This window comes from Doryrhamphus excisus, linkage group LG9 (genome assembly GCF_037039965.1).
Source record: "Doryrhamphus excisus strain RoL-2023G ecotype Guam linkage group LG9, RoL_Dexc_Guam_v1.1, whole genome shotgun sequence".
NCBI classification, from domain to species: Eukaryota; Metazoa; Chordata; class Actinopteri; order Syngnathiformes; family Syngnathidae; genus Doryrhamphus; species Doryrhamphus excisus.
The window spans coordinates 17,022,010-17,166,188 of record NC_136365.1 but is presented as its reverse complement, the minus strand read 5'-3'; the positions used below and the strand labels follow the sequence as shown (position 1 = coordinate 17,166,188).

At 41.4% G+C, this 144,179-nt stretch overlaps 6 protein-coding genes across 12 annotated transcripts; 3 read left to right on the top strand and 3 right to left on the bottom strand.

Annotated features, from left to right (window-relative positions):
• Nucleotides 1-30,529: 30,529 nt before the first annotated feature.
• lef1 (lymphoid enhancer-binding factor 1) lies at nucleotides 30,530-76,645 on the top strand. 4 transcript variants are annotated; one of them, XM_058065215.2, is made up of 11 exons: nucleotides 30,530-31,233; nucleotides 32,598-32,655; nucleotides 34,161-34,285; nucleotides 59,913-60,042; nucleotides 65,688-65,778; nucleotides 65,866-65,985; nucleotides 66,977-67,139; nucleotides 67,342-67,449; nucleotides 68,896-68,938; nucleotides 70,332-70,374; nucleotides 75,519-76,645. In XM_058065215.2, the coding sequence occupies exons 1-10, from the start codon at nucleotides 31,021-31,023 to the stop codon at nucleotides 70,364-70,366; spliced, it is 1,086 nt and encodes a 361-aa protein (XP_057921198.1). In that variant the 5' UTR covers nucleotides 30,530-31,020; the 3' UTR covers nucleotides 70,367-70,374; nucleotides 75,519-76,645. The 4 variants fall into 4 exon arrangements, with proteins under 4 accessions (XP_057921198.1, XP_057921197.1, XP_057921195.1 ...); XM_058065214.2 differs by having other exon boundaries at nucleotides 68,890-68,938; XM_058065212.2 differs by lacking the exon at nucleotides 70,332-70,374.
• On the bottom strand, nucleotides 76,028-79,777 carry hadh (hydroxyacyl-CoA dehydrogenase). The gene is made up of 8 exons (XM_058065218.2): nucleotides 79,537-79,777; nucleotides 78,876-79,004; nucleotides 78,647-78,804; nucleotides 78,441-78,567; nucleotides 78,159-78,248; nucleotides 78,022-78,094; nucleotides 77,837-77,953; nucleotides 76,028-77,761 (listed from the first exon to the last, which is right to left on the bottom strand). The coding sequence occupies exons 1-8, from the start codon at nucleotides 79,651-79,653 to the stop codon at nucleotides 77,643-77,645; spliced, it is 930 nt and encodes a 309-aa protein (XP_057921201.2). The 5' UTR covers nucleotides 79,654-79,777; the 3' UTR covers nucleotides 76,028-77,642.
• Nucleotides 79,778-79,850: 73 nt separating this feature from the next.
• Nucleotides 79,851-83,186, bottom strand: cyp2u1 (cytochrome P450, family 2, subfamily U, polypeptide 1). The gene is made up of 5 exons (XM_058065208.2): nucleotides 82,666-83,186; nucleotides 81,720-82,364; nucleotides 81,044-81,205; nucleotides 80,644-80,811; nucleotides 79,851-80,542 (listed from the first exon to the last, which is right to left on the bottom strand). Exons 1-5 carry the CDS (start codon nucleotides 83,075-83,077, stop codon nucleotides 80,313-80,315), a joined length of 1,617 nt encoding a protein of 538 aa, XP_057921191.2. The 5' UTR covers nucleotides 83,078-83,186; the 3' UTR covers nucleotides 79,851-80,312.
• A 489-nt stretch (nucleotides 83,187-83,675) lies between these two features.
• sgms2a (sphingomyelin synthase 2a) lies at nucleotides 83,676-138,325 on the bottom strand. 3 transcript variants are annotated; one of them, XM_078793518.1, is made up of 7 exons: nucleotides 138,244-138,325; nucleotides 123,203-123,521; nucleotides 86,582-87,052; nucleotides 85,303-85,420; nucleotides 84,969-85,122; nucleotides 84,349-84,515; nucleotides 83,676-84,273 (listed from the first exon to the last, which is right to left on the bottom strand). In XM_078793518.1, exons 3-7 carry the CDS (start codon nucleotides 86,995-86,997, stop codon nucleotides 84,091-84,093), a joined length of 1,038 nt encoding a protein of 345 aa, XP_078649644.1. In that variant the 5' UTR covers nucleotides 86,998-87,052; nucleotides 123,203-123,521; nucleotides 138,244-138,325; the 3' UTR covers nucleotides 83,676-84,090. The 3 variants fall into 3 exon arrangements, with proteins under 3 accessions (XP_078649644.1, XP_057926811.2, XP_057926780.2); XM_058070828.2 differs by lacking the exons at nucleotides 123,203-123,521; nucleotides 138,244-138,325 and adding an exon at nucleotides 93,347-93,583; XM_058070797.2 differs by lacking the exons at nucleotides 123,203-123,521; nucleotides 138,244-138,325 and adding an exon at nucleotides 90,882-91,274.
• Nucleotides 91,588-101,437, top strand: papss1 (3'-phosphoadenosine 5'-phosphosulfate synthase 1). Its single transcript, XM_058070784.2, has 12 exons — nucleotides 91,588-91,758; nucleotides 92,585-92,699; nucleotides 92,780-93,015; nucleotides 93,455-93,593; nucleotides 94,250-94,368; nucleotides 94,442-94,555; nucleotides 94,623-94,734; nucleotides 95,865-96,070; nucleotides 97,924-98,059; nucleotides 98,240-98,508; nucleotides 98,574-98,803; nucleotides 100,655-101,437. Exons 1-12 carry the CDS (start codon nucleotides 91,699-91,701, stop codon nucleotides 100,791-100,793), a joined length of 1,875 nt encoding a protein of 624 aa, XP_057926767.2. The 5' UTR covers nucleotides 91,588-91,698; the 3' UTR covers nucleotides 100,794-101,437.
• dkk2 (dickkopf WNT signaling pathway inhibitor 2) lies at nucleotides 126,361-140,022 on the top strand. 2 transcript variants are annotated; one of them, XM_058070868.2, is made up of 4 exons: nucleotides 126,361-126,855; nucleotides 136,823-136,973; nucleotides 137,054-137,185; nucleotides 139,296-140,022. In XM_058070868.2, exons 1-4 carry the CDS (start codon nucleotides 126,637-126,639, stop codon nucleotides 139,544-139,546), a joined length of 753 nt encoding a protein of 250 aa, XP_057926851.2. In that variant the 5' UTR covers nucleotides 126,361-126,636; the 3' UTR covers nucleotides 139,547-140,022. The 2 variants fall into 2 exon arrangements, with proteins under 2 accessions (XP_057926851.2, XP_057926842.2); XM_058070859.2 differs by having other exon boundaries at nucleotides 126,364-126,855; nucleotides 136,820-136,973.
• The last annotated feature ends 4,157 nt before the right edge of the window (nucleotides 140,023-144,179 follow it).

The window sequence follows — 144,179 nt, the reverse complement described above, 5'->3', positions numbered from 1 at the left end:
TAATTGGCGACTCCAAATTGTCTATAGGTATGAATGTGAGTGTGAATGGTTGTTTGTCTATATGTGCCCTGTGATTCGGCATCTTTCGTGCTCTAAATACAAAAATATTTTCATAGTTTCATTTGTCTTGGTCGGATGGCTACACGGCAATCGAGTGGTTAGCGCACAGGCCTCACAGGTAGGAGACCCAAGTTCGATTCCACCCTCGGCCATCTCTGTGTGGAGTTTGCATGTTCTCCCCGTGCATGCGTGGGCTTTCTCCGAGTACTCCGGTTTCCTCCCACATTCCAAAAACATGCTAGGTTAATTGGCGACTCCAAATTGTCCATAGGTATGAATGTGAGTGTGAATGGTTGTTTGTCTATATGTGCCCTGTGATTGGCTGGCCACCAGTCCAGGGTGTACCCCGCCTCTCGCCCAAAGGCAGCTGGCATAGGCTCCAGCACCCTCTGCGACCTTCGTGAAGATAAGCGATAGAAAATGAATGAATGAATGAATGAACCTTTCTTTTAACTTGACACACTTCACCTTTTCATGCATTGTAGTGATGGAAAACACTTTTCTTTTTGATGCATAGGGTTAACCCTTTTGACGCATCTTTTTAAATGTCAATCACAATATATATCTATCTTTTTAGTTCATGGGTTAGGATTCAATCTTATTCCACCTGCATACTCCCTCAAAAACACTTACGTTATACAGTATCATGACCCCTTTTCTCCTCTGTCCACCACTTTGTTGACAGTGGGAGCCCTAAGCTAATTACATCCAGATCAAAATAAAATAAGAGCTGAAGTGTTTATCAGTGATCTCTCAATAGACCAAGGCTGGAGCCACTCTCCAATTTCCCTTCTACCTCCATTACTGGCACACGTACCCCAGGGCTGGAAATTGGCTTTTTGTGTCCTCAGGCAGAATTCACCCGAGCATCTTGAGTAAATGCTCTGCAAGGAAGGAGAAGTCCTCTTCAGGTCCAAACCTTTGATCCTTGAGAGACCCCCACCTTCCTTTTAGCCCCCAGGAGCTAGCATCAGTGTAATTGAAGATCATTACCAATCCTCAATGCAACCCTCTCAATGACCATCTCCATAATGGAAATGAATTGTGTGGTGGTGCAGTCGCTCATGCTGCAGAAAATGGCAGCTAAGAGGTGTAAGGGCCTGAGGTATGTCTTCCAAACAAAAATGAAGTGTAAATATCCCGTCCATAGTACTACTGCTTTGCAAAGGAGCTGAAACGAGTGAGATTACTGCCTTACATATATGTCTCCGACACTGTTTTTGTTTTGTTTCGCTGTAGAGGGGCGGCAAATAGTAGTGGTGTGGGGAGGGGTCGTGTGTGCACACTTCAAAAGAATTTGTAACAAACCTAATTCATCTCGAGCGTAGGATGAGCTCGTAAGAAAGATGAAAGATGAAAGTGAGTTGGCATGGAAACAGAAAGCACATCAGCGTTCGCTGGCACACAAAAGGGCCGCCTGTGTTGCATGTTGCATTTCTGCAGGAAAGCATCCAAAGAGGCTTTAAGTGCTATCATGACCTTAGCAACAAAATTAGCCAATTATGACTAACTAGGGTGCTCGATTTTCTCTTTTCTTTTCCATGCAGGCATGCTTGTCAATGCTTTCTCTATTTTTCCCTACAGTATAGAGCAGAATGGGCAAATATTGGGGGTCACGAGCAGTCCAACTGGACATATTTTACCTATTTTAGTGTAAAAGTGTCATATATATATATTGTCTTTGCATACAAGAAAATTTGATAAAATGATAATAATAATACTAAAAAAACACTGTAATGAATGATACAATACTATTAATGTTATGAGACAACCTAACTAAAATTGCCATGAGGGGCACGTGAATAAAAATGAAAAACAATTACCGCCTAACAGTGCGCAGACCTCACAGCTAGGAGACCAGGGTTCAATTCCACCCTCGGCCATCTCTGTGTGGAGTTTGCATGTTCTCCCCGTGCATGTGTGGGTTTTCTCCGGGTACTCCGGTTTCCTCCCACATTCCGAAAACATGCTAGGTTAATTAGCGACTCCAAATTGTCCATTGATATGAATGTGAGTGTGAATGGTTGTTTGTCTATATGTGCCCTGTGATTGGCTGGCGACCAGTCCAGGGTGTGGACAGCCTCTCGCCCGAAGACAGCTGGGATAGGCTCCAGCAACCCCTGCGACCCTCGTGAGGAAAAGCGGTAGAAAATGAATGAATGAATGAATTACTGCCTAACACTTTTTTTTTACGAATGCGCCTGAACGCTTCACAGTGCAAGGAGGAGACCACAGACGGAGCGAAAAGTGGTTCCTCGCTATGTGTGCATCATATCAACAAATAAGTACCTTTGAATTATTATTTTGTGCATTAAGAGTATTTCACCTTGACAATTTCTTTTATATTGATGTTCCAATTCATCCCCACAGGTGAAAATCTGTCACTATGAGTGGAGCTTTGACTTTTTTTCTGGTTGTTGTATTTTTGTATTTTAGATATTGTTAAAAAGGGGATAGTGGCATCATGGAATTATTCCAGTCAGATAATATACTCTTCATACTCAACAAGTAGGATCAAAACGAGCAAACTGCTGTCAGACTTCTTTAAAAATGGTGCATTCAGGGACACTTGTAAATCACATGCACATACAGCCTAAAAGTATGTGATATTTACTACGGCAACCGCTTGTTGCTCATACAACAATAAGACAATATCAGACATCAATGTAGGGGGTACATGGCTTCAGGTCAAATGTCTGAAGGGGTATGTGACTGTAAAAAGTATGGGAACCACTGATCTAGCTCACTTGTAATGGTAATGGTAATGGTTTTATTTCATTTGAACATGCATCAGATTACAATTGAATGCATCCCATAATCAGTTCACAGTTCCACATGTCCAAAAGGAGTAGGAAGAAGCAAAGCTTATTAAATCCTACCCCTCCATCTGGTACTTTTACAATCAGTAACTGTTGCATTTGTTCACTTCCTGCTTGTTTCCCACTTGTCGGAGCGAGCTGATCATGCACAGAGCATGAATCTGAGATTTCCCACAATCCCACAAACTGTTGTCTTTTTCCTCTATCCACCTGTCAGTCATTGCGGCCGGATCACGTTTCATCTTTTCACGGAGCCAGGTGAAGTACGGTATTAATTGGAAGGTAGCGTTAAGTCGTATATCTCTCACCTTCTATTTGATCTCGATGAGGGGAATTCCACATGTCGATACTGTGGAGACCTCCAGCGCAGCTGTGAAGTCGCACTCTTGTATGAGCATGCGAGAGACACACAAAAAAAACCCAACCATACAGTCTTTAGTTATATTTACTGTTACAAATATGCACAACATCCCTCATTTATCGCAGTTAATTGGTTCTAGACCCATCTGTGATAAGTGAATTCCCGCGAAGTAAGATTGAATATTACAACATAAACACACTTTCACACAGAAATAATGCAAAATTGCACATAATTGCTGCGTACAGAATCACAACAGCGGAAGTCGGTGTGTATAGTGCAGCCTCATAGCGTCACCAGAACACCAGTGTTTACCTTCTCCTCTTCTCTCCTTCACAGTGGAGCTTGATGCGCAGTATCCCGCAGTGCCACGAAGACACAATGGTCGTCTCGCAGCATCAAAGGCCCGCTGGTGACAGGTTCGTGGGGAGGATAGGGAAAAGATCAAATATTCATTTTTGAGTTGTAGAATGCAAAGTTAATTGAAATACTGTGAAAAGAGGAAAAATAAGTGCCTGTGACACTTGTGACGGAGTCACTTGAGAGGAAAAACCTTTTGCAACCTCCTCCCCTTCCCTTCTGCTGGATTAGATTTTTGAGGAACTATTCTTTGTTTTGATATTCTTTAATATGCTAGTTTCATCTATCATTATTATTATGCTAAACACGCCACAGAAATTAATCATTTTAGAATTACAGTGGAACCTTGAGTAGCGTGATTAATTTAATTTAACCAAACTATTCTTTCACGGAATCTTTTTTTCCCATAAGGAATAATTCCCAAAAATGTTTTACAATTACACTTTTGTAGTTTGTAATACAGAAAACAATTCAATGCACCTGCATTGTGCTGCGCCAGCGCAGTCAGGCGCAGGGGAGGGAGGGACAATCTGTGCTATGACAAAGCATCCAACACAGAGATGAGCGATGAGTGGATCTGACTTGCGTTTCTTCTGGTGGAGTTTCACTTCTATAACTTTAGGGGGGGGCATTGACTTAGCCCCAGTGTAGAGCCGGCAGTGCATACTTTCAGCTGCCGTCAGGTTGAGTTCCCATAATGTATGATGTCTTTGATCTGATGTGATGGGACAATTAATACAAAAATGTACATGCTGGTTCAGACAGGTTACATTAAATGGTGTTTGCTGTGATTGTTCATACCAGTGAAATCTGTGTGACATTCTGAAAAACCTGCCTGTGAGGTTTTAGTGACGTGTCTATACTGCGCCCGTCAGCTAATTTAACACGGCGCAGGTTGCGCTTCACCTGCGCCAAGAATAGACAGTCTGGCGAGCTTTTAGCGCACCTTTGGCGCTCTGTCACGAAATTGTTGAAAAGCTGAAAATGTGCAACCCATCTCGGCGCAGTCCAGTCTACCAAATTACAGAATTTGCCGGTCGTAGGATCCCGTAAGATCAGTTGTGATCTAGGCTTTACCTAGCTTAAGGTTTATATTCTTCTACTTTTATCATGTTCTTCTCCAAGACCATTCTTTCAGGATAAAGATCCCAAACAATCAAAAGAAAAAGCAAAGTGGCCGCTTTGATTTATAAGCTAGCTATGAAATCTCTATGAAAACTTTTTTTTTTTAATTTCAAAGTTCTGAGCTTGTTATGGCACCAGATGTTCTTCACATATCATCATTAACTGTGCGCCCATCAGCTCATTTACCACTGTGCAGGTTACGCTTCGCCTGCACCAAGAATAGATCATCGGTCTGGCGAGCTTTCAGCGCACCTTTGGCGCTCCATCACGAAATTGTTGAAAAACTGAAAACGTGCAACCTCCCCTGGTGCGCCGTCACGCCCATCTCGGCGCAGTCCAGTCTACCAAATTACCGAATTTGCTGGTCGTAGGATCCTGTAAGATCAGTTGTGATCTAGGCTTCACGTAGCTTAAGGTTAATATTCTTCAACTTTTATCATGTTCTTCTCCAAGACTATTCTTTCAGGATAAAGATCCCAAACAATCAAAAGAAAAAGCAAAGTGGCCGCTTTGATTTATAAGCTAGCTATGAAACCTCACTGAAAACTTATTTTTTTCAATTTCAAAGTTCTGAGCTTGTTATGGCGCCAGATGTTCTTCACATATCATCATTAACTAGCAAGACTCTGACTTTCTGTATACCATCAATGAAATGTCCCAATGGTCTACCCAGCGGAGGCTAAATTGAATTAAAGTGCATTAATATCACACAGCATACGCCTTTCCAAGTGAGCTTCACACCCTCATGCTCGCGTGTTTATGATCATGTGGGATATTGATTCCTGCACTTAAAAGAGAAGCCTGTTATCATCCAAAAGGCTCTGCTATGGTTGCTTGTTTACATCTAACCCCAGTCTCACAAACACCAAGAGCATTCCCATCCAGTAATTCCCACAGCAATATGATCATCACAAGGGGAGCAGCCTAATCTGCCCCTAATAACTGGTGAGAACACGGGGCCACGATGCATGGCTGATCCCGAGCCTGGTCTTGCATCAATATGACAGCGATAAGCACGGGGTTGACCTCTCGAAACCTCCGAAGTTTGACTTCACAGGGGGGTGGGGGGGGGGGGGGGGGGGGGGGGGGCGGAGATCCCGCCACTTCTTTTAAGTGTGTGTGAAGAGGCGGAGGCCTCCAGTGGATTATTTTGATCCCTGCTTCACTCCTGCAAGAAAGAGCACCGCTATAGAGTCAGATAGAAGGCGCTGCCACCGCTGTTAGTGTTCCCTCTTGAGCGTCACGTTTTTGTTTTTCTTTTTGATTTGAACATTGGATGATTTTTCTGTAAAGCCTGAAACTTTCCTTTTTCCCAGACATCTAATGAGGAGAGTGGAACCTAGCAAAAAGTGGGAAATCAACATAATTGTGTGCATTTTAACATAGGAACACCCATTTATCTGTGTGACGACATCAGCACCAGCATCAAACAGTGAAGATTGCTTTCAGCACGACAGATCAGTTTAATCAGCTTCTTCTGACCATATCTTAACTGATTGATTGAGCATTTTTAGCAAAACATTTTTCAGTGGATTTGATTTGAGAACATCACTACAGTAAGTTAAACACCATTAAGTTGCAAGGGTTTAACCAAAATAGTGTCTTAGCGAGTGATTTCTCTCACTTTTAATGTGATCTATGTGTGAACGCATTTGAAATGTGCTCCAAAATTGAGGAAAAGCGAAAGGGGAGACCAGCCGGCACATGTTGAAAGGCATGGCTGCGCTTTAATGTGGCTCCAAACTCGCCAGTCCAGGACCCTAATGAGGTGCTGTGGAGCTGTGCCGCTCGCCTACACATCCTCGGCTCACACACTGCCACTACTGCCATCCCACCATCATTAAGGAGATGCTCCCAAATTCCTCCAGAGACCCACAAAAAAAAAAAAAGATTGGCACGTGGCCCCCGAGATTGGTTGAAAAGTTGGCTTCTGTTTGCCAAAAGAGCCCACCCTGCTGTCAACACAACACATTATTGACCAACACTGCAGCAATCTCTAATTAAAAGTACTAGAGCAGTGGTCTCAAACTCAATTTACTTGGGGGCCACTGGAGCTCGGGTCTGGGTGAGACTGGGCCGCATCAGGTTTTCAAAAAAAAAACAAAAAACGCATTTATTAAAAAACTTCGCTTTGGTTCCAATTTTCTACAAGAAAAGCTCTGATAAAACATTCCACTGTTCTCAAATATCTTACTTTTTATTTTTCTACACAAAATAAGATGAAAAATAAATAAACAAATCAAGAATAAATAATAATAATAAAACGGCAAATAATAAAAACTTAAGAAACCACATATAGTTGGTGGGTAGACAAATTATTTTTTTCAGATTAAAATTAACAAAGCATTATTAGAGCCCTGTAGACATGACAAAACATGACTATAGTCACATTTATACTCTTTTTATTTACAACATATTGTGCAACTGCAGGGTCTTGAGACACATGCTAACTCGCAAACTAGAGAGCTAGCGACCTAAACGGTAGCCTTCAAGTTATTTCCTTTAAACTTAAATAGCCAAAAACTTACCACTTCCACACGGATAGGGAGGATAACTATTAACAGTTATTTAACCTTTAACATGAACATTAATCAAACGTAATAATTTTTTCTGGGTACATGATACCATACAGCATCCATATTAAACTTGCGCGGGCCGCACTAACATTAAACTTTCATATCAAGGCGGGGGCCTCAAACTAGTGTCGGGCCGCGTGTTTGAGACCCCTGTACTAGAGTGATGTTAATCTATTAAAAGCAGCCTTTTTTTTAATCAAAAAACGTCTCGAGCTGCGTGTTACGTCATATCTCAGCATTCGCTGAAAGAACGCACCCGGGAACAGGAAAAGATAAAAGTTCAATCTTGCTAATATTTTATAATTAAGCTCGTCACATGTTTTATATAGATATGTATTTTCTTTTTTAATAAAACTGGACTTGTGAATGGCATATAGAAGGGTTTAGATTCTGTTCCACAGATGGCGCTAATGCACAAAAAAGCTGCTTGCCAACCGCCAATAAACAACAGAAGAAGAACGCAGTCTGACAACTTTCCGATTGAGCGGATACAAGATACCTCAATCGGATTGGGGAAAGGAATATTCCACCCCTGTGAATCCGATTATATATTCATTCGGATTGGCACTTTTCTTTCGGAAAGAGGTGTATACAAAGCAAATAACCCGAATGGAATTGGAATATTTGGGTCCATGTAAACGTGGCTAGTGAATAATAAGCAAAAAGGACAAACAAACAAAAAATATGCCACACCAAAATTTTTGCAGTTGTTAGAGGAATGTATTACTCATTACTCATGCACGAAACATTCCCTTCCACCCCATAATCAAAAATGGTACACTCCCATCGTCTTATGGCTACAGACAATCCACTTTTGTTAATGGTTCCTCGATGTCTGCACTTTACTGAGTAGCATTCTAATTATTCTCAGTCCCTTTCACACGACTCATAAAAGTTGGTATTTGTCCTGTGTAGCTCTTCTCGTTCAAGGACACCGACACCAATAAGGGGGACAAATGGAGTGGACAAATCATTTTTTTGTCATGGAGATAGGATCAGAGCTGTAACATAAGGGGGACACTTCTTATTCGTCCATGTCATTGTATTCTCAGGGCATTGAATCTATCACTGTTCGGGTTGTTTGAAAAGATGGTTCACCTCTCATCTGAGCAGGCTTCATCAGTTAATACTCAAAGACTAGGTGGGACAAACACTAGTCAGACTAGATAGGACCCCTCAAGTCTCTCAAGGATGAAGCGTGTCCTGACAGAACATTGGTTAACGCAAGCAGCCACTGAGCAGACACATGTCACAACACAGACAGAGCGAGGGAAGCCATTTCTGAACAGAGGGGGGGTCTGCTAGGGGTGGTTGTACCACCTTTTTCCCAGGTACAACACTGTCTTTCCATCCCGATCTAAAAGATTCAATCATGTAGCCCAGGGGTCTCAAACTCAATTTACCTGGGGGCCACTGGAGCTAGGGTCTGGGCAAGGCTGGGCCGCATCAGGTTTTCCACAAAAAAAAAAAACGCATTTATTAAAAACGGAAAAATATACAAACTTTTTCAGTGCTTTGGTTCTCATTTTCTACAATAAGAGCTCTGATAAAACATTCCACTGTTCTCAAATATCTTAATTTTTATTTTTCTGCACAAAATAAGATGAAAAATAAATAAACAAATCAAGAATAAAGAAAATCAATCAATCAGTAATAAATAAATATAATAATAATAATAAAACGGCAAATAATAAAAACCACATATAGTTGGTGGGTAGACAAATTTTTTTTTCAGATTAAAATTAACAAAGCATTATTAGAGCCCTGTAGACATGACAAAACACGACTATAGTCACATTTATACTTTTTTTATTTACAACATATTGCGCAACTGCAGGGTCTTGAGACACATGCTAACTCGCAAACTAGAGAGCTAGCGACCTAAACGGTAGCCTTCAAGTTATTTCCTTTAAACTTAAATAGCCAAAAACTTACCACTTCCACACGGATAGGGAGGATAACTATTAACAGTTATTTAACCTTTAACATGAACATTAATCAAATGTAATATTTTTTTCTGGGTACATGATACCATACAGCATCCATATCATGCGGGTCGCACTAACATTAAACTTTCATATCAAGGCGGGGGCCTCAAACTAGTGTCCTGCGGGCCATCATGTGACACCACAAAACAGCAAAACCTCTATTACGGGGTAAATACACTGCATCTTGCGCCAAGTTCTCAAACAAGAGCTGTCCTATGCTAGCTTAGTCTTGGGCAACCTGAAGAGTCCAGGTGCGATTGATTCAATTCCCTGAGAAGGACCCTGTACTTGAAACCATTGCACGCTTTGTGTACTTCTGCAATGGTTCTGATGGGCAATTTGTCTGGGTCTTTGTGTAAAATGTATCCAATGGGTCTTTTGTGATGTCTGCAGCATCAGTTTTGTTGTCGTTAGTGCAGGAAATGCAGGGAATCTCAGCTTGGCATGATGCCTACGAATCGAGCAGCTCCCCAGTGTCTTCACGCCGAGCCTCTAATCTCAGGCCAGGTCTGCCTGGCCCTAACCCGGTCCTCGTGGCCCCAAACCTTGGCTGTTGTCTCCAGCCTCACACTTGTCTCCATGGGCTGATGCCCATCCCGCCACCCCTGGCACAGACCGATTTCGTCTTTACTGCCAAATGTTTACACAAAGTGGAGGATATAGTGTTTTTGTTAAGAGATGGACATGCTATTAACCTTGGTCCGCGGGTGTTTGTACTGACTTTGTGTCGAGGAACGGAAGGCAGGTTTGCTAACAGTCAGGAATCTTTTGTGGGTGCCACAAGGGGGGTAAAACACATCCATTAACCTTTTTGCCTCATTGGCTTCTTATTCAGCTTGGGCTTTAGGACCATGAAGGACCACAACACTGAGTATGTTTGAATGCACGAAAACAGGGGTCTTCAATTAAAATTGAATAGTGCATGTAAACAGGTAAACATAGTAGACCGATTTATTTGGATATTTTGACTAATTAAGTGCATATACTGTATGTAGCATATGTAATGACCCATTTCTGCCAAAGTCTACATTTACTCTGTTCATAATGTGTGTAATTACTTAAATATATCAATGTTTAAAGTCATACATACACCAACACCCTGCAAATGTCCAGGATGTACCCTGCCCAAAGTCCCAAAGTCAATTGGGATAGGCTCCAGCATACCCTTGCAACCCTAGCGAGGACAAGTGCCATAGAAAATGGATCGATCGTCATACATAAAGATAATAATTTTGGATAGTGTTTCTGAACAGCCCTATGATTGGTTGTTTGGTGATTGTTTCTTTAGGACAATGGTGTCCAAAGTGTGGCACGTGGCTGTTTTTTTTTATTATTACATTTTAAAGATTGATTTAAAAAAGAACAGCAAAAGTGAAAAAAAACATTTTACAAGAGTAAAAATGGAATTTTAAGAGAGGAAAGTCATAATGTTGGAGAAAAATTGCATAAATTGAGGAAGATCCGGGGCTGCACGACGGTCTAGTGCAGGGGTGGGCAAATATTTTGACTCGTGGGCCGCATTGAGTTAACAAAATTGTCCAGGGGGCCAGAACATGTATTTAACACACACATTTTCCTTGAATGATTTGTCTAATTGTAGCTGTATGTTCTCATGTGGCTTTTTTCAGGAGCACTTTAAACATCAAACTATGTCACTAAATTTTACATTTAAAAAAAAAATGACTAAATAAGACATGTTGCCAGTTTGTATGTTAAAAGTTGAAATACTGAAAAAGCAACTGGCGGGCCGGATTCAAACACTTGGTGGGCCGCATGTGGCCCCCGGGCCGTAGTTTGCCCACCCCTGGTCTAGTGTTTAGCGTGCAGACCTCACAGCTAGGAGACCCGAGTTTAATCCCACCCTTTGCATGTTCTCCCCGTGCATCCGGTTTCCTCCCACATTCCAAAAACATGCTAGGTTAATTAGCGACTCCAAATTGTCCATAGGTATGAATGTGAGTGTGAATGGTTGTTTGTCTATATGTGCCCTGTGATTGGCTGGCCACCAGTCCAGTGTGTACCCTGCCTCTCGCCTGAAGACAGTTGGGATTGGCTCCAGCACCCCCGCGACCCTCGTGAGGAAAGAGAATGCGGTAGAAAATGAATGAATGAATGTTTCTGAACAGTAGAAATGTCATACAATAAAATATAAAGTATAAAAGCATGCACACTTGGGCAAATATCGTTCTTCACAGGTTTTGTGGAAACGTTATTTGATGCAGGTATATTAATATGACACATCATGAATATTTTGCCCCACCACTATAGCATATCATAGTACACAATAATACACTGTGTAGCAAGACCACACCCGCCTTTGTCAATAGACACATGATTCACCCAAGAAGACAACTCATAACACGTTACCATGAGAACATGAAAACCCATCCCTCCCCCTTACAGCCTGCCAATTCTATGACATCGCTCACCAGCAATTACATAAATCCCCCCCTCGCCATCCATTCACATGCAGATGTTCCTAAATCTTCCCGCTTTGTTTCAGGCATTTTGTGATGCTTCCCCAGCCAGCACTGCCGCTGTTCCTTGTTTGGGTTCATGCGGATGGTGCGGTTCAGGATAATTGGTTGTGAACTCGATGTGATCAACCCTTGCACGCTTGGGGTGACTTTGTAGACTGACAAGCGCCCCTCTTTTGAAAGAACCATTAAGCGTTATGTATTCCTTCACGCTTATTCACTTTTACTCTTTTATTTCTTTGTTTTGAAATAAAGAGCCACAGCAGCGCTTATCAGCGGGCATTTCTTTTTCATCACACGTTCAAAACCCCCTCCTCGCCATTTCTTTTTCATTGTTGGCAAATATTATGCAAGATGCCGTAACACTGTTGCCTCATTGAATTGTAATTGCCAAGGCTATGACTTCCAACAACCCTGAGACTTTAAATGTACCCTGCTCACTGAAGCCGGCGAGACAAACTGTGACTTCCTCCCTTTCCGCCACAGCAGCCATGACCATCTCTTAATTATTTCATGCCCCTTGGTTCTGGATGTGCAGGACGCCTCGGCGTAGAGTTGCAGAAGAATGATGATGATTGACAGGCAGCACCCGTCCCACAGGAACTCATTAGGCTTTCCTGAGTAAAAGCTGGTGGGCATGCTCATGCTGCTCTCATTGCTCTCGCTTCTTCTTCTGGTCCTCCTCTTAGTCCTACATTCAGTAAGTTGGAAAAAGAAAATGCCTGAACTCTTCTGGCAACACAGGGTGAATTTACTGTGCTCTTATCTTATCTGATCAGAGGATCAGATCACTTTTTTTTTTTTGGGCGCTACGCTCTTTCATTTCAAGTTTCTTGTTTTGCTCTGTGAGGGTTTCTGTGCTCATATCAGCCCAGATGACTCTTTTACATTTTTTTTTTTTTGTTTTAGAGCCCTCGCTCTGGTCGCCTCCTATCCCTCTTTTCTCCCACTTATCCGCCGGGGTGATACAAGGCAGTGGTAAGGGTTCTAAGGAGCCCTTGAAGTGTCGACCCCTCCGAGAGCACTTAAAAGGCCCATTTCATCATGTTGGTGAAGCGGCACTTGAGACCAGGCTCAACATGACTTGTGTGAAACTAGCAGAAACTCCCTGGAAAGTTTGGCTTTTATGACACTTTTTTTTTTTTTTCTTGGTTGTGGATGTCAGCCATCGTCTTGCCTTTTTAATCTTACAGCTGGTTATTTTCAGATCTGTGCGTAAGTAGATCGTGTTTTAGAAAACTTTAGAACTGGATGCTGATTATCTTAGATGATGTTCAACTTGGTACAAGACCCTTGTATCAATCCGACTCACTTCTGTTTGGGTTCTCTTGGAACCTATTCTAGTTGACTTGGGGCAAAAGGAAGGGTACACATTAAACTGGTTGCCCACCTTTCGCAGGGTCTGTACAGACAACATGCATATTTTTGGAATGTGGAAGGAAGCCGGAGAAAACCCATGCCAAATCCACACAGAGATGTCCAAACAGAGATTTGAACCCCCAAGCTCCTGTGGCGTTACACACCTTGCAATGTTGTGAAATAAATGTTACGAACAAACGATAGGTCTACAGTTACATGCTAGATGCTGCAATTTTGGGGCGTCTTGTTGTAAAAGATCCTTTTGTCCCTTTTGTTGGGGCATTTGCCTGAGTTGTGGACCTTGTTTCTTTAGGACAATGGTGTCCAAAGTGTAGCACTCGGCTGTTTTTTTAATTGCATTCTAAAAATGTATTTAAAAAAGAACAGCAAAAGTGAAAAAAAGCATTTTACAAGAGTAAAGATGACATTTTAAGAGAGGAAAGTCATAATATTCGAGAAAAATTGCATAAATTGAGGAAGCTCCGGGGCTGCACGACGGTCGAGTGTTTTGCGTGCAGACCTCACAGCTAGGAGACCCGAGTTCAATCCCACCCTTTGCCTGTTCTCCCTGTGCATCCGGTTTCCTCCCACATTCCAAAAACATGCTAGGTTAATTGGCGAGTCCAAATTGTCCATAGGTATGAATGTGAGTGTGAATGGTTGTTTGTCTATATATGCCCTGTGATTGGCTGGCGACCAGTCCAGGGTGTGCCCCGCCTCTTGCCTGAAGACAGCTGGGATAGGCTCCAGCATACCCCGCGACCCTAGTGAGGATAAGCGGCATGGAAAATAGATGCATGAAAGAATAAAGCTGCACATTTTGCAGAATTAGGTTGGGAAAAAGTTTTATTTTTACAATAGTAAAGTAAAAATATTATGAGTGTAAAATCAATAATAGTAACGCAGTAATAGTTAAAAATATTAACTCGATATATTAAAAAAGTCTAATGTGAGGATCAAAAGTTCATACAAATAATACACTTAGCAGAAATGCAGGCGTTTTTTTTTTCTTTAAATAAATAAAAAACATCTTAGCATATTGTATCTACATGGGTTGTTTTAAAAAATATAGATAAGCGGTAGAAAATGAATGAACGAAAAATGCTCACAGGTATTACAGCGTTGTTTTTTCTTTTTTATTTATACAATTTGTCCTCCATCCTTTCACCTATTCTGGACATACTATCATCTCCCCATCCTTGACGCTAAACCCACCACCCTCCCACCCCTCCGCGTCATTCAGCCCATCTGGGCTGTCTGCTGGAGTCGAGAACGTCGGTCCCTGTCAGGGGAGCTCAGTGGGGCCCTGCTGAAGACACAAAGGGCGGATTACCCCAGCTGCCAGTCACACTAAGACCCGCACACAACAGCTCTTCTTGAGTCTATACCGGTGTCCTCAGCCCTTGCGCCTGGACCCATCACAAAGGGACATCATTAGCTCTGGCACAAAAGAGCCCCCTGCTCGTCCCGTCTTGAGCAACACCGCAATCAGCCGCACAAATACTGTGATTAGTGGAGATAATATGCATGTGTAATATATGCTAAGAAAGTATCATCTGCTCAAAATGGGAACGATACAGTGCATATGGATGACACTTTGTGTTGTTCAGAGCACTTTGTTTGCGATTTATGAAACTAAGACGTTAACATTCAATCACTTGTGGTTGGAAAAGCGACAGGACAGTCGTGCGTTCTGTGTTATACATTTTTATATTAACTCCTATCCACATTTAAGCCATAGAGGACGACTGATGTCAACTGATTTTTATTGTTATTTTAATTATGGGTAGGTTTCAGGATGATTCCTTTATTTTTTTGGTGACCAGCCACACAATCATGATGTTAGTGACGTTATTTTAGAGCTAGTTTTGCTTAAAATGTTTTGATTATCAAGATTATCTATATAGGAGAAATTGTGTGCATATTTTTGCAAACAGCACATCAATCATGACTTCCACTGCAAATTATTTTACATGATGCAATTACAGTTATTATCATAACCCACTCGATAAAACCATGACATTCTTGTCAGGTTTTTGTGTCCTTTTCCCACCAATATATAGGATGAAATTATTAAGATTAATTAATTTTTTTAAATTAATCAATTTTATCATCAAGTACAATTCCAACCATGACATTGACATTTCATTTATAATGAACAATTTCAAAATAATGATAGGATGGAAAACCTGACATCCTGAAGTGATCAGAATCTTGTTTCAATTAAACTTTACCTCACATTTATAATGTGCAAATTATTCACGAATGTATGTATAAATATTCACATCAGAAGCTGTACTGTCAAACTAAATTTTATCTACATCCGATCCAGATTGCACTTTTGCAATTTGACATAGAACGCATTAAGCAGTGGTTCCCAAAGTGGGGTACACCTACCCCCAGGCGTACGTCAATTGCCATAGGGAGTATCTGAATATAAAAAAAAAATAGCACCTAACACTCAAAATTACAAGTGTGCGTGAACGACTCACAGTGCGAGAAGAGGCGGGCCTGGAGAAGGGTCTTGGGTGGAATACATTAAAACAGACCGTTTTCACAGGGGGACCACGACATCCAAAGCAATACAGATGAATAGGTGCAGATTCTGGAAGAACACTTTCTCTGCTGGTTATTGTGTGTAACTGCTCTATAGAATTCCACAACTCAATACAAATGGACGAAAAATGGGCATAACAGATCCCCTTGAAGTGTGCAGGACTTGGGGTGCATGACTTCATGTCAAATGTCCGAAGGGGGACGTAACTTTAAAAAGTTTGGGAACCACTACTTTAGAGCACTGTGTTTAAGCCAGTTGTGGGTGCTATACAGAATAAGTATAAAGTCGCCGTTCTTTGTATTTGACATTGCTACACAGGAAATAGGTGACCTCAGTAAATTTGGCATTCCCAGACATGGGTGATGGGTGGAATACACAAAAGCAAACCGTTTTCACAGGGGGACCACGAAATCCAAAGGAATACAGATTAATAGGTGTAGATTCTGGAAGAACGCTTTCTGGTTATTGTGTGTAGCTGCTCTATAGGAGTCCACAACTCAATACAAAGAGACGAGAAATGAGCATAACAGATCCCCTTGAAGTGTGCAGGACTTGGGTGTGCATGACTTCATGTCAAATGTCTGAAGGGGGACATGACTTTAAAAAGTTTGGGAACCACTACTTTAGAGCACTGTGTTTTAGCCAGTCGTGGGTGCTATACAAAATAAGTATAAAGTCGCCGTTCTTTGTATTTGACATTGCTACACAGGAAATAGGTGACCTCAGTAAATTTGGCATTCCCAGACATGGGTGATGGGTGGAATACACAAAAACAAACTGTTTTCACAGGGGGACCACGAAATCCAAAGGAATACAGATGAATAGGTGTAGATTCTGGAAGAACGCTTTCTCTACTGGTTATTGTGTGTAACTGCTCTATAGGAGTCCACAACTCAATACAAAGGGACGAAAAATGAGCATAACAGATCCCCTTGAAGTGTGCAGGACTTGGGGTGCATGACTTCATGTCAAATGTCCGAAGGGGGACGTAACTTTAAAAAGTTTGGGAACCACTACTTTAGAGCACTGTGTTTAAGCCAGTCGTGGGTGCTATACAGAATAAGTATAAAGTCGCCGTTCTTTGTATTTGACATTGCTACACAGGAAATAGGTGACCTCAGTAAATTTGGCATTCCCAGACATGGGTGATGGGTGGAATACACAAAAACAAACTGTTTTCACAGGGGGACCACGAAATCCAAAGGAATACAGATGAATAGGTGTAGATTCTGGAAGAACGCTTTCTCTGCTGGTTATTGTGTGTAACTGCTCTATAGGAGTCCACAACTCAATACAGAGGGACGAAAAATTAGCATAACAGATCCCCTTGAAGTGTGCAGGACTTGGGGTGCTTGACTTCAGGTCAAATGTCTGAAGGGGGACATGACTTTAAAAAGTTGGGGAACCACTACTTTAGAGCACTGTGTTTAAGCCAGTCGTGGGTGCTATACAGAATAAGTATAAAGTCGCCGTTCTTTGTCTTTGACATTGCTACACAGGAAATAGGTGACCTCAGTAAATTTGGCATTCCCAGACATATCAGAAAGCAATAGGACTTTACTGGATGGAGATGAAAACAGACTTTACTCAGGGGTGGTTTGTTTATAAGCATCGGTCCGAGTCAAAGCCAAGATAACTCCATGGGAGCGATGAAACCAGAAGAGGTGGAATGACATTGACAATAGTGGAAACAGTCACAAACACTAGGAAAGGAAGGTCGGCGAGAATTAAATTGTCTTCCTGGTACCTTTTTATTCGGTCACAAAAGGACATTTGTAGCACAAGTAAATGTTTACAGAACATTCCGCTATTGTCACATGTCCTTAAGCTGTGGCGACATGAAAACATCACACTCACAGGGCCTTTCATGACTGGATTTTGAAGCAGATGGCAGACATGCCTAGAAGGGTTTTGGCTTCACTGTACTTCCTTTGGGATTTTGAGATGGAGGCAGCGAGTTCTACTATATAAATATATATATTTATATACTATATATATAGCCTGCTGGACAAGTATTGCCACTGTTGATATTCATCACTTTTACAGGAAGTACTTCACATTTATGAGTCTGACACTTGTCAAGATGAAATTACTCATTTGCATACATTTCTTCATGTCTGGACCCGAGGAGGAAAAAAAATCCATCAAAGCAACAAACATCCTGTCTTAAAAAAAGACTCGCTTGATGTTTTTGTCGGGGCAAAGGTGCGAAACTAAACCTGTCAAATTGGCGCATTGTGTCTGTCTGGATGTGTTTCCTCTCCAATAACAACTCTGGGGAATTGTGGCCTGTGTTTGTGTGCGACAAGAGGAAATCAATCAGCGGTTGTATAAGAGCCACGCTCCAGCGGTTGTAACAGTTAATAACCTGATGGTGGGAGTCCGTGCACAGAAGAAATCAGCTGGTTAGATATTCCGCCGTACACTGTTCCTCTACATTTGTCTACTTGATGTGTTAATGCATTAAAATACATTAAAAAAACTGAATTTAATTAAATCAATCACTTTTTTTACACACATTTTCTAACTATTTGAAATACCACCTCTTTAACACTCATTCATACAGAGCAGTGTATGAGGGGTCAAAGTCAACCCGGTAATTTTCCACCATCAGACATAAGTAGCAGATTTCCCAATGCTAGTACAGGTGATACCACATTTTGTGTCATCAGTTATGGTTGTGTTCACAATTTATTAATTTTTAATGTTTTTAAAGTAACTACTTTTTACACTTGCATAGCGGTTACACTAATAATATACAATGCATGAAGTTCACTCACCTTCAGCAAACCTTCCTCTATATATGCAATGCCTCACGTCTTCAAAGGGTGAGTCATTTTTATTATTTTTTTAGTTTTATTCAGCAGAAGTTATCTTTACTTTGACAGTTTTTTTTTGCAAGTATGACACCAAAGAGTTTGAAAAACTGCATGGAGTTAATAAGCCTTCCTCTGCCCACGTTTGTATATCCTGAGCCTCATGTTTTCAAATGATTGAGTAGTTTTACTTTAGTTTTATTAAACATCAATTAGCACTGTTATGATTAGAATGTTGCTTCAAATATGCCAGTAAACCAAAAACTGTTTCATTCATTTTCTACCGCTTTTCCTCACGAGGGTCGCAGGGGGTGCTGGAGCCTATCCCAGCTGTCTTCAGGCGAGAGGTGGGTTACACCCTGGATTGGTTGCCAGCCAATCACAGGGCACATATAGACAAACAACCATTCACACTCACACTAACCTAGCATGTTTTTGGAATGTGGGAGGAACCCGGAGAAAACCCACGCATGCACGGGGAGAACATGCTAACTCCACACAGAGATGGCCGAGGGTGGGATTGAACTCTGGTCTCATCGGGTCTCTTAGCTGTGAGGTCTGCACGCTAACCACTCGACCGCCGTGCAGCGTGCGTTCTAAAAAAAAACTATTTTTTAGAATGTAATAAAAAAAAAACAAACACCCACGTGCCGCACTTTGGACACCATTGTCGTAAAGAAACAAGGTCCACAACTAAGGCACATACCCCAACAAAAGGGACAAAAGGATCTTTTACAACAAGACGACCCAAAATCGCTGCATCTAGGATAGAACTGTAGACCTGTCATTTGTTCGTAATATTTATTTCACAATGTGGGAGGAAGCCGGAGTACCCGGAGAAAACCCACGCATGCACGGGGAGAACATGCAAACTCCACACAGAGATGGCCGAGGGTGGAATTGAACCCTGGTCTCCTAGCTGTGAGGTCTGCGCGCTAACCACTCACCCGCCGTGCCGCCCCAAAAACTGTTTATGATTCACTCTACGTATTTTCTATGAGAAAAAATATTCTCAAATGAAATTTGTTTAATAATAATAAATCTTCTAGAGAATTAGGGGCGGCACAGCGGTCTAGTGGTTAGCGCGCAGACCTCACAGCCAGGAGACCAGGGTTCAATTGCACCCTCGGGCATCTCTGTGTGGTTTTCTCCGGGTACTCCGGTTTCCTCCCACATTCCAAAAACATGCTAGGTTAATTGGCAACTCCAAATTGTCCATAGGTATGAATGTGAGTGTGAATGGTTGTTTGCCCTGTGATTGGCTGGCGACCAGTCCAGGGTGTACCCCAGACATCTGGGATAGGCTCCAGCACCCCCGCAACCCTCGTGAGGAAAAGCGGTAGAAAATGAATGAATGAATGGATAGAGAATTAATGTTTGTTGTCATCGAGAATCAATGATGTAATAGGCAACCAAAGTCAGAAGCATCATGACCCGACAAGCATCACGCAACCAAGTGCAGTAACCTCCCTTCACATACAAATACGTGTGGATGCATGAGTCAAACCAGGCTAGCTTGTGTTTACTGTTAAGCTGTGCGTGTTGATGGGATGAGACACCCAGGCTGATAACGGCGGGCCAGAGGTAGCGCTGCTCCGTGTTTGATGTATCCGTGGCACAGGCCCGCAGCCACAGATGCGGCAACAGGGTCAGCGACTTGATTAAAGTCTGAACGGGGGAGTCTTGCCCAGCCGCCCCCTTTCCTTTAGCAGGTCAGCTCTGACCCGTGACCCTGACAGAGCGGGCCCTGACGCAACGGTCAGTGCTTTCTCCAATAACACATTGGGATGAAAGAAGTGGCGGTGTGTGCTCAGAGCACTGGGACACTTCCCCTTTGGACTTGGAATGAAACGCAAACAGTGCACAGCGGAGGGCAGCCGGCGGAGAAGCCGGACTGTCCCAGGAACATTAAACGTAGCAATTGCGAGCCACAATAAACAAACCTTGTTGTGACGCGCTGATTGGATCCATTACACTGAGAAAATGTGTAATGTTTTTTCAACCAGTTCATAGCATCATATGATTACAATGTCTAATAAAGGTCACACAAAGTTAGAAAACAGGTCTGATTTAAATGCAGGCCAATATAATCTTAATTTTATTTTTGCAGATATTGGCCTGGTATCCATGATCAACATTGGACCGCTACAACTCGTCAATCAGGTAAAATACTTGAATACTCAGCACATTTCCACAAATTCCTCCAGCCCACTGAAGAAATGGTGGCTGTCCCAGTTGGGTGATATTTGTAGGTAAACACCATCATCAGCTTCTCCTCCAGGCTCTTGGGTCAGCCAAGTGTTAATCTGCCCATTAGTCTTCCTAAGTGACGGCAGTACAGGGCCCCTCACATGCATACGTACTGTGAAAAAGACAAGCTGTCATAAGAGTCTAAGACCCAGATGAGACTTTACCCGTGCGTGTAAACACTATGGAACACATACAATGGAAGAGCGACAACGCACACTTGATACAACGGGAGAAGAAGTATACTTTGCTGCAAATGTTTTACTCTTTTGAACGCATATTGTTTTGAGGAGCTAAACATTTTACTTAAGTGGCCTTACCAACTAATCGGAACGACGGTAAGTCACCGTTTATGCACTACACTCCTGATGGAGATGTCATAAAACTTGTCCAAAAATCCGAACTAAGGCAAGTAAGGCATGTCTCATCAAGTTTTTCTCGTTCCGAATAGAATCTTTCCGAATTACCTTTTCAAAAACAGTGGTATACATGGAAAGGAATATTCCAATCTCTTGTCTACATATGGCGCTATAATCAACCAGAATAGTCAATGGGGCAAGTTTTTCTTTCACTTGTTGGAATAACTTCGTATTGCGAGTTTTTCGTTCATCCAGTCTTGAAATTTAGTTTGGATCAAAAACAAACTCCAGTGCCGATTGCTCGCCTCCATTTTTAAAACTGAAGAACATCTCGAGCTGCGTGTTACGTCATATCTGAGCATGCGCTGAAGGAACGCACCCGGGATAAATTAAAGCTGGAAAAGATCAAATTCAATCTAGCTAATATTTTATAATTAAACTCGGGACATAAAGTATAGAAGGGTTTAGATTCTGTTCCACACATGGCGGTAATACACACGAAAGTTGCTTGCCAACCACCAATAAACAACAGAAGAAGAAAAACACGATAAAGAAGAACGCACCCTGACAACTTTCCGATTGAGCGGGTACAAGATACCTCAATCGGATTGGGGAAAGGAATATTCCACCCCATGAAACAGATATATTTATTAGGATTGGCACTTTTCTTTCGGAATGAGGTGTAAACAAAGGTTCAATTCTTTCGATTTGAGCAAATAAACCAAATGCAATTGGAATATTTGGGTCCATGTATACGTGGCTAATGTCACATCAATAACATTACTGACACCTAGTGACTGGAACACTACATGTCACTTGTCTTTCAATATTTTTTGACTAATAATAGGCCATAGTCACAACTACAGGCCTGGTTGGAATATCACAGTGTCATTCTCACAGATCAGTGTTTATAAGTATCATTCTGACAATGTTTGTGTTGGTGCGTAAAACTTGTAAACACACAAACAATCTCTGTTTATTAGATCGTTGTGTGGTTCTGATGAATTTTGCTGACTTCTCTCTTGGGTTTATGGCCTTGTGTTGTACAGCACACCCAAATGGCACACAAATTTTCCCTCTTTTTTCCGTCATGAAGATCATTTCATTTTAATGATAGTTTGTCTGTGAGCACCTCCATAAATCAACAGATCACACATCCTCTCGTCTCCTCCCTCACCCTACCCTCAAGACACGTTCCTCCCCTTCAAGACGGCGTCTACTGAGTCAAGCATGATAATCACTCACCTGGCACCTCCCCGTTAAGTTATGATTTACACTTTTTTTTTTTGATAAATGGTGCTTCCTCATGCTTTAATTGCCAGCTCTTTTCATCCTAATTTGATGTTTGTTTCCTCTCTCAGATGGTGGCCAGGGCAGGGCTGTAATTTCTACATCAAGGATGTTGTAGGGGATGGCGAGCAGGTGGAGCAGGATGAAGCCCAGCGAAGGGATTAAACCTGTGAACTCACCTGGTAAGTGACGTCGGCGCACATCTCAACAAATCCTAACTCCGTATACAACCACACCAGCAGCAACAGCAGCAGCGGAGCGCCTAACTGGAGACAATTATGGTGATTTCTGTTTGAAGTATTTTTTACTGCAGTGAAAATGGAGCAGATTAAAGATGTGACAATAATAGATCCAACCACAATCATGACTGTGTGTTGTTCCAACAAAGAGCATTTTGTTTGCATTTTTATTGTCTGCTATAAAACAACAATGCAAAATATTATCATTAATCAGTAATCACTCATTTATTATCTGTTATAATCATTTCAAATTTCAAATGATAACACATTTTAATCAGATTAATCTCAGTTTCCGAGAGGAATTAATCATGATTAATCACCCTTAGAAACAATGTCTAAATTATGCTATGCCTATTTTTACTGTATTTAATTAACAGAAAGATAAATGAATTTGATTATATAGTATATATATGTAGTGCTGCACGGTGATTGAGTGGTTAGCGTGCAGACCTCACAGCTAGGAGACCAGGGTTCAATTCCACCCTGGCCATCTCTGTGTGGAGTTTGCATGTTCTCCCCGTGCATGTGTGGGTTTTCTCCGGTTTCCTCCCATATTCCAAAAATACGCGAGGTTAATTGGCGACTCACAGGTATACATACATAGGTATGAATGTGAGTGTGAATGGTTGTTTGTCTATACTATGTGCCCTGTGATTGGCTGGCCACCAGTCCAGGGTGTACCCTGCCTCTTGCCCGAAGACAGCTGGGATCAGCTCCAGCACCCCCGCGACCCTTGTGAGGAAAAAGCGGTAGAAAATGAATGAATGAATGAATATATCAGTCAAGCTAAAAGTCTATTACACTAGTCTCTTTAAACAGTGTTATTATGAGCAATGAGCGGTTGCGTTCAAAGACATTGCATATACTGTATATACTTGTGTCCACTGCATTTTCCAGAATACTTACATGGAGCAAAATGTACATCCTTATGTAGAAGAAGCGTCATTTGCAGGATGAACGGACTAGAGACGTGTACAAAGGGGAGATACTGTACATACAGTATGGTGTTGGAATTGTACTGCTGTTGATGTGTTCAGGTCAGAATGGTAATGGTTTAATTTCATTTGAACATGTATCAGATTACAATTGAATGCATCACATAATCAGTTCACAGTTCCATATGTCCAAAAGGAGTAGGAAGAAGCAAAGCTTATTGAATCCTACCCCTCCATCTGGTACTTTTATAATCAGTAACTGTTCACTTTCTGCCTTTCCAATTTATTTTATTTTATTTTATTTTATTTTATTTTATTTTATTTTATTTTATTTTATTTTATTTTATTTTATTTTATTTTATTTTATTTTATTTTATTTTTATTGTCACATACCAAAGTACAAGGTGATATGAGCATCCAATGACATAATGTGTACCATAGTATGTGTCAATATAGTGATATATATAGCACATCATGACTGGTTCAAGACTCTTCATCCTTGTATTTAGCAAACATCAACTGCTTGTATTGTTTCTTGAATCCGCGCATCGTTGTGCATTGTTTGAGGCCCTTACTTAATCCACTCCATAGAATGAAGTTATAGAAGAGCGTCAGAGTCTGTGTGACTGTGTGGGGATGCTCGACTGTGATTCTGTCTGCCGTCATAACAGTGAGGTGTGCTTGCACTGGTGGGCATGCATTAATTACACTTTTCTACTATTGTGTTTTTTGTTGGAAAGTCTATAGTGTTTCATTGTGTTTATGTTTAATCTCAGGGCCGCACGGTTAGCATGTTGGCCACATAGTCAGGAGATGAGAGTTTGAATCTCCGTTGGGCATCTCTGTGCAAGTGGGTCTACTCCGGATTTCTAACACATTCCAAAGACATGCATGTTAGGTTAATTGGATGCTCTTACTTAATTGGATGCTCAGCCATAGGTATGAATGTGAGTGTGAATGGTTGTTTGTCTATATGTGCACTGTGATTGACAGGCGACCAGTCCAGGGTGTACCCCGCCTCTTACCTGAAGTCGGCTGGAATAGGTTCCGTGATAATACAGGTCAAATGTAGAGCATGCATGTACCATAATTTTTTACCTTTTTTTAAACAACAAAAAACAACAAAAAGGCTTCATTGGTGGTCTTGTGGTTAGCACGCAGGCCTCACAGCTAGGAGACCCGAGTTCAATTCCTTCCTCAGCCATCTCTGTGTGGAGTTTGCATGTTCTCACCGTGCATGCGTGGGTTTTCTCCGGGTACTCCAGTTTCCTCCCACATTCCAAAAACATGCTAGGTTAATTGGCGACTCCAAATTGTCCATAGGTATGAATGTGAGTGTGAATGGTTGTTTGTCTATATGTGCCCTGTGATTGGCTGGCCACCAGTCCAGGGTGTACCCCGCCTCTCGCCCAAAGACAGCTGGGATAGGCTCCAGCATACTCCGCGAAATGAAAGAATGAATGAAAAACAACAAAAAATATATTTTCATGAAAACAAAACATTTTTTCATGGCATGTTCTTCACAGTACAGTCTGTCTGAATGTCACGTTCCAATATAGTCCCCCTCAGCCATTTTAAATGGCTCATCTTTGCAATGTGATGTGCGGACCATGCATGTACTGCACTGGGTCACTTTAAAAGCGCAAGATAAGGGATCAAATTGTGCTGATGCTAAAATATGCACTGTGTACATATAGCATGAAAAATGTACTATCTAAGTGAGAGACAAGTGAATTGAGGTCACAGCGCAGCAGGAAGGCTTCCTTTTCATGTGCGATCCAGAGGGGTCACTCCTATGAACTAACTCATTAGGAGAGAAATGCTAATGTAGTACCCCCCCCCCTCCCCCGTAACTTTTTTTTTCAACTAACTCTCATTTTTCGTAATTTCTTTACATATTTCTTTTTTTAAATAGCACAGTACAAGAGAATGTTTTCCTCACTAGTTCGATGTTCGGCCTTGTCAGTAAACAGGAAGGATTACACAGCAAACAAAGGCATCATCTGTATCCATGCAGGCCCGCCACTGATGTTTCTGGTGTAAACAACGCTCATTAAATGAACTCGTGCAGTAACTGTGTATCTCGGCGCGAGTGAACAAATGACCCCTTCTAATCAGGAAGATGAACTTCTCTGCAAACATCATTAAATATTCAATATCTTCCACTGCTTTACAGCAACGCTGAATAACACTATAAAGTTGTCATGTAGCTGTGAAATTGATTATTTTTTTCAACTAAACAATAATCTCTTTTTATGTACTATATGTACTTTAAATTATTTGCATATATTGATTTGGATTTTGAACCGATTCTTTCACTGTCTTCAATTTCATCATGTGAAATTATGCAAACAAAGTCGGAATGTTACGTAATGTAAAGTTCCCTATGAGAATAAAATTAAAAAAAGAACAAAGTTTTAATGTTTGGAGATTAAAATATTTTCTGGGTAAAAGTTGCAATGTTATGAAATTTTAAGTTGTAACATTGTAACAAAATGGCGTAATGTTAGTAGCATAAAGTTGCAAAAGTCTTAATAGAAAAAGGAATAATGTTGTGGAAATAATGTTTTTAGTTGGAATATTCAAAGTTGCCGTTGGTGGAAAAAAGTATTTATGTTAAGAGAACAATTTTTTTTGGGGGGGGGGGTAAACGTTGTAATGTTACAAGATCTGTGTTTTGGGAATGATAACGTCGGTTAGCGGTTTTACTCATAAAAATGAAGAAACAATTACTTTGTTAAAGGGGACCTATTATGCTCATTTATGGGAATTTGTATTGTGTTGTGGACTCCTGTAGAGCAGCTACATGCAATAACCCGCACAGAAAGCTTTCTAGATCTTCCAGACTCCTCACCTCTTCCAACAGTTTTTCGGGGGATTTTCTGCCTCCCGCCCAAAGGGTCTGTGTAATTTACTTCACCCCTGGCCCTGCTCCCGAGCAGACAATCTGCAACCCATATAAGGAAGTCCGGGTTGCAGTGATGTCAGTAGAACGTTGTGAAAAACTGCTTTCAGGGTTCACTTCCAAATGCGCAAACCTCATTATCTAATGCGGTGACATTGTTTAAAACCAGAATACAACAATGTAACTATGTTAGAGTACAATTTCAGTACTGTAAAATGTCAAATTTATTCTCCTAGCATTATGACTTTTGACTTGTAATACAACATTCTTTTTTTTTTTCTTTTTCTTTTTCTTTTTCTTTTTCTTTTGATTTTTCTTTTTCTTTTCCTTTTCCTTTTCCTTTTCCTTTTCCTTTTCCTTTTCCTTTTTCTTTTGATTTTGATTTTGATTTTGATTTTGATTTTGATTTTGATTTTTCTTTTGATTTTTCTTTTGATTTTTTTTCTTATTATTATTATTTTTCTTATTATTTTTTTTTCTTTTCCTTATTATTATTATTTTAATTTTTCTTATTTTTATTTTTACTTTTACTTTTATTTGTTTTATTTATTTTTTTATTTTTTGATTTAGAGATTATTACTTTATTTCTGTCATTATTTTTTTCCTCTGTACCAGGCCAGGTTTTTTTTTTATTATGACTTTTTTCTTGTAATTACAATTTTAATATCATAAGATTGCAATTTTATTCTCGTACAAGTATTGCTTCATCTCGTAAATGTTTTTGTTTTGTAATATTTTGACTTTATTTGGTATTTCTCCTTGTTTGATGCTTTCCATTTGTCCAAATAATAATTATTATGATTTTACCATAACAGTTTCACTAGCAGAACAAATGAAGTAAATAGTTGATTTGTGGAAACATCAGACATATGTTTTAAATGTGGCTTAACTATAAGAGTGATGCATTCCGGGCCTGTATATGATCAATTTAATCACATTCATTTGTGTCTTTTCTCCACATTGGGCCCTGCAGGTCTGCTGCACCTTAACAGGCCATGTAAACAGGCCAAGGTAAAATCATGACTGTGGAGACCCAATATTTCTTTTCTTGAAATCACATATGACTGTGTTTGTCGCCATTAGCGTGGTTTTAGGCTAATGTTGTGGGAGCATCCGTTGCAATGGCGCTGGAGAAAGAGGCTGCTAATTAAATTAAAGAGTTACAGTAATGAGGCAGAACAGACAGCATCGTCGTCTTCTCGATTTTTTTTTTTTTTTTTGGTGGCTGAAAACAACAAGAAATGTAACGACTTTTTTTTTTAATGAAAGGTTTGGTTGTTCAGCGCTAATTAACTCTCTTAAGCTTGCAGTGTGCACGTTGGGAAGTTTGTGTGTGTGCATGTACGCGCTTTCCGCTCTACTCTGGAATGCCGCCAGTCCCAGCTCTTTTCCACACGCGCCTTCCAAAACCCAAAAGCCTTTGATCTTTTTTTCTACCCCCCCCCCCTCTTCTCCCTACCCGGAAGAGCTCTCTCTCTCTTTCTCTCTCTCTCTCTCTCTCTCTCTCTCTAGGTTCTCTCTGTCTGTCTATACATCTCTCTCTCTTTCTCAGTGCATGTGGAAATGTTGGCCTGGCTCCACACTCGGACCAAATTTAGTCATACAAAGGGGAGGGTGGTAGGGGGTGTCAAGGGGGGGGGTTAGGAAGGGAAAAGGGGAGTTGGGGGGGGAGGGGGGCGTGCAGGGATGAAAGAACCAGCCGCTCTGAGATCAAAGGCAGCCGCAGCTCCGCCCCCACTAACCCCCCCACCCCCTCTCTCCCTGCCTCCCTCTTCTCACCCCCACCCTTCTCAGCCCCACCCGCCGCTTCCTCCTCCTCCTCCCCCTCCCTCCCTGAGCTGTATAAAGTTGTGTGCTTGGCCCTGACTTGGATTCTCATGCAATAGTCCATACGGAAATGCATTCTCTGATAACAATTCAGCATAATTATATATTTTTTTACATAAAAAAATACACAAATCATAATTTTTATTGGTAGTACATTTGTATCTATTTAATTTCAATATAATTATTATGTTGCTGTTAGCTCGGATCATGTGACATCATCATTTGCATATTCCTGATAGCTTTAGCTGCATTGCGTTTGTGTGTGTGTGTTTTGGTTTGCGCATACTGCATGTGTTTGTATATGTACAGTATGCGTTTGTACATTTGTACTTTACACAGTGTTCGGGGGGGTCACAAGACAGACTAGATGACGTGATACACAAGATTGCATGTACGGGAAACAGAAGAGATGAGATTTTAATATCATCTTTAAGAATAGTGCCATGTGACTAAACTGTCTTATTAGCTTAAATACTCACAGAAAATAGCACGGGTATTTTTAAATATTTATTGCCATCCAAATTATTATATGAACAATATTAATGTCAACATTATTGAGACCGAATTAACCATTAGTACTATAATATTATGTAATATTAATATTAGGGTACACAGGTGCATTTTGAAATGTTTTATTGCTTTGCATGCATGACCTTAGCATGATGCTATAAACTGATAAATGTCTTTTCCACAAAATGAAACAAAACCTAAAAGTTATTCATTAAAATAATGACAGTAGTTGATGTATGTTGATGTGTAACTCTGTAAATGTACTTAAAATACACAAAAAATACAGTTCCCATGATGCTTCATGTGTAGAAGCAGGAAGTAGGTCCAAATTACACATTTTGATAGAAGTCATATGCAGCTATTGCATTCTGATCTGAGAAATCTTAAGTATATTTGATCAAATGTACTTAAAATACACAAAAAAATACAGTTCCCATGATGCTTCATGTGTAGAAGCAGGAAGTAGGTCCAAATTACACATTTTGATAGAAGTCATATGCAGCGATTGCATTCTGATCTGAGAAATCTTAAGTATATTTGATCAAATGTACTTAAAATACACAAAAAAATACAGTTCCCATGATGCTTCATGTGTAGAAGCAGGAAGTAGGTCCAAATTACACATTTTGATAGAAGTCATATGCAGCGATTGCATTCTGATCTGAGAAATCTTAAGTATATTTGATCAAATGTACTTAAAATACACAAAAAAACTACAGTTCCCATGATGCTTCATGTGTAGAAGCAGGAAGTAGGTCCAAATTAGACATTTTGATAGAAGTCATATGTAGCGATTGCATTCTGATCTGATAAATCTTAAGTATATTTGATCAAATGTACTTAAAATACACAAAAAATACAGTTCCCATGATGCTTCATGTGTAGAAGCAGGAAGTAGGTCCAAATTAGACATTTTGATAGAAGTCATATGTAGCGATTGCATTCTGATCTGAGAAATCTTAAGTATATTTGATCAAATGTACTTAAAATACACACAAAAATACAGTTCCCATGATGCCTCATGTGTAGAAGCAGGAAGTAGGTCCAAATTAGACATTTTGATAGAAGTCATATGTAGCGATTGCATTCTGATCTGATAAATCTTAAGTATCTTTGATCAAATGTGGAATTAACACAACTTCTGCGGGAAAAAAAAACGCCACACGTTGCAAGTAAGCGACTCTGAGAACGCCGATTAACGCAAATTTTATAGTGTGCGTAAAGCACTTAATGTATTACGTGAATTATTAAATTAACCTTATTGCAACATAGCGTTCAACGAGAAATATCGTCACTTTTTGATGTTACGAAATCTTGTGAGAAGAGTGTTCCACTTTTTGAATGGAACTATATTTCAAGTTATTTATATAGAGTAATGTATATACAGTACAAACTGTTTTATTAATATGCATATGAATTGTAATTATTTGTTTTGCTTTATGTGAATAATATTTTTTGCATATAATATTATATATAATCATATATTCCATGCTTTATTAGATGTTACTGTTGCTAAAAATGTTGCATCAAAAATATCCGTAAAACTTTTTTTAGTCCTTCCACGCTATGTTTGTTATGAGTCGTCACTGCTGGCGTGGGTTTGACTGCTGGCCATTTGTTTGGGGAAGAAGTGAAGTGGGAGTGTCAATCAGTGCAGGAGGAGGGAGCGGCCATATTATCCCCTCCACACACACACACACACACAACACACACACACACACACTCACACTCACTCACTCACTCACACGCACCGACCGGTTACATTCGTCCGTGGAAACGCTGCGTGAGCGGTGTGGACGTCGCTCCTCCACTGTGCTTTTTTAAACATCTTTTTTTGCCTTGTGACTTAGTGACATTTATATTTATATGACCACTGTGGATTTGTGCCGACGTGTGGCGTGGATTTGTCTGGCTTGTGCACATCCACTTAACGCTGGTGCTTTTTGTTAACTTTTCCACTGGAGGACTATCACTTTTTGTTTTTGGTTTCCACGGGATACGGACTCCAAAGTGGTGGACTTTTTAAAAAGAAAAACATGAAGTCGTCGTGACCCCGCAGTCACATTCGTTTTTTTTTTAATTTCATTTGGAAGGGGAGAGACACACGCAGTCCTTCCAGTGGGAGTTCCCACTTCCACTATATAGTTTCTGGACACAACTGGCACTGATTTTTCTTTCCATTTTTATTATTCTGGGTGCAAAAGAGAGACAATATGCCCCAGTTGTCAGGAGGCGGTGGCGGCGGTGGAGGAGACCCGGAGCTGTGCGCCACGGATGAAATGATCCCGTTCAAAGACGAAGGAGACCCACACAAGGAGCAAATCTTCGCCGAGCTCAGCCACTCGGAGGAGGAGGGAGACCTGGCAGACATCAAGTCCTCTCTGGTCAACGAGTCAGAGGGCAGCCCCAACAGCAACAGCCATGATGTAAGTCAACCAAAAGGCCTGCACCCCCAACCAAAAAAAAAAAAAACACACACACACACCAAACTCTTTAATTTCACTTAAATCCAAAGATGTTTCCCTTGTAACTTGTCTTCCAGTTACCCACAATACAAAGGCCTCACATTTTCATGAAGAAAGTCATCAATTTTTTGTTTAACTGCATGTTTTTGTCATAAAAGCAATTAAAAACCAACCACAATATCTGCAGCAATAACACAACAAAACGTTTTTATCATGTAAAATAGGCAGTATGCAATGTATTTATGTTTTTGTTATTGTTAGAAACACCTTTGCATTGCTGCAATGCATGAACGTGTGGAGACTGCACTTAAAATATCATTTTTTAATCAACAAGGCACTTATAATAATAATCATAATAATACATTTTATTTGTATAGCGCTTTTCAAAATACTCAGACACTTTACAGAAGAATGAAGTTGAATAAAGCAAGTAAACAGAATAGAAGAAACACCAAAATTAAAAATATATATATATAATATCTAATATTTTATCCAAATTTTCCACCATGTTTTTCTAATACATTTTCCCTAATATATAATAATATAATAATAATCTCCCACAAATATCTTCACAAAAATATCACAAAATGTATATACTTCCCAGCAAATTAGGCATCACAGACGTTTACCGCATATTCAGTCATTAACTGCAATGTTAATGGAATTTCGGGACCCCCATCCTGGATGAGAGATGCAAAATGTCCTGGAGTCACACACACACACACACACACACACACACACACACACACACTAGACGTTAACTGAATGTTAATTAGGAACCAGGAGAAGTTCCCCCTCGCTCAGCTGGAAGCCATCCTGAGGGTGGTGGTGATGTTGGTGGATGGAGGCGGAGGAGCACGGGTTGCATGTGCTCTCCAAAATATTAGGTCTTCTCATCAGTTCTCTGACAGAAATTGGATATGTGAAATGCACCAAAATCTTGAAAAAAAAAAAGTGCCGTTTATAAATTCATGACAGTCATGGACTATTTATTAGGATAAAAATGGAGTTAGGAATTGAGAGAGTGCAGTGGTATGAAAACAAGTTAATTTCTAAGCCCCCTCAAGGCCATGGCGCTTAATTAAGTGGCTCCGCTGTGTAGACAGTTGTCTGAAAATATGTGTGTGTGTGTGTGTGTGTGTGAGAAAGAGTGTTGACAAGCAAAAAGAAGCCACATTTGTCCCAGCAGTGTTTTTGTGGCAGCCTGACCACATCAGCAGCCTGTGTGTCTAACAGCCTGTAAAAGGCCCTCTTAATCGATTTGCCATCATTCGATTTCTCCTTTTTCTTTTCTCTTTTTTTTTTCTTCTTCTTTCCTCACACAGGCGGTGAGACAGTCTCAAGACTCGTATCATGAAAAACACAGAGACCATCCCGATGACGGTGAGTGATGCCACACACTCTGTAATTTGACAAAAACAAAACTAAATGGTTGGATTTTATTGGACCGCAGCATTGGAGGTCATACTGGTGTAGTAGTTTAATTAAAGGCCTGTCCGGACATGTCAACACTAGCTACTTAGCAGCTGAAAACGGCAACAAAAGAATACAGTTTAACATTAAAGGTCAAACACAATGCTCAACCTCCGATGAGTTCATATTTCCTACAGGAAATCACGGAAATAATCGGTTTCCAGGGTCGCACTCATCATTTGTGACTGTCAAACAAGTTTAAAATAAAGTTCTGTATTCAAAAACTAAGCTAAAGGCGAGTTGTGCACTGCGCTCATAAACATTTCTGTCATACAAGTGCAAAAAGAAGTTAACCACTATATCATAAAACACCCACACTTGGCGTTTCAGGAAGCATAGGGTGCACTTTTAAACATGTATAACTGTTAAACAAGTGTAAAAATAAGTTAACCACTGTATATTACAACTTAAATTGAAGTCAAGATAAAACACAGTTGACTTTATAGTGCACATTTGTTTAATTTAACAGTGTAAGGAGATGCTAGTTCTATGGTCATTATCGCAATTTGCCAAAAGCCAAAGAAAAAGCAAACACTTAATTGAGTTAAATCTGTAGGTCAGGGGCAATTAAACTACTAACATGGGCCATTTACAGCCCTCCATGCAATTGTACATACAAAATCAGACCTTGGAGGAACTGTTATAAAAAGGTCAAAATAATAATAAACGTGTACTCACTCAGCTAAGATTTTGATTGACACATTTTTAAAAATTATAGTACGTTTGGGTCCCACTGTAGCGACTGCCCCAGATCCTATATTTCTATACATCCTAATGCCATTTGTCAAGCATTTACGCCTATAAAGTCACATGCGGCCGCCACTTGGGGGCCTCTAAGATCTATTGTGGTGTGACCTCCACTTTGCAGGTCATCTGTGGGACTTTGAGAAGGAGTGTGCCTCCCCTTTGTTCCCCTTTCACTCCCCCTCAGTTACCCCTTCTCTCAAAACCAAACACCGGCTTTCTTCACAACAAGATCCATGTTGTTGCCGTCGGGCTAAATACCACAAACACTCCCAACCCCCCCCATCCTCCCCACTCCCCTTCGGCTTTATTACACAGCGTGCAGTTGAGTGGCGAGTGGCACTGAATTGAGTCCTCTTGTATAAAGCTCCTACTCCTCCTCCTTCTCTTCTTCTTCTTGTCGGGTCAAAGGCATAGAAGAACAGTTGGGGCGTCTCCTGTTTTGACACAGTCTGTATGTTCTCCTAATTGGTGCTAATTGGCACAGAGGGGCTCCATTGTTCCTGTGTATAATACAACTGTCCTCTGTAACAAAAAGCAAGCAGGGAAACATGCTGCGTGTTGATGTGATACTGTTGGCGCAGCGGGGAAAATGATGTGATTTATTGACTTGAAGTGATTTTAATCATATTGTTTAGCTTTAAACTTTGTTTTTGTTTTTTTTTAATCAGGCAAGCATCAGGACATGTACAGCAAAGGCCATCCCTACCCCAGCTACCCGAGTTACATCATGATGGGCAACATGAATGACTCCTATATGACCAATGGCTCCCTTTCGCCACCCATGCCCAGAACGGTCAGTACTAATATTTTTCTAAATTTTAGGTCACTTACAACTTGAGACATTAATCCAGTAATGTATTTTTTTGTCATGAAAACCAATGATGTTCAATTCTCAACTCCAGCTGCAACTTTATATTTTTTCATTATAAAGCCCTAAATCAACTTTATTCTAACGTTTTGGGGCATTTGTTTGTAATTTGCATTTTTTTTTTTTGCATGGAAGATAAGTTTCAAGACATCATAAAACAGTACATACAAGGTTTTTAAATAACAATTAAAACCCTTACTAGTGTAAAAATAAGTTCACCAATCTAAAACCGTCGACAATGCATATGGAAGGCATGTGCTTTTTGAGGCAAAAATACCCTAAATATTGTATATATTTAGAATATTGTATTACTCACAGCGCTTAAATATACAGTATGTTTTCTACCAATCACAATGGTTAAAAAATCCTGCTTGGTCATAGTGTCAGCATCAGTCAAGTAAACCTTTTCATGGCCTCAGTATGGCTGGAGAAGGCCTTCCCGGCCCTCGGGCTCCCCTGCAGTGGAGTCAGTCAGTCAGTGGTGTGCTAGTAATGGCCTCAATATCAGGGAGGCCAGCTGCAGGTCGCCTTGTGGCGGCTTCCTGTGTCTCCTTGCAGCTGTCCACGCTAATGCTGTTATGTCCGTGCACGTGTTGTGTTTTTGCATCCTCATCATGATTGACGGGCAATGTTGGGCAAGTATGTACATTTATACGTGACCAACTACTGTCCTTTTTAAGTTTATTTTATACAGCATTAATATTTTACTGTAAAAAACAGTAATGTCTAAACTAAAGATTTACATTTGAATTTGCATATTTTCTATTGAATGTTTGATCATTTTTTTGCCAAATCATTTAGACCACCCTTGAAGGCAAGGCAATTAAATTATTTTGTTATTATGGCCTCAGAGTTCCGCTCATATATTTCCAGATTAGGTTGTGGTCTATTGTTTGTATATCGGCAATGTTCTGAACTCCTGTTTCCATGCTAATTTCATATTGAGTAAAATAATTTAGGCCGTAGTTGATGTCATCTTGCTCTTTAGACTCAATCAGCAGCGCCTCTGCTGGTTGCAGGCAAATCGCGCACTCCTATTTTGGCTCGGTTGCTTCAAGACATGATGAATCAACAGCCAATTGTATCGATCGATAAAGCCATGTTATGCCTTCTCGTCCCTATTACTTCAGCCACACACAGTTACACTGAAGCACTTGAGGAGGCTTGGAGAGCAACAAGAGGAAATTTCCCTTAGTAGATACATGAGGCCCAGGCAGACCCAACATTTTTCACCCCTCACTTTGGTTTCAATATACTTGCCCAAATCGTCCCTTCTTCAAGCCGTCGTCAATAAAAATGGTAGTCCTTTTTAATGCCTTTGTCTCAGTCTAGTACGAAAAAAAAAAAAATCAGATAGAAGCACGACAACCCTAAAGGCCTCTGGCTGCTGCACGCCGCCACCACCACCACGGCCACTGCAGTATATCTGCAGGCCTGGGATCAGTTTTCAGATCAAAGGCTCTCTCTTTCTTTCATTCCCCTCCATCCCCCATCCCCAGTAGTTTAGATTGATTTCCATTCACCATGACATTCCTGCACATGTCGTCCAGCCGTGACAGAGCAGTCGGGAGCTGCTGATTGTCAGCAGATTTCTATGTGGTATATATATATATATATATATATATATATATTTTTTTTTTACGACAATAAGTCGCTCTCGTCATGTGAAGACCGCTGGACAGGATTCAAGTTATATGTCGGCAGCGATTTGGTGAATGAGGGTTTCAAACTGCGGCCCGCTTCAAAGAGGTGGCTGCCGCGTTTATTGACGCTGTGATGCTAATGTGTTTTAGGTTGGACGTGCGCTTGGTTTAGTGTAACAGTGGCGGCGGCTCATCTGTAATTCATTTGGAAAGGATTTCCATCCCCGTCCGTTTTGTAAACATGTACTGCAAGCTACAACCACAGTAATAAAAACATTGTTAAATTAATACCTCTCTGACTGTCAAACAAAAGTGAGCTCAATAAAGGAGAAGGCTTGTTATATCTTGTTCTTTATTGATGGTTAAATACATACTATAGTGGTTGATCTTCCTTATATCTTAATGGGGGTTTGCAGTCTGACGGTCAGGAGGCTTAAGTAGAAAGAAACCATAGCGTTGTCATTGCTTGAAAGCTGACGGGCGAAAGGAACTGAAGTCTTTGAGGTTTTGAGGATGTTTGTCTGACTGAGCACTCAAACTCTAAATCTGGATTTAGCAATGACTAGATTCTAAATAAAGATCTCTACACGTGCAAAGTAACTGTGTGTATTTTTAAATGGCCTAAAATCTATTCCGGGAACAGCCTGCTGCTGTCACGTGAGACAAAACCACACCGCAAGGTTAAAAGAAATAAAGAGCGGAAGGAAGTGTGGTTATTAGCGGGACTGAGCATATGCAGGTGATCTCCATCTGTGTTGGAACAGCTGGAGGAGCAGAGGGATGGAGTGTTGCAGCGGTGTTGAGCTTGTGGTTAAGCCCATTTTCCAGCCAGATAGAACGGTTCGGTCAGTTCACTATGTTGTTTTTATTGTAACTGAAAACCTGGGGGGCAGCAGTAGCACCATTTGTAAGGACTTGGCTTATGGACCAGGAGCTCGTTCGTTCATTCGTTCATTCGTTCATTTGTTCATTTTCAACCGTTTATCCTCACGAGGGTCGCGGGGGTGCTGGAGCCTATCCCAGCTGCCTTCGGTCGGGGGCCAGCTTTGGCCAGCCAATCACAGGGCACATATAGACAAACAACCATTCACACTCACATTCATACCTATGGACAATTTGGAGTCGCCAATTAACCTAGCATGTTTTTGGAATGTGGGAGGAAACCGGAGTACCCAGAGAAAACCCACGCATGCACGGGGAGAACATGCAAACTCCACACAGAGATGGCCGAGGGTGGAATTGAACCCGCGTGGCTTATGGACCAGAAGCTCGTCCGTTCGTCCGTTTGTTCATTCGTTCATTCGTTCATTTTCTACTGTTTATCCTCACGAGGGTCGCGGGGGTGTTGGAGCCTATCCCAGCTGTCTTCAGACAGGGGACAGCCTTGTCCAGCCAATCACAGGGCACATATAGACAAACAACCATTCACACTCACATTCATACCTATGGACAATTTGGAGTCGCTAATTAACCTAGCATGTTTTTGGAATGTGGGAGGAAACCGGAGTACCCCGAGAAAACCCACGCATGCACGAGGAGAACATGCAAACTCCACACAGAGATGGCCGAGGGTGGATTTGAACCCGCGTCTCCTAGCTGTGAGGTCTGCGCGCTAACCACACGACTGCCGTGGAGCCCGAACCAGATGCTCTAAGGTTCAATTCCTGTATAAAACATAAAATGTGTCAAATGTGAGTTGTTGTTAAGGAGCAATCGTTGTACAAGGAACCAACCCCCGCTAATTGCTTGCTCAGGAGCAAGAGTTCCGTGCTCTAGTATGGTGCATTACAACACAGTGGAATATGTTGCATAATTGTGAAATGAATTGTAGAGTTACACATAATCCACGTGCTAAGATGATATTTATGCCAAAACCTCCCCAACGTGGAAACAAAACCATGGATCAGGCTTTACATAGTTATACCGTACCATAAGGAATATATGACTGAAATATGCATATGTACATTTATCATATTATTTTAATTTAGCCTGGTTCTGCTTCCTCATTGGCAGAATCTGATGTTTTTATTGTGATACTATGGTGTCAAAGAAAACACAAGCCAGATTTGGGTTTACTGTATGAAACCATATAATGGCCAACCAACTTAAACCGTAGCTCTTGGTGGAATCATCCTTCTCTTGAAGGTTGGAGATCCTTGCAGCCAGAAGGAGCGCCTTCTTGCAGTGCATTTTTTCCCTTTTGATAGAGTTGGAATGTGACGGATCTAGCCGGCCACAGCGTGGAATCACTAACCCGGGCTTACCTAATGGGATTTGGTAGAAGTGCCATGTGTACCCAGGCCTCATGCCCTCAGTGCTACCATGGAAGATCCCTGTTACTGAGAGCGCTTTGTATACCAGCAACCGTCCACGCTGGATTTACTTAAGAGGGCAGTTTCCGAGGGTGCAATGGAACGTTTGGCCCCCGGGAAGACGCTGGATCACATGTGATTGCAACCTCGTTGCATCTTTTGGAAGATTAATTAGTCTACAGCTGGATGATCTCAATAAAGCAAGCAGCCTACTTATGGAGGGAGTTGCAGTGACATTGATGTCATCTGCCGTGCAGCTTTTATCAGGCAGCGCAAGATGTGTGTTGTGCATAAAGGACAGCGCCAGAGACCTCACACACAAGAAACACTTCTAAAAGTCTTTTGTAGTGCCGCCGGAGCTGGGCTGTTTTTCTAAACGGCGCCATTAACGCCCGGGGTTCCTCTCATCCGCCGCCGCTGCCGCCGCCGCCGCTGATGTCGGTCGACACACACTCACTCCATATGTACGAGCGTAATGACGGCATGTGGTTGCAATCACCTTATCTGTGCGTTTCATGCGGTGAAATGGAGCTCAGCACTCGGCACACTGTGAGCTGCTCGTTTATATGAGAAACAGAAGTCGAGATTCAAGTGTGGATTTTTTTTTTTTTAAGTGCATCAGAGGGGTCATATTGTAGTCACTCGGCTGGATTGCATGCAGGGGCCATTATGGGGTCATATTTCACACTCCTTATCAATATATCCTTCTTATAATATCAAAGCACAGCATAAAAACAATTATTTTGGGGAGTAAAAGCTAATTGCGCAACTGAGCATCTATGGGAGTGATAAGTTGGCAGAATTGCACCATAAACTCAACCAATTTCTGAAGATTTGACCATTTCAGGGATAAAAATCTAAGGAATTGTAAGGAACTATCATAACCATTTCCATTATAGTTTATCAAAAACGGAGACATGCACCAACCATACAAATTGTTTGGTGTTTTTTTTTTAGAGTGTACATTTACTGTACACATTTTTAACGAGGTCTGCCGTTCTAGTTTCCGTCAGTTCAAACTAAAAAGATTTCATTTGAATGCTTAAAACAGAGGCCGTGGTTGATAGACACATCGCAGATTTCTGGCATCATCATGGAAATCATCAAAATTGACCCACATTAAGCGAGCGCTAAAACTTGTTAATGAGCTCCGGATTGACTTGAAACCATGACGATGACAGGGAGGCATGGAGTTGAACTCAATTTGTGTTTTTTTTTTACCATCTCATCACCAAAAGATGACACTTGTCTCAAGAGCGTCAGCCCTGGCGAGCCCTTTTCTCCTTATGAGGCCACATCTTGATGACCCAGGACGAATGTTGGCCTGCACCCTGGACTCTATTCTACACAGGCTATATGAAAGTCAGCTATATCAACCACTACACTCCTATATCACCAAATGCTTCAAATGTTTAATTAGTTCAGATACAGCAGTTTCCATAAGCTCACAGGGTTAAAGCACGAATCACCGGATTGAGTGACATATTGTGTGTTGACAATACGACCACACGAGTGAACCATAGTCTACTACAAGGGTCTCAAACTCAATTTACTTGGGGGCCACTGGAACCCGGGTCTGGGTGAGACTGGGCCGCATCAAAAAAAAAAAAAAACGCAATTATTAAAAACAAAAAAATTAAAAAAACTTCACTTTGGTTCCAATTTTCTACAAGAAAAGCTTTGATAAAAAAATCCACTGTTCTCAAATATCTTACTTTTTATTTTTCTACACAAAATAAGATGAAAAATAAATAAACAAATCAAGAATAAAGAAAATCAATCAATCAGTAATAAATAAATAAATATAATAATAATAATAATAAAACGGCAAATAATAAAAACTTAAGAAACCACATATAGTTGGTGGGTAGACAAATTATTTTTTTCAGATTAAAATGAACAAAGCATTATTAGAGCCCTATAGACATGACAAAACACGACTATAGTCACATTTACAACATATTGCGCAACTGCAGGGTCTTGAGACACATGCTAACTCGCAAACTAGAGAGCTAGCGACCTAAACGGTAACCTTCAAGTTATTTCCTTTAAACTTAAATAGCCAAAAACGTACCACTTCCACATGGATAGGGAGGATAACTATTAACAGTTATTTAACCTTTAACATGAACATTAATCAAACGTAATAATTTTTTCCGGGTACATGATACCATATAGCATCCATATCAAACTTGCGCGGACCGCATTAACATTAAACTTTCATATCAAGGCGGGGGCCTCAAACTAGTGTCCTGCGGGCCACATTTGGCCCGCGGGCCGCATGTCTGAGACCCCTAATCTACTAGCTGCGTCCGGAATTATTCACTGCATAAACATTCACCACTTTGTTCGCTCGTCTTAAGAAACTATGATCAATAGCTGCTCTGTGGCGTGATGCTGGTCAGCGGCGTTGAACCCACATCCTCCTCCATCTCCATTGCTGTTTCATATTTTTTCAGAGGCTCATTATTTCTTTCTGCAATGTGTATCTGACAGCGTTGAAATATTAATGGTCCCCAGTGTAGGAGGTTGGTAAAGTAGACCCGCATAGTTACAGTATAAAGCAGGGGCGAGTGGAGTGGGGGGTGGGGGTTCTCGCCACCAGGCTTTATTAGCCGAACAGTTCAATAAAGGAGGGGGGTTGAACTTGCTGTTATTTTGTCACAGTGCCTTTTTGTGTTTTTACGCTAAAACATCAAACTGACACACACGTGCATGAGCGCAAGTGAGAGCTGTGCGAGGACAAAAGCTTTGCTATCAGTTTGTGTGGTCTCAAACCATAAAAAAACACTTTTTTGTGTGTGTGTGTGTGTGTGTGTGTGTGTGCGTGTGTGTGTGAGTGGGGTCGGGTAGTGGAGACAAAAAAGCCTGCCTTCAATTTTTGGGAAAGCAATAAAAGTTTGTCGCTTCTTTCATATCGGCAGCAGCGGAATTGAAAACAAATGCTCCAGTCGCAGCGCTCCGTCTCCCCTTTTGAACCGGCCAATTATGGAGTTGTGAAAATAGGAATCACTGTAAATCTGGTTCCCCCGCTTTCTTTTCATACACCCCTCCTCTTTTTTTCTTGCACCCCACTCCCTCTCCCCCCGTCCCCCTTGTTTTTGAAGAAACCAAGGGGGGATCACTGATGTCAAAGTCAAAACCAAGAGCATTAAGAAAACTGGCGAAATGCAATACAGCTGCAATCCGACATGACGCTAGAAAATAGGGCTGAGGAGCAGAAAGCCTCTCTCCCGTATTCCCAGGGCGCGCAACTGCTCCCGGCCTTGGCTTTGATCTCTTCAAAGCCTCCTGCCTCCTACTAGATGGAGAGTCTTGGCTGCACTCGCGAGCGCTGGAGAGGCTGGAAGGGAGGGCTGTTTTTAGTGAGGAAGGGGGGGGGGGTGTTAGCCGTCATCTTTTGCTTTGCGGGGTTGAAATCAATCACGGTTCCGAGTCAATTATGTGTAATTCAACCCTGGCCCAGATTAGTGACTCCTGTTACCTGAGCGACTGGCGCTCTGTAATCTGGGAGATGCACTAGGACTGGGCGGCTGTGGAGTCGCCAGGAACAGGCGAGGGCACTTGAGGGGAAGAGGAAGGTGGGGGCAAGAGTTAACGTGGGGGGGTTTCGTGCTGCCGTCCAGCAGAGCAGAAAATCTGAGCACAATGTAGGCGATTACACTTGCAGATGTAGCCATATTTATGGTAAGGTGCGTAGCGGGGGCCCGTGTGTGTGGGTGGAGGGGTGGGGGTCGACCATGGGGCCTGATTGCCATGGAGTCTGCTAGTTACCGTGCTAACAAGCCAGGTTGCCTTTTGTGTTAAAAGCATATGTGTTATGTCACCTCCTGTGTTGCCAAGGCCTCCCCGCTGCCCCCCACCAGTCCACCACCCACGGCCACCTTTCACTGCCCCCTCTCCCTCCTCTTTCTAGGGCCATATCTTTATCCCTCATGCCCTCCAAAATGCAAGCTTGGCCAAGTTTCTTGCCTCAAGCGTCCAATTTACTAAGGCTGCATTGGCTCTAAGTTACTGTGGAAAGCAACATAGACCATTGTGGGGCTGATTTAGTGTCCCAACACATTGCAGTGCAATCATTTTCACTTTAGATTAATCCCAATTATACGATATTAGCTTGTTTAGCTTTGACTAAGGTACCACACATGGAGGACAAATATTTAAATGCAAATCGATAAAAATGGTTGTATAGTTTTTTAACCTTCCTCTTGTGTTAGATTTCTGGTATCATCTCTTATGTTAACATTTTGACCCATGTATTAAATCAGCTATAGAATACACTAAAAATAATAAGTTACCATCAAATTTGCTTCTCATGTCTTGGTTACCTTCTTAGGCTTCCTCATCCATGAAAATGTTGGTTTTAATACTTTTGGTGTGGGCATGTAGGCCTTTTTTTTTCGCTATACCCCTCAATTTCAATTTGCAAAAATGGTCAAATGAACCTCAAAAGTATCATATTAATAAATTGAATTATTTTGTTACCTGGCTATTACTGAGAGCTATAGAACATATGTCTTAAATCAATTAGTTTTATTTATTTTCTCATTTTAGTATTAATCACTAAAGAAACATCTATGGTGTTTGGGTGAATTTTGACCCAAAAGTTATTGTTTTCAGCATCAGAACTTTAGTATAAACTGAAATGAAAAAGCAGAACAGGTCCAGATCTTGGTTCACTGTACTTCTTGCCATTCTTTCCAAGATCCAAATTGTAAATATGAAATCAGCCAGTCAAATGAGCAAATTCACCTCACATGTATACTGGAAAACCGATCAAAATGAGAATCCCCTGAAGCTTACATGATGAGAAGAGGAGCTGGTTGTCTAATTGTACACTTATGATCTCAGTTGTGGTTCAAAATATTGCTTTATAGTCATAATATTATAACCGGGTCGAAACCGACCCTAACAATACAGTAGTCATAATTTTAACCAGACCATTTTTAAATGTAGTAAAAATTATTTTTTTTGTTTTATTTTGTTGAAATAGAGTTTCCTGTCAGTCAAAAGCCTTGATGCAATAAACAAATGTTATGATTCTTTTTATGCATTAAAATGTAAAACGGGTTGGTGCCGACCCTAACAAGAGGATGGCTATTGCTATATAAGTGGGAACGTTCCCGGGATATGAAAAACAATTGCAATTGTTTTATAAATACTTGAAACGGGAACGGATCATTGCGTGAAACGATATAATACACAAAGTACACCAAGAAACGCAGAGTTACCCCCAACAATTAATTCACCTTTGTTGAATATATTAATAGCAGCTCAATTAAAAACACAAATATAACAGCTTTGCAGCCACTGCTTGTTTCTCAGCATTCAACTATTCGACATGTTTATTTGAAATGACTGATCTCTCCGCACCCACCCTTCCCCCATGCTTGCTGATGTCACTGGGATGAGAACAAGACCTTTTTTTCTTCCTCAGCAGTCACTTGATGCAGGATGATGAAACCCACTTAGATATCTAGCAAGAATATATTAGTTCCTCTGACGAGCTCGCCTAGCGCTCTCTGTTTCTTTTGATCATCTGTCCGCTCTCTCACTTGATGGAAGGCACTCGCTTTCCTCATGGGATGCAGGCATTAAATAAATTAGCTATACTGTCCTATCATGGTGGTTCATCAGGGCCTGTCAAGCTTGCCGGTTTAAACAAAGCCAGCAAGGAAGCGGTGATGCCTATAAAAAAATAAAAATAAAATAAAGGTCATGATGAATTTATTTATGTGACACCAATGGAAACGACGTTCCTCTCAGCGGGAGTCCTCAAACCCATCGGGTGTATCAACCTAAGTTCATGGGGAGGGGTTGCCAGGTGAGGCTTTTCATGTCCTGCGATGGCGAGACATCACAGAGGCATCCTCCACTTTGAGCTGGCCGTCATCAAACAATGCATCAAAAACATCAGATCAATCCGATTTCTCTCTGTACCCGCTTTTTAGAGATAAAAGATACGGAAATATATGTGACCATTGCAACCCCCCCCCCCCCCCCACCCCCACCCCACACCCTACACACACCTCAAAACTACAGCTTCAGCACCACCATTACAAAAGGTGAACCCACTTTTGTAAGAGTTTGGCATCAAACATATACATGCCAAGCCTCCAGATTGTTGCGAGTATTTTTATCCCAGCCATCACATTCCTCCCTTGTTTTTTTCCGATTTTGGGGATCGATTTTGGGTTTAAAGCATGTATTAAGATACCAGAAGACAGCGTTACTTTGATTCAGTATTGATCCCACCGCTGACATAACGCAAGTCAGTGTTATTTAGATCTTGTTAAAATTCTATATTACCGTATTTTCCGGACTATAAGTCGCACTTTTTTTCATAGGTTGGCTGTTACTGCGACTTATACTCCAGAACGACTTATAAATGAAAAAACTGTTTATGTTACATAAACACTGGACACCTTTTCTGTTCATGTTTTGTGTAGCTGAATAACCATTGTGTTAGCATATCTTACACCTATTCAGCCTGTTCTCTATTATTTTATTATTGTTAGAACTTGCCTTCCAAGATGACGTAATGTCTGTTTTGGTCAAGTAGTTTGGAAAATAAATTACCCACAAAACATGTGACTTATACTCCAGTGCGACTTATCTTTGTTTTGTTTTTTTACCTAATTATGCATTTTTGGCCTTGTGTGACTTATACTCTGGAGCGACTTATAGTCCAGAAAACACGGTAAATAAACCCGCAAAAATGCGACTTATACTCCAGTGCAACTTATGTATGTTTTTTCTACCTAATTATGCATTTTTGGCTTTGTGCGACTTATACTCCGGAGCGACTTATAGTCCAGAAAACACACTAAATAAACCCGCAAAAAACTGCGACTTATACTCCGGAGTGACTTATAGTCCAGAAAACACGGTAAATAAACCCGCAAAAAATGCGACTTATACTCCATTGTGACTTATGTATGTTTTTTTCTACCTAATTATGCATTATTGGCCTTGTGCGACTTATACTCCGGAGCGACTTATAGTCCAGAAAACACAGTAAATAAACCCGCAAAAAACTGCGACTTATACTCCGGAGTGACTTATAGTCCAGAAAACACGGTAAATAAACCCGCAAAAAATGCGACTTATACTCCAGTGCAACTTATGTATGTGTTTTTCTACCTAATTATGCATTATTGGCCTTGTGCGACTTATACTCCGGAGCGACTTATAGTCCAGAAAACACAGTAAATAAACCCGCAAAAAATGCGACTTATACTCCATTGCGACTTATGTATGTTTTTTTCTACCTAATTATGCATTTTTGGCCTTGTGCGACTTATACTCCGGAGCGACTTATAGTCCAGAAAATACAGTAAATAAAACCGCAAAAAATTCGACTTATATTCCAGTGCAACTTATGTTTTTCTTACCTAATTATGTATTTTTGGCATTGTGCGACTCATACTCCGGAGCAACTTATAGTCCAGAAAACACGGTAAATAAACCCGCAAAAAATGCGACTTATACTCCAGTGCAACTTATGTATGTGTTTTTCTACCTAATTATGCATTTTTGGCCTTGTGCGACTTATACTCCGGAGCGACTTATAGTCCAGAAAATACGGTACTACTTGCAACAGGAACTGTATGATTGTCTATTTTTGTATGGTTATTTGGGTTTTTGTTTGGACTTTTAATGAGTTGCTGTTTCAGCAATTACTTGGGTTTCCTGGTAACAACAATTAACAACCGGCGTCCGTCTAACGCAGCTGAATTCCAAGCCATTGATTCATTGTATCTGCGGCATCAGGTGCATGAGCGTCCTGCAACATATGACCGAGCTTAAGCACTTTGTTTTGTCCTCCTGAAATCCAACATTACCATTTCTTTACAACCACGTACGGATAAGCAGACATTGTCCGCCGCCATGTTGTATACACGCTTCATTGTTTTGTTTGCATTGAAGCACCCACTCTCAAGGAAGGACTAAACCTAGCACACGTCTCCTTGGAGAGCTGCTCAACATCTTTCTTGCGTCTGGGTGAAATCAGAAAAGGCATTTGTTAGGCAGAGAGAGGGGGGATCACATTTGAATAGCTTTGTGCTGTTTTTTTTTTTTTTTTTAACTGCACGTTGTAGCAAGGGGCGTGCCCGCCTGGCTATTGAGAGCACCGCTGAAAATGTATCGGTTTGATTAATGGATCATTTCAGTCTGAAAGGCAGTCGTTGGAAGTCTTAACCAGTTAATCCCCTAAAAGGTGGAATCACACCCATAGAGTGGGCTTGAAGGTATTGTTGGAACAGTCCATAATAGAAATAAGCCTAAAGGTTTACCATGTGACCCACCACCATCAATGCTTATGAGATGAACCTGCATGTACTGTATAATAGTTGTATTGTATTATGTACAAAGGTCTGATACTATCAGGTTCAAAGTGAATGAATAAGGATAAAAATCAACCATGTTTCACATACTGTTGTTTTCACTTTATATGCTGCCTCTGGGCTCCATCATAGCCAGGCACAACCTGGCTTTGCACAACCCTAACCCTAACCCAAACAAAGGCGGTCTATAAACCTTAAACCAGACATTAAAATGTGGTTACGGCAAAATTTTCTACATTTAAACGACGATACAAATGCGAATATGTTAATATGATCTATCTTTTAAGTCGAAATCTACTGTATGGAATCTTGGGGTTTATCTTTGAAAGCAGCTTCAAATTCGACAAGCAAAGGGCAGTTTTTATCGGTTACGGGTTTAAATCGTGCAGACTTGGAAAGAACAATTCATGCTTTTATTAGTTTAAGAATTGACTTCTGCAATGCATTGTAAGTATGTTGGTGTTTCCAAGTCATCACTCGGCCGTATTCAGATGGTCCAGAATGACGCTGCACGCTTTTTAACTTACACTCGACATCGGGAACACATAACCCCAGTTTTATTTGAGCTTCACTGGCTTCCTGTTTTTTTTTAGAATTTATTTTAAAATGTTAATCTTTGTTTTTAAAGTCCTTAATGGCCTTGCAGTTCCCTATTTGTCTGATTGTCTGAACAAGTACGGGGTTGGAATGATTTTAGACACTTTTTTTTTCCATTTTAATTGTATTGTATTGTTATTATTCAGCAATTTACATGATTTACGGTGGATAAAATCCCCTAAAAGGGGCTGCACGGTGATAGAGTGGTTAGCGCACAGGCCACACAGCTAAGAGACTTGAGTTTGATTCCATCCTCGGCCATCTCTGTGGCCATCTCACGGTTTCCTCCCACATTCCAAAAACATGCTAGGTTAATTGGCGACTCCAAATTGTCCATAGGTATGAATGTGAGTGTGAATGGTTGTTTGTCTATATGTGCCCTGTGATTGGCTGGCCACCAGTCCAGGGTGTACCCGGCCTCTCGCCTGAAGACAGCTGGGATAGGCTCCAGCACCCCCTTGTGAGGATAAGCGGTAGAAAATGAATGAATGTTATTATATTGTATTTAAATTGTTTTAATGTTGATTTTAATGGAAAGCACTTTGGTCACCTTGTGTGTAGTAAAGGGCTCTACAAATAAAAGTTGATTGTTTGATTGATACTGTATCTACCAGATCAAATACAGTGTAAATGCTTAGGTTAGATATACCTTGTCAATGTGAGCTTCATTGCATTATGTTAGTGGCGTAAATACACACACACAACTACCCAAATAACACTCACAGTGAATATAAAAAACACCCATGGTAAATGAAACTACTGTGTAAGCATAGACCATTAGATATGGTCTAAATATGGTGTAAAATCAATGAATTATACACAATTTGTGTAGTTGTTTACATTCATTTTGGATATATGTGTACTGTATGTAATTTCAATAAATGTAAACACAGTGATATCCGGTACAGGTTGCTTATAAATAGACCAAAATTCAGATATTGGCACCATATCCAAAGGCATGCAGTGTAAACCAGCCTATCAAAACTTGGGAAAAGGTTTTGTCCTAAAAAAAAATAGCGCCTCCAAGAAAAAAAAGCTTTCGTCATGTGACTTACCGGGTGAAAAGTTCAGCTCAAGGTCAGAACACAGGTGTCTTAACACCTGAGGCAACAGTTCTCGGAGTGACCTTCTCCCTGTTTTTCAAAACATCACATTGCCTCTAAATGTAACCCTGCAAAATATGTCAGAACTGTTTGCAGAATTCTGACGTTTGGATGGGTTTTTGTTTTGTAATGTAATTCATCTGTGAAGACTGGCTTTGCAAAGCTACCCATATTTTTGTTCCTTCTATTCTGGCTCGTCATGTGAGTGGGAGTGCATCCGTCTGAACTACAGGAGAAGAAAACTAGGTCAATACCGTCTCCGGCTCTCATTCAAATCATCTCCCCATCCTTTTTTTTTTTTTTTTTTTCTGAGCCATTCAAAAATGTCTCCCCGCGTGAGCACCGCACTGCTCTCGGCGAAAAAAAAAAAAACTGTCGGCCCAGCTAGCAGCACAGGCGCTATAACCCTTTCCGTTCCATAGGTGTATTGTGTAACAGTGCTAGCGAGGGGCTTAGTCCCTCGCTCTCTTCTCCACAGGTAGAGGCGCACAAAGACCCCCACCAGACTCTCATTTTTCTCCCCCTTCAACGCGGAGCTTCTAAATCCAAAGTGACAGCCATTCATGCTCAGAATACCTGGGCAAAAAGCTGAGAGTTGGGGGGAGTTTGGGGGGCACTATCTAGGTATAGCAGGCAAATCCGCTCTTGTTTGTCACGTGTTGTGGCTCATCAGCACTTCTGCCTCATTGGGTTCTGCATTTTAACACTATTTTGCTTATTGTGCGCAGGTTCGACGCTACGAGTTAGTCATTTTTATTTACATGCATCTCTCAGGGCCTTTGGAGTTGCGTCGTTCGATATGAATGTTGGCACCGATGCCACGTTGGCATCAGTGCTGGTTTCTAATGATAAATCATGCAGCGTGTTAATGCAGCAGCGGCGTTGCTATAAATAGAGGGATACTGATTGATTTGGGAAGAAAAACAAAGATGCGCTCCAAACATTTTACTCCCCCCCGCGTATGGTCAGATTTGAAGAGATCAACACTTAAAGCTCAGAGATTAACATTCCAGCTCGCAAACACACAGTCAATCGGAGTAATTAGCCACTGATAAATGCCTAAATGCAACTAACTCTCTCCAGAGATGTTGGTTTATAAGCAAGAACCATTCCAATCTGTGTCATATTGCACTTGAATGGAGCATTTGTCACGCATTCCAGTTGCATACTTCAGCATTGTCTTACACTCTGAATGAATGTGGTATTCAGACACAAAAACCACTGCCTAAAGTAGACGGAACCGAGGAGTCTAGACCCGGTTTGTCCTCGCCCTTTAATTTCCCACGTGATGGAAAACCAAAAACAAATTGAAGTTCCATAGAAGTTTTTTTCTTATTTAGCACTCTTGCTTAGTCTATCATTAAAGGAAACGCTATTACAAAAAATATGTGCAGCTAGCTTGCGTGACAATGTTTTTTTTTAACATTTGTGGATGTTTTATGTAATAATGAAATTGCTCAGAAAAATGTAAACATGAAGTAACCTGCCCATTTTTGATGATTTAATTGTCAGCAGGGAAAAGCCACCATAACAACAATACTAGTATCGTCTTGTTAATCAATTAGTGCTTTTTGTTTAGTATGTGACTCTTTTTTTGGGGGGGTGGGGGGCTTTTGAGTGTTTCAGAGAGAACGTGTGTATGTGTGGTCCATCCTTTTGTGCAACCGCATAAGCTCACGGGGTTGTCGACGGCAGCACTCGAGCAGAATGTTTGCCCTTTCTGCGCTCTTTTGATGTGACCAGGTCCCGCTGCGATAATGAGCCCCGTGCCCCGCCGCAAGGTGAACGTCCTGCAGTTCGCCCGAGGCTCTGCCAGAGCGCCGGCCCAATCCCCCACTCCGACGGCACACACATACTACCCCCCTCCCCACTCAGCGTTGGTCAGCTTCACACATGGTGCTGAAATAGACTGGACACTGCAGTGATCCTTCTTGTCACAGTCTTGAAGCCCATTATGCAACAGGAGTTTAAAACTAAATATCGTTATCATTCTAAGTAGGGCTGAGACGACTTGTTGGCGTCATCGATACATCGACACAAAAAATATGTTGACATAAGAACTGCATGTCGATGCGCCTTCATTTAGAATTAGTGGGCAAAACCGTTTATTTCAGTGAACAGAATCATTCAGTAAAAATAGCCGTTCATTTCGGTCAATTGGTCGTTAGCCTGTGATCTCCTCCTGTGCATAGACCCGGTCAGTCGTGTCAAGTCAGTCCGTTCACTCATGTTCACGTTCGTTCCGACTCAACAGCTCACCAACTAGTGCTGTGTCGGTCATAAACAAAACAGCCGGCGGACCGAACGGGTATTTTATAGGCGGTTCATTTGTTCGCAAAAAAGAACTAGTTCTTTAACCCGTTCGTTCACGAATGCCACACCACTACTCAAAATCAAACCATGGCAGCTGACGCAGCAACAAGTTTCAGTGAGTCCGGCCAAAAGAAAAGATCGCGCAACAGAGTATCCAAAGTATGGGAATACTTCACGGCAAAAGGTAGTGATGCGGTGGTTTGTGACTTATACAAAATTGTAAACGAAATGAAACCAGGGGTGCTTGCTATACAGGGCTCGACAATAACCATGTACCGATGGCCCGGGGCAAGTTAAAACAAAATTGGGGCAAGTAAATCCAATCAGTGATATTCCCGTCGGGCAAATGCACTTTAGCATGCCATACTGCAAAGAGTTTTTTTAAAAGCGGTTCTTGTTGGGTGTTGGTAAAACACGGACTGTGTAATTTCGGTGGTAATTTGCAAACCAATCCTTGCAAATCTTGAAATGGACCAATCACAATCGTTTATTTAGACCGCAGTCCGCGTTTTACCCACACCCGTTCTTGTTCGCGATCAACCAATGAGCGATCGTTTGACTAGGAAAACATCTATCATGGCGTCCCTGCCAACATGGTCTAATTCTTCAACAACTTGTGAAGGAAAACAGCAAAAAGTGACGAACCAGTGCCTCCTAAACAAGTATTTTATTAGCGGCAGCAAATCAAATGATGGCACAGGTGAGTGAATCACATTGCTGTGACAATTTGAAGTGGTCACAATGAAACACCAACCCATTAGATCCAATACCAAGTGCTGATTTTGCACAAGCTACAAAATCTAGCGCTTCCATTTCTCTGTGTATATTTCTCACCTTTGCTTCACAAATTATTGTTTGACCATTGAGCTTTTTTTTTCTGGATTAAAAATACTTTACTCCACAAAAATTAGATGATATCATTATGGCAGTCTTTTCATTTTATGGCAGTCTTTTCATTTTACATGGGGCAAGTTCAGGCAAGTAGTTCTCACCTTAAGGATTCCCCATTGGCAAGGTATTTTTGTTTTTAATTTAGAGCCCTGCTATATAGTATATATATAAGTAAAACAGGAAGTCAAACAGAAATAAAATGTTAAAACCAGACCGGGTAGTTCTACCTCAAAACTTAGTTTGGGCATACTTGATGCCAGTCTTTCCAGGAAGCTAATGGGAAGGTTGCTACATCCACTGTCTGGAACTGCAACTTTCCACGATTTTGATCAGTAGAACACGCCAAAAAGTGAGATTATTCCTCTGGTAGAAGTCCTTTCTCAGGCTATCATTGTGAACATTGTGGGAGAAGATAGTACATTTAGTGCCATAGAAGAGGAAAAAACCCTGAAATGATTCCTTTTCAGAAAACAGGAATCAGGTTAATTTGACTGGGGACCTTTTAAGACTTGATCATTTCTAACATTCTATCTCTTTTTTTCCCCATTTTTTTTAAATAGCTTTCCAATGTATAAAAATTAAGAGTTGAAACACTTAAAAAAAAAAAAAAAAAGCGGATCAAGTCTTTTTCATCTGGGGCATGGAGGCACATTTCACACAAATTATCCCCCCTCTCTCTCTCTCTCTCTATCTCTCTCTCTCCCGGCGCGTAAGAGAGAGAAAGCGAAAGAATCGTGATTGGTGTGCTCGGAGCACACACGCGCTTGATGCCAGCTGAAGGATCATGGGTAATCCAGCTGGTGCTATTGAGTTGTGAAGCTGCTGGTGGCGACGACAGGGAGGAAGACACTCTGGCTGTTAATAGCTCCTTTGTGCTCCACATGTTAGATTCATTAGAGGCGTGCCGTGGAGCATGACCGCATTTTACACCACTTATATTATTATGATGTTTTGCTTTGGTCATGTGTTTAAATCCTCATGATGCATTCACACTGCAACCCTGGTCTTAAAATATATAACACCAAATCCAAGCATCACGACTTGATCCCTTTTATATGTTCTTTACTTTTCTTTTTTGCTGGCCTGGGCCTTCAGTGTCAACTCTTGACTAGCGTGCAGGATTTATGATTAAAATGCAGAGAGACGGGAAGATGGAGTAAAAAGGGAGGGGGGGGGGTGGGGGTTCACAGATGTAAATTTGTCTCCAGGGCAGGCTTTTCCTGTTATTTGTAGCCTCCACTCCCGTCCCTGAGCTTGGCTCCGCTTGTTCGACTCATTACCCCGGGCCTCGTGGCGCTCCTCCGCACGCTGCCGGCTGGGCTTTCTTCTCCGTTAATTGGGTTTCGTTACATTTAAAGCCCCCCCTGGACAAAGAGCCGCCTCCCCCTTGCCAATAGATGGTTCCATTTTTAGCCGTTCACGCCGAGCTGGTGGGGTTCAAGCGGATCTACGAGTGGTAATTGGTTATTTATTTAAGCTTCCTCAGGTTGGTCTCTACTGAGGGGGGGGGTTAGCCGCTTTCTTTTCACATGTTCGTCTATGCAGGAATGTTTGCTCTAATTTGTCGGGAAAAGGTTGCACACCTGAGTAGGAACACCTGGTGTCGCTCGCCCTCCCTCACTTGTAACACTTTCCATCTTTAGCCGCCAAAGCACCCCCCTTTCATGAAAAAACATGGCGTCAAATCCGCAGCAGGTCATTTTGCGTCATTTTATGGGACATTACAAGCTGTGGTTTCACCCTGAACCCTTTGTGGAGAATGTAGAAAAGAAGCCTAGGGACCTTCTTGGTCCCCCATTCACATCTGTAGCATGTTCTGTGCTGTGTCTAGTCCATTGTTTTTAACAGATTTGTGTTGAATCTATTTTTAGAATATGCTGTGGGCCAATAAAAAGACAAACTGTGAGACACAAATGGCTTTGAGGCAGGACATTAGACACTCGTAGTTCACTTTTTCTCTACAACTTGGATGTCACGTAAAGCATCTTTTTCTTCAAACGCATTTACTGTTATATATTTATAGTTTCATGATGCTTTTTTTCTACTCTGTGTAATTTGAATGGTAATTTTAACATCAAATGGACCTTGGAAGCATCCATTTGCTGCTGTTCTTGTGACATTTTAGCTGGTAAAAATGTAAACATACAAAACCTATCAGGCATTTTTGTTTGGCATCGTTGATATGCCACAAATATTGTCTAATCTACTTGGACGCATATGCATTTAGCCTCTTAAACGTAACATTTTTACCAGGCCAGATTACTGAACAACAACCTAGACATTGTACATACAAATTACAATATAGTCAAAATTATCCCCATTCACACAAACCTGCATAAAAAATGCAATATACGTACATGCCTGGCTTGGGCAAATTGCATATCAAAAACAATAAACTTTAATTTCTCAATAAAAACACAGTAATTGGAATGTTAAGCGCTGATATAAAATACATTAAACCACATAATAAGTAAAAGAAACAAAAAAGACAACAAAAATAGACTCTAGTCTCTTTTACCAAAAATTGCGCTTCAATAAAACTAAAATAAATGAAAACTAAATAAATTGAGTATCAAGTCTCTGTAAACAGAATTGCACTTGAATAAATAATAAATGTTGGGTATCATCCCTTAACAAGAAGGTTTAACATATCGCCAATGACACCGTCTGTGAGCGTGCACCATTTATGCTGACGACCAAACAACTCTGTATGCGTTAACTGTCGGGTAAAGGCTCCACTGCACCTCCGGCGGCACTTTTTTTCCCATTTGGGAAAACTGGACAGGATGATGAGATGCACCTACCGTGCAAGCAAATGCCACATCCGGATTTGTTGTTACTCGTGCCTTCATTCATATTTGGATTTTTTTTACTCACAACGCTAACCTGTGCTAACATTAATCCGGCAGACTTTAACTGTACTTTAACTGTGAACTAACCGTTCCACCCAGACGGACGCAGGTAGATAGAGAGGAAAACAAACATGCATGCACAAATGATCGACTTTGTTCTTTTTTTTAAATTAATTGATTAATCCATTTATTGATTACTGCTGTTAATACTCTAAACTCCCAGTTTTTGTCAGTTAACAATGGCCTGCTGCAGCGTCGGTAAGAGTACGCCGCCATCCACCTCACATGCTTTCTGCATACTCGATCGTCGCTGCAGGCGCGAGGAGTCCTCATTGCATATAAATTACAGAAGTGGGAAGTGATTATTATAAAATTCCCGCTCTCGTTTTTTTTTTTTTTTTTATCTTCCTTTCCTTACTCCACTCAGCAGAAGTGGTATAATTGAGTATAAAAGCTGTGCTGTGAGAGGGTGTGTGGGGGGGAGCAATGTAGTAAAAAAGAGCCACATGAACACATACTGTACACTCATGGTGGATGGCGGTGATGAAACCTCAAGATCAGACATAGGCATGCTGTCAAAAAATAAAAAATAGTAATCAAACGTCCCATTTCCTTCCCCACCCCAAATTGAGCCTGTATGCCAAGTCTCTGGCTGTGCCCATGCTGCTACATTCTGGAATGTCTCCCGCACGGAGGGGCTCCATGCCAACTTCAGTTCCGCACAATGAAATTTCTCTTAAAACCACATCTGAGCTTTGCTTCTAAAAGGGCTCGATATGAAATTCCAAATTCAATGTTTTCCTATTCAATCCCGGCCTTCCTTTCCCGCCTCACTCTTTCTCTCGTGGAAAATATGACTAGAAAATATTGCATAGCCTAGTAGTGCAACGATGGCAACCTCCTTGATGCTGAAGGACTTTAGAGTGACTTGAAGGATCATGCTGATGCAGGTTGACGTGATCGCCAGGGTGGTCAATACAAATCAATATCAGTGTTTGCCAAACGTCTTCATCTCAAAACCCAAATAAGACAGCTCTTGGGAATCTGAAAGTTTCCAAGAAATTGAAATATAAATAAACCTGTTACCAATTTAGAATACCAACCCAAAACGTTTTCTTGTACACAAGAACCTGGAACTGGAAGTGTATGTGTGGTTCTCAACACAATTTTAGGAAATAATGGAAATCTATTCCAAGTCAAACTGTTACCTTAAAGCAGGGGTCTCAAACACGCGGCCCGCGGAGCAAATGTGGCCTGCAGGACACTAGTTTGAGGCCCCCGCCTGAAATGAAAGTTTAATGTTAGTATGTTCATGTTAAAGGTTAACTAAGTATGCCAGGGGTCTCAAACACGCGACACTAGTTTGAGGCCCCCGCCTTGATATGAAAGTTTAATGTTAGTGCAGACCACGCAACTTTTGTTATGGATGCTGTATGGTATCATGTACCCAGAAAAAATTATTACGTTTGATTAATGTTCATGTTAAAGGTTAAATAACTGTTAATAGTTATCCTCCCTATCCATGTGGAAGTGGTAAGTTTTTGGCTATTTAAGCTTAAAGGAAATAACTTGAAGGCTACCGTTTAGGTCGCTAGCTCTCTAGTTTGCGAGTTAGCATGTGTCACAAGACCCTGCAGTTGCGCAATATGTTGTAAATAAAAAAAGCATAAATGTGACTATAGTCGTGTTTTGTCATGTCTACAGGGCTCTAATAATGCTTTGTTCATTTTAATCTGAAAAAAATAATTTGTCTACCCACCAACTATATGTGGTTTCTTAAGTTTTTATTATTTGCCGTTTTATTATTATTATTATATTTATTTATTACTGATTGATTTTCTTTATTCTTGATTTGTTTATTTATTTTTCATCTTATTTTGTGCAGAAAAATAAAAATTAAGATATTTGAGAACAGTGGAATGTTTTATCAGAGCTTTTATTGTAGAAAATCGGAACCAAAGCACTGAAAAAGTTAGTATATTTTATATTTTTAATAAATGCGTTTTTTTTTTTGGAAAACCTGATGCGGCCCAGCCTTGCCCAGACACTAGCTCCAGTGGCCCCCAGGTAAATTGAGTTTGAGACCCCTGCCTTAAAGCCTTCATTATTTATACAGGCAGTATTTCAAGTACAATTTCAAAAGTATCTTTTGTAACTACACTACCGCTAAAAGTTTGAGATCACTTGCAAATTTCTTTGTTTTCCAAAGAAAAACATTTTCATGCATTTCACATTTTTTTTTCCATTTTACAAACATTTTTTTATCCATTTCACAATAAAAATGAATCAGATGATTTTCAAAGAAGGATCTACATTTTTGCATAGAGGCCTACTATCAACAACTGTCAGTCCTCTGCATCAATCTCCTGATATGGCTGCTAATCCAAGTTCATAAGTTTATAAGGCTAATATATTATTAGAAAACCCAACAAAAAATCTCTTACCATGCTGTTAACTACTCCCTTCAGAGAGCAGCACAAACTGGGTCTAACAAGGACATAAAAACGATGCACAACTGTGCAAAAAGACAAATATCTGAGAGTGTGTAGTTTAAGACAAAGACGCCTCACAGGTCGTCACCTGAAAGCTGCACTAAATATTACCCATCAAACACCAGTGTCAATATCAACAGTGAAGCAGCAACTTCAGGACTTCAAACTTCATGGCAGTACTGCCAAGAAAAAGCCATATCTCAGACTGGCCAAAAAAAAAAAAAATTGAAGTGATCCCAAACTTTTGAGCGGTCGTGTGTATTAACTAAAAAGACCCACAATCAATCCTGTGTGACACCATGCAATATGACGTGTTCTTCCCCCAATATTGTGGTCATAGTCCACATTGTATGACTTCCTGTTTCCAATGAATCCTCAAAGCCAACAATAGTCTGTTTGTAATTGTACTGAAAATGATGGGAAAATCACAGCTTGCCAAGAAAACATCTCAAAGCAGTGATTTGCCGTGGCCCCCGTTGTTTGTTTTCAGTTGCTTCTTTGTCAGCCGACCGACTTGGAGACAGTAATGGGTGAAAATGTGCACTGGGATGTACATAAATTCTGGATTGGCCACAGAGGCTTGAGAGGTTGTTTATTAAGAAGTTGGTAATGGTAATGGTTTTATTTCATTTGAACGTGCATCAGATTACAATTGAATGCATCACATAATCAGTTCACAGTTCCACATGTCCAAAAGGAGTAGGAAGAAGCAAAGCTTATTAAATCCTACCCCTCCATCTGGTACTTTTACAATTAGTAACTGTTACATTTGTTCACTTCCTGCTTTCCATAATATAGTTTACGGTTTTTAAAATTAATTAATAATTTATTTATTTTTTTTGCCGCATGCCGAAATACGAGGTGATATGACCATCCAATGACATCATGGGTACCATAGTAAGTGTCAATATAGTGATGTATGTATAGCACACGGGTCTCAAACTCAATTTACCTGGGGGCCACTGGAGCTAGGGTCTGGGCAAGGCTGGGCCGCATCAGGTTTTCCACAAAAAAAAAACGCATTTATTAAAAACATAAAAATATCCAAACTTTTTCAGTGCTTTGGTTCCAATTTTCTACAATAAAAGCTCTGATAAAACATTCCACTGTTCTCAAATATCTTAATTTTTATTTTTCTGCACAAAATAAGATGAAAAATAAATAAACAAATCAAGAATAAAGAAAATCAATCAATCAGTAATAAGTAGATAAATATAATAATAATAAAACGGCAAATAATAAAAACTTAAGAAACCACATATAGTTGGTGGGTAGACAAATTATTTTTTTCAGATTAAAATGAACAAAGCATTATTAGAGCCCTGTAGACATGACAAAACACGACTATAGTCACATTTATACTTTTTTTTATTTACAACATATTGCGCAACTGTGTCTTGAGACACATGCTAACTCGCTAACTAGAGAGCTAGCGACCTAAACGGTAGCCTTCAAGTTATTTCCTTTGAACTTAAATAGCCAAAAACTTACCACTTCCACACAGATAGGGAGGATAACTATTAACAGTTATTTAACCTTTACCATGAACATTAATCAAACGTAATAATTTTTTCTGGGTACATGATACCATACAGCATCCATATCAAAACTTGCGCGGGCCGCACTAACATTAAACTTTCATATCAAGGCAAACACGTGGCCCGCGGGCCAAATGTGGCCCGCAGGACACTAGTTTGAGGCCCCTGGTATAGCACATCATGACTGGTTCAAGACTCTTCATCCTTGAAGTTGAGTAAAATCACAGTCGACAGCCGTAACAAAAGATGGCTTCTGTACTGTACTGTGCTTGGCTTTTTACCGCAGGTTTCGCCACCTGCTTTTCCGTGAACACATGCAGGACAAACTAAAACGATAATCCAGCGGCTTCTTATCTTATTCCCACAGACTAAAAAACGAGAATGCTGTCATTTAGCCCCCTGGTCAGGGCATGTCCCAGCCGCCCACCTTTGGGGTCTTGCTAATAAATCCTTACCCCTGTGTAAATTCCCACACTAAGAGATTAGCCTGTCATCTTTGACCTTTGCAGACCGTGGGTTGAACAACCTCGCTCACCTGTACGGGATGTCTGTGAGTTCTAAAGGTTCAATTCTGGACACGTCTGGAGGACAGAGGTGCTCAGTTGTCCACCACCCAATATTTGGCACACCACACCGCTTGGGACGTTCCCAGAATGTGGGGGGTCTGGTCTGGAGTTCCGTGCCAGTCTGCGAGAGGTTCTGGGAAATACACGCATTCCTGTCCAAATGCGTGTTGGGATTGGGCTAGCTAGCCACGACGGCTAAGCACTTAGGAATGTCACCTTGGCGCTCCATTCGAGCAACAGAGTAAGACGTTATTATGTCATAATTTAAGAACAATCTGATTGGATGTTCGTGAGTCCATCTGATTAGTCGCTGAGACTAATGCTATGCTAGCAGGTCTGGGCTTCATTTAGAACAGAACATTAAGTGTTACCATGTGTTTGTTGCTGCTAAGTGTATGTGGGGGGGTTCTAACACAACTCTTTTTGTTGAGGGGGGGACTGTCTTGGTCTATTTTAGCTGTCAGAAGGCAGGTCTATGAGTCAGCGGCTGCAGACATCTGTCTCCCAAGCCTCCCCCACCTTTCTCCATCCTTCATCTCCACTTCCCCCCTGGCTCTTTGCTCTGTAATGAACTGCCCCTTATTCGCTAGCTAATGACTGCCTTTGATCTCCCGTCTAAAAGACCTCTCCCCCTTCGTGAGTCTCCCTCCTTTTTTGCATCCCGCACCTCTTGGACTCACATTCTTCAGCGAAACGGGCCTTGCAGTGCTGCTGATGCAACAAAGTTTGTGGTGAAGAAAAGACAAATTGTTGCACTCTTCCCTTTTTGTTTCCTCTTAAGGAGGCTAGCGGACCACCCACCCCGCCATAAGCCCCGCCACATCATATATGCAGAAAAACATGTATGATGTCATCACTATTTCTAACCTGGCTTTGTTTTATCGTCTCCTCCCGCAGTCCAACAAAGTTCCTGTGGTGCAGCCGTCCCATGCAGTCCATCCGCTCACCCCGCTCATTACATACAGCGACGAGCACTTCGCTCCAGGTTCCCATTCCGGCCATCACCCCCAGGATTCCAAACAACAAGGTAAAACATGATTATATACACTTTATAGAGATATATATTTTCTTTGTTGGTAGTCACAGTCATCCCAGAGGTGTCTAATGGGGTTTGGATTAGGTTTCTTTGGAAGGTTTTCCACACTAAAATGTGGCTTTATGGCTCTTGGACTGGGAGCACAGTGGTGCTGGAACAGGAGAGGGCCTTCCCCGGACTTTCCTACAGGTTTCCAAGCATGCAACGGTGCTATCTTGGGAGAAGCGTTCTGCCAAAATTAGGCAGGTATTTCTAGTACCTGGTCAGTTAGGATTCCAAGTATCATTCATTCATTCATTCATTCATTTTCTACCGCTTATCAAAATTATTTAGCAGGGTTTAAGAACATTGAAGCCCCCTTAAAATAGGCCTAATGACACCAGTCGCCAATGGCCGCCAGGCAATCACAGGGCACATATAGACAAACAACCATTCACACTCACATTCATACCTATGGACAATTTGGAGTCGCTAATTAACCTAGCATGTTTTTGGAATGTGGGAGGAAACCGGAGTACCCGGAGAAAACCCACGCATGCGCGGGAGAACATGCAAACTCCACACAGAGATGGCCGAGGGTGGAATTGAACCCTGGTCTCCTAGCTGTGAGGTCTGTGCGCTAACCACTCAATCGCCGTGCCGCCGATTCCAGATAATCATTGTAATATTTGAAGATAAATGCTATAAATAACGACAATAAACACACACACACGCTACTTAGCCAAAAAATAGCCAAAAACTTACCACTTCCACACGGATAGGGAGGATAACTATTAACAGTTATTTAACCTTTAACGTAATATTTGAAGATAAATGCTATAAATAACAACAATAAACACACACACGCTACTTAGCCAAAAATAGCCAAAAACTTACCACTTCCACACGGATAGGGAGGATAACTATTAACAGTTATTTAACCTTTAACGTAATATTTGAAGATAAATGCTAACAATAAACACATGCTACTTAGCCAAAAATAGCCAAAAACTTACCACTTCCACACGGATAGGGAGGATAACTATTAACAGTTATTTAACCTTTAACGTAATATTTGAAGATAAAGGCTATAAATAACAATAAACACACACACACGCTACTTAGCCAAAAATAGCCAAAAACTTACCACTTCCACACGGATAGGGAGGATAACTATTAACAGTTATTTAACCTTTAACGGAATATTTGAAGATAAATGCTATAAGTAACAACAATAAACACGCACACGCTACTTAGCCAAAAATAGCCAACCAAAAATAGCCAAAAACTTACCACTTCCACACGGATAGGGAGGATAACTACTACTGTTACTGTAGCTTAGCCTGTTACCCTTTAGCGCTGGACGCAGCTTTAGTACACTACACAAATTCCACTTGGCTGCAGCGGTGCATTTTCAGGCTGTCCTCGGAGTACGTTTGCTCTTCCTGGCTTTGAAGTGCTTGTTTAACTGACAAGTGTCAATTTGGCCATTTGTTTACAGCGTTTTGGTGCATGATTGCTGTATATTCCAGCAACAAACAACCTAATGAGCATCAGGATCTTGTATGTCTGTGGGTCAGTAGCTGCTATAAAGGTGGTTTCTTCCATTTTACCCTTCCAGGTTGAAAATAGGGTAAAAGGCTGAAGCTGGTATAAATAAAACCTAAGTGTACTTTGGCGTCCCGGTCTGCAAAGGCTGTCAAATCTCCAAAACTGTCACATCCAAGTCATCTCTGCTCCAAACTTGAACTCATTTGAAGCAGCCCGTGGGACGTCGCGTTGAGCTCCACTGCCCTTTCCCTCCCCTCGCTCTCTCTCTCTCTCTCTCTCGCTCGCTCTCGATCGCTCTCTCTGTAGCAGCATCAAGCCTCCGCTGACAGCTGCAGAAGTGCTGCTCGGCATTCTGGACGCACTCCGCAGCCCCGCACAGCTGGAGACTGTGGCGGCTTCTCATGTATAAAAAAGACACGGGCCCTCCGTAGCGTTTTATTTTTCTTTTCACTCGGTCCTTTTTTCAGTCTCTCTTCTCCCGCGGCTGCCACTTGAAAAGCAGGAGAGTGATCAGACGAGGATGTAGGCGATGATGAAGATGAGGAAGGGGCCATGAGGTTCTGAGGGACCGGCTATAAATAACAATGTAGAACCGAGAACACAGCGGCGGGGCGCGAGATGAAGGCAGCGAGACGTATAAAGAAAGCGTGCTCCACATATGTCAGAGGAATCAGGCTTCAGACGCATTCTGGAGGCAGGAAATAGTTGCCTTCACGTGGAACAGACACAAATTTGTTGTCACGCTGTACAGTTTATGAAGTAGGCCTGAAGTTTCTGACAAGTGCACAAGAGCAGCATGGCGGTTTTATGACGTGGATTACACTTGAAGCCTTAAATGACAATTTGTCTCGTGGTTTTGAACAAATATTTGACGTGATACATATTTATTACTATATTTGATTACGAGTTTAATAAACGGGGGGTCTAGGGACCGTGCTGGTCTCACACATACCAATTCCAGCATAAACACAACTTAATTCTCAAACTATTTACGCAGTGTGCCAGGGGTCTCAAACACGCGACACTAGTTTGAGGCCCCCGCCTTGATATGAAAGTTTAATGTTAGTGCGGCCCGCGCAACTTTTGTTATGGATGCTGTATGGTATCATGTACTCAGAAAAAATTATTACGTTTGATTAATGTTCATGTTAGAGGTTACTAAATAACTGGTAATAGTTATCCTCCCTATCCGTGTGGAAGTGGTAAGTTTTTGGCTGTTTAAGTTTAAAGGAAATAACTTGAAGGCTACCGTTTAGGTCGCTAGCTCTCGAGTTTGCGAGTTAGCATGTGTCTCAAGACCCTGCAGTTGCGCAATATGTTGTAAATAGAAAGAGTATAAATGTGACTATAGTCGTGTTTTGTCATGTCTACAGGGCTCTAATAATGCTTTGTTCATTTTAATCTGAAAAAAATAATTTGTCTACCCACCAACTATATGTGGTTTCTTAAGTTTTTATTATTTGCCGTTTTATTATTATTATTATATTTATTTATTACTGATTGATTGATTTTCTTTATTCTTGATTTGTTTATTTGTTTTTCATCTTATTTTTTCTAGAAAAATAAAAAGTAAGATATTTAAGAACACTGGAATGTTTTATCAGAGCTTTTCTTGTAGAAAATTGGAAAATTGGACTGGTGGCCAGCCAATCACAGGGCACATATAGACAAACAACCATTCACACTCACATTCATACCTATGGACAATTTGGAGTCGCCAATTAACCTAGCATGTTTTTTTGTAATGTTTTTTTCGGAATGTGGGAGGAAACCGGAGTACCCGGAGAAAACCCACGCATGCACAGGGAGAACATGCAAACTCCACACAGAGATGGCCGAGGGTGGAATTGAACTCGGGTCTCCTACCTGTGAGGTCTACGCGCTAACCACTTGAATTACTTGTTAATAATTACAAAAAGTTGCCCTGTGATTGGCTGGCGACCAGTCCAGGGTGTACCCCGCCTCTTGCCCAAAGACAGCTGGGATAGGCTCCAGCAACCCCGCAACCCTCGTGAGGAAAAGCGGTAGAAAATGAATGAATGAATTACTAAATGTTATGTTATTAATGTAATGTTATTAGACTTTATTTCCATAACATTACTACAAAAAAATATATATGAATATATGACTTTATTATTATGTTTGTGTGTACTTACTAGAATATCTTCAACCCAAATCTATCTCATTCTCCCAACGTTCTTCCTTATCGAGCGATTGCGTCTTGGTCCTCCTCAGCGGGCTCACACTTTGATGTGCTTATTAATTATGAAGAACAATCATGGATTTTCTCAATAGGAGATCTAATATGCGTGGGGTGAGACAGAAGGTCGAGCAGAGGGCCTTTTTTTGCATGTAAAACCCTGTTGTGCGCCTGCAATGCTAACTGTAACACAGCCATGCTGATTTGACTGGAGGTGGTTTCATGTTGTTCTGACAGGAAATGCGAGTGTAGCGAAGTGTTGCCGGGTGTCAACGGGAACGTGTGAAGCACGAGGGGAAGGGAGGGGGGAGTAATTAGCCACGTTAGGGGTGTGAGTGACAAGGTTAACACGCTGTGTCTCTCCTTCTCCCCCCGCTGGCCTCACCCCTCGCCTCCTCCTCTTCTGCCCTCAGGAGGGCTCTAAGAGGGGGGTAGCGGTGGATTAGTGGGCAGGGGGTAGTGCTATGCACGCCATGGATCCAGCGCCGCAACATCGGCTTTGGAAATATAAGCCGCTCGCTCACACGGCCTCTCTGAGGACGAAGGCCCCTTCAGACCAAGCACAGCCTGGAGAAGAAAAAGATAGCGGCGGGGAGAAAAGGCTGTGGCTCCATCAGGGATTAGACCGTGGTGCTAATCTGGAGGCATTTGCCCTCTTTGTCCGTGTATCAGTGTGTATGTCCGCACATTCCAAACCCTCGCTCTGCTTATTTTAGATTCTCAACAAAAATATCCTTCACTTTTCATCTTAAATGACAGTTGAGCTAAAAAAAAAAATCAACAAAAGTTTTGTTGACTGTGCGTCCCCAATCTGTTTCCTGCCAACAATTTGCTATGACATCCATTTCCAGTGTCGAAGGTTCAAAACCCGTCCCTATGTCATGATTGTTATACGTTCCCTCCTCGACAGCATTGCTATTGCACCTATATGGCAAATAGTGTTATTTATCTTTGACACTTTTAAACAAAGTTGACATTATTTGACTGGTTTTGCACCAGGGGCGTCACTAGGTTCTGAGGACAGGGGGGGTTTAGCCCCCTTGGAGATGCACAGGATATGAATGAATGTAGTAGACATTCAAAAAAATCCTAAAAAATCAAATAACGAAGAAGAACCGGGATATAACTTTCCTACTTTTGGACAGATTTAGTAGAGATACTCAATTATTTTAGGCCACCATTAAATGTACATAAGTACACACAATCTACACTGCAAAACCGCTGCTCAAGCTCTGCAACCATTCAATTATATAATAATCATTATTATATTATTCATTTGCCTATTATTATTACTATCATGATTATTGTTCTTCTGATTATTACTACCAGTAGTAGGCTAGTATTAGCCTGCTTATTGGCTTGCTTATTAGCCTGCTTTTGCCCTATTATATGAAATTTGACAGAGATTTTTTTTTTGTAAAAAACAAAAAAATCTAAAAAAATTTTTTAAAAATCAGTAAAAAAAATATCAAATTATTTAGCGGGGTATAAGAACATTGAAGCCCCCCTAAAATAACGCCACTGTTTCTTTCATTCATTCATTCATTCATTTTCTACTGCTTATCCTCACGAGGGTCGCGGGGGGTGCTGGAGCCTATCCCAGCTGTCTTCGGGCGAGAGGCGGGGTACACCCTGCACTGGTCACATATATAGACAAACAACCATTCACACTCACATTCATACCTATGGACAATTTGGAGTCGCTAATTAACCTAGCATGTTTTTGGAATGTGGGAGGAAACCGGAGTACCCGGAGAAAACCCATGCATGAGATGGCCGAGGGTGGAATTGAACCTGGGTCTCCTAGCTGTGAGGTCTGCACGCTAACCACTAGACCGCTGCGCAGCCCGACGCCACTGCTTTGCACTATTTATTTTGATTGACTTCTGTTTTGTTGCTGGTCTAGGAATGTCGAGGCACCACCCCGGACCAGACATGTCCAACTTCTACTCTCTGTCTCCTGGAGGAGTCGGACAGATCACGCCGCCGCTGGGATGGTGAGTTTCTGTCCTCATGTTTTGTCTTTTATCATTTGTATCATCTTTATCAAGTGTGATCTTTTTTACGATGTGTTTATGTTGCAGGTTCTCCCACCACATGGTCCCTGGACCGCCAGGTCCACACGCCACAGGTATCCCCCACCCAGCCATCGTCAACCCGCAGGTCAAACATGAGCCCCTGCACGAAACGGACATCATGCACATGTAAGTTCTGTAAAGAATTTCTGCATTCATGAACCACCCTGAGGATGCTACATTAACAAAATACATCCTTGATTCCTCTCTTCCCTTGTAGTGAGCAGATTATCAAGCGAGGGTTTGATAACATGGCCTCGTTTAGCCTCGGGGATGGCGGTGAACTCACTCACTCAGCCAGCCAGCACCAGATAGTGGACCTAGATGATAGCACAACATGCCTGATGGCGCCCTGAAGTGGCGATGGCTGATAGTTACGTTATTCACGGCCATCCACAGCTTATTAGAAAGTTGCTTGAGTGCAGCAGCTGAGACACTTTTTGGTATCTTGTTGAGTTGGCCTAAGTTTGTTAAGTTTTAAGTTTTTGATGCTGCTGATTTAATCATATCAGTAAACTACAGTGGCTTGTGTAGTTGCTAGTGGTGCATTCAAGACTGCTGGGACGCCAGTATGTTTGCATTTATTCTACTTAGGTTCTTTTGTCGTAGGTGAAATTGACTTTTTTTTTTTAGTAAATTGCTAATTAATTTCCAATGCACCATGTAAGGAAATGTAACCCTGATGGCCTTTAATGGTTTATGTCAGAGTTTTTCAACCTTTTTTCACGTTTTTTTACCTTGGAAAAATTTTGCGGCACACCAATAACCAATATTATTTGCTTCTTTCAGTTTTTTTTCCTAATTACGGACTCGCCACAAAAGATCCTTTTGATCCGCATACTAATTTAATTTAACCAACAATGTTACAACATGTCACCACTACCTCTCACGTGCATCACTAAGTCTATTAGAGGAACGAGGCAATCAGCCACACGGACGAATATTACATTGCTCTACACCAATGACACGCGACAATGACATAATATTTGCAGAAAATTATTAATACATATTAATAAAAAAAAGTGATATTGAATAATTCCGGCACAGTTGTTGAAAATCACTGCTCTATGTCCCCGGTTATTTATTTCTTCAGTCATTTTGTTTGCTTTTGCCCCTGCAGGAAGCCCCAGCATGAACAGAGAAAGGAGCAGGAGCCCAAAAGACCGCACATCAAGAAGCCGCTAAACGCCTTCATGCTTTACATGAAAGAGATGCGCGCCAATGTGGTCGCGGAGTGCACACTGAAAGAAAGCGCCGCCATTAATCAGATCCTGGGACGGAGGGTAGGTGGCAGCAAAAACGACCTCAAAAGTTTATTATGGTTTTGACGTCTCCCTGTCAAACTCCCATCTAATCACGTTGGCTTGAAAAAAAAAATAGTTACTTTTTGCGATAACCTCTTCATCATTCATCATTTCTCTGTGCTGAAACATCCGACAGGAAGTAACTGACTAAATGTCCAATCTCCTTTGTGCTACAAAACAGTGGCATGCTTTATCTCGGGAAGAGCAAGCTAAGTATTATGAGCTAGCCCGCAAGGAACGGCAGCTCCACATGCAGCTCTACCCTGGCTGGTCTGCTCGAGACAACTATGTAAGTACCAACAGTACAGATCTGCAGCGGTGCGCGTGTGCATGTGTGTGTGTGTGTGTGTGTGACCAGTTCTTTCATAAAGGCTCACAATGGCGACACAATAGTCCTCTCTGCATGCTTAATGGGCTCCATTTGGGGGGGACGCTTTGTTTCGCCCTAATGTGTAATTCATATGGTGCGTGCTGTCATATCCGTGCATCATTTTTTTATCATCCTGCTAATGATTACACGAGTGTTTGATGTTTTATTTTTAATAGCATTAAAAAAAGGAACTGTTTGCTGCATTGTGCGTTCATCCACAGAAAACCTTTGCCTCCTGCAGCTGCCTGCTTTGTCTCTCCCTGTGGGCCAGATGTAGCGTGGCATAGTGTCGCCATGTGTTGTGTACTATATGTGTGTGTGTGTGTGTGAGAGAGAAAGAGACATATTTCTGCAAGATTGTGAGCACCAGCTTTTATTAAAAGTGTGGCTCCGGCACTCACGTTCACTCCACCACCAAAAAAGTGCTTTGTGGTGTTTATCTGCCTCCCCTCGGACATCCACGGCATCCCTCCCCCTTTTCAGCCTCCGTGTGCGCCGCTGCCAAGAAAACGCTTCACTGAGAGGGAAGACGCTTTTACAGCCGTGTTTACTAAAGGCTGCTTTATTTGGACACATTTGTGTTATCATCACAACCTGTTATCATCGCATTTAGCTGGTTACTGTTGTGATGGAGCGTCCTGAAACTAACACAGGAAGTTGGGCGATATTTTATCCACCTTACAGCACCTTCCTTAAAGACAGTCACTGTGTGTGTCTCATATTTGCTGTGTGCCGCTTGCAGTCACAGGCAGATTAGCTCATGAATAAGTGGATTAGCAGACTTTGCAGCAGGAAACTAAAGTGCTGCTCATATTTGACTAGAACCACTATACGCCTGCTATCTATACCTATATTCTCCTTCCTCTGTTAGCCCCCCCCTGCACACCCCTTGGGGGTGGGGGGGGTTTAGAGTAAGCTATAAATCCTCGCAAGCACCTTTCCGCTAAGAAAAGTGTAGCTCTTGGTAGTTACGAGCTTAATTAAAGTGAGTATTTTTAATTGCAGTCTATGCTAATATCTCATTAAAAGACGGGGACTTCAAAAGATACAAAGCGGCCATGATGGCAGGGTCCATGGACACTATGCAGACTAACATCTTGGGATATATCGCCTGTTTTAAGTGCGTCAGAGGTCCCAAAATAGTGTATATACGTAAGTATGGTAGCTGTGTTTTGTGTAGCGTGTGGCATTCCCTCTCGGTGTCGGCACTTGGCGGCAGGGTTGCGGAGTGTCAGGGTATGCCGCTGCGATGTCCAGCAGGGGATGAGTGAACATGGCAGTCAGCAGCAGGACATCAGAGTGGTCTAGTGAGCGTGAGTGCTGGAGCCACACTTTATGCGTTCCTCTGTATATTTTTAGGGAAAGAAGAAGAAGCGGAAGAGGGAGAAGATGCAGGAGTCGGCCACAGGTGAGTTGCTTTTCTTAGAACTAGTAAGACGCATAGCACCTTCTCTTCATGCTTGGTCTTAAGACTTCTTCTTTGTGTGCGGTCTTCTTCTCATCCCCGTCCCATATCAGTGTGTTACACCTACTTTTGGGATTAGTCTGTCCTTTTCTTTTGCGACTGTTTGTTTGCCTGCTTGCTCCACACTTCTGCTGACCTAGAGCCTCCTTTCCTACAACTGTGCCACTAATCCATGGAGAATAACAGCTCGAGTCACATGTCTAGTACAGTGGAACCTCCAAAAGACCACCGCAATCTCTGCTGGCAAGCTGCTTCACTTCAAGTTTATTTTTCATAAAGATAACATAGTCATTGAAATGATATTTTACAGAGTGTTAATGTGAATAATAAGGCAAAGTCAGTATTCCATTCTTAATTATTATTGTCCATTTATACTGAGTAGCCTGGACATAGATTAGTGTATGGAACAACCAACTACAAGCTAAATTTGATGACAAAAATTAAGTATTACTTAATAATACAACAACAATATAATGCATGGAATGCAAACAACAAATTGTTGTTTTTATTATTGCTAGCTTGCGTCACGGAAATAAATAAAAGCTATGGAGCAGTGTGAGTGCCCCTTTTGATATCGATTATAAGGTGACAATATTTCTCATTCACGTGAGAACATGTCAGAAGCCAATCAGATGGTGAACTATAGTATAGCTACTCTGTAATACAAATACAATGCAAGTTAATACGGAACCGCACACTATAAACCTTGCAATGCTACCAACCTCGGTGTTCCCAGCATCACTTTATTGTGACTTTTGAGTTTTTTTTCCCCAAGTAGACACTTGTCAGATCAAAACGCAGCCGCTAGCAAAACATGTGATATTAGCATCTAGTTCAGAAATGTACCACTTCTTGCTTTGGAACTCTAAAGCACGGGAACTGTAGTTCTTTTTGTGTACATACAAACAATCTACAGATGTCTGCAACCTATATTAAATGTGGCTTTACGTAATCACACATCAACATAAATGGTTAGTAGTAGCAGCTACAACTGACTATGTTTTATTATTTTTACTTTAGTTTGTTTTCGTTTGTGGACAGAAGTTCAATGGTTAAAATGCTTGTTCCTATATTTTGTCATTGTACTTTTCTTAAAGGTAATATAATAATAATCTCGTATAATCATCAGTGTATCACGACCGAATGACAAGGTCACCAAACTGTGGTTCCGTGTTTGGTATTATTTCAAGTCTAACCTCTTCTTGACCCCTTGAACTTTGGAGGTTCCACTGTTATGTCTGCTCTGTGTAAAACCCAATAGACCGCTAAGATATTTATTTTAGCTGTCCGAAAAAAAAAAAACATCTTTTTAAGCAAAAAATGCCGTTTTCTGCAGGTACAGGACAGAGAATGAAAACGGCGTACATCTGAGACAAATGGTAAGACACACCCCCTCCTATTTATACCTCAACATTACAAGTACTGTAAGAACTGTGGAACACAGACTAATCCTAAAAAAGGTCCATAGTCATTGTGTGTGTGTGTGTATGGTTAAAGCATGTGTATACAAACATGCATGCGCAGGGAATGATGGATGAAAGGGAAGAAAAGATTTGGGATTTTGGTTGGTGCGGCACCCCCCCCCCACCTCCCAACCTTGCTCCATATGGTGTACATGTGTTGCGTCTCTATGGATGTTTTGGCAGGATTTTAATGAGCTGCTTTGCTTTAATAAGATTTCATGGTGTCTATTATGCCCCCCCCCCCTTGACAAAAGGCACGTCGTCGATGTATCGATGTCGAGATGTCAAAGCATCACCTGTGCTTTGGGCTCATTATTTGGCAACTCCATTTATTTGCCTCTTTTAGGTATGTTTTTTTTCGATCTTTGAGAGGATTTTCGTCCTTTCAATTCCTGCCCTGTCAGAGTGCTAGCATCCGTTTATCCCCCCCACCAAAAAAAAAAAAAAAAGCCGGTCAGATGTGACAAATCTGCTCTCTCGTCAAAAAAAAAAAAAAATGTCCACACAATGGCGATCGATTCATGACCCGTTGGCTCCCGAAATTGGGCGGCTTTTCTTTTCTCCCGACGACTTTGGCCACAGTTGGCTTTCAAAGCACTTTATCTCTGATCCAATAATTAGCAGCGCCTTGCCGCGGCGGGATGGACACCCTGGCTGATTCTCAGTGACAGCCTTAAACTAATATGCATAATGCCGAGGATCCTGCCACAACACCCCGAGCCTTCAATTTATGCAGATCCCCACAGAGCTGGATTGAGGTTAGCCCCCGTTTAGACGCCTCCTAAAAAATATATATCTTTAAATGAAGTCGTTTGTTTATTTTCTTTGCCTACCTCGCTTGTATTTTTAGTAACAGTATCTGTGTGCCATCACTTCATTGTACAGGACGGTATTGTGGATTATTTATGGTCTTTCTGTTTATTTCTATGATGAAAGGTGGCTGTTATCATGTACGTGGATAACTGGTGGGAGGATGTTCCAGAAGCAGGCCGTCCTAGTCAAACAAAGCAGACTAAACGTGTACAGCCTGACTCACTCACTGATTCACAGCCATTCTACGATACTCGTATGTTACACGCCTTTAAATTTGGTCGTAAAATGACCCGTGAGTCATGTGACCGAGAGTGGAAGAGCTGCTTTGTCAGTGAATCAGTCTTGGTTTGTTTTGTTTTTTTTTTAACCTTGAATATGTGTGATACCGTTTCGCTTGCTACTGTCCGTCATCGCTGTGTGTTTGCTCTTGTGTCCCGCCCCTTTTTAAATGTGCCCCCACATGCCCGACACCCACTGTACAAACCGGCACCACCAGCGCCTTGTGAGCGACTTAGCTAACAGAAGTGAGTTGGTTGGTCTTCGAGGTTTGTGTTAAAAAGACTGAAAAGATTTATTCCCATGGTTTTATGGGTACGACACAAATCCAAAAATGCTGAGTCGTGTCTAATAGAATGGACCCGCAGAACTGGAACGGTTTGGTGGTTGGAAAAACTCAGCATTTGACCTCAAAAGTTAAACAATTGTTTTTTTTTGTTTTACCTTGTCACTGTTGGAAGCATGAGGTTGACCCAGCAATATTTCACTGTCACGGGTAATATCAACACTAAGAGTGGCGGGAAGTCACGTGAATCCACAATCCTCATTCAGTTTCAGCCTAACACTCCGTTATGTTGAAATCTCCAACAAATATAGGACGCGTTCCATAAACTTGCAGAAATCTTTACAGGGATCTTCTATTCTGTTCATAAAGTAGTTAATAAAAATAATATTTTCATAGTTGGAGCATTGAAAAACCTGTTCATGAATTAGAAAATGCAATTTTTACCATTTATTAGAGCCCTCTAGACATGACATAACACCCCTATAGTCACTTTTACACTCATATTACCCGGTATAGTCGATATAATCACAGAAAATAATCTGTTTATGACATGAATAAGACTTGTGTTAGTTTTGTTTCAATAAATGTGTTCTGGACATGTATTACCATATTTTTCAAATGTAACCTAATTTTTCAAAATTTACTATTATTTACTATTATATTATAATATATTATAAATATTATATGTATTATTATATTATATATATTATTATTATTATTATTTTGTAGTTTTGTTTGTTTCTTGTGATATTATTAATTTCATATTTTCATTTCATTAGGAAATTTTCATTTCAGTAATTAATAATTGTCATTATTAATTACTATTATTTATTATTATATTATAATATATTATAAATATATGTATTATCATATTATATATATTATTATTTATTATTATTTTGTAGTTTTGTTTCTTGTGATATTATGGCTTTAAAAAAGCCTTTTGTCTTTAATATTTCATCTCTATGTTCCTAAAATTAATTTTTGCTCTTTTTTTTTTTTTTTTAGAATTTTTTAGAATGCACCACTAGGCCAAGAAAAAAACAGTAGCTGTCCGCATTTTGGACACCCCTGTCCTCGTCCGTGTTTACCGTTTTTAAGTTTACTGGTTTCCGTTAGGGTGTCACGATACATCGGAATCATCGTCTTGGAGTATGCCCGGTGGGATACATTGTGGTGGTCTACCAACGTTGCGTGTCTGGCGTACTCTTGGAACAGAACGTGTTCCTTGTGGTCCTTCCTTAGACAGGAAGTACAAGGAGGTCGTAAAGCCTCCTCCATGTTTGTTGACATGTGAGGTGCGGCGGCGGCGCTCCTGTTGTTTAGACTGAGCCTCCACGTGGTTTGTTTGCCTTGGCCTGACGGGGGCCCATTGTGTTGCCGGGCAGCACAGCTGCAGTAACAGTATGAGGGTCTTTGTCATGTCTTGTTCGCTTCCTCCCGGTTGGGCGGTGACCTTATCTCTGATGAAGAAGAGGAGGAGGAAGGTATCAGGGCGGCCCGACTTGTTCTACTCAGTCTGCTTGTTAAACGTGAGGCAAAGTTTGGACTCCGCTTCCTGTAACCCCCCCCCCCCCCCCCCCCCCCTCTCCGGTTCTCTCCTCACGGCGGCGGCCTTTAAAGCGAGACCACAGTGAAGGGGCCGGTCATTGTTCAGACTCTTTGAACGTGCCGCAGCGGCTCAGACTGAGCCATGTCGGGGTGGGGGTGGGGGGGCACACGGCCAGACTTCAGCTGTGCGGGCCCCCCATCGTCGCCGCCTCTGATGTGGCCAATGCCTCCCATTAGTCACACCCACACATGCCTCGGCTTTCTGGGCTTTTTAAGGGATGGATGGCCTCGCCTTTTCAGGTTCAAGCCCTTCCTTGTGATGGCATGTAAAAAAAAAAAAAAGGGGTGGGGGGCGCTGAGAAAGTGCTGAGAAGGCTTCCTCCTCTTCCAGGTGCTTTCTTTTATGAACTCGCTCGTTTTATTCCTCCCTCGCGTGACTTTAGCGCCGCTTTGAAAAGGTGTCACCAAACGCAGCTGTGTGCCAAGGTCACCAGCAAGGTCAGACCGTTTCCTCTCTCCGTGCTAAGGTATGGATGTTTGTGTTAGCTGCACACCCTGATTGTGTTGCTTATTTTTCAGGTATGACACCACATGATCCGCTGTTATTAAACCCCAAAGATTACCCTGGGGTTCCCAGGGTGGGAAGCTAGCATGTATGCTAACTGAACCACCTATGGCTGCTTTAAAAGACTCATTTGTCTGCTGTTTTCCTTTTTTACCGTCAACCAAACAAACACCATAACCGCATGGAGAGTTTGGGGGGGGGGGGTGTTAGGTCGTGAGCAAGGATGCTTAGAAAGAGGCGTGTCTTTCCCAGCTGCAGCCTCCTTTGATTCGGCACAGAGAGGTGAAAGCGGTGATTGAGATGCGAGGCCGTGCCAGTTATCTTAACCTCCCACACTTCAAAAGTTTGTCCCACTCAGTGTGTATGAGTGTGTGTGTGTGTGTGTGTGTGTCTGAACAGAGGAACATTTCATTTCCTGCAAAAAAAAAAAAGGCTAGTCGGCATTCCTGAGCGGCGCTGAGGGAGGAGGCGGAGTAAAAGAGAGGAGGGGTCAAGTTGCTCCTGAATCCCGCTGTTTGTGTCGGCTGGACCTTGTGAAGTGTTGGCTTGGTGCCCCCCCCCCCCTCCCTCACACACACGCCTTTCCCGTAGCAGGAAGGCCGCAGTGTTTCATGTCTGTGGCGGCATTGGGACGAGGAGGAGGAGGAGGAGGAGGAAGAAAGTGGCACGGTCGAGCGTTGAGATGAAAGGCGGTAGAGAGTAGAGAGGGCGGTATAGGTATATATACTGTACTTGTGACAGGAGCGCTCACTCTGTCATTTTTGTCTTGTCTGTTCCCTTTCCTGCACATGTGGTAAAGACGTATTTGACTTGCTAACAAACCCAACTTTAAAAGTAACTTTATTTTAGTTGCGATGCCATACGGGTCCACCTATGCCTCAGCATCACCACCATCATCATCAGCGATTCTATTTGATGGTCCAAAATAACTCGTCTGCTTGTCTTGAACTGAAGCTAACTGTTTAGCATAAACCAGGTCACAACTTTTTGGGAGGATTTTAGTCATTTGCTGTGAGGAGGAGGAATAAGGCATGAATGTATATTCATAGTATTATTATAGTAGAATATTCATTTATAATGGATATAAATATTTAGTTTAAATGTTATTTATATTTAAAAAAATATAGTAAAATTATATTAAATGTGTTGTTTTATTACTAATTAAATTGCTTAAAAAAATATTTTTTTCCCCCAACCCTAATGCCCGTTTTAGTGACGGCAGTCCACTTCCTGTTTGCTTCCTGTTTACTAGTTGGGTATGAATAGGTGGCGCCCTCTGCTGCTATCAAGGAGTGCTTTAAAATGTGGCAACTATACCACATGACCATGAAACTTTATAGCCCACTTTGAAGGAATGAGTGGGCGTGGCTTAAAAGGCTACAAGGCTGTAGACCACCCTCGTGTTAGACCGCATCAAAGATGGCCGGCCCACATCCTGTCACTGACCTCTGACCTCAACCACGCTTGCAGCAAAGGCTTCTTTCTACTGCGTCAGTTGTTTACGTGAATGTGTTGCCATGACGACATTCTCTTGATTGACTGCTTTTTTTTTTTTTTCATACGTTGCAGGAGGAAAACGTAACAACTTCTCCACATGCAAAGCCAAGGCAGCAGCTACGGGGCCTCTGCTGGAGATGGAGGCCTGCTAAGATTCCATACTGATCCTATACTCCCACTTATTACCTGACACCCCATCCCCACCCACCCCCACCACTATACCACCACTCTGTAAAACAGTAACCCCCCTGCACTCCCCCTGCTGGAGAGACATTGAACTGAACACGACAATCACCATTGGAGCACACGCTCACTCTGTCACCCACTCACACTCCATTTAAGTTATTGTAAGTTATTTGTCACCTCTTATGTGTGCTTTGTTAGCCCCCTCCCCGCGCCCCCCCCCCCCCCCCTCCTCACTGGATTCTTGAGACCATTTTTGGGGTTGAGAGCGACCAAACACCTCTTGTAGATTGCACTAAGGAGCATGGAGGGATCTCATCTACCGTTTTTAAGTTGGACCAGCCAATGTTATCATTTTATTGACTTTTTGAGCCCTTTGTTTGTAATGTGTATTTTGGTTGTTTTTTTTTTTTAATAAATATATAGTGCGATATGATAAGCTTTGGACACAGGAAAGCCATTTTTTCTTGTTGAAGCATCTTGCAGAAAATGGAACCTTCTTTTTTTTTGATAACTTTGTAAGGACAAGGTCAGATGTCAAATAACGCTCAGCGTGTGTGCGTGCGTGTTTTTCAGGATATTGTCAATTTTCTTGGTATTTTTGCAGGCAACATTACGACATGCAGGTGAGAGTAAGGCCTATATTTTATTGTTGGACAAAAACAAAAAAGACAAATGAAGCAGATATATATATTTACCCCAGCACTTGGCAGTCTGTCTTTTATTGCAATGGACCTTTTTGTCTTTAGTTCTTCTTCTGGTAGCAAATAGTGTGCTCGGTTTTGTTTTTTTTAAATCCCTTTCTCCCCATGCAAGCATCTCTGTAATATTTTGATTCTCTATTTTACTATTCCTCCATGATGATGATGATGATGAATTTCTCTTTGTGTTGATATAATTTCAGGTCACTGTCATCTTGGGAGTAGCACTTTGCTTCCCAAGTGGTCATATTTGAACTGTTTCACTTGTTTTTGTTTTTTTAAGAAAAAAATAAAAAGGCACCATTTGCTCATTTGGTTCACGTGTAATGGTGTAGACGCCTACTTTGGGGATTCATTAAATGAAGATTGATACTTAAACTTACACATTTAAAGTTAAAAGGTTGTAGAAAACTGGTATGTTTAAACGTCAATTACATTCACAGGAACAGCAGCACCATCTTGTGTTCGCTTTGGGAATGGCAGGGATGCTCACACCTTTTCCGGCCTGCCAGCTACTTTTAAAATGACCAGGTCACAAAGATCTACCTTCTACTATAAATATAGAAAATGTATGTACTATATGTAGTATTTATGTACGTTATACATGGATATCAAGAGTGAATGCAAGTCAAAATGATATACCGCTTTCTATAAAACAACCAGTACACTTTGCAATGCTAATGTAAACACCAAATAAGTAGTTCTCATTCAGTTTCTAAGTAAATAAAGAAGAGGAAAGTACTATATATAATTTTATAATAAAATTAAGTTGAATTAGAGATATAACTCATCCCACTGAGTTAGTCTATAACTAATCAGATTAATAAAGATGAAGGTTGCATGTTTAGCTTCAAACGGCGCGGGGGAACAAGATCTTAATGTCAGCTGACTGATGTCATATGACCCAAACTACCATGGCGATCTCCCGGTAACTTGCAATCAACGTTAGGGGCACCCTTGATGTAGTAGTGGTCAAGAATGTGTTACTCAATAAATACAAAATTAAGAATACTAAAACTATTATGAGCATGGTTTATTTGTTGAAACACATTTTACCTATATAAATATTGAAACAAATCACTATGTCCTTTTTACCACAGATGTATAATTTATAAAGGTTAAATTCTGTCATAAATGTAATTGAATGAGTATGGCGTGTATTAGAGTAAAGCTCATTTATTTTTAATGACTAATTGAGATTTTTTCTAACGCTACTTTCAGTCATCAGGTAAGTCAAGTCATCATTTAGTCACCTGGTCATTGAAGCACAAGGCACATCATCGTAAGTCCCTCCAACGTTGTGGCGGTGAGGTTACTTGTACTTGTAGAATCCTTCTCCCGTCTTTTTGCCAAATTTACCCTCAGCAACCAACTTGTTGAGCAAGTCGCTTTGGCCAAAGAGCGGGTTGTTGGGGTCCATTTGGCTCCACCCTGATCACATGACAAGACATTGTAGGACGTTCACACCGCATCGGAATAAAAATAACGTTTTATGTGAGCACTAACCGTCCATGATGAACTTGGCTGTGTCCAATCCAACGTAGTCCAGCAGCTCGAAGGGTCCCATTGGATAACCGGCGCCCAGCTTCATGGCGATGTCGATGTCTTCCTTGGAGCCGTGACCTGAAAATGGAGTCTTAGTTTTCTCGCTTATAAGATCAATATTGTCAATAAACGGGTCCGTCTCGCACCTCTCTCGTGCAGACGGATGGCCTCCATCATGTAGGGGACGAGGAGGCGGTTGACGATGAATCCTGGTGTATCCTAAACGTGGCCGTGGTGGATCTATTAGATGTTACTTCTCACCTTCCGAATGAGAACGTCTTACCTTGCAGGACACGGTGGTCTTGCCCAGCGCTTTGCCGAAGTTCAGGAGGGAATCAAACGTCTCCTGGCTTGTCGCAGACGTCCCAATGACCTGCAAAGGGAAGGGGGAGACACATCTTCATGTCTTAGGGATCACAAAGAAATATTTACTGTACACAGACAACAGTTTACTCAACTGAAGAGAGTACCAGGCATTGTGTGGTGGTTGAAGGTGTGGCATGCCCTTTAGTGTTTTTCCTATCGCTAACCATGTGTTACATGTGGCGTTGAAGAAGAGGTGTACCTCAACAAGCTTCATCATGGGGACGGGGTTGAAGAAGTGCAGGCCGCCAAAGCGGTCCAGCCTGGTGGTGGCGCTAGCGATGTCCATGATGGGCAGCGAAGACGTGTTACTGGCAAAGATGGTGTGTCTGAAAAGACGGATAAAAAAACGAGAGTAGTTACAAACAAAAGCAGACATGATGTCATTCAAATGTTAGAGACGCTTACTTCGGGGCCACCTTGTCCAGCCCGGCGAAAAGATCCTGTTTGATTTGAAGATTCTCCACGATGGCCTCCAGCACCAGATCAGTGCTCTGGACTGCAGAGGCGGTGTCTGTGGAGGTGGAGATGTTCTGGAGGGCCTTCTGGATGAAGGCCTCACCGGCCTGGAATATGTAAACATCTCACATGAGCACTTTGCCGCCTGTGCGCCGTAAAAATACCAAGCGGGACCGACCTCTGGCGTATCGGCGTACTTCTTCTTCACCACTCTCTTCAAGCTGGCCTCCATGCCCTTCACAGACTTCTTCAAAATGGTGTCTGACGTGTCCACCAGTGTCACTTGGTGGCCTGTGGTTGCGGCAACCTTTGGAGTTGAAAAATGTTATTATAAACACTACCTGCAAAAGTTAATGAATATTTATTTACATGGAATAAATCATTTCTATAGCAAAGCAGAAACTGCTGTATGTGTTTTTCTACTATGAATGCTATTGGGGATAAACACAATCATAAACAGTGCAAACTAAAAAGTGTAGATGAAAGTAGATGAATAAAATAAAAGTTGTTGATGTGAAACAGCAAAAAAAAATGTTGGGCGGAAGTTGACGGCCGTTGCATTAAAACAGCGTAAGGGTGGCATCTGGTGGCTACATAATGTAACTGCAGTGTTGGAAGTTTACTTTAAACTTTACTGAATTAATAATAAATGCCGAGACACAAACCCACAACTGCCCTTATGTAGTAATAAAAATATATAATGAGAATTATGACATTTGCAAAAAGTGTACATGCAGTCATATACGAGAGCTCAACAAGCTCGACTCTCGAGTTGCCACTCGTTAGCTGGACTCTGGCTTCGTGGCTAACATAATAAAATATATTTTCGGCCTACTAACCTGAGCAATTCCGGCACCCATTTGTCCTCCTCCGATAATGACAACATGTTTAATGGCGGCACTCCTAAAAGACGAGGAGGAGAAACCTCTGCACAGTTGATGAGTAAAGAAAGCCATAGCGATACGAAGCAAGCAGCCGGCTAGCTCGCTAGCTAGCTAACGCACGTACAGACCGGAAGTAGTCCACTAATAGAGGACGGTCGACGGTCACGTGACACACCGCATGACTTTTCACCTGGATTGTTGACGTAACAAGTCAATATTTAGCTCAGGTTAAACGTTCAAACGCTCGCCACACAATTTGTGTGTCACCTTAATCCACATAAACTGCATAAAAAAATATTTGTAAATATTGACCCAAAATATCATGTTGCAAAGTGCTAAAAATATTTTCCTAAATACTTTATTATGTTGTTCATCAGTTATCACTTAATACGTACTGTATTATATATAAATATATTTTGTGTGCTTCTTTCATTATTAAAAAAAAATCCCTATGAAAACATTTTCAAAAAAATATTTATTTAAATTTTATTTATTTATTTATTTTGAATGGTAAAAGTAGATAAATTAAGTGATAATTAATTATTACAGTATAAGTCATGTATAAGCACTTCTTTAAGTACACCTGCCTATTGAGATTCAACACAGCAATTCTGCTCCGAGGTATGAATGTAACATGTTTACTATTACTGTGGATCTACTTTGCATTGGTGTACAACTGTACTGCATCATATTGGCATTACCTTATTTAGAGACACAAGAGTTGTACTTAATTAAATGTCCTGCACATCATTACGACTGTCTCTGTATCCCAGCGTCATTTCTAATCGAGGGCTCACAGACACAGAAAAGGGGCATGGCGCCAGCGTCAGTCCGAAGCGTCCGTGCATGGGAGGAGGCGGCGTTCCCACCGGGAGTCTGAAAGTGAAGGCTTGCAGTAAGCTGGTGACCATGAGGAAGAGCTCCATCTTGGCCAGCTGCTCCCCCATGCACACCCTGCGACCTGTCTCACAAACACACACACACACACACACAAGACAGAGCAACAGATATGATTATTTAATCACATTTACATACTCACATGGAGGAGGATGGGTAACGTACCGATCCCAAACGGCATGAAGCAATCTTTCCTGACCAACTTCCCGTGGTCATCCAAGAAGCGCTCCGGCTTGAAGCTGTCAGGGTCGTCCCACACAGTGGGGTCTCGATGAGCGGACCACAGATTGGGCAAAATAACTGTTCCCTGTGGAATGGTGTAACCTCGGAAGTCTGCAAATACAGCAATAACAAGGGCTGGCTAAAAATATAGTAAATAATTTAATAAAGGTAAATAACATCAATGTACTATCAATTGTATTTAATAGAAATACAGTCAATCTTTTAAAGCTGTATAAATGTATGAATTCATTCATCAAGTTTCAGTAAAATACCTATAATTATAATGATTATCTAAAGATATCTTGCATATATTTTAGCATGTCTTCAATGTGTGGCAAGTGACCTGTGGTCTTGGACGCCATGTGTGGAATTCCTAGAGGAACCACAGAGGTCAGCCTCTGGACCTCCATGATGGTGGCCTCTGTGAAGGGCAAACATCCCCTGTCTGTCAAAGATGGGACACGATGTCTTCCCACGACCTTGTCCAGCTCTGTTTGGACTTTCTCTGAGTGAAAAATCACAGTAAATATGTGTTAATGCAGACGTTTGCATGATTTCAGGACATTATTTACTAGAACAATCCTTATTTGGAAAAATCTTCATATATTTTGTCATTAAAAACCATGCACTATACATGAGGACATTTTGTTTGGAAAAAAAAACACTTAATTCCAAAAAAAAAAAAAAACTCTAGTAGTGGTAGTACGGGTAGTACAAAATTTGACCACTTGAGGGCGGCAAAAACAAGCTTTAAAAACGCATACCATCATTATAATAATAAAATTGGACATTTTACGTGTCAGCGAGAACCATATTTTACTAAAACTAAAAAGCAACAATTTCCTGTTAGAAATGTTTCATATTCAGTCAAAAGTGTTGCCTTAAGACAGCAAACTAGTGGAGAAAGAATGAACAAGGCCTCTGCTGGTTGCAGCCTACTCGTGCACTATATTTGGCCTAATTTAGCTGCACACAATTAGCTGATTCCCATCCCTTATTGCAAGTAAACTACTCCTTACTTTGAACGTCAGGATGCACGACCATGTAGAGGAGGACCCACAGGACAGAGTTGGTGGTTGTGTCAGTGCCTGCTATAAAAAGATCTCCAATGATGTAGAAGAGGTAGTCTTCACTAAAGCTGCTGTCCTCCACTCCGGCATCCCTCTGAGCCAACATCTCCACCAAGTACATGTCCACAAGATCCCTAGGATTCCCCGGGTCCAGTGTGTCCCGGTGCTTGGCAATAATCCTCTTCAGGAACGCCGTGATGTCACCCTCCACCTGGCGGAGCTCCTTGAAGACTCCAAAGGGCAAGTGGTAAAGCAGTGGGAAGATGTTGATGAGGATGGCGGGGCTGTTGACACAAAGCTCAAGGCCTCGCATCATCAGGGCCAGCAGGGCGCCGAACTGGCGGTCGTCGTGGTGGAAGCGCTGTCCCAAAGCGAGGGAGCAGATGACATTGGAGACGGCGTTGCTTATGAGCGGAGTCAAGTCCACAGCAGGCTTCTTCTCTTGTAGTCGTAGCAGCTCACTTTTGACGGTGGCCAAACCTTGAAGGATGCACGGCTCCAAACTCAGCTTCCCCAGGCCGAAGGTCCGCAGTGACGCGTGGCAGAACTTGCGATGTTTTCTCCATACTGGTCCATATGGTGCAAAGACTATTCCTTGTATTGAGAAGAAGGCTAATATAGTCATTAATGTAAACATAGAACTGCATTGACTCTCAAACTGTAGAATGATGCTGGGCTGGTTCTATCTAGTGGGAGTCAGCATCAAAATAGATTTTTTTTAAATATTATAACAAAAATGTTAAGAGACTCACTGATTCAGGAAAATGATAATGGAATCTGGTAAAACTCATAAATTTATGATAAAAATTGTGAGTGTAATTTCGGACCAATTGGCTAACTTTTATATTGTCATGAAAACATCAAGTGATGATTAATGAGAGCTCCCTCCATTTACCTTTGCGTTTGGTCATGAGCGTCACCGTAGGGATATCCGGCCTGTCTGAGAACACTTCCGGGTGGTTGAGGAGGGCATCCCTGATGACGTCACAGCCGTTCAGCACCACAATCAGTTGGCTGCCCACAAACAGGCTGAAGACGTTACCGTACACGGCGGCTTGTTCCGTTAACCCGATCACGGGTGTCGTGGCAGCGCCGTTCGACGCCTTTCCGAACCGCCTTCTAATAAAAGACGGGATGAGAAAGGCGCCATAGTTGCCCACTATCGGCCAAGGTTTCGGACCGGGAGGGAGGTTTGCTAGGTGGCGTCGTTTGAGGTGGAGTTGAAGTAAATAATACACAATTACTAAGACGATAAAAGCCACTATATTTGCTTCTGACAGCAGCGAGTTGCTCCAAAGTGAGAGCATAGTGTGGCAACTACGGCAAAACTGAACTCTGTGGTCTCAAACACTGTGCCATCGTTGTTTTCTAATGTCAACAGTACGGACAGAGGTACTGCTTCATGTACTTCCTGGGTTGTTGCCTAATGCTAATCTCCTATTGGTGGACCGAGAAATGGCCTGCGCTGATTGGTTGGTTGATGGATGGGCAACCTCAGTTGGTTTACCCTGGTATTTTACACTTAGCTGCCATCATATTCTAATACAATAACCTTTATTAGTACAAAATGACGAAAGTAATGAGTTAAACAGGAACATAAAAATTATTTTTATAGGTGTCCTATCGGGACGAATGATTCATGGTCAACCAATTCCAACTTGTCAACAAAGAGAAGCGTTTATTAGCCTATGCCAGCTAGCTTTTATTATCGTACTACTATAGGCAGAAAAACGTTTACCTTTAGCTGTTAAGTTGTCACATTTATTCAGGATATAATAGACACCACAGTAGAATAAGAGATTTATTAAAAATGCAACTTAGTAGCATTATTACTGCCTCTGCTAAACAGAAAGCCTGATAGGGAGACTTGCAATATATGCACTCTTGTTTTGTTAAAATTCCCAGAATAAAAGCATCAGTATATGTTGTCATGATTCGTGAGTAAAAACAAGACATGTTTACTTTAATTTAGTTTAATTCAATGTAAATATCATGGAAATGATACACACACATTGAGGGATTGGAATTAATAAAAGTCTTCATTGACTTTTAAAGGCAGTTTTGGTACATATAATGACACTGAACCCACTAAGGCACCTTGTGACACTGATAGCGAGGTCATTCAATAACAAATTTGGTAGTGTAGTCGGTTCACAAATGCTCTAGAAGGTGCTGGCTGGCACAAGTATCAGTTGTACATAAACAGAGAAAAAGATAAATTACAACAGCAAAAGACCAGACAGACAGACAGACAAAGCGTGATGAATCTTGTTCATTAAAAACAGCAATGCGGAACCTCTCGTCAACCAGTGAATCACGGTCACTCATCCCGTGTGCTCTGTACGATGGAATATTTCTTACAGGGGTTCTTCAGGCAGGCGGGGGCCCAGCTGACAGGCCAGCCATACACGCACGGCACAGCTGTGTGCACGTTCCTCTCCATGAAGTTGAACAGAGGGTTCCACCAGACATTGGTGAGGTAGTTGTTAGGGGAGCACTGACACTGCACACAGAATAAAATTCATTCAACAAAATATTATAATTCATATTCATTATAGTGAAGATTCTACACACAGACCTGTGCGTTGGCCATGGTGTGGTACCACCAGAAAAGGCGTGTTGTGACAAAATAGGCCACTACTACGTCCACGCTGTAATGCTCGTGTCCCACCAGAATGCACACCACGCCCACGGCGCTCAGCAGCCAGCACATCACATGATACCACCAGAAGGATCGAGGGGAGTCTGGAAAAGACACACACATGGCGACAACTTCCTGACACTATGTTGATGATATAGCGTTCATTCATTCATTCGATACACATATAATCGGTGCACAGTCAAAAGTATGTAGCGACACCTGTGGCCAAACATTAAAAACATTACAGTCACAACAATAAGTAAAAAACTAATATTTTGTCCGGCCCGTGCAGCTAAATAAGCTAACCAAAATGTTAGAAACAGCTAATGCAGTAAAGTTGTGCAAGCTACACTAACTGTCAAATAGGCACCATGCTCTACATAAAAGAATTACATTTTCTTTTTTTTTTTTAATAATAATAATAAAAAAAAGACATTTTCTGACCGTAACAGATAGCCAGTATGTGTTGGTGTCCGAGTGCAGGACAAGAATGGAAACCCGCTCAGACAAATTCATATATAATTCATGGCCAACAGCGTTGCTTTAGAGCGACTCACATTCCTTGATGAACAGGTAGGTGAGGGTGAGCATCACCGTATGGCCGCTGAACAGGAAGTCTCCGCACATTATGTGGGACTTGGTAATGGACAGGCCAGCGCCGGAGATCAGCCGCAGGATTCTCTGAAACTTTGCATGAAAGTCTCCGTACAGCTGATGGGAAGGACATAAGAGGACCTCATCAGAGCAGGAGAGGACAATGATCTCATAAGGAGTGTGATGAGGCCGTTCAACATACTGTGCTATTAATAAACTACTGTAGAGGATAAATCACTTTGTGAACGGTGCTTAAAAATATGTCCCATTAGGAGGACTAAGACCAGTGTGCATCACCTTGGGTGCACAAGTCATGTGCATGCCAGGGACAGGCAGGATGGTGATGTACATGGTGATACAGCGGTACAAGTACAAGGTGCCCAGCAGGAAGAAGTAGCGTCTGCACACGATGGACCTGAAATGGAAAATATCAAAGAATACAATAAAAAAAACATGTTTATTTCTCCAGTGCAATTTTTTGGAATAATGCTTAATAAGGGGCTGCACGGTGGTCTAGTGGTTAGCGCACAGACCTCACAGCTAGGAGACCCGAGTTCAATCCCACCCTCGGCCATCTCTGTGTGGAGTTTGCATGTTCTCCCCGTGCATGCGTGGGTTTTCTCCGGGTACTCCGGTTTCCTCCCACATTCCAAAAACATGCTAGGTTAATTGGCAATTCCAAATTGTCCATAGGTATGAATGTGTGTGTGAATGGTTGTCTATATGTGTCCTGTGATTGGCTGGCCACCAGTCCAGGGTGTACACCGCCTCTCGCACGAAGACAGCTGGGATAGGCTCCAGCACCCCCCGCGACCCTCGTGAGGATAAGCGGTAGAAAATGAATGAATGAATGAATGAATGAATGAATGAATGCTTTATACTAAGATTGTAATACCGTAAATTCCAGTGTATAAGGCTCTATTTTTATCTTGAACTTTGAACCCAGCACCTTATTAATGAAATTTGTAGAAATTAATGTGACTAAACAGAATTTTGCCCATTTTGATTAATTACGAAATACTTTATTCAAATATATTATTATATAAATGTATTATTTTAAGTTTGCATATACAGTCATCCCTTGTTTATTACACTTAATTGGTTTCAATAAGTGAATTTCTGTGAAGTAGGATTCAATATTAATACATTTAATATTTCATAGTTAGAGTAGGAAATCCGTTTTTAACTTTCTATATGTTTTTTTACTATTATTAAAGTCCTGAAGTAGCACCCCTATAATCACCTAAACACTCCTATTATTCTCCTAGCGACACAAGAGACGTTCCCCGCTTTAAGCATAGCATTTTATCGTAACATGGTTAGCCTCCAACTCCAATAAAAGAAAATGAAGCCCAAAAGAAGAAGCCCAAAACTTGCCACTTCCACACTGAATGGGAGGATAACTTCTTTTCACTGTCGTATCGGGCATGCATAGTGGCCAGAATACTAGTACATACTGTATGACACATTCAACCACAAAACAGCAATCAGAGTGTACAGGAGGTACAGGATAAATGTCAGGACATTTCCCAAATCTTGGACAAATAATGGTATTCTGTTAAAGCCAATGACTTACTTGTAATTTAGGAAGAACAGCTGTATGAACCAAATGGCTACCAGGACAATGCCATTGACCTCCGTCACGGTGAACGCCCACTTGACCCTGTCGATATAGTCAAAGAAGGTATCAGGGAGGGGTGGTATGCTCTCTTTAGGCGGAACCCTCTCGTGGACCACTGTGATGACCACCGAGGTCAGGACAAGACTGAAGATGACATAGAGGAAGAGGATCGTGGTCTTCCACCACTCTGATGGCAGGCGGTTGGTGTCTTGCTCCTTCATGGAAATCTTTACATAGTCGTTGTTTCTGTTTTTGCGAAAGCCACGTTTGGCATCCCCGGCGGGCGTGGTGTGGACGGGGCAGGTCTTATTCCCCCCGTGCCCGCTGCTGGCTTCCATTTGGGTGTTGAGACTAGCCTCCTGCAAAGCCATGACTTCCTGCTTCGTCCATTCACAGTTGGGTTCCCTCTGGATGGAGGCTGTGGGGCTGCAACCAGACGAGAAGGTTGTTATTTGTGTGTGGACATGTATTACAAAAGTACCTTATTATTCAGCACTGAGACAACCTTTTTTAGAGCTGGTACAGTGTTCCGTGACCGGGACAAAAATCATATTGCACTTCCTGTAACTAATGGTCGTAACCCAAAAGGTGTGACGACCTATCATTGCATTGTTTGTTGTCTTCCACTTAATGGCTCGTGCATCATCTGTAGAGCATCGATACGGCAATCCTCACTTTCAACATTTTCATTATTTCACATATAAAAGGCTTTAAAAGGCGCCTTTGACTGCTAATGGCCTTCAGCCCTCGTGAGACAGACCATAATGAGAGCCATCAGGGATGCATACATACACAATAGGATGTTTACTTACAAACACGGCACTGGATAGAAATAGATGCAGGAGGCTCAAGGTTTCAAGTTGCTCAGGATCAATTTGTTGTTTTTTTTAGGAGGGGAGGAAGAACTGCGAAACGCAGGCAGGATGCAACTGATTGGTGGCTGCAGATGACAATGTTTGACAGACACTGAGGAGCCACAAAGAATATTACAGCTGACCGCACACAAACAACATAAGATCATTAGCGGCATTGTGACTTCTGGAAGTGGGGATGATGTTACATTTGTGTAGTTGACTTTTGCTCTTGTACAAGACGCTCATTATTACCTTTCAAAATACAGTACAACTTCTAAGGTCTGGCAAACCTCCATGAAGAATCTCTATAACCTATCTGCAATGACATAACTGTCAAACAAGTGTAAATAAATGTTAATAATCGTCCAATTGACGACCAGGATGTTCTTTATTTGACAGGAGCAATGGCCACAACAATCATAACAATCTAATCAAGCCATCGCAAATCATAGGAGGTCATTATTCAATAAAACAGTCTGACTCTCACAAACAAGACTTAGCATCCTCTCAACTATTAAGCCTCTTTGTGGAGGCGGGGCCACATACTTTATACATTATACTTCACGACATAACCCAAAGTGTCCTGTTCGTCATATATTCTAAAACAAAAAACTAATACACCATTATATTGTAGTACTGCTTCCAAGTCTGGATACAGTAAATGGTGAGGGTTGCGTCAGGAAGGGCGTCCGGCGTAAAAAAAAAATACTGAATGATTGTTTGTCTATATGCGCCCTATATGATTGGGTGGCGACTAGTCCAGGGTGTACCCCGCCGAAGACAGCTGGGATAGGCTCCAGTACCCCCGCAACCTTTGTGAGGATAAATGGTAGAAAATGAATGAATGAATGAATGTTTTTATTTTGTATTTAAATTGTTTAGATGTTGATTTTAATGGAAAGCACTTTGGTCACCTTGTGTGTTGTAAAGGGCTCTACAAATAAAAGTTGATTGATTGATTGATTGATTGATACTGTATCTACAAGCTCAACTACAGTGTAAATGCATAGGTTAGATATACCCTGTCAATGTAAGCTTCATTGCATTATGTTAGTGACGTATACACACACGCACATCTACCCAAATAACACTCACAGTGAATATAAAAAACACCCATAGTAAATGAAACTACTGTGTACGATATGGTCTAAATATGGTGTAAAACCAATGAATTATACACAATATGTGTAGTTGTTTACATTCATTTTGGATATATGTGTACTGTATGTAAGTTCAGTAAATGTAAACAGAGCGATATCCGGTACAGGTCGCTTATAAATAAACCAAAATTCAGAAATTGGCACCAGATCCAAAGGCATGCAGTGTAAACCACCCTATCAAAGCTTGGGAGAAGGTTTTGTCCTAAAAAAAAAAGACAGCTGGGATAGGCTCCAGCACCCCCTGTGACCCTTGTGAGGATAAGCGGTAGAAAATGAATGAATGAATGAATGAATGAATGTACGAATGAATGAATGAATGAATGAATAAGTACTGCACATTACTAAGCAGTGGATGTCAGTTAGCTGAAAATATATTGGATTGGCATCATAATGCACAAAATGCATCAAAGTAATGAACCCCACATTCATCATTTTTTCTGTATGCAACCATCGCTGGAAAAGATTTGCAACCCCCCTGCCTTAGAGGAAGTGAAAGTGTTCAGCAGTGTGCCAGTGCATAATGGGGGACCAGCACAGACTGGACCTTTTTCCACTAGTGGTACTCCTCTCTAGTCTCCAGTGTTTTCCCACAAGCCAGCAGTGCTCTGAAGGGAACGGGGTGGTGATGGAAAACTGACCAAAAACAAAAACAAACAAAAACTATTCAACATGTCCACAGAGTGTATAATGGATAACTTGGCTGGTTGCGCTCGCCCAGTTCTATTTCAAGAAAACCCAGTTGAAGAAGGCTGTGTTTTACACTCCGCAAGAAGCAGGCAGGGCCGGGCCTCCCTGTTGGTAATGACATGCTAGCGTAGCTGACTCCCCACTCATTTTCATCTTGGCAGCATGGGAACGGCCTCCATCAAAGAGAGTGATAAAAATAAGTCATATTGAAGGCGAGAAATGACAAAAAAGTGTCTACTTTCTTTAATAATGTCAATATTAGACATGAATTCTGTCACATTTGTACTTGCTTCAACTTGAAAAGGCTGCCTAGACATTATGACCTAGCATTACTGAAGTATTACTTAGTATTACTGAAGCATCATGTGTTGTAATTGGTTGTAATTACCTGTAATTATTTTCATTACAGGATTTCTCATGGTTATTATTAGTGTGAGGAGTATTCTGGTCTGATCAGTGGCGGTTCTTGGTTGAATGACGCTGTGGCGCCCCCTCGGTGCTCAACCCATAAGACACACACTTTTTTAAAATCACATTTACACTACTAGTTTTTCTTTACAAAACTCTTTTGACTATTTGACTTTCTCTTTTCCAGTTTTGTTGACAAATATAATGGCACTAAATTGCAATCTTTTTTTGTAGTGAAATAACATGTTTGAGACTGTTAGGTTTGCAATATGAGTATAATATGAATAAAAAAATATGTTTCATTTTTGACTCTTTCATGTTTTTTTAACCGCATAATTAACCTGAGGCACAGCTATGAAGTGAACCCCCCATACTCTTGTTTGGTTTGGTCACATGTTGGACGTTTGATGACGTCTGAGCAGCATGGGGGCATAGTAAGGGTGCAACTGGTCCAGATGTCGGACACACATTAGGGGACCTTGGACCATATGTGCATACCTGGGTGTCCTTGGACCTGATGGTATCTAAATTACAAGTGGGGGCATGACCTTGGACTATACACTGTAGGTGAATCTGAGGGCCTTTCATTTGAAAGTGGGGCGGACCGCAAGTGGGGCGTACTGTGCTACTGTGTTCATAATGAGAACCAGGAAGTCTTTAACTAGGATGTACTAGGGTAACACCGCCCAACTTTGGATAAAATGAGGCTTGTGGTTGAGGCAACTCAGGTCATTCATTGCTCTGTCCTATAATTACACTCTCCGCGTTTGAGGCCGAGCTCCAACATCTGGGAAATTGGATTAAAATGGACGACAAACTAACTGGTATGAAGCTTGAGTTGAAATGTTAGCTTATATGTTTACATTGTAAAAGTGGAGCTGGCCTTTCTTGACACTCTTCTACTAAGAAGTAACCTTAAAATTAACTTGGAAGCTAAATTTAAGTTTAAATTTGCATATTACATACTTTCATAACCAGTCACAACATTAGTACTCCTGTCAACAAGTTCCAGGGCAAGACTTGTATCAATAACGTTATTATGATTGTTAAATTTTTTTGGTTCGCTTGCATAACAACATTTCAAAATGAGTGTCTTGCATTGCTATTACAGTGTGAAGCATATTTAATAGTTTGAAAGCATCCTACCTGTCCTTGCCAGGCCTCTGTGTCTCCTCTCCCGGAGGCGCGGTTTCAAGAATGCCTGATGCTGAGCTCTCACGTCTCCAGGAGGAGTGGTCGGTCTCAGAGGATGGACCCTCGCCTTCAAGGGATCGCTCCTCCCCGACGCCCATTATGTTGCGTGCGCCAGCCTGACTCCGCTTCCCTTCCCACATCCATCCCACTCGACCACCCCGAAATGTATAATTAAATTAGCTCATGCGCCCCTACGTCAAAACGCCAAGTGGCGTGGCGTGGCGTGCTGACGTTGGTTTTAGCGTGATATAGAGATTTGGGATTGCGCTTGCTCTCCTACTTCTGGGAGGGTGCAAGATTATAGGATGGATAGATCAAGCGCACCCTCTAGTGTCTGTGTTTGGTATTGCTCATCACTCATTCACCGGCCGCTTGGGCCAATACTGTATAAACAGAGAAATTGATAAATTTTTGCCAAGTGAATAAGGAAATGGGATTTCCGAAAAGTCATAGTATGACCTTTTATCTCATAATTTCGACTTTTTAGTGTTATAATTATGACTTTTTATCTAATAATTATGACTTTTATCTCATATTTATGACTTACAATTGAGATAATTTCCATAAATCAGTATCAGAATCAGTTGTATCACATCACTATACAGAATCAACGCTGAATCGATGCCACGCCCACTGCGGAAGTACGTCACCTCTTCCGCTGCTACGTGGCTTTTCCCGGTTCCTGTTGCTAGTCGCCGCTTCCTCGGAGGATACCTGGACGGAACACCCACAATTTATCGGCTTTTAAAGCAGCGGAGCGGCGGACAACATGGAGACGTACGGGAACTCGCACAAGAAGCAGAAGTTGAGCAACGCGACTGAGAACTGGGTGAGTGTTTTCCGGCTATGTTGCTGTAATCACAGCCATTTATTCATATAAGAAAAGCTGCCAGCTGGTTACAATCGAACCTAATACATAGTGGGTTAGCACAGCTAGACTGGCGCTGCTTAGCTGGACTTTGGGGAGACCTGGTTTTAGATGGCTCAGTAGCGTTTACACCAAGGGTACCCAACCACCGGGACGCGGCCTGGTACCGGTCCCTATGAAAGATGTACAGAAGAAGATTATTTAGGTATTTGTTAAGGACTTTCATTCACAAGTCTTTGCTTTATAATACTGTAAAGTAAAGAATTTACCAAAAACAATAAAGAAACATTCCCGGTTTCCTCCCACATTCCTAAAACATGCTAAGTTAATTGGCAACTCCAAATTGTCCATAGGTATAAATGTGAGTGTGAATGGTTGTTTGTCTATATGTGACCTGTGATTGGCTGGCCACCAGTCCAGTTCTCCGGGTACTCCGGTTTCCTCCCACATTCCAAAAACATGCCAGGTTAATTGCCGACTCTAAATTATCCATAGGTATGAATGTGAGTGTGAATGGTTGTTTGTCTATATGTGCCCTGTGATTGGCTGGCATCCAGGGTGTACCCCGCCTCTCGCCCAAAGACAGCTGGAGCCGACTCCAGCACGCCCATGACACTCATGAGGATAAGCGATAGAAAGTGAATGAATGAATGAACTTTCCCCTCATGTCTGGTGACCCTGGTAATTTGTTTTGTGAAGTTTCAGCATTTCTCTCATGCAGTACAGTAACATGGAAGACCTTTCTTATGCTAATGTGGTGTATTCTAATGAATCCAAATAACTAAAGGGGATGCAACGTGCCACTAATGTCACCTACCAAGCCCACCACGTGAGCAGGAACAAGCGAGGACAAGTGGTGGGCACCAGAGGGGGCTTCCGAGGATGCACAGTTTGGCTCACTGGTAAGTTTGGATGTGGTAGCTGTGACTTATATCCTCATGTTTCTGCATCTTAAGAACCGGGTGTTGTCTGCTGTTTCAAGGATTGTCTGGTGCTGGGAAGACCACAGTGAGCATGGCCCTAGAGGAGTACCTGGTCTGCCACGGGATACCCTGCTACACCCTGGATGGGGACAACATCCGTCAGGGCTTGAACAAGAACTTGGGATTCAGCCCAGAGGACCGAGAAGAAAACATTCGCCGTATTGCTGAAGTTGCAAGGCTTTTTGCAGACGCGGGTCTCGTCTGTCTCGCCAGCTTCATCTCGCCCTATGGCAGGGTGAGTACAGATTAGGGGTGTGACGAAATATTGATTTATCGCGGTATTTAACCCTATGATTGATTATCGATATGCTCTTGCTGTGTATCATTTTTTCCTTATTAGAGAAATGTCATTCTGAGTATTCATGATGTTTTTGACAAGTACTTTCCTCCGTTCCTCCATTTAAGTGATGTAGATTTGGATGGCTTGCCTTGCTCGTGATAGTTGGCACAGTTTTCGAGGGATTAGTTCTCCCGCCTCCACAACCGGCTCAAATACCAGTGTCATGAAATATTTCAGTAATTATTATTATTTCTATGTTCGGGCAAAGTGTAAAAATGATCCAAACCGTTAAAATTGATGCAGTGCTCTTCTCAGTTGGTCTTCACATGATGGTTGAGGTTCTTCAAGCACACTCCCAATGTTTTTCCTGACTGTCCTTCACCCTGACCCTCAGGATCGTCTGAATGCCAGAAAGATCCACGAGGCCGCCGGGCTGCCTTTCTTTGAAGTGTTTGTGGACGCCCCGCTGGATGTGTGCGAGCAGAGGGATGTGAAGGGCCTCTACAAGAGAGCCAGAGCAGGCGAAATCAGAGGTAGAGACGGTTTTTCTGTGTGTCAGTGTGTGGTACATTTCTGAGCCGAAAGCCCAAAGCTCTCAATTTACTGGTTCCTACTCTATCCTATGGTCAGGAGCTTTGGTAACTGGTAACTGTCTTTGGTAAAATGTAGATAGAATAAATATAGTGTTAGTTATCACCCTTATATCAATTTGCTTAGACAATAGAGAGTGTTTGAATGTGCTGAAGAGGGAATGTTCCCGTGACCCTGATCAGAGACCCCCAGGTCCTGGAGGTGCCTGGATGCGCCAACAGCAACCCTGCAGATGTTCCTTTTAATCCTGCAAGAATGTGTCAAGATAAGAACTCATAAAACAATAAAAGTAATTACTCTCACATATACACACACACATAGACAAACAAATACAGCTCGTACAGCCCCCCCCCCCCCTTTAGAGTTGCACGACCATGTAGTAGGGACCCCCAAAAGAGAATAAAAAGACAGGAGTGTGAACTGCATAATCAGAGTGGGTATGTGGTTTCGCTCTCCTCGCTGCGAGTAACTTTAAATATTGTTGTCTGTCTCTTCTGTATTTCTATATTTAAGTGTTTTAAGTGTTACAGGAGTTTGAACCCACTTTGGAACCTCAGACTAAATGACAAATGAGCGCTTACCGTTGCCTCATGTCCAGGTTTCACCGGTATTGACTCGGAATATGAGAAACCGGAGGCCCCCGAGCTCGTGCTGAAGACAGACTCGTGCAGCGTGAACGAGTGCATACAGCAGCTGGTTGACCTGCTTCAGGAGAAGGTATGGGAACATTACCACTGTTTTATGAGGACACACAAGCAATGATGAGCAATCTTTTGTGTCACTTTTGCAGGACATCGTGCCTGTTGACGCCACCTATGAGGTGAAAGAGTTGTATGTTCAGGAGAACAAACTGGACCTGGCCAAGGCGGATGCGGAGACGCTGCCTGCTCTTCAGATTGGGAAGGTACATCTACTTGTTCTATCATCCATCCATCCAACCAAGTCATTAATGGTGATGATATGACTCTCAGGTGGACTTGCAGTGGGTACAAGTTCTGGCTGAAGGCTGGGCCACACCACTCAACGGCTTCATGAGGGAGCGGGAGTATCTTCAATGCCTCCACTTTGACTGCCTACTAGACGGTAACGTTAAGATGTTTTGGTAGAGGAAATTAATTTAGTCTTGCCTGTCCACCTGAATTGCCACTAGGTGGAGTTGAGAGCTCACAAAATGAAGGCCAACTCAAGCACTCTGTAGTCACTTTTCCATCACACACAGTATAGGGTATTCAATTTTACATAACACTCAATATAAGGAGTACTTGTGATTATTAACATTATTTATATTGACAGCATTGAGTATGTCCTGCTTTAAAAAGTAAAGCTGCACAGTCATCACTAAAGTTATTGCATCGTGGCTGAAAAGTTGATTTACATGTTCCTTTTTTTTTTGAAGAGCGGTGGTCTTGCATCAGTAAGGACAGTTTGTACCGAACTTTAGTTTGGCAAAAAAATGAGAATCACATTTTGTTTTGAGTGCAATTACAGCAACTTATCAAGCTTCGCGAACGTTCCAAGTACAAAAGTCTATTTTCTTCTATTTTTTTTGACCCTTTTCCAATTTCTGAACTGCGTGTGTTGTCACGCCAAACATTTTGTTATACACACGGGCAGTTCAATAAAAAAAATACACACTTTTTTAAAAAGAATTAGCATAGATTGTATATCATTTTCAGATCTTGGCAAGCTTATACAACATCTGTCACTGGAGGTGGGGAAGAAAAGCATGAATGCATGCAGAGCCAGAGATAAGAGCTCAGTACTTGGAAAAATAGTGCATGTGACTGATATTATAACACAAAAGTATGTAAATGAGGTGTCTAGAATCCTAGATTGACATCTCGTTTAGCGCGCAGTGAACTGTAGTGAAACAAATTCCTCTCTGACAACGTCCGTCAAAGCTACATTTGGACTCTGCAAACTTTACTGCAAAAATAAACAAAGTCCAATTTGTGTCTGCCTCGCTGGCTTGTGGGAGTTTTAATGTGAAGCAGCTGCTTGGTCAGCACATTGGGACCACATAAGGGTCCACCGGGTCACCTCCTGATGCCACAGAACCTTCAGAATCAGTCGATGAAAAATCTGTTCGAGAGAAGCCCAAACAAGCATTTTTGGCTGGACATAAAGTCCAGTTGGAAGTGGACCTGGCAGGTCCACAAGGACCCAGTCTTGGTGTGTTTTATAATCAATTTGTATTCCTACCTTGTCTCCAGGTGGTGTCATCAACCTGTCTGTGCCGGTGGTGTTGCCGCTGGATTCAGAGGATAAAGAGCGCTTGGATGGTGTGACGGCCATGGCGCTGGTCTACGAAGGCAAGCGTGTGGCCATCCTTCGCAACCCCGAGTTCTATGAGCACCGCAAGGAGGAGCGTTGTGCTCGCCAATGGGGCACCACCTGCAAGAACCATCCCTACATCAAGGTCAGTGCCTGGATAGTAGCTGAACTGAAGAGATTCTCTGACCAAAGGTGGAAAAAAAGCTTCTTTGTGGACAAAAGGTATTAAAAATATGTTTCTTTAAATTAAAAAAGGGTGACACGGTGGTCGAGTGGTTAGCGCGCAGACCTCACAGCTAGGAGACCAGGGTTCAATTCCATCCTCAGCCATCTCTGTGTGGGGTTTGCATGTTCTCCCTGGGTTTTCTCCGAGTACTCCGGTTTCCTCCCACATTCCAAAAACATGCTAGGTTAATTGGCAACTCCAAATTGTCCATAGGTATGAATGTGAGTGTGAATGGTTGTTTGTCTGTATGTGCCCTGTGATTGGCTGGCCACCAGTCCAGGGTGTACCCCACCTCTCGCTCAAAGGCGGCTGGGATCGGCTCCAGCACCCCCGCGACCCTCGTGAGGAAAAGCGGTAGAAAATGAATGAATGAATGAAATAAAAAAAAAAGGCCCTGTTTGTTTAGACATGGCCTTAGCAACACAGGTGGTGCAGCTCAATCTTAACTGACACAACAGGGCAACTCCCAGGTTGGACTGGGTTTGAAAGGAGCACAGTTTGATGCCATCACTCAATGATGGGCCCGTGTGCTGTTAAAATGTGTGGGGGTGGGGGGGGGGGGGGGGGGGGGGGGGCTTTTTGCACTTACAGCTGTCATCCAAAATCCAAATGCTCAAACAGTGCAGACTGGTCTCCCGATGTATCTCCTGTAATCAGACAAACTCAAAATAAGATCCATAGTCAGGGGTATTCAGTAATAAGCTCTATAGAAGTGAAAGTACAAGCAAACGGGCCCGAGAATAAATACACAAGAGAGGGACAAGGAACATGGAGTCCTCATGTCCTCATTTTTAATTTTAGCATCTCTTTCGCCTCGTTTGTCCTCAAGCACCTACGTAGCCACACCCGAGCGTGTGTTCAACCAACTGTCATTAAAGTGTCACTCTTAAACGATTATGTGCATATGCGATTAATCCACACCCAGGAGACAGTCTCTCAACACACCTCGAACTAGCAGGAGCAACCTGCTCTGTATTACGTGCACTTTAATCCACTTTCCTGTTTACCTGTTGGCCAGTCAGACAGGAGCCCTCTTGCTCTGAAGCCCTGGTGCAGCGCTTGTTTATTTGCTCTCCACGCGTTTGAACCCAGCCCTTGCGATGAATCAACATAGCACACGTGCGCACTGATTCACGAATGCAGACTGCCCCCCCCTCCTTCTCCAAAATAAACAGAGCCGTCGATCTCTGCACAGGATAAGGATTTTAAACGCTTTCCGTGACTCGTCTCAGACAAGTTGTACACAGGCGGGAATTAATTAGTGGACAGGGAAACAAATCAAGTAATGATTTAATGTAGTCACAACTTTCAACCACACCTCTGAAGATGTTCTCTTCTTTTTCTTGTTTACTTGTAGAAGACGTTAATTCCCACAGTGGGGAAGTTCAGTTTCTGTAGTAAAAGTCTGCAGCAATATTCTGACAGACTCTCAGCAGCAGCAGCCGCCATAGGCTATAACTCCTCTGTGACATTTTTCATGAAGCTCAAGACGGGAGAAATCTCTTCAAAGTGCTTTATTGTGGATCCATTTAGTTTAAGGTTGCGGCCAAGTCGGGAGTCGTCACGCCAGGATTGCCTTGACTATTTAACAACGCCAGAGAATTTGATTTAAACAGCCGTGTGCCCACTGCTTCGGACTTGATAAGTCTGGACTTTATTAGACCTCAGCTTGGAGCCGCTCCAGCACCGTGCAGCTTTTACGGTTGTCTCCAGTCTGGATTATGTTTGAATTTGTGTCTACTGGTCTGACCCTTGCGGATTCTGTATTTTAGATGGTGATGGAAAGCGGCGACTGGCTGGTCGGGGGCGACCTACAGGTGCTTGATCGGATAAACTGGGGCGACGGACTGGACCAGTACAGACTGACACCCACCGAACTCAAACAGAAGTTTAAAGAAAAGAATGCAGGTGTGTTTGAGACACCTGACATAGCAATTGTAAATAGCAGTGTTGTCCTTTCACACAGCACCACGGTATTCTGGACTGAGGGGACACACCCCGCTACATGGCCCCCCCATTTACACAGAAGACCAACACATCCCAATCATGTAATCAATGATTCAACCAATCTACTTTTACCCTCCACAGATGCCGTGTTTGCCTTCCAGCTGCGCAACCCAGTACACAACGGCCATGCTCTCCTTATGCAGGACACCCATAAGCGTCTGACCGAGCGGGGCTACCGCCGGCCCGTTTTGTTGCTGCACCCGCTGGGAGGCTGGACCAAAGATGACGACGTGCCACTACCCTGGAGAATGAAGCAGCATGCCGCCGTGCTAGAGGAGGGCGTCCTGAATCCGGATTCTACCATCGTCGCCATCTTTCCCTCGCCCATGATGTACGCCGGCCCGACGGAGGTTAGCGATCTGAATTTTTTTGTACAGTTTGGGAATTCTCGTCTAATTTGGTCCTCACTCGGCAGGTTCAATGGCACTGCAGGGCTCGAATGGTGGCCGGTGCCAACTTCTACATTGTGGGCCGTGACCCCGCCGGCATGCCGCATCCTGACACGGGGAAGGACCTGTACGAGCCCACTCACGGGGCCAAGGTCCTCACCATGGCTCCCGGCCTCATCACCTTGGAGATTCTTCCTTTCAAAGTCGCCGCTTACAACAAGCTCAAACGAGCAATGGACTTCTACGAGCCCAAAAAGTAAGTACAAAGTTGCTCCTCATCTCCACAAATGTGCTCTCAGTTAAAACGACAAAATGCATACTAAGTTCATGAAACCAATGTGAGACGCAACCTGTAACATACTAGCTACGTAACTAACTCCGCCCGCTGTTCGGGGAATGTTGACAGCTTTTAATCAGGAACATACAGTGCACAAGTCTGCATAGAACACGTTCGGTCTGCACTTCCAAGCTGATGGTCATTCCTTTTTTTAAGAAGTCATGGTTCCGTTCACAGCAGCCTGCTTCTAATTTGAATACTAATGTCCCTCAAACAATGCGCCTATAGCGGTGCTTTACTGGCATCACAGAATCTAACTATAGAATGGATGGTTATAGAGTCCTGTCACATCAATAAGCTTCATTAGTCAAGACAGCTCATCATAGATTTACTGGAATGTCTATTCAGTTAATAACTAATCAATAGACTGCAGTGCGACAACAGCCACGCTGCTTCTAATATGAATATAAATGTAACTCAAACAACGTGGCTGTGGACTTGGCTCCATATGGGTTACATTATGAGATCCTTTGTGTGTGTCATGTTTTGCTGCATGGCATCAGCAGAATGACAAACCACCAACCACTACGTGCCAGTTATTGAAAATGACTGATTTCCACCCAAAATAAGCAAAAATGTGATGACACACATGGATATTTTTTAAATTGTCATGTCACTGCAATAAGATTCATGACATTCAAGACACTGCGTGATGTATGCTGAGGCAGAGACTTCTTACTTATGACCAACATTTTAGATAAGAAATCAATCAACTTAATAATCCAGAAAATCAATCTCATGTCGTACCATATACAGTGGTGCCTTGGTTAGAGTCATTAATCCGTTCCAGAAGGTCTGACTTAAACTAAAATGGACTTTAGTTTTCCCATAGAAAATATAAATCCAATTAATCCTTTTAAGACATCCACAAACTTGAACACAAACCACATTTTACAGAAAATAATTATAGTTTTACATGCAGAAAACAATGCAAAAATTATTACAAATGACTATATCATTTTTAACTTGATTTTCAAACAACAGGGATAGGGAGAGGCGAGGGTTGGCGTGGAGTGGGATTTTGGTGGTGGACATGATGATTTTTAACTTACACTGCACTCATGTGGTACAAACAATCTATACAAAGAGGCCCGTTAATTACTTTTTAACATGCAGTTTTACATAAAAAAAAACAATTGTCACAAATATGACATGAAATGGTGAATGAATTGAACATAATTTTTACCTGTAGTGAGCATCCTTTGCAAACTACAACCAGAAAGCGGAGGGATGGAGGAGTTTGGAGGCGACTAACGACGCGCTGTATGCCTGTTCGTTTTTTTTGTTTGGTTCTTGCCTTAAATTCATCAACAGAGTCACTTGTTGCAGGTGCTTTCTTTGTTAGATCCACATGCAGCAGCCTCACCTCTGAATCAGACGCTCCCTGCATGCACACTCTATAATGCTACACAGACAATTGCTTGCTTTCACAAAGTAAACACTGTGCTAACATGGTGAAATCTTCCACAAAAGTGTGCAGCAGAGCCAGGAGGAGGGCATGCCCATATAAGGAAGTCTGGCTCACTGTGACATCACAGGAAGCCAGTGAAACTCTCTGAAACCATCCCAAACTTCTTTCAGGGCTGAAATGCACAAACATCATTATCTGAAACTTTGGCATCGTTTAACACGAAAATACAACATTCTAACATTTATAGGTCAGAAAAGTGGAAAAAGCATAAAAGCTCCCCTTTTAATATAATAATATGAAACACTCTGAAACTGACTTTGAAAGTCAAAGTGACCCCCGTGTTTATGTTCTGACCGCAGCCATCAAGATTATGACTTCATCTCAGGGACACGCATGCGCAAGTTGGCCCGCGAGGGGGGCAACCCTCCGGACGGTTTCATGGCGCCAAAGGCCTGGGCCGTGCTGAAGGAATACTACAAGTCACTGGAGAAGGCCTAAAAGACCCAGTTGGGACGAAGGAGCTGAAAGCTGGGGACGCTGGTTTCTGTGGAGGTGGATGTTGGGGACCATTCAGCACATTGTCACAGCTTTGTCACGTATACTGTATGTACTTTATTTGATCTTAGGACATAGTTTACTCAACACCTGGCAGGGTTAAGGGGTAGCTAGTTAGAGCTAGTGTAGCTAAGAGCTATTTTTAAGCAGCTTTATAAGTGTATGTTCTAGTTTGAAAAAGGTACCAGAGGGAGGATGAGGGCCAAACAAGTTGCTTTCTACTGTAACTTTGTACGTTAATTGTAAATGTTGAGTGCCTTGGTCAAAACGCTTGCCTTGAAAAAGTCAGACGTGCATGACAGAATCAGGACACGCCCACTTCCTGTCGAACAGTGCAACAGATGTATTTATAATGAAGACCTACTGTCACCAACCATCACAGTTAACCTCGTTTTAAGTGTATTTATTCTAACACTGCAATCATTTGAAGTCTACTTTCCATGTAGTGTTGTGCTTCCTGGATACTTTTACAGTTAATATTTCATCTCTAATAAGATGTTTCATGTTCACCATCATGGGATGCGATTTGTATCGTCCTTGTCCAATAAACCATTTATAAGCAGAGAAAAATATTCATTTATTGCATCCTCACAGTGAAGTTTAAGTGGCACTTGTGAGCGTCACTTGTAAACTTGTTCATATTCTGATAGCATTCCTCCGTACCCCCACCACCCCCACCCCCGCTGTCACTCCATCAGCTGTGTATTGAATCAGACCCTCCAGTGACCCCAATCAGTTTCACGTGCTGGAGCCTGACGTGCATCGCGAACACTGCAGCTGGCACCCAGATGCAGCACTGCTGTGGAGGAGTTACCACCCCCCTTCCCTCCATCCTTGAATGCGCCATCAAAACTCAAGCTCAAAATCTGAGTTAAAAAATATATATATTTTTTACAGGTTATACTCTCAAGTCATTATTGTCTTATTTTTACTATCCTCAAGCATCTTGTTTGATCAGCCCAACATGGTTGCTACATAGAAATCATCACGTAATTTCTATTCCTGTAATGTTACGCTTTTTATTCTCAATAAAATGTGCCAATTACAAATTTTTATTGGGGAAGGGGGGTTGGAGGGGCACGGGGGGTGCCTCCAATACGACACATCTTTAATTTCCTTCTGTTGGGTCTATTTTCTGATCCCAACTTCCTTCAGGAGTCTCAGCTGCTCCAGTATATTGTAATCTTGTCATATAATTTGTACTACTTACATTACATTTACATTTTTTGAATGAGAAATCTTGTGACACCCCTAATATCTTCTGATATGACAATTTTTTTCCCTCTGATATTTGTTTTCTTTTCAGTTTGGCCCTAAAACTATTAAAGTTAAATTATTGATACTTGATGAGGAACATATGTAGAGTGACCTTCCCGGTCCACCAAACCGACCAACCAACCAAGACGAGAAAGTAATCTCCATCACCAACATCAAAACCACATTATGAGAATTGAATCCCAGTCATAATTATGAATCTGCGCTGGTGGCCTGACATCTTTAACAAGACACTTTATCTTTGTTTATCCTTTTTTTATTTGTCAATGTGCTCATAAGTTACACACACGCTGATGAGATGAAGATGTCGCTGGTAAGGCTTTTATTAAAGCTGCTGTTTCATTTTGGGGAATAAACAGACTCCAGTTACATTTCCAAGTGCTACAAATTGGAGTTGAGCTTCAAATCGAGTGCCATGATGACTCGCTGGAAGGCAGCTTTGATTTGTGGGGAACATTTTGTTGACAAAATATCTCAGTTTAGAATGATAACATCCTTCAGCAATGGAGGTCTTGTGTTTGAAAAGGTAAGGGTTAGGGCGTTTGTTATTTCGTAATACCCTACATTATATGTCAGTGGAAAATCGAACCCAGGTCTTCCTGATCTCCTGACTGTGTGGCTTACATGCGAACCACTAGAACACCGTGCAGTGTGAACAAGTACAGTTGGGTCAACTCAGCTTGTCAACTCATCAGAAATGGTAATTACTCAATATGCCAGTCTTAGAAAATCATCACACAGCAACTTAACACTCAAAAAGTAGGTAAGAAATATACAAGACATAACAATACCGGTTTAGAATAAAACACTACGTGACAATAGTTGTGTTTTTTCTAAACCCATATTGTCACGTATATTTCTTAGGTATACCTTTTTAGTGTTAAGTTGCTGATTTTAGCATTCTTTCTAAGATGACCCCGTCATTCAGACTGTTATTTTGCGTAATGACCTCCTGCAATTTCCAATGGGTTGATAAGACTGTTTTTCCCCATCAAGCTTGTCAACTCATCGGAAATGGTCATTACTCAATATGACAGTCTTGGAAAGTCATCACACAGCAACTTAACACTCAAAACGTAGGTAAGAAATATACAAGACAAGTAACAATACGGGTTTAGAACAGTAAACCCATATTGGTACTTATATTTTTTAGGTATACCCTTTTAGTGTTAAGTTGCTGTTTGGTGATTTTAGCAGTCTTTCTAAGATGACCCTGTCAGTCAGACTGTTATTTTGCGTAATCACTTTGTTTCCAATGGGTTGATGAGACTGTTGTGAGTTTTCTCATGATTAGCTCCTGTCAGACAAAGAGCTACTTGGTCCTCACGGACTTGTCTGCACCGCAATAAGACTTGTGTGGCTTATAGTCCTGTGGAAATGTGTATTTCTGTCAATACAGTAATTCTTGTAACATCACAACTTTTTTTCTTAACAACTTTGTGCTTGTAAAACTACACTTTATTCTTATAGTTGTAATTTTCCGTTGAATAATATGACTTCTATTTCATAATATTTCAACTTAAAAAGGAAAAAGTGTAAGTCTTGTAACATTACAGCTCTATTGTTATGTTACCAAAATCAACACATCTCTTGCTTAGACACTGAACAACAATCCCTTAAAGTTGGGGTAGGATTGGCGGAAATTGTGGCTGTCAATCGCACAAATCAACCTTGCGGCTCTCCACTCTGATCAGATTTTGTTCCAAATGAGTAAAAGTCGGAATATGATGACTGAAAGTTGATATGTGTGCATGTAAACAATATGACGAGCACAGAGGCACAACATTGGAGAGAGAATGTTTGCGAGGGAGCCGTAAATCAGTCATCATGTTATATACTGTATAAATTTCCCTCACACATGCCGTGGATATGACACTCGTTACTGGATTACGGCCGCCTGATAAATCGTGGCGCTTTGAGGGGGCTCATGTCAGAAGCGGCCAGTCTGAACATAAAGAGATCACACGGGCCGTGCGCGTTGTACATCAAAAGCAAAACATCTGCCTCATAACTTTAGATGGAAAATGGGAAAAAGAAACTCTCCAGAAACGCACAAGCCATCAAGGACAGAAGTTGGACTCCTGGATCACAGCAGAGGGTGAGGGTCCCACCTGCAGGAGGTCACCGCTGTAGAAATGAAGTAATGGTAGCAGTCGGCCTACAGATGGCCACAAGCTGAGGTGTCTGTCGTTGTTTTTTATTACGGCCATCAAGATGAGGTGAAACAAAGACAACAATCAATGTTAAAGCTGCAATCAGGCTTTGAATTTTTCAGATACTCTTCCTTATCTCTCAAGCAAACCAAGCCATCATCATCATTCATTTATTCACATTCAACAGCTATTTCGACGTAAATTAATGACCCTTTCTCTGATTATAAATCTTTGAGGATATCTATATACAGTAAACCTCGGATATATCGGATTCAATTGTTCCCACTGGTTTTGTCCGATATAAGCGAAATCCGTTATATGCGTATACCGGAAAATGTCCATTTTACGCATATATCGGATTTATATCCGTTATAAAAAGGCACTTCCTTGACTATGTTTCCAATGTACCTGGACTGGGCAATGAAAAGAGACGTAAGGTAAAGAGAATTTAACTTTATTGGACTCTGAGCATAACAAATTGTTAATTAAGCTAGGCCCTGTTACGCCCGTCAGGCCTACGTTATTTCCAATAGTGAGGTTAAGATCTCATTCACTGCTGTGCTAGTATTATTGACGTCACTCACTTTTATATTTGTCCTAAATCTGGAGCCAGGAGAAAGACACGATGCGGCCATCCGATATATGCGAGGGAAATTGGAACGGGACTGGAGATTTTGTCCGAAATAGGCAAAATCCGTTATAAAAAATCCGATATATGCAATGAATTTTTATTGGAAATGCATTACAGAAAAATCGGTTCTTTTTTATCTGTCCGTTGTGAGCGAATTTCCGATATATCCGAGTCCAATATATCCGAGGTTTACTGTATATTATATGTACAGTATGTCTTCCAAAGCTAGTACAGGATTTGCAGCTGGTTCATCAACATGTGTGTTGATATGACCAGTTCTTTTTGGCCGGCATCCATTGTGAGCATGTGTCCTTAGAGTGCACCATCTCTGAGGTTCCGACGTAACCCTGACTGACTGGCGCTGTTTGTCTCTGATCCAGTGCCAAACTCAAAGTATAGCAAATATACAGTAATTCCTTTGTGAAACCAGTTCAAGGATATTGTTGGGAAAGATCCCGGAAAAGAGCAAGGTTAGCGGAAGACGCGCTGTATATGCTCGCAAGCATCCCGAGCCTGCTTTATTAAATTATTTCAAACCTGCTGTCTTTCCACATGGAAGAGGACTCAATCCTGTCATGTCTGCTGATTATAAGCCATAAAGTCATGTGACTGCGCCATGATGGTTGGTGATGAAGACCAGGTAAATAGAAACTAAGCCTTGCACCAACTAACTTAAAATCATGGAAAGAAGAGAAGTGAATCCACACAAGCATTCGGAAAATGTCCTACCAATCATCACCCTCAGGGAAAAAAACGAGTCTAGCATTTAAAAAATAGCTTGTTAGCAAAGTCTTGACCATGGAAACACACCATGAGCTATTGGATTCATAATGATATCAATATTAGTTCAGTAAAAATTGCATTTTCCGTAATGTTGGTTTTTTTCAGGTTCTAGGTCCATAGCTTTTGAAGATACAATAAATCTGTTGGCACACTCCAGATTCCACAGTGTCTTGGTTATACATAATGGTGTTTGTTTCATGTTTACATCTTCATTTGTTGTTGTCCTGTGATTAAAATTCCAAACGTCCCTATTTTTTTTAATTATTCTGGATCAATCTCTAATTATTCCCGTTTCCGGATCATTCACTTTCCATCGCGAGGTGTGCTGGAGCTTATTTCAACTGTCTTTGGGCGAGAGGCAGGGTACACAGGGCACATATAGACAAACAACCATTCACACTCACATTCATACCTATGGACAATTAGGAGTCGCCAATTAACCTAGCATGTTTTTGGAATGTGGGAGGAAACCGGAGTAACCGGAGAAACATGCAAACTCCACACAGAGATGGCCGAGGGTGGAATCGAACTCGGGTCTTCTAGCTGTAGCAGCCTAGACAGGGCATGAAGTCAAAGCTGAATAATAGTAAATGGCATTCAAGCTATCACACACACACAGAAAAATTGGGATGTTGATGATCTCACCTTTGTGAATGGAATTCATGTGCATCATCATGCTACCCCCCCTCTGGACTAAACCTTCACTTAGACCTTCTGGAGTCCCCCCCCCCTCCACCCCCACTTCCATCCTGGGGTCAAGGCGACTCTGTCGTGAACTTGAATCTTGACGCTTATTCATTCTACTACGCCTGTGTTTCACATTTAGAGTAGGCCTCTTCTCGTATTCATTCACTACAGATGTTCATGAAATGCTAGTAGCAACGTGCGTCTTACTTTTTCTTCATACCAGACGTTGGCTTTCTTCATTAATAATAATAATCATAATAATATGATATCGCAATGTTAAACTTTTATAATGGGGTCTTTGTTATAAAACAGGGCTCTACAGCGGACGAGTGGTTAGCACACAAACCTCACGGCTAGGAGACCAGGGTTCAATTCCACCCTCGGCCATCTCTGTGTGGAGTTTGCATGTTCTCCCCGTGCATGCGTGGGTTTTCTCCGGGTACTCCGGTTTCCTCCCACATTCCAAAAACATGCTAGGTTAATTGGCGACTCCAAATTGTCCATAGGTATGAATGTGAGTGTGAATGGTTGTTTGTCTATATGTGCCCTGTGATTGGCTGGCCACTAGTCCAGGGTGTACCCCGCCTCTCACTCGGGGACAGCTGGGATAGGCTCCAGCACCCTCCGCAACCCTTGTGAGGATAAGCGGTACAAAATGAATAAATGAATGTTGTAAAGCCAAAATATTTAATTAGTTATTAATTAAGTCTAATTGGGTTACCTCGTACCAGTAACCAGTAACCAGTAACCAGTAACCATGACTTCTGTATTGTGGCGTTTTTAACCCTAGACTTGCCTGACAACTAGTTACAGCATGCATGGTGGATAAAAGGATAGTGCGTTACGCGTCTCGTGCTCTGCAGATGAATACAGTGTGCGCCTCATGGAAGTGTCGTCTCTGTCCAGACTTAGGCGACATTATGGTCCAAAGACTCCTCTCGAGTGTCAAGGGTTGCTCTTAAGTCTCCAGAACCTCCCACCCGATTTGAGATAGTGGATAAGACAGTTAGTGGGGTCGGATGTGTCCTTTATCATTTTTATTGCTCTGGTGTAGCAGCGTGTGGTGTAAAAGTCCTGCAGAGAGGCCAGAGCGGTCCAAGATTTAAGACTTGGGATTTCACTTGGCCCTAAGCGCGAAGGCCATAGAAGTGACTCGAAGTACAGCTAAAAGACTTGGAGACTTGGGGCCGAGACTTGATCTGAAATTTGAAGACTAGAGACTTGAACTCAAGACTTAAGTCTCAAAGACTGGAAATTTGAGTCCAAAAAGATTGACTGAAATTTAAATTTATTTATTTGGGACTGCACGGTGGTCGAGTGGTTGGCGCGCAGACCTCACAGCTAGGAGACCAGGACTCAATTCCACCCTCGGCCATCTCTGTGTGGAGTTTGCATGTTCTCCCCCGTGCATGCGTGGGTTTTCTCCGGGTACTCCGGTTTCCTCCCACATTCCAAAAACATGCTAGGTTAATTGGCGACTCCAAATTGTCCATAGGTAGGAATGTGAGTGTGAATGGTTGTTTGTCTATATGTGCCCTGTGATTGGCTGGCGCCCAGTCTAGGGTGTACCCCGCCTCTCGCCTGAAGACAGGTGGGATAGGCTCCAGCACCCCCGCGACCAGCGTGAGGAAAAGCGGTACAAAAATGAATGAATGCCTTTATTTGACCTTGTCCCAAAATTTAAACTCAAGTTCTAATGGTTGAGACCTGAAATCTGCTCCAGCTGATCTGGGGCAACTTTTCCAGTTTAATTTGGGTAGGTGGAAAATGATGTGCACTGTTAGCTCCCTCATGCTAATGAAAAACCCAAATGCTGGAGAACTGTCGGACTTTGAACTACCATTCTGAGACTAAAGGCTTTTAACTAAACTGGTTTTAACTAAACCAGTAATGGTCTAGATCAGTGGTTCTCAATTGTTTTCTCTCACGCCCCCCATAATGGTTGAGACCTGAAATCTGCTCCAGCTGATCTGGGGCAACTTTTCCAGTTTAATTTGGGTAGGTGGAAAATGATGTGCACTGTTAGCTCCCTTATGCTAGTGAAAAACCCAAATGCTGGAGAACTGTCTGACTTCAAACTACCATTCTGAGACTAGATTCTTTTAACTAAACCAGTGATGGTCTAGATCAGTGGTTCTCAATTGTTTTCTCTCACGCCCCCCAGACAGTTCATGACATCCCCCTAAGGAGGCCCGCCCCACTATTTGAGAAGCACTGATCTAGACACAAAGACTTGAGATTTGGCTTGAGCCCAAAAACTATACATTTGGACTCAGACCTCTCCAAGACTTGACACAATAGTCCATCTTAAAGACAATCGAGACTGACACGCCATCTCAAAGCCCGTGCGATCCTGTATATCAGCGCTCGTTTAGTAAACCTGGCAGCACAGAGTGAAGGATGCCTCAGCGTTTGAGTCAGCTTGACCTCCCGCAGACTTCAGATCTTTGCCGTGTTGCTCTGGCTGAGCTCGAGACCCCTTTGGTGTGCGCAGATGTCGGCTTGCACTTGTGGAAGCCAAGTCCAAGCCCAACTTTCATCTGCTTTTGTTTTATAGAGACATACATTACTCCATATGTACACACTGGCTGTTCTGGTCTGGTTTTAGGTTGTGTTGTCAGAAAAAGGATGGGGCAGGAGGCAACTGAGTAGCTTAGGGTCATTTACACCAAAATATCAGGATTTGCTCGGGAGAATGACTCCGCATCCTATGAGCAATCAATCAAACAGTTCACTGTGAGTTCACAAGGCCGCCATTAAAACAAGTACCTGTGATTGAGCCATGTAGTGTTCCGTCTCTTTCCCAGCATGCCATCAGATGTACCGCTATCCTACGCAAACACTCCTATTTGTCTTGGACTTGGTCGAAGCTTTGATCCCAAATTGCGGTAATCACTCAAGAGCCCTGGTAACAATGCGGATGTGGATCAGGAGCAGTGGTGACACAGAGGAGGTCTGCAATCGGAGGATAAATAAGCTGATTGAATGCAGGTTTTTTTTTATGCTTCTCATCCACACTTCGTAGGGGATCATGGAGGCCCCGGATGTGCTGGAGAAACATTGATTGAAGCAAATGTTCTCCTAAACGGTCTTTTCCTCTGTCCTCGATCAGGTTTCGAAGTGCAAACAAACTTAGCAGAAGCTGAGAGACCTGACTGTGAGGAGTCGTTCATGATGGACTCAATCAGCAGTAAAAACACGCTGTGCGACTACTTTTGGTCTTGACATTGTGCTCACAAAATAATGCTCATGTTGTACAAATACCCTCATGGTATAAGTTTTTTAAAAAGGTTGAAAACATGCAACCCAGCGACTATTATGACAAACTCCACAGTTCAATGCAATTTATACACTTTATTTAGTTCAATTACTAAATTTTGTAATTTTTCGGTACAGGACAAAAAAATTACAAAATTTAAAAATAAAAAAAAACAAACCTTAAATTGTATCATGGAAAGCAGGAAGTGAACAAATGTTTGCTAAATACAAGGATGAAGAGTCTTGAACCAGTCATGATGTGCTATATATATCACTATATTGACACTTACTATGGTACCCATTATGGCATTGGATGCTCATATCACCTCGTACTTTGGTACGTGACAAAAATAAAATAAAAAAAAAACTATTTGGAAAGCAGGAAGTGAACAAATGTAACAGTTACTGATTGTAAAAGTACCAGATGGAGGGGTAGGATTTAATAAGCTTTGCTTCTTCCTACTCCTTTTGGACATGTGGAACTGAACTGATTATGAGATGCATTCAATTGTAATCTGATGCATGTTCAAATTAAATAAAACCATTACCATTACTTTACAAATCACCCACTGTAACTTTTGTGTGTTTAGCCAAATCCCCACAAAATTTAGTACACACCTTTACGGGACTGACAAGCAAATGTGTGTCAAATTTGAAATTTAAGATTGGTTGAAAAACATGGCCGTATCGGGCAAAACATCTTTACTAAGGCACTAAGGTGACTTAGCAACCGACTCTTGGGATGTCCCATTTATCTAATGAAAACTATGACAATAGCTGAATGAGGTACGTTGCTTGCTAGCTTATATTAACTTGTTTTCTTGCTTGCTAGAATGCAGAGAAAAGGGAAAGAAATATGTGTTCATGTTTCACATAAAGATTGGCAAAATTCCCCAAAAAAGTGCAGTTCCCCTTTAAGGGGCGGCAAAACAGTATATATTTTTTTAATACTTTATTTTTATTTATTTATTTAACAAAATGTCAACAGCTCCCTCCAGACCCGAGATGATATTGTGGTGTTTTGGGTCATAATCATACCCAACCATTCAGTTTCTGTAATGTTAAAACAGTATATTTATATATTTCGGAATAAACAAACAAATAAATAAATAGTAACTACAATAAATTTAATTTTTTTAAACATTTTTTTAAATTAAAGCCAAATGTTGGGAATGTCCTATTTTGCAGGATTTGTTTTTAAAGCAAATATGTGAACATAAAATGCTCAATTTATGCATATTTTGAACAATCACCAACATTTTATAGTGCTGGTATACATCTAAAACCTCTGATTCAACCTTTTCCCGGACCACTCAGGCCTCACTTGGAGCAAAAACAAGTCCAGAGGGGAGTACCATTTTAGATCCAACATTCTAGAATACATTGGATAGCTGTATGCAGCATGAAGGAAGCACGCACCCACCAACAGTATCAAATATAATGTGTCCTAAGGGAACATTTGGACATTATGATGTGGTGCGTTCAGGTGCCAACGCGTCATAATACAGCTTTACCAAGACAACGCTCCTGTAACACATAAATACTCCTGACACAGTGTTGATAGCACACATTTTGACTTCTGAGTTGGAAAATCCCTTTCATCTGTTTGGAATTCTGTCTGTTGAAAGGCATTACACCTCTGCAAGGTTATTACATTTGCTGGATTATTATTGCTGGAGCTGTGCTATTCAAGTGGATTTCATCTTTTGAGTCAGTTTAGAACACAGTGACTTTTTGTACATGGTGATCTTTTGTACAGGGTTCATGCTAACACTTAAACGACTTAAACGACTTAAACGACGAACCATATTCTGATTTTGTCTTATAATTTCAATACGTAAAGTATGCATCCTCTGTATGGATAGAATTGTTGCCAGCACAAAAATGACTCTAAAAGCACAACGACACAGGAAGTCTTTTTTTTTTTGAATGTCACCAATATTTTCAGGGGAAATAATGTCACAAAAATGTGAGCGGGTGTGCCACTCCACGAACATTAAACAATAATTCTATGCATATGTTTTGCTTTTGACCAGTCCAGGGTGTACCCAGCCTCTCACCCGAAACAGCTGGGATAGGCTCCAGCACTCCCTGCGACCCTTGTGAGGATAAGCGGTAGAAAATGAATGAATTAATGTTTTGCTTTTCTAGTGCTTTTTGGTCACATTAATTAAAAAACAGATTATGTAACATGCGACCAGTCCAGGGTGTACCCCGCCCTTGCCCGAAGACAGCTGGGATAGGCTCCAGCACCCCCTGCGACCCTTGTGAGGATAAGCGGTAGAAAATGAATGAATTAATGTTTTGCTTTTCTAGTGTTTTTTGGTCACATTAATTAAAAAACAGATTACGTCACATGCGACCAGTCCAGGGTGTACCCCGCCTCTCGCCCAAAGACAGCTGGGATAGGCTCCAGCACCCCCTGCGACTCTCGTGAGGATAAGCGGTAGAAAATGAATGAATTAATGTTTTGCTTTTCTAGTGTTTTTTGGTCACATTAATTAAAAAACAGATTACGTCACATGCGACCAGTCCAGGGTGTACCCCGCCTCTCGCCCGAAGACAGCTGGGATAGGCTCCAGCACCCCCTGCAAGCGGTAGAGGACAAGCGGTAGAAAATGAATGAATGAATGAATGAATTACGTCACATGCAACAGAGTGCCACAATTAAATGTGTGTGTGAGTGACAGGAAGAAAAGCTCTGACTCTGAAAATGCAAATATAAATCTTTTTTTTTTCTTGAGAAAAAAGCATCTTTTGCTTGAGTCAATACAACATGAGTCACTCTATTCAAGTTTGCACTTGCCGCATGAGTAATTTAATGATTTGTTCTTTTTTGTTCTAAAGGATAGACCCCCGTTTAAATGGTGGAAACACTTGCCAAATTAGGGTGTGTGTGTAGCTTTTTTTTGTGTGTGATATTTTATACTGTATGTCAAGACAGTTGGGAGGTCCAACTTGATGAAACACGCAAAAGGATATTCTGTGATAAATTGTGAGCCACAAGTAAAGTCCCAGTTGAAGAGGCCAAGGAGAAAACACAACAAAGTTGCTGCTGACAAGTAAAAAAGCCAATTGTCAGTGTCTCATACGCTAAGAATAATAGCGTTCTTTTATCTTGAACCTATCAAACATGCTTTTCTTTCATCAGTGTACTTTAGAAGAGCTCTGGACAAAAGTCGAACCATGCATGAAATGACATGACAAATGTCTATGTGGTCACAGCACGACAACAACAATATAGTATAGTGGAACACACAAAGACAGAAAAGCGTTTAAGTGCATAGCATTGCAAACCAAACTATTTCATGACGATTGAGTGATGATGTTTTTTGTGTGTGCCTTATTTTATTGTTCTGTATTTAGCAAAAATGAACTTCACAAGCACGTAACAGTTAAAGTAAGTAAGTAAAAGTTATACTGAGCATGCTCAATCTATTGCCATGTCAAATGATGGGACAATAGGTATGAATGTGAGTGTGAATGGTTGTTTGCCTATATGTGCCCTGTGATTGGCTGGCGACCAGTCCAGGGTGTACCCTGCCTCTCGCCTAAACACTGCTGGGATAGGCTCCAGCATATCCGTACCCTAGTGAGAATAAGCAGCATAGAAAATTGATGTATGGATGTATGGATAGTGAATCTGTTCCAGGGTCAAACTGTTACCATCTTGCCCACTATTAATATACAAAAATGTAAGCCAATCAAACTTATTTTTCATTTGATCGATGCCATACAAAGGTGACATAGGTGATATTTCACGTTTTAACAGTGTTGCTTGTCATTCAAGTACAAATAGAGGTTAATCACTGTTAAATGTAAACCTAAAAAGACTCCTTCTTTTGGCTGCAGAAAGCTAAAGAAAAAGCAAAACAAGCAAATTAATGTTTTGACGCCATATGTGTAACGTTGGATGCACATGTTTAAAACTAGTGACCAGAGGGTGGCATGTACGATTCCCATCATGGACCCCGCCTACCACACACAGTATGTAATGTGCACACCTTGCATGATTTAGTTCAACTCAGTTAAGTAATCAAAGTCTTTCAGTCAGTCCAGATTTTCACAGGAGGCTTAAAAGTAGCAGGTTTCCAATTTCACATTGTCTCAAAGTAGCGGAAATGTTTTTTTTTTTCTCCCCCCACCCCCCCCTCCTTGCCTCAGGACGGGATCATCCCTTTGTGCTGCCGATACATCCCCGTTGACCACAGACATTTTGTCTGTCTCTCAAGGCTCGATTCAGGGCCTCAACGTCCACAGCATCTGCGGAGCGACGGAGGAACAAAACATGCTTCACATCTGCCCCCAACGACTCCCTTGGGGGAGTCCTCTCCGAGATTCCCAGGACAGCATTTAAAATTTAAGCCCAAACCACCACGGGCCACAGTAAGTGCCAAAAGACATTTTAGCAACTATTGCAAGTGAAGTGAAAATCACCGAACAACATGTCATGCACATAAGAGTGAAAATGAGCTGAGCGGTGTGTGTGTGTGTGGCTGCCAAGCTAGCTATTAGCAGTTAATTGGACTCAGGGCCTCTGCAGCTTTTGTTCGTGTAAATCAGCGCCCTTTTTTCAAGTAGCAGACCTCCATGAAGTGCAACATCTGCTCCATGGATCAGGCGAAGAAGGGCTTTTCTCTCCCTCAACATCAATTATTACGTTGGTGGCGTCATCTTATGTCGTTGCTGGAACTTCTAACCAAATTTACGTCACTGCAGCATCACTACAAGTTTACTGTTGTTCTACCGGACAGCAGTGGTGTGTCTTTTTAACACTGGTAAAGATGTCCAAAAACACCCAAACATTCATTCATTTTCTACCACTTATCCTCACGAGGGTCACGGGTATGCTGGAGCCTATCCCAGCTGTCTCCGGGCAAGAAGTGGGGTACACCCTGGACTGGCGGCCAGCCAATCACAGGGCACATATAGACAAACAACCATTCACACTCGCATTCATACCTATAGACAATTTGGAGTCGCTAATTAACCTAGCATGTTTTTGGAATGTGGGAGGAAACCGGAGTACCCGGAGTACCCGGAGAAAACCCACGCATGCACGAGGGTGGAATCGAACAGTGGTCTCCTCGCTGTGAGGCCTGTGCGCTAACCACTCATCCGCTGTGCAGCCAATGAAAAACATTAATTAATTCATTTTCTACCGCTTTTTCCTCACGAGGGTCGCGGGGGTTGCTGGAGCCTATCCCAGCTGTCTTCGGGCGAGAGGCGGGGTACATCCTGGACTGATGGCCAGCCAATCACAGGGCACATATAGACAAACAACCATTCACACTCACATTCATACCTAGGGACAATTTGGAGTCGCCAATTAACCTAGCATGTTTTTGGAATGTGGGAGGAAACCGGAGTACCCGGAGAAAACCCATGCATGCACGAGGAAGGAATCGAACACTGGTCTCCTAGCTGTGAGACCTGTGTGATAACCACTCAACCACCGTGCAGTCAATGAAAAACATGGAATCGCAAATTTTGTTAAAATACAAAACAATCCAAGAATTATTACTTCTTTAGTTTTTGTTTTAAATATGAATATTAAAATATATTTTGAGGGTTTTTTTTCAAACCCTCAAAATTTTACAAAATATTGTCACTGTTTTGTAGTAGGTAAGTAGTAAGTAAGTATGTAGTCAGTAAGTAAGTAGTACTAAAATATTTTCCAAAAATGTTCAAAAAAATCAAAATTTGTAGATGGGATTTTTTTTTTAATAAATGAACAAGTCGTTCAAGTGATTTTTGATATAAATGTTTTTTTTTTAAATAACCAAAAAAGTAAGTTCCATGAAAAGCATTTATTATAAAATTGTCTGCGTATAAATTTCTTTTCTATTCAAAAAACAAGAAAAGTCAATTTTGTAGTTTTGATGTTGGCCCTGCTATGGAGGGATGACTGATCCATATGAATTATGCCTGGCAACAAGTGGATATTATTATTGTTATCATCATTATGTATATATTATTGCAGCACACAGTGAATTATTATTTTTCATTAAACCGTAAGAAAGAGTCATATATTTGGGTGTGTAGCATACCCAAGGTTTTTTTTCCACTATAAAAATGCCACTGTTGGAGAAATGGTAGCTAAAAAAAGCACGATATGTTTATGCCTTTCGACAGCTTTTTCTTTGGTGCCAAATGTGAGACTTTTACGGCAAAGCCATTAGTCCTGAGGAGAAAAAAAAGACAACAATACGAGTCCAGATGATAGTAGATCACAACAAGACAGCCTCACCGCGATTTGTCTTCAGACTTACAGCCCAAGAGCTGAACATATGCGAATATTTGCCAATGTTGTTTGATCAAAGATGGCTGATGTGAAGCTAGTGATGAATGGTCCATTAAGACATTGTTTTGGCACTCGTACGTGTATTCCCTGCATCCAGGCTGCTCCTGTATGCCAATGCTGACAATGATGGGAAACTGCTCCACTTTAAAAACAGCTCCAAATTGTCTGCTAGAACGGCCGGCCTTATTGGTGCCTTTTTATTGATGCTGGTTTGTTTTTTATATTTCAAAACTGCGTCATTACTTCTGTACACACGTTGTCCTGAGACAAGAGAGGTGAAATAGTCTTGGAAACAACATTGATTACCGCTATAATGTAACAGGGTCAGATTGTAGCACGGTCGCAGCGATGACGTAACGCACCACAACGATAAGCCCTCAGCTAATTGAACAGGTGGTTTGTCCGAGCAGACCTTTGGTTTCTTGTTGGTTCATTAAAAGCTGAAATCTCATGAAAGCACTCTGCCGCTCTTTGAAAAACGTTGCCAGGCTTGACTTATCACCGTTAGCGCATACAAAGTGCTGAAAAATTGAAAACACACACGGCAGGAACATACTTCAACTTGGCTTTGAGACTCATCACGACCCTCTCTTTCTTTGTAACAAACCAGCTGGTCTGGTCGAGGCAGATGGCTGCCCCACACTGAGTCTTAGTTATGTTTGAGTTTCCCTTGCCTCTACTGCTAGCATGGTCCACTGTGTCAGCCAGTGGCGTCCAAAGTGTCTGAAAACTGAATAAAATAAAAATATATATTCTTTAATTGTAATTTTTTAAAATTTATATTTAATAAAAATAAAACAATTAAAATAAAATAATTTATAAGAATAAAAAAATATATTAAGAGAAAAAAGTTGTAATTCAATTAAATTTAAAAAATAAATCAAAACAACAGCAGAAATGGTATTTTTTTAAATTTATATTTAATAAAAATAAAAAATGTAAATTAAATAATTTATAAGAATAAAAAATATTAAGAGAAAAAAGTTGTAATTAAATTAAATTAAAAAAAATAAATAAAAACAACAGCAGAAATGGTAAAACAGTTGTAATTAACATTTTCCGAGAATAAAGTAAAAATATTACAAAAAATGAGAAAAAATGCAATTTTACAAGAATACATTTGCAATATGATGAGAAATATAATTTAATTTCAGTAACATCGAACTAAAATATTAAAGGACAAATATTAAATTTTTCAGTCAGAATACAGTGTTCCCTCGCTACATGGCGGTTCACCTTTTTTGCAGAATTCTTTTAACAGCGTATGAACGTACATTGTGTTCTGCATCCTTGTGGTGTATTAGAGTGACGTATCGGTGATTCTGTTTGATGCGTCTGTCATTGTATTTACCATTGCTACCAGTAGAGGTTGTTGTATACTCATGTGAGGGTTGAAGACGTGTCCTAACTCGTCCACTTCATCTCAGTATGTGTATAGAGTTACAGTAGTTCTTATTGGCGAAAGGAGAACCCGCTCGTTTCGTTCTGCGTACTGATTGGCTGTAGACAATTGTCAATCAATCTCCTTTGTGCAGGACTGCCTGTTTCCCGTTGTATGAGTCTTCGGTTCATTGAGGAGGATGAGGAAGAATCTTTTAGCAAGGATACAAAAACGCTACAGCCTATGGGAACCAGGACAAGCACATGTCTGTAAAATCTGAGAAAGATTTAATGAGAAACATGGTTGCCATCAAACAAAACGGGCGGAACATACAACTACACATTGATTTTTTTATGTAATGATTATAAAATTTGAGGGATAGTTTTTATTATGTGTGCTAGCACATACCACAATTGTCATTTGTAACGTCTACTGTGAATTACAGCTATAAAAATAATGTTGACTTGACTTCATGTGAACCATTCTATGTTGGTGCATGTGGACACAAACCAGTGACCAGTCCCTGACATTTTTGACTCAGCTGTGCTGTGATGAATATGATGCTCAGGGGCCTCTCGAGGGTTAAGCCATGTGCCTCGGAGGATATTGCCGATGCCACAGATGTAAAAGGTCGAGATAACTCCAGAGGTCCGGAGAGGAAATTCCAGCATGATTATTTTATGAAGAAAAGTGGGTGTCTGGAGAGAAAAGTGGGGGTCCTCAGGGACACATGAATTTATGGGGGTTTAAACTTTGTCAGAAATGTGGAAAGCGCAGGTTTTCCTCAACATCACCTACGCTGGGTGCGATTACCAAGGAACAAACTAAGAAGATGACTTATAATTGTAAAGAAACTAGAGTGGAAGTACACAACAAGAAGAAGAAGACGCAACAAAGCCGCTCGGTATCGGGTAACATCCCCAAATGCAGGTCTTAACTTGTGCAATTTGAGTAAATGTAGTAAGCTCTCAAGAAAGATGGTATTGTTCTGTGATGGATGATACAATAAAGAACGATGCCAATAAGAAAATGAGGTCCCTTGAGGCTATTGATGTATTTCTGTCTTTCAAATAATCTATTGACCTCAGTGACAGAACAATGCATATTTACAATCCAATTATTTTTTTACTGTTGTATCAAAGACTCTGCGGGTGATATCTCCCATATGTGTGCGCATCAATAAACTTCATGATCCATCACAAGTGATAATTACCATCTTGGGAATTGTTACACAAGACGAGAGCCTGTTCAAAACCCAAGCAAGCTTGCAAGGCAGACAGGAAATGTTTGGAATGTTCCTCATTGTCTTGCAGTCAGCAACAGGCTGAGTGCTCACAAATGTGGCGGGATTAAAAGATCTCGGAGGAAATTGTGCTAGTTTAACGAAATGTACAAAGAGGTCCGCAAAATCACAAGTGTTTGGGAGGGGACACAATGGAGCATTGTGAGGTGGGTCATTCAATCCACCGACACGCTGATGATAGCGAGTGATCACAGTGGGATGATGTCACCAACAGTCATTTACAACAAAGAAGTACCTTTTTCAAGACGGGCAGATCTTTAAGTCAGATTAAAGCTACAGGCGCGTTTGAAGACATTCGTTACATGACACATGTGATCTGTGACCCTGCTACAAAAGCATGACACTGTCCGGTTACTACTAGCAACTTGACTCATTTGCGATAGATAGCTATAAAGAACCTAGAACCTGCCTTAACTTAATCACAGGTGATCAGCGTTCCCTTACAGATCTGCAAAAACAGATAAAAAAAATTGCACTACGCATGCCTGGCCTATAGTTGCCGAAAAAATCCATCTGCAGTTGCCAGGTAACTGTTGGTTTAACAGAGCTGTGGCTGTAGGCAACCTCATGATGTACTTTTTTTTTTTAACAAACAGCTTCATCTACCTCTGCATGCTCTTGAGAATGTTGGCTGCGTCATCTAATCGAGAAACCACACTTTTTCTCCTCCTATTGTCACATTAGCGGCTTGATTGCTTGGTTTAAGTATTGAAGGTGTTTGCTCAATTTTGCTAGCTAAAGATAAAAGCTAAAACAAACACATAGTCTCACAAATACAGACAAAAGATATTTATACTTACATCGAGTACGCATATGACAACTTACTTTGCAACAAAGGAAAAAACGCCTTGATGCCCCAGCTAACAAACGAAAGGAGAAACACAATGAAAGCGGTTCAAGCAAGGGCAATGGCGAAAGCTGATTGGTCCAGGACCCCAGCCTCAGGACTCCAACTTCGAGTGTATAAAAGGCCGGGTAGGGAAAGGAAGGGGGCTTTTTTGCAGCTGCGCTGTAATAAGACATGCTTACTTGTAGGCATACAGGGACTGCAGATAAGCCCGGACGTCTGTATTAGGTATTGTTGTCAGGAATAAATAAATCTGGTTCTCATTCTATAATTTGGTTCTTTAAGATTCCCTTATCCTCTATTCGAAAACCACTTAGAGTCCCAAGGGGGAGGATTTCTACAGTATGAGCATTTAAACATGTTAAACAAGCAGCAGAATGAAGTCCACTTAAAACAATTATTTGGCACTTTGGGTTATAAATAGGCAGTCTAGCCTATGGAAAATTATAGTCTACCAACATAGTGCAGTTTTTTGCACTGTAGGACATATTTAGCAACTAGCATAAAACGTATACACTTGTTTTAACGCCATTGGAGCGCCACACTGATGCTAAAAACTATACTGTAGTAATTACTGCAGCACTCACATAGCATGTATATACTTACACATCCATCTAGTAACGTCTGGCTTCAATTAAAACACCATCACTGTCAAAACTAATCGACACTCGCCAGCAGCCATAATTAAGCTTACATTTATCTGCAACGTCCAGGCCACTGTATGTGTTATTAAACTCCCACAGGAGCTATTATCTAATATGGCGCTGCACCATATCGATTCAATGGTTTGTCATGATAATATGGTATTTATAGTCAACACGGGCTCAGAGACGTCGTAAATCTTTATTTTTTTGGGAGCTGCCAGACGCCGAGGCCTCCTGAGCGTTTTTTCGTACCTGATGCCTCTTATTTGTGGCTCATGCCAGTCCTAACCGCACGCAGAAATGGTCTACTCAGTATAGACCGCTATGTTTAAAGGTCAGAGTGGCTGCTCACTACTGAAAACACTACCTTATACTATATTAAGTCGAAACTCGGCTTGAAAGTTAGCCCTGTGCGTAAAAAGAAGTAAGAGATCTCTTGTTGCTAGGCAGATTTCAGGGAGCAAAATCCTTTGAGCTCCATAGGCCAATAACTAGAAATAAATAGCGCCAGTCTACTAGGCTCTTGAAATAGCTCACCCCAGGCTGAAGGAGCCCAAAAGAGACATTAATTTTGCGACATACTGTAAGATATCAGCACTATCAGCTATGTTTCAAATAAAGACAGGGTCTGCTGTTATGGCTTTGCAATTTTCAACATCTCTGTGTGAAATAAAGTGGTGAATCATGCAAATCTAATGTAGCGCAACAGGAGATTTATTCGAAAAACGTATACATGCTGAGAGCTAGCACAATCGCTTAAGTTGAAAGGTCGAGTGTTTGTGTGACTGCAGTCTGGTTTGCAGCAAACAGCTGTTTTTCTTAATTTCTGTCTTTATTGGCCGAGAGGCTCTCCCTCTTAATCATAAACATACGCTGAACATGTTTTTTTTTTCTTTTTTCCAATCTACTCTGGAAAGACCTTCAAAGGAACGTGTCCTGATACGTACTCATCTCCACAAAACCGATGGATATAAATTAGCCAGTGAAATACACGAAGCAATATCCTGTTCGGAAACAACTCCTAATGGCAGGGTTTTCCCTCTCCATAATCCATCTTAAATGTCATGCTGAGATATTCCCGTAATAGAGTATAAGCGCCGTCATCAGTTGTATTAAAGAAGGGAAAACAACTCCCGACGCACATCAGTCTGGAGTCAGGGCGGGTTTCCCCTTGTTTGGGAGCCACCTGCTGAACATCCAGCGTCACCACATCTGCATGCCAGGAAGAAGGTGGAAAGAAGACAACGTTTGTTTATCACCCAGCCTGGGTGTCGCCCCAATGCTTTATCAGAGTGACTCACAACCAAGTCATTGCGGGGCTTCACACGGAACTCCACCAAGGCATGCTCTCCTGTAAAATCCCCCCAAATCGGAGCAGTACCGAATCAAACGTGACCCTTTGAAATTGAGTTTATGTGTGGAAGTTTGAAGCAGAAAAACGTGTGAAAACTCATGAGCGTTAAATGAGTGGATAGAATAGATAGATTCCTCCCACATTCATTCATTTTCTACCGCTTATCCTCATGAGGGTCGTGGGCGTACTGGAGCCTATCCCAGCTGTCTTTGGACGAGAGGCGGGGTACACCCTGGACTGGTCGCCAGCCAATCACAGGGCACATATAGACAAACAACCATTCACACTCACATTCACATTCATACCTATGGTCATTAGCATGTTTTTGGAATGTGGAAGCCGGAGTACCCATAGAAAACCCATGCATGCACGGGGAGAACATGCAAACTCCACCCAGAGATGGCCGAGGGTGGGATTGAACTCGGGTCTCGTAGCTGTGAGGTCTGCGCGCTAACCACTCGTCCGCCGTGCAGCCTCCTCCCACATTCCACAAATGTAAATTGTCCATATGTATTGTCTGTATGTGCCCTGCCATTGACTGGCGACCGGTGTGCACCACTGTGTAGCCCGCCTCTCGTCTGAAGTCAGCTGGGATAGGCTCCAGCGTACCACCACAACCCAAATTAGGATAAGCGGCTTAGAAAATGGATGGATCGATCGATCATACAACAATAGTAAGATGCATTCACATAAACCTTATGACAAAAACAATAACAAAAATATGAATATCATTTTTAAAAATATAGTTTAGTGTAACATTTTCCCATTGAAAATAGTGACTAAATTCCAGGGTGAAACTTAACCCATTTTATGTAATTTCATGTAGAAAAATTGCACATTGAAGTTTAGTCAATTTTTTTGTTAAAATTATCAAATACCATACAACATTAGCACCTTAAAATAATATTAGTAATTTATCTTTAAATGGTAAGAAGGGTGTAATCAAAAGATGTATAAAAAGTTACCTGACAGTCATAAAAAAATAAAACTACAATACATAAACAGATCTCAAATGCTGCGTAAAAAACTCCAAAGAAAAAGTAAAACCTTGTGTGATGGGATAACCTCTTTGTTTGGAAAAATTTTGGTTATTAATTAATTCCGCAAAGTTTGACAAAAACAGATGGATCATACAACAATGGTTAGATGCATTATGAATGTAACCAACAATATATAGAGATATTTGATGTTGATCATTTTTCTGAAATTGTGTCCTTGATGAAAAGTGCATTCATCCCTAAAACCAACATTCTGATAACTGAGGAAAATGTTACCAAACTAAATGTATGTATGTATGTAAACCAAATTAAATGTATTCAAATCAATAAAAAAACAAGGGTGCCCAAATGTATGCACCTGCCTACTTTTGTTTACATTATTGCAATTATTCTGTAAATCCGCTAAACTTCATTTGACTTATCAATCATCAGTATGTTTGTCTGCCATATGAAATCACTGATCCAAACAACCAGTGATTTATAAAGGAAAAAAAACTTTTTCATACCACTGTATATGCCTTTTTTGTTTTTTTCCCCTCTGTCAGATGAACTGATAACAAAAAATATTTGGACAGATCTTCTCCATCAAAACCATAATTGCATTAGTCATGCGATTTATCTTTTTAATGTGCGACCTCTGCAGAGCGCTTTGACAGTCAGCTATGTTCACAAACATGACACAGCTCTCTGGCCAAACGGCGTCTGTGAGGAATTACCAAGAACAAAAAGCTCACCACAAGTTCTGCCGTCTCCTCCTCTATCCAGATCCTCTGCTCTCCTCTTGTCGACTGCTCTCCTGTGTGTGAACGTAGCCGTAGCTTATCGGCATGGTCGCCGCACGACCATCAACATGTTGGAGCTGCGGGGCTTCATGTGCATGTCGTTTGAAGATGTCACAGTGGCTTTGAAGAAGCTTTGAAGCAGCTCCATGTTCTTTGTGCTGCCATGCGCACACACTTTCACTCCGTCTTCTTGGCAGCTGCTTGCAATGAAGACCAACCAAACGCATCTGGTTTTTAAACGCACAAACTCATGCCAAGCTGTTTGTTGTCCCTAAAGAATAGACACAAAGGCCAAAACAAGAGGTACACTTATAAGCAGGAGCTGCATTAAACATTCTCATAGGGCTGTAAAAGGTAACAAAAAAGTGAGCTACAGTCGTCCCTCGCAACATTGCTCCCTCACTCTATCACGGGTTTACAAAAATTTATTAAAATGGCCGATGTTTTGTGGTTGACTATGGCCCATTAGAAGTCCAAAAAGATTTACATGACATTACCTTCACGCTGCATATAATCAACCATGGCATATGCACCGTTATCCTCCCATTTCGTGTGGAAGTGGTAGGTAGGTTTTTGTCTTACTTTGTCCTTCTTCCCCACTCCATGTGAAACCCATTACGTTTAGATTACATGAAACAGAGGTGAACTAGTTAGAACAACAAATATTGTTTTTCTGTGTTTTGAGACACAACTTTCTAGAAAACCTAACACTGGCTTATCTATCAATCTAAGGAACGAGCTAGCAAAATTGAATTCCACTCGATAGATTAGTGACAGATTAGTGCAAAGGAGACAGCTTTTCTTGTCTATTCTTTTGTTGTGAAGAACCGTGAAGAAAATGTGCAGCAGGAAACAAAGGCTGATAGTTGTTGTTCATATTTGATGTCATCTATTTATTCACCACATTATTATTATTATTATTATTATGAGGAAAAAGCGGTAGAAAATGAATAAATGAATTTATTATTATACGGGAGCCAGGCAACGACATTTCGTTGGCAGTTTCTCTGCTGTGTTCTTGTACAATGACAATAAAGAAAGCCTATCTATGTATGATACACTGTGTTTCTGAATGTCAATCTTCATGAAAGATGAGCAAAAGCTGATATCTGAATGCTTGTGATTCAATGTGTTTTTATGTATTTCCAAATAAAAAATAAATAAAATCACAGATTTGGACAGACCCTTTTCATGGGAAAGCAACACAACCCAGAATTGCTTTTGCTTTATGTTAGCCAGTTAGCTACAACATTTAGTCAATGTAAAAACCCAACAGCCAATTCCCAACCTCAGCCAACATTAGTTCCCACAATATTCCCTCCATGACTTCTACGCCTGATAATAATGCCTTTTTTCCTTTTCTTTTTTAAGTCTGTACACAATTTGGAGACATCTATTGAAAAGGTGGAAGGAACAGAACACCGGTAAAGGCTTTCTGACCTCAAAAGCCATCCATCAAAGGCTCCAATTCAAAGTGTCAAAGTCTTTTTGTGTCAGACAATGGAGGAGCGCCTCCACTGGGGAGTGGGAGGAAGTATTGGACTTGTTTGATGTAACTGTAGATGCTCGGAGGTGATACTGCTTTAGTCACCTTTGTCGCCCACTGCACACTCTTTTTGGTTTGAAAAGAGACCACCAGATACTCGCTTCCTGTTGGGACGAAGAATAGAATGGCCTTTAATGTGTATTTACTGGACACAACATTAGGTAAACCTTAGGACAAAAATAATAACAAAAATATAATTTAAAATATATATTTTAGTGTAAGAAATATTTTCCCATTGAGAATAATGAATAAATTCCAGGGTGAAACTTTCCCCAATTTATGTAATTCCATGTGGAAAAATTGTCAATTAGTCAATGTTTTTGTTAAAATTATACCTTAAAATAACATTAAAGTAATTTATCTTTAAAAAGGTAAGAAGGGTGTAATCAAAAAATATATATAAAGTTGTATCACAAATGTGATCTAGATACCTGACTGTCATAAAAAAAAAATAAAACTACAATGCATAAACACAACAAACTAGTTTCCCACAGGAATCACTAGTTTTTCTCCTCTCAAATGTTGTGTAAAAAAATCCAAAGAAAAAGTAAAACCTTGTGTGATGCGATAACCTCTTTCTTTGGAAAAATTTTGCCTATTAATTCATTACACAAAGTTTGACGAAAACAGAAACATACAAACATAGAGGCAATTTTTCCCATTGGAAATAATCCAACAAATCTATTCCAGATGCCCAAAAATATTAACAAAAATACATTTTTATTATAGTTTTACATGCAGAAAAGATTGTTAGAATAGTTGTTTGTTGTTTTATTTATTATTAAAGGTAAATATTGCTGGCACTCACAACTTCTTTTAGCCCCGTGGTGGGTTATTTAGCAGTTATACTGGGAAACTGGGTACTCGATTTTACAGAACAATACAGTACAAGGCAAATAGAATAGTTACTTTAGGGCAATGTTGTGCAATAACTAAACAGTGTATAGAAACAGAGGCAAAATATTGGTGAAAATTTTGGGCAAAAACTGAGGTGTGGGAAAAAAAAACAGCGATTTAGGCACAAACGTCTCTCAAAGTAAAAAAAAAAAGCCAAAACATTCAGTCCTTTGATCCTGGCTGATTTGTGATCTCATAAACAACATCATTTTCCACTGTTTTGTATGGCATTGGATTTTTTTTTTTTTGGATCTGATCAGCTGTGCCTAACTTCCGACCACCTACGTGGCCATTCTGTGTTAGAACGACCTAACAGAAACTGCGAGATGGTCACACTGCAGCAATGCGTTCTGCATTTTCTATTCAATTTTACAACACGGTGACTCTCCAGAAGTCCACTTAACTTGCAGTTAATTAAAAGGGGGAATAAAACACCCCTCATACAAAGCGCTTTTAGAGCAACTTAACCCTGATGTTCCATTTCCTGTGCTGCAGTAAAAAAAAAAATGCGTGGTGAGGGTCAAGGGCCCAGTTAAAGTACACAGTGTATAATTTTTTATAGTTTGTTCCCAGAGGGGCTGCTGGTGCCAGCCGGGCTCCAGACAGCATAGACTACATAGACAGAGATCACTTTCAGTCCTTTTTGTGTCAGTCTTTGTGAATGGGGGCGGAGGAAGAGTGTTCTTTTAGGATGCTATAAAGAGAAGATGTGCTCACTCACTCACTCAGTCAGCACTCACACACACACACAGGCAGAGTGGAACTTCATTCGCGATTCCGCATTTTTTAACTACCCTGCTCTTTTACACAAAAACTCCACAAATGCTCACATTTTTGCTTGCTGTGTGATCTTGCGGGAGAACAAACACAATCATCGGCACAAAGCTTTACACACTTTGCCAACACTTTTTCCTTCCAATTGGGGCTTTTTAAATTCCAAAGGATGCTGGTCTCCACTTGGAATAAATGCTGGCTGTTGCTGCTCCTCGCCACCGCTGTGCGGATGGGGACGTGCCAGGTACCGGAGGGGCGCCCTAAGCTTAACTCTATCAAACCGGTTCTACTTGCAGCGGAGGAGATAGAGGTGCCCACTGCAGCTGCCTCCAACCGCACGGCCACTGCGCACGCAAGCACCGGCAAGAAGCACAGCATCTTTGCACAGGTAATGACCTCATTATGGATGATTTATACATTTATGAACTAATTTTTAACCTGCAATACAAGACTTGCATCCGATATTGTGATTTTTGCAAAGATAATGTCCTTTATTTAACATTTTGCATCATTTCAGGAGACAAACCATATCTCATTAGTAGGCAAAGTACCACAGCAATAATAAACATTATGGTTAAATTAATACTTGCATTAACTATAATATCTAAAAGTGGACATTTTTGATTGAGTCTACCCAATTTTCATAAACTTTTCATTAAACTTCCACAAAATTTAGTACAACAGCATATTGTTGTCATACTTTGAAGGTAAAGACAGCGACACACAGTAGGTCCGACTATATAGATTTACAGTGTGAAGACTCTAAAACTGTGTGTTGAAGACCAACACTGATTGATTGATGATGGAGAAAGTGAGTAAGGTTGCAGAAGGGATTTCAGGGATTTTGTGGGGGGAAATAGTGACAATATTCCTTTATTGAGTGATACTTGGAAACTGAATAGAAAATAAAAATGCTACTTAATTTCCGTAAAATACATAAAAATCCATCTTTAAAGTAATGTGAGAATCTCTGAATGTTCTGAACTCCTCTTTCTATGCCAGTGTCTGAATTGAGCCTAAATAACAATGGTGCAACTTCCCATAGCTTTAACATGTAGTGCTTCTTTAGATACAAGAAAATGCTGCAGGCCGTCTATATGTAAAGTTAATGTTAATTATTCCCGTTAATCCCTCTGGGAAAGTGTTGAAACAAATCAAAATACAGGTTAAGCATAGTCCTGTTTGTACGTAGCAGTGTTTTTAAGTGGCAGCAGTTTAACATTAAAAGAGACTACCCTTTTCTGTGCATGGTTATCCCCTGGCTCCCCTCCTCATAAAGCCTAATTGCCTTTCAGACGCGACGCCACTGTGTGCACTTCCACAATAAATCATTAATGGCAGCAGAAATGTGAGAAAAAGTTAACACCAACGGCCCCCACACTCCTGCGTTTACTTGTCGGGACGTTTTAACGTCATTCGAATGATTCCTCGCTGGGATTATGGGATTGTGACATCGGGGATATCATTTTACCCACAATCTAATCCATACTTGCAGTTATCAGTCCATGCTGTTTCAACTCGTGAGTGACATCATGTACTTCCCCAAAAAGGAGGATGTTCGTCAGTAAATTATGGGGAAAAGAGAGGAGGGGAACATGACAAAAACTGTGCTTCATCTTCCCAAAATATGTCAAATAAACTACAATGGGGATTGAGTTGAATACATGTAATGTTTCATGCTCAGTAGTTCAACTGGCGGCACATAAGTTCGGTTTAAAATTTGGGAATGATTAACATTTTTTTGCAACAGAGTTCAAAAACCGCAAACCACTCATGTTAAATAGAGGAGTATTTTTGCAGTCGATCCAGCAGAATGCTCCTTCCATATCGAGGACGGTGACTGTCATTTTTGCAGTAGGTACTTAAAAACAAACATCTTTGACTAGCAGTAGGGACTTAAACAGCAAATCAAGCGTTTGCGATAACTTGAAATGAGTCTTTTACAATGCTGGAATTTTGGCCCACTTATCTTTGCAGAATTATTATAATTCAGCCACATTGGAGGGTTTACAGCAAAGCAATAAGATTCATTTTGCTTTTATTCAGCCATTCAGAGGTGGACTTCCTGCTGTGTTTTGGATCATTGTCCTGCTACAGAACCCAAGTTGGTTTCAGCTTGTCACAACGCACATTGTTCTTTAGGATGTTTTGGTAGACGCCAGTATTCATGGTTCACTTTATCACAGCAAGTCTTCCAGGTCCTGAAGCAGCAAAACAGCCCCAGACCATCACACTACCACCACCATATTTTACTGTTGGTATGATGTTCTTTTTCTGAAATGCGGCGTTACTATATAAACACACCTTCCAATAAGTTTAACTTTTGGTAATGGGGAACAAAAAGATGTTTTTTGTGCCTTAATGTTCTTTTTGTTCAGCAGTAGTTTTGGTCTTGTTACACTGCCATGCAGGCCATTTTTGCCCAGTGTCTTTTTATGGTAAAGTCATGAACACTGACCTTAACTGAGGCAAGTGAGTACTGCAGTTCTTTGAATGTTGTAATTTGTGTAGCATTACCTTTTTGGTAGTGGTCGGAGGCTTATGAGCGTGGCAGGCGTGTGTGTGGTGAAGCTAGTTGCTACAATCGGAGCAACAATGTAAATAATAATAATAACAATGTTGCTGTAACTTGGTTAATAAGCGCGTCAGATTATATGTAAATTGAGTGTTGTTGACGCTTTCTGGAGTGTTTTCGGATGGCTATATAACAGTTTGCCATTGCGTGCATTCTTAGTACTGTCTTTTTTTAGCTGTTTTTATAGCTTTATAATGCACAGAAAAGAGAACGTCTCACATAAGGACTGTGGATGATGGGCAAAGTTCCAAAAAAAGTGCAGTTTTCCTTTAAAAAACAGCAGACCTGCCATAAGAAGAATTTTTGACTTTTTCTAGGACATACTTCAGAAGACTTGCCATATAAAGGATCTTTGGCTAGAATTTTTGCAGTTGGTCCTTAAAAGCAGCAGAACCCTCCGTCATGTAGAAAATAATTTGATTTGCATTTTTGGAGTAGGTACTTAAAACAGCCGACCTGGCATGTAGAGAATCTTTGGGGGAATTTTTTTTGAAGCTGTGGTGATGGGCTGCATGGGAGATGGACTGCCGTTACTGTGTCATGCATGCTATTTAAATTTACTGTCCGTAACCTCAACATTAGGGTCGTTTTCACAGGCTTAAACATGAAAAGCATTCATTTAAATACCTTTCTCTTAGTCTTTTCTTCCTGTCCTTATCTGTCAAGTGGTAACAGGGTAGACAGGCAATTCTGGTGACTGTTTGCCAAAAGAAAGCGTAGTGAAACGTAGGGCTCATCCAGTTAACATTTGCTATCAAACATTACAAATACTGTATAGAATAAATAAAAATGACATGCAAAAGACTGGTACAAGTGAACGCATAATTATTGTTATAGATATAGGCATCTTAACGCTGACATAGTTTATCTGTAATCGGGATAATATCATATCATCAACAAAAAGTGACCCACACTACCTTTGTGATCGCCATAATGGCCACCTTGATATAGCACTACTATAGCATAAAGTAGGACCACACTGTATTACAAACCATACAAAATTGTTAATCCTCTCATTGAAATGACAAAAGAAGCAAATGGGTTAAGAAAGAAGCTGACCATCAAGGACTTCACCTTGTAAAGAGGGGTCCTGGTGTATGTACAGTATGTACGTATGTCTGCCTACTTTCCAGAAATACTGCCCTCCTGTGGGGGATCAGTAGAAAAACATGTCCAGTACAATTAAATGGGAAGCGTTGACCCCCCAAAAAGCATGCTCGGTTCATTCTAAAGCCTCTTAATGAGCGTGCAAAGGTAAAGAGTTAAATAAAAGGCGACAGTGCATACATCAGATGACAGATGTGTCCTTTTTTTTAACCTGTTTTTGATTTATTCCGCTCATAAATGGCTCTCAGTGTTAAGGGATGCTGAGGTCCAGTCATGTTAAGTCACATGATTTGGCCCAGGCCCAGCTGTGGCTTCAACTTTACAACTGTGGAAAACCTCCTGGTAGCAAAAACACTCACACAGTATGTGTGTGTGCATACGTAGCTGCTGTCATAAATGCCATTATACGCCATCCACACTTGGACATGCCTCATTTTTACTGGTGGCAGACTGGTGGTCTGTATAGCAAAGCGCGCTACATATTATCACGGCGGCCGAGGGACAAGCAGTCGTTCAAATTTGAGGTCTGGCAGGCTTGTGTGAGGTTTTCATGTTCTAGTCACTAAACGTAGAAGAGAAGAGCAGCTTTTGAAAATAATTTCTGGCTATGACAAGTTGCTTTCAGCACTTTGCAGCGCCATCAAACATGTCAGAGGCTGTGCTGCGGACAGCTGAAATGTTCATATTTTTCATATATTTAACACACATTCTTAACTGTTATACATGTGAATAAATAACGCAAACAAAACAACTGCAAAATTGGTGTTGCATCAACTACTTCATGATAGTTGATACACAATTGTGTTGTTGTTAGACTTATTGTGAACTGTGGCATCACTACTGTGAATGATAATACATGTAATGTGGAAGTGGCAGTGCACAAGGCAGGATTGGAACCTACATTAAGCTGTGTTCCAGCGTAATTTGCTCACAATGTGTGTTGTTGGTTTTCATCAAAGTTCAACATCTGCTGCTTTGTTAATGTCCAAGAAGAAGTCATAGTAAGTCTACATTTGATAAAAGCTACTTAAGATTTGTCCGAACAAAACAGGATCGCTGCATATGACTTCCATCAAAACGTGATAGTAGAGCCTATGTTAGAAATTCACTACTTCCCGGAACTGTAGTTCTTTTAGCGTAAACATAAAAGCTAATCTACCGCAATCTGCAATCTATTTTACATGTCTCGTTACATAACTACACAACATAAATGATTAGTAGTAGCAGCTACAACTGCTGTCATTATTCTAACTAATAATTTCGACATTTTGTTTAAATTTGGACAGATCACTGTCAAATATATTGTATGTCAGATTGTATACAACAAGTCTGTACTTTAATATGATGTAGTGGCTGAAGCCAAAGCAGTCATGTCAGTTTTTGGCCAGCTTTAGAGAACTTGTAAACTTTAGTCTCGCTCTATAAAAAGTTACAAAACAAAATAAAGCTTGACCCGGAGCCTTTGCTTGTGGGTGGCACAAAGGGAACGCTTTCCTTGTAGTCGTCACCATGCAGTGAGAACATCAGTCAGTGAGCTTTACCTTGATTTCATTCTGTGCGCGACTATCAACGAGGGTTTCGCCTACCCCCGCGCTCCAAAGAAACGACTGTTAAGTGATCCTAATGAGCTGTGAAGGGCAAGGAGAGGTGTGGCGGCTTGTTAGCGCCCATTAGTCAGTCTCCTGTCTCGCGGTCTTTCCAGTCTGCCGGTCCCTTGGGTGCCAGTAGGGCCCCAACCTGGAGCCAGTAGGGCCCTCCTCTTAATGAGAGAGGCAATCATAAATGTGATTTAAGACAACAAGTCAGTATGTCTGTGTACCTTAAAGGGGAACCATTATGCTCATTTTCCACGCTTTGTATTGAGTTGTGGACTCCTAGAGAGTAGCTACACACAATAACCCATACAGAACGCTTTCTAGAGCTTCCAGATTCTGCACCTCTTTCCATGGACTTCCTGCTTTCAAACCAAATGGCCTGTTTAATTTATATCGATACATCCCTCCTCTAGTTACCCCCACTTCGCTGTGATTGGTCACATTCTCTAGCACTCCTGAGGACTTCCGGATACATAGGTCCACGTTTACTGAGTGCAGGCAATCTGCAGCTCATATAAGGAAGTCCGAATCGATACACTTGGATATGCTGAAAAGTAGCTTGTTAGTTAGCCTGTTTAAAAGTAGCACTATTGGGTATACTCACGAAAATAATGGCTGTACACGGACTACTCCGAAGTATATCCAAGTTTACTAACGTAAGTCTGGTGGGAAACTGCACCCCCATGCCACTGACTGAGTGTTTTTCCCAGCAAAGTTCCGTTGAGCTATACAGTGGAATGATGTTTTGCTAGTAAATAGGGGTTCAGTAAATCTCTATGAGACATTGCTGATCCCGCAGCACGAGTGCAGCACGAGTCGAGGCCAATCGGGGGGCTTCCCTCATGCCGCTGCCTCTGTCTCCATCCTTATCGCCGCAGCCAGCATGTGGCAAGATGGCGTAAATAGCTCTCAGGGCCACTTCCTGTGCATGATCTAAAGGCTGCATGCGCTTTTATGTGTCCAGGAAAAATAAGGGAGCGACAGATGACTGAGATGCATCCCAATTGAGTTGCCTTGAAAGTAGCGAATGAGGCTTTTAAAAATATGGCAAGATAAGGGCAGATAATCACATTGGAAGGAAGTGGGGGGGGGGGGGGGGGGGCTTGAATCATCAGCATATTTCAAAGACTTGGCCTGCAGTTTGGGCTGTGATGGAAGAGGTGTGGCACCATTTTTCTTGCACACTCACCAAAGCCACTGTAATGGATCCAAGCCTGCTGACTGACCAGAGAGACAGATTAAGATATGTGCTGCGATGAAGTATTAGCAGGTGTTCACCTCCATTTGTCTTCATATTGAAATAACAGCATATTTTTCACGTCCTCCACCATATTTACCACCTTAGATTAGATAACGCAGCAATTTATTAATAAAAAACATGGCATGATACCACACGTATGACTTAAGTAGCTTATTTCCAAAGGAAACAATTCCTAAAATTACCCCTTTTTTCAGCAAACAAAATATTAGCATAGCCTGAGTAGCTGCAGTTAGCATATTAGCACGAGCTAGTTAAGTATTACAAGATGAACATATCATTGTTATGCGTTTACAAAGACACGTGTGCCATTATTCTGTGTGCTAAAACAACACATTTTGGAGTGGCCTTTTATTGTGGCCAGTCTGTCTCATCAAGTTTTGCATATGTCATACCTGTTAGGTGGCTGAGGTGGTGAGGAATCAAGACAAATGTTCAGTGACATAGACTTAGACAGATTTGAGAACAATACTTGAGAGAGATTGCGATAGGCCTTTTGTGTACATAAAAACAGTTTTAGATCTTTGAGGTGAAGTCATGAAAAGTTGGACCAAAAAAAACATTTTGTTGAGTGTATTTGTTAAGTTGCTACTACACAAACTATCAAGTTTTTTGCCTGACTTTAATGTCAAAACCTACCAACATACCTACCCATCTACCCATCCATCCATCCATCACTAAGAGATCTAGCAGTTAGCAGTTTAGCATTAGCATGCTAATTGCTAAAAGAAAAACAATATTTAAAAATATAAAAATCATATTTTCCATCCTTATATCTCAAATCTGTCTATCGAGGTAGCATATGTTTGTAGTAGCAGCTAGGAAAGCTAGTGTGTGTTAGCTTGTGTAAACAGCCTCTTGTAATGAAAATCTTACAGTGCATTTCTCCTAAGTCGATGTTGTTGTTGTTTTAAGAAGTCGGATTCCTTACATGTGGTTTAGCCTCGCTTTGTTTTCGCTTACGCAAAATTTGACTTCAGACAAATTTCCAGTAAGAACGCGGTTTCGCTTTGTAAATAATCTGGCTCATTAGCGTGATTCGTCATTTGTCCTGAGTGTAACTTGTCGTTTTTGTTCTTTTTGGACGTCCAATAAAAAAATGACATGTATGAAACTGAAATCCATTAAGGTTGTGCGTCATCCAATATTTTATTAAGAATTTAATAAAGAAGGCTGATTATCTACATAGTAACCGCTTTAGCAAACAGCTAGCTTGACGCTGCCCATTGTTTGAATCTCTTCATGACTTTGCTTAAACACATATCAATCCTATTTCCTACAGATGCTTGAGGAAAATATGCTACAAACATTTTGGAAGTATCTTTGCTAAGCTAGGCTAGCTGTCGTCGCCGCTGTGATGGATGAAGTCTCAATTTAATATCCCCTTTCATTTCCTCGCACTCGTATCATTGCCTCCATGTGTTTGACTAACAACTTCCAACGCGTTGAAGTATTAGTATTGTTCGAGATGGATTGAAACATGTGGCGTACATTTACCTTTGGAATTATTCTTATTTTGAGTGACACAGCCTTGATGACCAGGAATACCCCTTTTCTTTAAAAGGAAGTTGGCAATTTGAAGTGGCACAGAATGATTTGGAAATTCCTTCAAGTTTGTTTTTAGTTCATGTTCACTTGTGGTGAACCGCACTGTATCCGATCTGTCAGTGTCAAATGTGGCGACAGTCCAAACATGTTGTTCTAATGTCGGAGAATCCAAAGTCATCATATCCTGCTGTGTCATCCTAGTTTTTTTTTTTTTTTGAATGGCTGCTGTGTTGCGCAAATGTCCTGACAAGTGCGTCCATCCGATGCAATACAAAAAGAGCCAAAAATCAAAGTGATCATCATCAAACGGAATAAAGATGTTACAGCTGCTTGACTGGAATGGAACGCCGTCTTGACCTGGAACCGATCCAGAGATTGGCGCTGCTCCAAATGAACTCCTCTCACTTGATTTGTGATACACATCATGTCTAAGTCCTTTGGCCTCGGTTCCAACATCACGTACACGTGTAAGGAATTATACCAAGACACCACTTCCTCTAAAGGCCTTTACTCAGGGCTCATTTTTAGGGTACATTTACTTAGTTGGTTTCCCCGTTAATCTGTCTTATCTTAGTGATTAATACGCAACAGGAAGCAAAACAGACCTTTGTGGATGACATTAATAACGATCTACAGGATAAGCGACTTAACATGCTGATCACTTACATGCTAAAACGTTTTCCGGTTTATTAGCTGTAGTTACGTTAACATTCTGTGGTTGAATGGTTCATTGGTCTGTTTACATAACATAGCATAGTTTGCAACCGTACCGAGACCATCACCTCTAGATGGTGAGGGTTCCTCAACCACCAAGGCCTGGTTCATATATGCAAAAAATACAAAGAAGTATCTTATACTTTGGCGTCACATCGAGGTCAAAGTTGGACGCCCGTAATTATGTCGCTCCTACTTGTTGTTTGTGTGTTCAGAAGTTTTCTTTTCAGATAAAAGTGAAAAGGAACTACTAGGGTTGTGAATAATAAACCGCTGCGACTGGATATCCGGTTTGACAAACGAAAGATTTGCCTGCACGACATCTACATACATTAATCTCAGAATCAAATCCAATAGTATCATTTGTACACTGCATCCAATCGAACGACAAAGGAATTGGGTAAAAATGTGAACCACACATCACGGATTGGGGTCTGCCGGTCTAGCACATCGATTCTCACACTGTGGTACACATCAACACTGGTGGTACATGGGTTCCATGTAGTATTATCCTATTTGGTATCTGACCATTGGGCCTTTGCGATGTCTCAAGCTCTTAGGCACAACAAGTAGACCATGTTTGGCAGAGTGAGTCACACAGACAATGTTTGTTTGGTTGGTTTTAGGATATGAGAACACTGTGGCTTGGGAGGTTCAAGGTATTGACAACTTGACAAACAATCTGTCTCTGCAATGACTTGAAAACATCATTGAAAACCATCCATACAGCCATCTACTTTCTATACCGCTTACACTCTTCAAGGTAACAATCTGGTAACATTCTCTGGACTATGAAGGTACATGAGTCAGCTAAGTGAGCCACTAGACTGTTCAAGTCCTAATGCCATGATCAATACTAGGGCGCAGCTAGTATTCTCGATTTTTTATAACCGAGGTTTTCATTCATTCATTCATTTTCGACTGCTTATCCTCACGTCTGTGAAGATACATGAGTCAACTATGTGAGCCACTAGACTGTTCAAGTCCTAATACCATGATCAATACTAGGGCTGCAGCGAGTATTCTCGATTTTTTATAACCGAGGTTTTCATTCATTCATTCATTCATTCATTCATTTTCTACTGCTGGAGCCTATCCCAGTTCTCTTCGGGCGAGAGGCGGGATACACCCTGGACTGGTGGCCAGCCAATCACAGGGCACATATAGACAAACAACCATTCACACTCACATTCATACTTATGGACAATTTGGAGTCGCCAATTAACCTAGCATGTTTTTGGAATGTGGGAGGAAACCGGAGTACCCGGAGAAAACCCACGCATGCACGGGGAGAACATGCAAACTCCACACAGAGATGGCCGAGGGTGGGATTGAACTCATGTCTCCTAGCTGTGAGGTCTGCGCGCTAACCACTCGACCACCGTGCAGCCCCGAGGTTTTCAAATGATCAGAATAATCGTTATTATCACTAATCAGTACCATCTCGTCAACTTTGGTCAAAAGTTGTGTTGAAAGTAACTGCTGTGTATGATGGAGTTTGCAAGAATAAATACAGTCTGAATGACGTGAATGTATGTCTTTTGTTTTTTGTCAGCAGGTGTATCCGTGCAGCAATGACAAGGAGTGCAGCGTGGGAAGTTATTGCCATAGTCCTCAGCAGACCCCTTCTCGCTGCCTGGCATGCCGCAGGAGGAAGAAGCGATGCCATCGAGACGCCATGTGCTGTCCCGGCAATCGCTGCAATAACTGTATGTCTCAGAAATGTAAAGAAAAAAAGGACAGGTTTGAGTACCTTTTTTAACGTCTGCTAATGCTCTTTCTTTACCAGATATTTGTGTTGCTATCTCTGAGAGCGTGATCTCGCCTCATATCTCCGCCTTGGATGAACACAACAAGCTCTCTGCTAAAGACCACAGCTGGAGGAAGAGTGGGAAAACACATGCCAAGCATTCTCTCAAAGGTACGACTTCATCTTTAAATGTAACCGCAGGAACGCCTTTCACATATTGCGTGTCAGCCTGTTTAAAATGGACATGCGTTGTACGATTCTAGACGTTTCAAATTACAACTCACACACGGCTGGAGCAAATTCCCTGTGACAGAAAGTCAAAGATAACTGGAGCACTCCATGTCTCCAAGGAAAAGCCACAAGCTATGTTGACAACTGCCTCACTCCTCATATTTAAATCCACGTGAAGCCAAAGTATAGGCTGCCGTGAAGAAACCGCAACCCCCAACGTTGTTTCTGCACTTAGTGAAGGTCATTAAAACGCAGACACAAAACACTGCACGACACCACATAATGCAAGCTTGTCAGAAAAGTAGCTAATAAATCGCATGTCACTAGACCCTTAGCCTTAAAGGGCGCAAGAAAAGAGCAGAGAAACAATTTTATGTGCTGCCAGTTTAGACATTTTCTAGCACAATTGCAATTTAAAAATGGTCTGTATGTTCTTTTCCAGGACCAAAAAGGTGCAGGTATGTTCCGAAATTGTTAAGTGAGCAAGAGCAGAACTTTTGAGGGTACCACCATCATACCCAAGTACATGTTTTACATTTAGTCTGCAGACTAAATCAAAACAGAGATGATCTCGCCCATACTGGAGACAATTGTCCGACATTGGACATTCTGACCAATACCAGCGCATCATAGCAAATTTAGGGATACATTCATTCATTCATTTTCTACCGCTTTTTCCTCACGAGGGTCGCGGGGGTGCTGGAGCCTATCCCAGCTGTCTTCGGGTGAGAGGCGGGGTACACCCAGGACGCCAGCCAATCACAGGGCACATATAGACAAACAACCATTCACACTCACATTCATACCTATGGACAATTTGGACAGTCGCCAATTAACCTAGCATGTTTTTGGAATGTGGGAGGAAACCGGAGTACCCAGGAAGAAGCCAACTGCTCTGTTGTTTTAATGTCACCTGCTTCAGAGGGGGGGGGGCACTTGTTGCAGGGACGGACAAATAGCTCCTGGACAATTTGGAAAGCACTGGGGGATCCACTGACCTGATTTGCTTGGTTTTTCCACGGTGTCCGACGAGGAACTAGACGTGCTGTCGTTGTACGGCTCCTTAAAGCGGCATTCTTTTTGTCTAGTTTTCCGCCGTTCTTTGAGAATCCGTAGTGTTTCCAAACATGGGATTTAAACGTTGCGGGTGGGTTGAATATAGAAACTTCCTCGCTGCTGCTTGCGTGAGAACGTCCATGCTGTTTTACTAGTAGTTTTAAGTGCCTCGCGGCTTCCGTCTGTATTCAATACAAAAGGCGAAATAATTATGGTGCATTCATTGCACCTGAGGACAGCATATGGGGTGAAGTTGAACATTAATAAAACGGCGCTTGCATCGGATTTTACCGATACCCACAAACGCATCGAAATGAAACTCGATTTCACCCGTCAATTGCATCCATACTAGCGGTGGGCAAAACCGTTCATTTCAGTGAACCGGATCATTCCGGTTCATTCAGTAAAAAGATCCGTTCATTTCGGTCAATTGGTGGTTAAGCCGGTGATCAGCCGTGTCGAGTCAGTCCGTTCATTCATGTTCACGTTCGTTCCGACTCAACAGCTCAACAACACGTGATGATTAGTGGTGTGCCGGTCATGAACGAACGGGCCAAAAGAACTAGTTCTTTTTTGTGAGGCGATTTCTCGGTCTCGGTCTTTCAGTCAGCTACCCCCATCCACCCAGCCAATCAAAAAAAAAGCATTTGCAACTGAACGAACTGAACGGGTGTTTTAGGGGCGGTGACCTTGTTCATTTCGTTCACAAAAAGAACTAGTTCTTTTGACCCGTTTGTTCATGACCGACACACCACTAATCCATACCCAGTGAATGAGCAGATGCACTCACATCTCGGCCATGCGAATCGATACAATGATCAATATTGATTATTACACCCTGAGTATAAACTGGCATCGTGCTGTATTACTTTCTGACCAAGAAAATGACAAGAAAACATACTTGAACCTTTTTTGACCTGGAAAAACAAAAAGTTACTTGGAGTGTAACCACAAACCACAACCGCTTAACTTCATCTCGTACCCCTTGTCACAGGTCATGAAGGTGACCCTTGCTTGCGTACCTCCGACTGTTCTGAGGGCTATTGCTGCGCCCGTCACTTCTGGACCAAAATCTGCAAGCCAGTGTTGCGACTGGGCGAGGTGTGCACTAAGCAGAGAAAGAAAGGCTCTCACAACTTGGAGATCTTCCAGCGCTGCGACTGTGCCAAGGGCCTCTCTTGCAAGGTGTGGAAAGATACCACCTCCTCATCCAAGTCCAGACTCCACATGTGCCAGAAGATCTGAAGACGCTGGAGTCTAGCCTTTATTACTTTTATTTGATTTATTTTTTCCCTTAAAGAAATGGCGTATAGACAGACAGAAGGGACTGTGTGGTGCCTTACTTCACCTCTATGCCAGCTTGTGCTGCTGTGGACTGAGTCCAGGCTGTGGAGAGACCACAGAGAAGCCACATTATTATTTTAATTACGATTACGACCGTCCAGTACATTCCTCATGATGCTGCAAAATTCATTTGCTTTTGAAATACTGTGTGAGAGGTTTTTCCATGCTGGGTTGTCTGAATATGTAAATGATCATGCACTACGCCACGCAGGACTATACCAACTGGTCCAAACTAAAAGGCTATTGTGGGTGAAACAAATTGAATAATGTCAACAAGAACAACGCAATAATATGCACTAGTTATTTGACTAAAATAAATATACGCCATCATTAGATTAGCTTTTTGCTACGCCTCAGCTGTGGACCCTCATCTTTAAAAATGTAATGTAATGAAACCCAAAATGTGCATACAATTTTTGGTTGATAGATTCCACCCTGAGGAACTCCACCTCAAGTTATGACCTTTCCACGCCTCCACTACACCATAGAAGGTCAATGCAAAGTAACTCATGACGAGAAAGAAGCGGAATTATTGGGAATAGTATCATATTTGGGAGACACAACATTGGCATAACAAATAAAAGATGGGTTGAGTGACAACATGTCCGCCGTCATCTGTCTCAACAGAGCAGCGCCATAAAAAAAGCATTTTTTTTTACATCAAGCTATGAGGTATATTGTAATTATTTTATTCATAAATGTTCCTATTGATGACAAACTTTAATTTCTTATAGTCGGGATATTATACACTCGTTTAAATAACAACCCACATGTTTTAAGTCAATAACGGCGTGTGGATAAATCTTTATTGACTTTCTTGATTTTCTATACCGCTTATCCTCACAAGGGTTGTGCTGGAGCCTATCCCAGCTGTCGTCAGGCGAGAGGCGGGGTACACCCTGGACTGGTCGCCAGCCAATCACAGGGCACATATACACAAACAACCTTACTAACATATAATTTCATGGCACCACACCTTTATTGCTAACTTTTCGGCCCCATTTTGTGCGTAGGCAAGCTTTATTTGTGAGGCCCCTGGACACTTCTGCAGTATTATACCCCACAATCATCATTTGGATAAAATTGCTGTTTTATAGTGTTTCTCATTACAACATTTTGTAAATACACTGCTAGAAATGACCAAAATAAACACCCGACCTTTAACCCTACATTGCCGTGTCGCCTTAGCGCCTTCAGACTTCTCTCGGATGAAGTGAAAGCAGTAGTCCCTATTTTTTAATTCACATATCCCTTTTCTTGTCATTTTGTAAGCATCTATAATATAGATAAGCTCTTATATTGTAAATAGAGTGGAAGTGATGATAATGTATTTAAGAAACAGTGTATATCATGTACATATAAGAAGATATAAAGCCTAAATGGCACCGTCAAATAATCTAGGTGAGTGAAGAGTGAAGGGATGAAATGGGGCTAAAACACACAGCGGACGTCTTAGACTGATTATATAGAGTACTTGGCAGGTGCATCATAAAGGACACAATAGACAGATACATTGTGTAAATGGTATTTACATGGTGTCCAATTAAATACTGTTTTATGTGAATAATTCTTATTGATTTGCTTTTTGCATAAATGCAGTGATGAAATAAAGAATGTATTTTGTATTAATGGACTGAGTATTGTTTTTAATCACTTTCTGCATAAACACTGAACTCAAAGATCCTCTATATGACAGAGTTGCTGTTTTTATGGATGTCGTGAAAACTGTTCTGGTGATTTTAGGAGTCTTGAGGGCTGGTCTGATGTCATTCATGGTTCGGTTTTAGACTTCAGGGGCCGCCAGTTGACTACCCCTGATTTACGACAATGGTATACGGAATATGAACATATTTTCCATATGTTCCCGAACATTTAACGAAACCGCTTTGTGTGTTTACATGGCCTGAAAAGTTTCACTCAAGATGTTTGATGTGGACATGAAGCACATCCAAATACTTCATGCGCAAGTTATGAATGAGACAAACAATTTCCACATCTGCACAACAGCTCACATGCATGCACGACTTCTTATCCGACCCAAATATAAAAATAAAATAAACACAATTTGACTAGCGGCCTCATTTGAATTTAAACACGCTTCCTGGCTCACCAAAAGTATGTTTTTGTGTTAATGACTTTCTAATGTGGCGATGCAAAACAAAGCACTGGAAGCTTTTGGGAGGAATAACAAGCCTGCACAAAATAACGTTGAAGGAGGAAAATATTTCAAAGAAAAGGAAATAACAGCAGAAAGAAATACACTTGATGGCTAACATCTTGTGTGCACGGAATATCAACAATGCGTGGACAAATCTGCTTCGTAGTCTGAACGAGGGCTGTCAAATATAAACCAAATATCCTTCAAAATTGACTTTCCAAAGTACCGAAGTTGTAACAGAAGCAGGAATTCTTTTTTTTTTTAAACTTTTACATTGAAACTGTAGCCACCAATGTGACTTTCAGTGCTATTGTGGCTCAATTGAGGCTCCAAAATAGTCAGATACGATCTGTAGCGTTTACAAAATAGGATTCAAACAACACAACACGTCAACACACGACACACAAAGTAAGCTAGCTACTGCACCATGTGTTCATACAAATAAATATGCACAATACCTACACCCGGGCTGCGTGGTGCACAAGTGGTTAGCGCACAGGCCACACAGCTAGGAGACCCGAGTTCGATTCCACCCTCGGCCATCTCTGTTTACATGTTTCATGCTAGGATAATTGGCGACTCCAAATTGTCCATAGGTATGAATGTGAGTGTGAATGGTTGTTTGTCTATATGTGCCCTGTGATTGGCTGGCCACCAGTCCAGGGTGTCTTCTTGCCTGAAGACAGCTGGGATAGGCTCCACCACCCCGGCAACCCTTGTGAGGATAAGCAATAGAAAATGAATGAACGAATGAATACCTACATTAAAAAAACATCCATATATTCCAGTCACAAGGTATGCCGGGTAACTTGTGGTATCCTTTCTCACAACATTTTGCCATGTTTGTCACATTTTTGCTTAATTGCTAAATAGTTAACTATATTGTTCATAGCTCATATAGTAGTTGTTGCAGCAGACTACCCAGCATGCCTTGCGGGTATTTGAAAATAACGTGTTAAGTTACGTGTTATGTTTAGCACATAGTTGGTGTTTATCACCCACTTTGTAGTCGCTCGTTTATGTGATGCGTTAAAGTGCTGTGGATGTGTTGTGTTTTTCGTTTTGTCCCACTGTGAGCAAATATGTTCTTCTGTTTGATGACAGCCAAAATGTTTAACACAATGTAGACTCTGATTCAAGAGGTTTGCCCTAAGTACCGATGTCGTCGATTGATGACCTGTTAAATGACGTTAGATCGACATATAAGCAGTAGAAAATGAATGAATGAATTGGATCATAGTTGGATCATAGAATCCAATATAGGATCCATAGGATCCAATATATGATCATAGGATCATAGGATTTTTTTATTGTTGTTGTCTTGCTAATAGCATTGGTTAAATGATTTTTACACTTCTCAGACGGTAAAGAATGTTCAAATGTTACTAAAAACATCTGTAACATCTGTAACAATGGTTACAATTTGTCCTTTCAACAGATTTTTTCCATTTCTATTAGTGACTACAAAAAAAAATGTTTTTGAAATCCAAACAAATCGGAAGTTTGGTTACTAATATCCAAAGTGTCGCCTCAGTAAATCAAACTCACGGAGGGGAAAAAAAAAAAGGAATAAACTGTAGCACACATTTTGACAGAGTGTGACCAGCCTTTCTTTGTGTGTGTATGCCAAGAATCTTCCATCTTCCATCCTGTCTGCTACAGCGATCCTTCCCGAGGGAGCCAATATGGCGTCAAGCGGAATCAAGCGTGGCGCTCTAAATACACAAGAGGACAACAAGCAAGCGTAATGGCAAAAGTGCAGCATGTGAATATGTTTAACAAGGAATGCGGGATACGCCATGAGAAATTCACAGCCTGACTTTGATCGGTGCTCGGGGTTTGATTTATGAGGCCTGGATGGAAGTTCGCTGTGCGTCTTTTATTGGCCGGTCAAAGGCAGTAGCTTTTTTAAACTGTAGGTGAGGCTTGTAATGATTCCCTTGCCTGATATGTCCAGACACATTAGTGCGTACCAGAGAGAACCAGCACCAGCCAAGTGAACTGTGAACTGATGCTGTAAATCACTTTTTAGTGCCTGCTTGCTCTTTTTTTTTGAGTAAAATAAAAGTAAAATAAAGTAAAATACCCTCGTTGACCTATTGTTTGGATGTATGCGGTCATTGCTTTTCCATAATTCAATTTCAGCCATGAGTCAGAAGTTTTGTTTTGATAGAATTTGGCTGTTTATTTTGCCGGAAGCGCCTGGAAGTTAGGAATACAGAATATTTTGTTTTGTGGCGGAATGCTGTGGCTGCTGTTGTTTTGTTGTTGCATCATCATTACCAGTGGATTGGTTGTGGGATGCTGACTCGTGTTGAGATATTCCTTCAGTGGAGTGTAAACCTTTGATTGCATGGTGGTCGAGTGGTTAGAATG

What these genes read in the sequence shown, in the direction of transcription:
- lef1 (XM_058065210.2), top strand. Translation starts at nt 31,021, where the DNA reads ATGCCCCAGTTGTCAGGAGGCGGTGGCGGCGGTGGAGGAGACCCGGAG. An exon ending in CCAACAGCAACAGCCATGAT is followed by an intron (nt 31,234 to 32,597) that starts GTAAGTCAACCA and finishes TTCCTCACACAG; the next exon opens with GCGGTGAGACAGTCTCAAGA. An exon ending in GGTCTGCTCGAGACAACTAT is followed by an intron (nt 67,450 to 68,889) that starts GTAAGTACCAAC and finishes GTATATTTTTAG; the next exon opens with GGAAAGAAGAAGAAGCGGAA.
- hadh (XM_058065218.2), bottom strand. Translation starts at nt 79,653, where the DNA reads ATGGCTTTCTTTACTCATCAACTGTGCAGAGGTTTCTCCTCCTCGTCT. An exon ending in CTGGACAAGGTGGCCCCGAA is followed by an intron (nt 78,568 to 78,646) that starts GTAAGCGTCTCT and finishes CCGTCTTTTCAG; the next exon opens with ACACACCATCTTTGCCAGTA. An exon ending in CATCCGTCTGCACGAGAGAG is followed by an intron (nt 77,954 to 78,021) that starts GTGCGAGACGGA and finishes CTCCATTTTCAG; the next exon opens with GTCACGGCTCCAAGGAAGAC.
- cyp2u1 (XM_058065208.2), bottom strand. Translation starts at nt 83,077, where the DNA reads ATGCTCTCACTTTGGAGCAACTCGCTGCTGTCAGAAGCAAATATAGTG. An exon ending in CATGGCGTCCAAGACCACAG is followed by an intron (nt 80,812 to 81,043) that starts GTCACTTGCCAC and finishes CTGTATTTGCAG; the next exon opens with ACTTCCGAGGTTACACCATT. An exon ending in CTTCATGCCGTTTGGGATCG is followed by an intron (nt 80,543 to 80,643) that starts GTACGTTACCCA and finishes TTTGTGAGACAG; the next exon opens with GTCGCAGGGTGTGCATGGGG.
- sgms2a (XM_058070797.2), bottom strand. Translation starts at nt 91,069, where the DNA reads ATGTGGGAAGGGAAGCGGAGTCAGGCTGGCGCACGCAACATAATGGGC. An exon ending in CTGTTCTTCCTAAATTACAA is followed by an intron (nt 85,421 to 86,581) that starts GTAAGTCATTGG and finishes TTTCCATTTCAG; the next exon opens with GTCCATCGTGTGCAGACGCT. An exon ending in ACATGACTTGTGCACCCAAG is followed by an intron (nt 85,123 to 85,302) that starts GTGATGCACACT and finishes CCTTCCCATCAG; the next exon opens with CTGTACGGAGACTTTCATGC.
- papss1 (XM_058070784.2), top strand. Translation starts at nt 91,699, where the DNA reads ATGGAGACGTACGGGAACTCGCACAAGAAGCAGAAGTTGAGCAACGCG. An exon ending in TTGACCTGCTTCAGGAGAAG is followed by an intron (nt 94,369 to 94,441) that starts GTATGGGAACAT and finishes TCACTTTTGCAG; the next exon opens with GACATCGTGCCTGTTGACGC. An exon ending in GACTTCTACGAGCCCAAAAA is followed by an intron (nt 98,804 to 100,654) that starts GTAAGTACAAAG and finishes TTCTGACCGCAG; the next exon opens with CCATCAAGATTATGACTTCA.
- dkk2 (XM_058070859.2), top strand. Translation starts at nt 126,637, where the DNA reads ATGCTGGTCTCCACTTGGAATAAATGCTGGCTGTTGCTGCTCCTCGCC. An exon ending in CGGCAATCGCTGCAATAACT is followed by an intron (nt 136,974 to 137,053) that starts GTATGTCTCAGA and finishes TTTCTTTACCAG; the next exon opens with ATATTTGTGTTGCTATCTCT. An exon ending in TGCCAAGCATTCTCTCAAAG is followed by an intron (nt 137,186 to 139,295) that starts GTACGACTTCAT and finishes CCCTTGTCACAG; the next exon opens with GTCATGAAGGTGACCCTTGC.